The 123,284-nt window shown below is 42.2% G+C and overlaps 7 protein-coding genes and 1 long non-coding RNA gene across 13 annotated transcripts; 7 read left to right on the forward strand and 1 right to left on the reverse strand.

Moving 5' to 3' along the window:
• Positions 1-15,746: 15,746 nt before the first annotated feature.
• Positions 15,747-30,983, reverse strand: LOC117755762 (RAS guanyl-releasing protein 1-like). Of its 2 annotated transcripts, none has more exons than XM_034575815.1 (17): positions 30,689-30,983; positions 29,929-30,104; positions 25,109-25,214; positions 23,545-23,607; positions 23,330-23,461; positions 22,176-22,329; positions 21,879-22,052; positions 20,953-21,069; positions 20,588-20,863; positions 20,103-20,183; positions 19,219-19,323; positions 18,931-19,040; positions 18,307-18,451; positions 18,119-18,155; positions 17,596-17,727; positions 16,226-16,539; positions 15,747-16,133 (listed from the first exon to the last, which is right to left on the reverse strand). In XM_034575815.1, exons 1-17 carry the CDS (start codon positions 30,823-30,825, stop codon positions 15,999-16,001), a joined length of 2,394 nt encoding a protein of 797 aa, XP_034431706.1. In that variant the 5' UTR covers positions 30,826-30,983; the 3' UTR covers positions 15,747-15,998. The 2 variants fall into 2 exon arrangements, with proteins under 2 accessions (XP_034431706.1, XP_034431707.1); XM_034575816.1 differs by having other exon boundaries at positions 29,929-30,101; positions 30,689-30,982.
• Positions 30,984-35,122: 4,139 nt separating this feature from the next.
• exd1 (exonuclease 3'-5' domain containing 1) lies at positions 35,123-38,618 on the forward strand. Its single transcript, XM_034575819.1, has 11 exons — positions 35,123-35,433; positions 35,591-35,659; positions 35,760-35,793; positions 35,875-35,951; positions 36,079-36,149; positions 36,291-36,377; positions 36,472-36,576; positions 36,657-36,737; positions 36,848-36,994; positions 37,140-37,328; positions 37,686-38,618. Exons 1-11 carry the CDS (start codon positions 35,304-35,306, stop codon positions 38,379-38,381), a joined length of 1,686 nt encoding a protein of 561 aa, XP_034431710.1. The 5' UTR covers positions 35,123-35,303; the 3' UTR covers positions 38,382-38,618.
• A 23,009-nt stretch (positions 38,619-61,627) lies between these two features.
• LOC117755763 (delta-like protein 4) lies at positions 61,628-68,750 on the forward strand. The gene is made up of 11 exons (XM_034575817.1): positions 61,628-62,060; positions 62,156-62,407; positions 62,934-62,991; positions 63,488-63,754; positions 64,495-64,555; positions 65,108-65,238; positions 65,381-65,550; positions 65,811-66,030; positions 66,141-66,882; positions 67,070-67,178; positions 67,282-68,750. Exons 1-11 carry the CDS (start codon positions 62,007-62,009, stop codon positions 67,285-67,287), a joined length of 2,070 nt encoding a protein of 689 aa, XP_034431708.1. The 5' UTR covers positions 61,628-62,006; the 3' UTR covers positions 67,288-68,750.
• Positions 68,751-70,246: 1,496 nt separating this feature from the next.
• Positions 70,247-72,395, forward strand: LOC117756486 (glutathione-specific gamma-glutamylcyclotransferase 1-like). Its single transcript, XM_034577033.1, has 4 exons — positions 70,247-70,375; positions 70,412-70,598; positions 70,754-70,789; positions 71,620-72,395. The coding sequence occupies exons 2-4, from the start codon at positions 70,428-70,430 to the stop codon at positions 72,037-72,039; spliced, it is 627 nt and encodes a 208-aa protein (XP_034432924.1). The 5' UTR covers positions 70,247-70,375; positions 70,412-70,427; the 3' UTR covers positions 72,040-72,395.
• A 5,567-nt stretch (positions 72,396-77,962) lies between these two features.
• On the forward strand, positions 77,963-85,112 carry LOC117756528. The gene is made up of 3 exons (XR_004612814.1): positions 77,963-78,047; positions 81,584-82,435; positions 85,102-85,112. It is a non-coding gene; the product is annotated as an uncharacterized LOC117756528 (long non-coding RNA).
• A 1,054-nt stretch (positions 85,113-86,166) lies between these two features.
• LOC117755932 (rho-related GTP-binding protein RhoV-like) lies at positions 86,167-87,762 on the forward strand. The gene is made up of 3 exons (XM_034576117.1): positions 86,167-86,876; positions 86,960-87,018; positions 87,104-87,762. The coding sequence occupies exons 1-3, from the start codon at positions 86,711-86,713 to the stop codon at positions 87,545-87,547; spliced, it is 669 nt and encodes a 222-aa protein (XP_034432008.1). The 5' UTR covers positions 86,167-86,710; the 3' UTR covers positions 87,548-87,762.
• A 1,110-nt stretch (positions 87,763-88,872) lies between these two features.
• On the forward strand, positions 88,873-98,022 carry LOC117756082 (zinc finger FYVE domain-containing protein 1-like). 2 transcript variants are annotated; one of them, XM_034576399.1, is made up of 11 exons: positions 88,873-90,370; positions 90,476-90,980; positions 91,961-92,175; positions 92,293-92,399; positions 92,473-92,581; positions 92,696-92,793; positions 93,019-93,136; positions 93,244-93,414; positions 93,612-93,792; positions 93,907-94,020; positions 95,778-98,022. In XM_034576399.1, the coding sequence occupies exons 1-11, from the start codon at positions 89,861-89,863 to the stop codon at positions 96,008-96,010; spliced, it is 2,361 nt and encodes a 786-aa protein (XP_034432290.1). In that variant the 5' UTR covers positions 88,873-89,860; the 3' UTR covers positions 96,011-98,022. The 2 variants fall into 2 exon arrangements, with proteins under 2 accessions (XP_034432290.1, XP_034432291.1); XM_034576400.1 differs by lacking the exons at positions 88,873-90,370; positions 90,476-90,980 and adding an exon at positions 91,670-91,825 and having other exon boundaries at positions 91,882-92,175.
• A 481-nt stretch (positions 98,023-98,503) lies between these two features.
• LOC117756107 (zinc finger protein DPF3-like) lies at positions 98,504-120,079 on the forward strand. 4 transcript variants are annotated; one of them, XM_034576445.1, is made up of 11 exons: positions 98,504-98,573; positions 105,954-106,114; positions 107,603-107,710; positions 111,028-111,152; positions 111,718-111,813; positions 112,101-112,161; positions 114,040-114,081; positions 114,484-114,624; positions 115,762-115,869; positions 116,041-116,828; positions 118,068-120,079. In XM_034576445.1, the coding sequence occupies exons 1-10, from the start codon at positions 98,542-98,544 to the stop codon at positions 116,199-116,201; spliced, it is 1,035 nt and encodes a 344-aa protein (XP_034432336.1). In that variant the 5' UTR covers positions 98,504-98,541; the 3' UTR covers positions 116,202-116,828; positions 118,068-120,079. The 4 variants fall into 4 exon arrangements, with proteins under 4 accessions (XP_034432336.1, XP_034432338.1, XP_034432339.1 ...); XM_034576448.1 differs by lacking the exon at positions 98,504-98,573 and adding an exon at positions 104,057-105,311; XM_034576446.1 differs by lacking the exon at positions 98,504-98,573 and adding an exon at positions 105,342-105,832.
• Positions 120,080-123,284: the final 3,205 nt, after the last annotated feature.

Raw genomic sequence — 123,284 nt, forward strand, 5'->3', positions numbered from 1 at the left:
TAGCAAAATAAACGTGACCACTAGAGATAAACTGTACTAGATTGGGGGATAGAGCATGGGTATAGATGTATCAGTACCGATACATGCACACTGTCCCTGGTGCTAGACAGAAGTGACGAAAACCAAGACATGAGAAATGTCCGCACACCACTTAATGTTCCTACAAACTTTTTAAAATATGTTGTGGGAGCATCCAAACCCTGTTTTTATAGCATCATAAAACATGCTAATATGTCAAACTACACCTCAAATAAATTTGAGGTGTAGTTTGACATATTAGCATAGTCCAGGTCAATCTACTAACATGGAGGAGGAACAGCCATGTCGTCAATCTTTTTATACAGTTTGTGGAAAGAACCAAAAAGATCATTTTGAGGAGAAAAAAAGCTCTAAAACCCATTTTTGCTATGAGTAGAACAACAAACACGCCATAAAGTTTCTAAATGATCTGCTAGTAGTAATTTCGACAGCCAGATATTTCCCTCAGGAGTCATTTCGGACCAAAACGGATGAATCAGATGAAGACGAACATGACTCTAAAACGAGCTAATATTGCTGTGTATTTGTTAATGTAAATCAGCAGCTGTGTGCTGACACATTTGCAGCATCACTTGTGCCAGGTTTAAGGACACCATGACTATACTGAGGGAAACCTGAAGAGCTAAAACACAGTGGAGACATTTTTCTGCTGAGGCTGAGAGAGCAGCTCTGTCTTTAACTGTGGTATAGCTTAGCTCCACATTCCTATTGCAGTGCAGGCTCTCATGAGCCCTGATAAAGACTGTGGTTTATTTATGAAAGTATAATGCCTTTGTGCATTCAGCAGCTGTGGAAATAAGACTGTCCTAGAAATACTTTATCAGTGTGTTACAGTTGCACAAAAATCACTTGGTACAGTTTGAACAATGCAACTAAAACGCTGATGTACAGATTGGAGTAGATTGCATAATCCTCTTCAGTGTGATGTGTTTGAGAAACACATTCCACCAAAGTGAAAATTGTCAAACTAATTATTTCATTGGATGAGGCTTACAGTTCATTATGGATGTGCTGTAAAACTTCTCCTTGCTGATTTGAATCAATAGCCACACGTTCCCTAATGTTTTTCTCTAATGTTCCTGTCGGAGTGGTAATTTCAGGTGGGTTTATTATCACAGCCTTGGCAGCCTGCCGTCTGTGCCCTTATTTAAAAGCTATTTTCTGTGCACACTGTCACTGTGGCCGTAGCTGTGCTTGATGCACAATACAAGAAACCCAGCGTTTCCTGTGGGTGTCAGAAGGTCAGGAAGAACTGCTTATTTATCTGTGCCTTCCTGCCTCTCATTTTCCAAAAGCCTCTAATGGACCCAGAGGCGCCACAACACTTGTTTCCACGGCTAAAGACAAATGCCGACATAATTACAGCCCGCCAGAAATCCATGATGCTCTGCCACGCGATCGTTTCAGCGTCAACGGCGGCACACAACTGCTCCACGGGATACTCATTGACTCGGGCCCGCCTTCTACGAGAATCAATGCTCACATGTGTAACCCCTGGGGGAGGAGTAATCATCGGGACCTGAGATGGAGAAAGATGAATTTCTCTAACTGCTCATCCATCGAGCGCTCGTTGCTCCAAAGCTCTTTTAAACGACTGGTCTGCTACTGCCATATTAGTTTGGTCATCTATACCCCAGCAGCTGTCCGCTACCATAGAGCGATCCTCTGAAAAGCGATGCAGCAGGAGAGGACGAGAGGTGAAATGTTCTCTCACTTCATCTCGGGAACATTCTCATGCTCTCTAGCGTGGGAGAGTAATCACTGAGTTCATGTAAAGCCACGAAACAGAAATTAAAATCTAAATGTTTTTAAGGCAGTTGTTGAAAGCGACACTATATATGAGGAAATATGTGCACTGCAATTAAAATGACTGTGTGAGATGATCTGATTCTGGATGATACTTGGCAGCAACATGTCTGAAACTATAATTGACATTGCTTTCCCTTGTTAGGCTGAATAATAGATGTCTTACTATGCATAATTCATCGAAAATGTGGTATTTGTGGATTTTCTTCCTCCCCAAGTTCACGGCTGGAGTTGTCACAGGCTCTGCCACTGTGTCAGCTGTTTATTCTCATCATGAGGAGAGGATGCTGGGTATAATGAGAACATCACAGTCACAGTTGGAGCAACCAGAGCTCACGCTAAACCCCAGAGGAGGAGCTGCTTTTTATTTTATCTGAAGTATAAAGTTAAACCTCCGTGTACCATATAGCTCTGTGCATTAACTTAAAGATTCATAAGCTTCCTGATAAACCTAACTGAGACTCCAGAGGTGCTGGACACTGAAGTTGAGTCAGTTTAACACTGGGGACTGCTGGAAGGATACATATTTCATTGGCGTATCTATATTTTATTGAAGTGCTCATTATGTTGAGTGATGGCTGGGATGGAGATTTAATCAGGTCCTTTTTAATCTCTCATTCATTTCATAATGACCTATTTCCCACTTGACTGTGAGTCAGAGGTGGACATGCTATTTTACTGTGGCACTGTGAATCATTGCTGAGACAGTTCCATGTAGATTTTCTCTTTGAAAGCAAGCAATAAAAAAACAATATGAGATACTAATATTTTTTAATCAATAGATGATGTTCCTCTTCTTTACAGCCGAGAGTGATCGGGCTCAGAATGACAAGTTGTACTGGGGTCACATCAGTTTTCTTTCCATGTTTAGAAGTAACTAGTAGTAGGTAGCTTTTATTTATCTTACATTACATTATGGGTGGCACAGTGGTCCAGTGGTTAGCACTGTTACCTCACAGCAGGACATGTCTTAGTTTGAATCTGGGTTCGTACAGGATTCTTCTGTGTGGAGTTTGCATGTTCTCCCCGTGTCTGTGTGTGTTTTCTCCGGGTACTTCAGCTTCCTCCGACAGTCCAAAGACAGACATTCACTTAGATGTGAACCATATGTGTCTCCATATGTCAGCCTTGGTAACTGGTCCAGGGTGTACCACACCTCTCCTCCAATGTCAGCTGGGATTAAGATATAAGACACAAGATTGACTTTAAAGATGAGACATAACCATGCTCGTGGCTCTTTGTGTCTGTTCTCAGGATGCCCTTATTTGAACTAAAAACTAAACTTAGCAAGCTAACATGACAATACTGACATGCTGTCGCATCAAACACAAAGTACAGTTGAGGCTCATGGACGTCTCATTATTTTTGAAAGTATTTAACTGTAACTCATGAACTGAGAATTCAGTTAGTGTTCTCAAATATACTGGGGGGGACAATAATGTCTGGGCCAAATTTAATTACTATCGATCAAATAGTTACAGAGACGATTTAAATCTTAAAATTGCGCATGTCAACCACATAGTGATGATGGAAGAAAAATAATTACGCTTCATTTAAGGACCATCCATCCAATAGGTGATCAGATATTTCACTGGATATGTGGATTTTTTTTAACATACTAGAGGCATCAGAAGAAACTGTCGAAAAGATAATAAATATAATATACACATATGAACACAATATACAACATATAACAATTATTTAGTGAGGTTAGTTGAGTTTGCATGTATGAATCTTCACTTGCTGTACGTTACACACTGTAATCTAACAATCATGACTTTTACTGTGAACATTACATCATGGCCTGATGCTGTATTTACCATACAAGAGATTAACACCCGTCAAACATTATGTAACTGACAGCATCCGCATAACAAACAGAGCTGCTTCCCACAAGGGGTGTGTGCGTGTGTGTGTGTGTGTGTGTGTGTGTGTGTGTGTGTGTGTGTGTGTGTGTGTGTGTGTGTGTGTGTGTGTGTGTGTGTGTGTGTGTGTGTTAGTCTACACTATATAAGCTATGATAGTTTCTTAAAATAACTAAACAAAGTGACGCCTAAAGTAACCATGGTTACCAAGTATGAGATAGAGGAAGGGGGGGGGGGGGGGGGGGGGGCACAGAGGGTGAACCTGCACAGGTTATCTGGGTTAGTGCAGCTAATTCACTTTTCTGAAGAGGCATTATGAGGTACAGATGGTGTGGGCATACATCCAGACTGGAGGCAATAAAGCTGTGCAGCACCGAGTGTTAATATTAAAATTAAAGCTACTAAATGGCACTGCTCCATGTGAAGGTTCCTGTATCTGCACGCTCGCTTGCCAAGTTGGAAAAATGGAAAGTATGTGAGGAACCGGAAATCACATAGTCATATATGGAATTTATATTTTGTTTCCTTTTTCTTTTGTTTTCATAAGACAGGATGGAATATAAGATTTTGGGGAAATTGTAACAAAGCAATTATCAATTTAAGAAATGAATTCTCTTACCACAGTAGATATGATCAATATAATATGTTAAATGAGCAAATATTTGTGCATAGGACAAGTTGTTGAATATCCCTATTCAACATCTTGTCCTATATTCTTAATGTTTCTGAATTATAAATATTAGCTCAAATGTGTGTTTGCACACACTTTCTATCCGGAAACCAACACAAAATATCCCGGATACCAATGTTGCCATCTTGCTCCGAAGATGTCATTTGAAGCCAGAGTCTGCACAGTAGTGATCATTGGAAGGAGCTGCGGTATCAAGGTCCTGCTGATACATGCGCAGTCTATCATTACATATCATCCCAATTAGTATGAAATAACTTATCAAAACCAAACATACCAGAAAGATTTCACTTGAAAACACACCAGTGTCGACAAGGACAATCTTTGAGAAAATGTATTTGACTTGTACTTTGACATTTTAGTTTATGACATGTACCACAGCCAGCCACAAGGGGGGGATTGAGACGTTTTGGCTTCACTATTGGGGTGCTACCATTTTGATCCATTTTTATATACAGTCTGCAAGAATAACCAAACAATACCTGATCTCACACCAACAATACAAGATGACAAATTAGTGTGTAATGATCAATTTAGAGTAGATTTTTGTTTGTTTTTAAAACAATATAGCAGCATTACAACAAAGAATGGCAGTTTCATAATTAGCTGGAAAAAGTATGAAATCCTTTATATCTAATTTCCACACATATTTTCCAATGTTGGCTGGAGAGGTTTCTTCTTCCAGAGACACTGTGAACTGAGGCTGAGATGTGACCTTGTTTTTGCTCATTATTTCTGTTGTTTGCTTTTTCTCTGTCCACCTCCCACTACAATCTTATATATAAGAAACTCTCGTATCTAATTGCAACACTGCTCAAAGTCCAAACAACACTTTGTATATATAGATTTGTTAAGCGCGCTGATAAAATTTGACCAAGCAATAACAACACAAAAGTAATGCAGACAAAAATGTATACACTTGAAGAGAAGTGCACTTATAGCTGTGCACCTGCAGATCTTGATTTATCTGAATACCCAGAACTCGGCAGTATGCGCGGTGGGTCGCTCAGTTTGTGCATTCACTGATTTCACTAAGATGTAAGAGTTTGAAGTTTTCTGAGACACCAGGAGACTGGTTCCCGGGCGCTGCCATGTATAAATGAAGAGCAGTGGCTGCACAGGTCTGAGCTGTCGACTCACATTATCTGTGAGCTTCCTCTGCTCAGGCAGTCGGCGCGGCACAGAGAAGGTCAGATATCAGCCCTATTTCTGGACCTCGGCTGAAAGGGTCGACTGAGAGATCGGACCTTTGCGAGCGGCCCCCTGACTCGGTGCAGCCGTAACCTCGTCGCAGCATTTTCACATGAATGACTGATGGGCGGTGCAGGTGTGTCTCTGATTTGCCCGTTGATCAAACCTGCTCCAGTTCTAAGAAAAAACCTGAGGTCCACCTTTCAGTTCCCATTGTTCTGCTCTAAAGAAACCGGCTGCAGGGCTAATGGTCACTCTCCGGGGATGCCTGCGGTGACGGAAGCATCAAATCACATTAATGTGAACAGTTGGCTGCTCCCTGTGGGTCGGCTGCTGACAGATGGTGGGGAGTTGTCTGTGATGTGTTTGACTCCTCTCAGGTTGACCCAAATTAACTTGAGCCCATCACACTGCCGACTCCAGGGATCAGCAAAGGTGATCCTTGATGATTACGGTGCGGAACAAAGGTTGGAGGTCGGTCTACTAATGAACCAGGAATCATCATGTGGTGTTGTGTTGTTGATTCAAAGCAGCCATGATACAAATGTCCTTTTTGGTTAAATAATCTAATAATTCATAAATCGTGAGGCAATAGTCAAACTTTTTGGGATGCTTATTTTACTTTTTGATCACAGTTAGTTGAGAAGATCGATACCACATTTGTGCCTGGATGTTAAATGCCAGTGGACAGTCAGCTGAGAGCTCGAGGACACTGCACACACACCTAGTGACCTGCACCCATTGGACGGTATTGGCTGTCAATCACACGGTATCCATGCCCCAATGCATACCATGATTTATCATCTATTTGACTCTCAATGGGACCAGACTTTAAACTATAGCGATACCTTAGGTAAGTGTTTACTGACATTATAAATCAAGTTTTTCTCATTGACTTCGATAGAAAATGACTTTTTTGTAACCAGTTGAGTCGCCCTCTGCTGGTCATTCAAGATAATACAGGTTTCAGTGCCCTCTGCAGTGGATTCACTCTCTGGAACCAGGGTTTACATCCATTTTCTGTTTCCCCTCATTTGATCTTTGTGCCAGCTTTAAAAGCTAAGGCTAACCTCAGCATTAGCTTCATATTTACTATACAGAAATGAGAGATGTAAAAATGTCATTGGCAAGAAAGTATGGGCATATTTCCTTGATAACACAGCTCTTTACCACGATCACTACCGGCAGACTGGCTCCAAATCAAAAGCACAAAATGGCAGCATTTGTACCAAGGACATTTCAGCTTCAGTTTTGTACGGGAGGAAGTGAAGATCCGTCGTCCATCTTTATTCAGTCTATTTTCCACATGTTGAAGATGACAGAGGAATCTCTCACTCATGCATCTAACCAGTAGAATGTCGGTACAAATCAACATACACTAAAGACATCACAGATTAGCTTCTGTAAACAAGTGTCCCTTTGTTTGCCTCACCTGTAGTACAAAGACCATGCAGTGGAATAAAACCAGCTTTTTTTATATATATATATAACAGAAATGATTCTGGATCACAGTCCAATTCTTTATCTCTGGGACGTGACCTTCAAAGAGAGTACGGAGTCGACAAGGCAAAGGAATGATTGAACCATCTCTATTTCTGACCTTTAAGTGATGTATCGCCCTAGAGCAGTAAGTGATATCAATGGTTTCCTGCCATGATGTGCAACGTACATATGTCACTATGTCCTGCAGGCATTTTGTTGGGACCGTGCTGTCTGTCCGCCTGGTTGTGTCCTCATTGCGAGGGTCATTGGAAGAAGCAGCAGAAGTTGTTCGACCAACAGCGACCAGCAGCAGCCTGCCGGCCTTCATTAAAGCCCTGAGGCTGTTTCATCCAGCCACGATGCAGAGGTATGGGGCTGATGGTGTGAGTAAATGGACTCGCCGTGTTTTTGCTACAGTGACCAACTCATCATTATGCACAGATGCACTGATGAGGCTCCATTCCGCAAATTATCGCAACTCTACCTCAGTGATAGTGTTTCAGAATCTGTGGTCCCTGAAATTTGAGCATGATTTGGTTTGATTGCAGCGTTAACACATCGCATGCTGGGGTGAATATCAATGGCGGCAGGGTTCCTGGGTCGAAATGTTCAATCAAGAGCCTGGAAATATGCTAGCAGTGAATTTCTGGCCTTTCTCTAATAGCAGAGTGTTGCATCGGATTTGTATTTCCACTTTTTATGGGGATGCAGTCAGTGGACATGCAGCACTTATTGCAGATGATTCATTTCATGTGCCATCACACTGTGCACGATGTAAAAACCATTGCTCGGGTTATTAAATTTGTCCTCACTGTTTTTACTTTCAGTCGACTTCGATGAAATCCACCATGAGTCTGCTGCTGCTACTGGATCACACACACACACACACACACACACACACACACACACACACACACACACACACACACACACACACACACACACACACACACACACACACACACACACACACACACACACACACACACACTGGAGTGAGCTGTGATTGTTTGTGGAGATACGCCGTGCAAACACCACGTCTACAGGCTGGTGTATGCTAATGAGGTGCAGCAGCTGTAGAGGTCTTGCCTCAAGGAAAGCAATAATGTCCTGCCAGCGCACGAAGAATCTGAGAGGGGATATTAATTTAAAGTTGATGTCATCTCTTCTGTTGTGCTGAAAAGCAACAGTCTTAACCATAAGTTAATTGTAATGCAAAGCCGCCAGTGACACAGCCTCATGTACTGTATGTTTTGAGGCATGCAGGTGGTGCGGCTCAAAAGGGATGTTGAAGAATACCAAGCTTATGAGCACCACTGGCCTTATATTAAAACTATTTTAAATGATATATAAAACTATGAATGGCACTCAGTAGAGCACATACCTCCGCCAAGGTCCAACAGTGCCCTTAAATTCAATCAAGCTGCACCAAATTGGACTCACTCTTACATATATCTATCCCCTAAGTATGCCTGGTTTATTTTTTCATCAAGATTTCTACATTATTTCATGAGAAATTCACAAAAATATTAAACTATGCCCTATTTTGCAATGTTAAAAAAAGTGAAAGATAAATATCCTGCATCAGCCACCTTGATCGAATCCGATCCGAATGTAAATGGGTTCTTCCTTGGCTCAGACTCTGCCCTTCCACCAAGTTTAAAGAAAATAGGTTCTGCTAACAGACAGCCAGGCAGACACAGACCATAGGGTTTACATAAAGATGGAAGATGTGTCTCCTCTTCCTCCCACTGTCCAGAAATGACGCCAAAATAGCCTCGATATGAACGCTGCCATCTTGTCCATTTGGAGCCAGATTCTGCGCAGGAGCTACCGTGGTGTCGAGCCGTGGTATAGAGGTCCCGCCAGTACATGTGCCGATTATGAGTCATTCTCAGCTGTCAATCATGACATTTCACCCAGTTTCTGTAGCATCAAATAACTAATAAAAACCTTAGATCCTCAGGTGGGGCCCTTCTGACTGTTCCAAAGCCGAGACTTTAGTCTAAAGGTGACCATACTTCTCCCATCAAGGCCCCTCGGCTTTGAAACGACCTGCCTGAGGAGATAAGGGCTACAGATGACTTCTTTTAAATCACTTCTTAAAACCCATTTTTACAGACTTGCCTTTATGTGATGCTGTCTTTCTATTTTTTATGTTTACTGGTGTGATTCTTTTTATTTGTTGTTTATTTGCTTTGATGTAATGTCAACTTCTTTTTATTGTCCCAATTCTTTTTATTTGAAATGTCTGCTTTTACGTGATGCTCTCCTCTTATTGCTTTTATTCATCAACTGTTTGTATCAGTGTAAGTGAATGTTTGCGTTTGGCCCCTGAGCATCCTGCATCTCCTTTGCCTGTCACAGCACTTTGTAGACTCTGTTTTTAAAGGTGCTGTGAAAAATAAATGAAGTAAAGAAGTAAGTCACACCGCATTTAACTGTGAAATTTAATTTGTTTACCTTGACTTTTTAGATAGGTTTATGTCGAATCCGTTAACATGGAGGAGGCAGGATCTATGATCTATCCTGCAGATCGAGGTAATTTCTGGTTTCAGTGATCTGCAGTGCGCGTTCTATTTTTGAGTTGCTGCACTCTGAGCAGCAGACTGAGGTTCCCACTAGGCAGGCGGGGGAGTCCAACTGTGTCCCGGAGCTCCGCGGAAACAGAAGGAGATGTTGAGTTTGGAGGGTTCAGATATAGACAGAGCGCTTCATTTGCTCTGTGTTACTCACCTTCATCAGGAATTCTCAGCGAGGGGAAAACTCACTCTCCTCCTACCACTGCCTCCTCCTCTCGCTCTATATCTGTCCCTTTGCTGCAGCGGTGCTTTGCTTGACTTTCCTTGATCTTGGATTGTGTTGTTTCAGAGGGTTCTGCTCCGAGTCGAAAGGCGCTCTGGCTGTTCCAACACTGCAGCTTCCACTCTTCTCTCTGCTCTTGTCCCTCCATTTTCATTCTTCTTCCTTTTTTCCATCAATACATCCTCCTCTGCATCTGTCTGTGTTCTGTTACCACCCAGCCTTCTGTTCTTGGCTTAGGTACATGCTTTACATCAAACCTCATACTGCAATTTGGCAGCATAACTTCTTGGCTACTATGATTACTGCATAAAACATGAAACAAGACATAGACAACTGAACTATCTTCTCTTCAATTCAACTTTGTGATCACACGTGCAGCACTTATTTCATGCAACAATTACAACTGCTTTTTTTGTTTGTTCCCCCGTCACATCACGCTGCACCAAAGTTCACCTTGAGGAGCAATAAGAGCGAAATGCACATCAATCGTAAATCACTCTGGCAGCTGCACTGGTGAATTCTGTATTAACATAAATCTCACGTTACCAAAACAGCATGTAACTGCAAGCTGTGTCCTGTTTCCTCTCTCATGATGTGAATCATTATATGTTATCAAATTATCATGATACACAGCCTGCACAAAGCAGCCTAAATTAAAACTGTGTTTAAAACTCAACTTCCTGTGAGTGTCGTTATGTTTACTTATCTGCAGCCGAAATATAGAACATGCTTGTTGTTGTTGTTGTTGTTTCATGTTTGGCCCAAACCCAATCCGTGCCATATGTTTTCCCCAATTACAAGGCACGTGCAGAGTAAAAAAGTCGATACCACAGCCAACGTGACTGAACTTGAACGAATATGATTTCAAAATTTTGGTCTGAACCCAGCCCAGCTCTTCAGGTCCCAATGGGCTACGGTCAAGTATCCACATTCTAGGGTGCACATCTTTATTCTGAGGAATTCAGAATTCTTTGCTGTTACTTGACCTCTTTTCTCTCTATCCTGACAGGTGCCAAGTGATTGAAGGACAAAGGAGCAGAGGATTCTTTTTTTTAAAGATGGGATTTATTTTATCCAAGCAACTTCAAACATATGAAGGAATGAAAGACAAGCACACTGAGTAAAAAGCAGAACCCTACTAAAAAAAATACTGCAAACAAAACATAAACTCAAAAATCTGACCCAACAAATGGGAGAAGAGAGGGCGAAATATATTCTGGCTCATCAGACTATTTGAAACAATAGGTCGGGAACAACATAGACAACAATCAAAACCTCATACAAAGAAATCCCCCCTATCTTGATCCAGAACTTGGTCTGGTCTATTTGCTGGGCCTCTGTATTTAAACAGGCTCCGCCCTAAGTCACATCTTTTGGCCAAACCAGGAAGAAGGACTGATGCAGCAGACAAGGTAAATTAAAGACAAAAAATAATGAATACAGCTAGAATACAAATACCAGAGAATAACATTGTGAGCTTATGTACAGGTAATACAGGGCGAGGCAGATGCTGGTCATGTGGTGAAGAGGCAGTGCTAGCAGCTAGCTAGCAGTGCTGACCGAATGTAAAGATATTGGTTTATAGCTGCCATTGTTGTTATTTCAAAGCAACTGGGCACGAGCAAAGTAATCTGCGATGTCATCATTTACCTGTACACACAGATAGACAGAAACTGGAATTTTTCAAAAATGTGCATTTTGGAAGGAAATCTGAGTTTTAGTGACTTGAAATGTGGTTTGTGTGGACATGAGGCCCAAATGCGGAGAAAAGAGTTTGTTTTGATAAATATTTGCATTAGGGCCCAGTCACACATACGCAAATGTTTCCGTGGCAAACATTCACCTCCTGGTTTCCCATCCAACCTGTGCAAGCTAGCAGGTGAATAAAACATTTGTCTGTCTGTAGCGCAGCGAGTTTGGTGAACTTGAATTGCTTCGCGTTTGTGTAACCGGGCCCTTAGTGTGGGCAGATCACATGATGTGATTGGTACACCGCTCCTCCGTGCACCGCCCCCAAGACCCAGCTGGGTTATGGGATCAGTGGTGTCGAAATGTAGCGGTGTACAAAAACCAAAAATGATTGATTTTTACTTTTTTATTTACTAATGTGAGTGCAAAGATAAGGAGAAAACCTGTGATAATGATGTGAGTGTGTGAAACCATAAACTTGTATTGAATCCGTGTAATTAGTGTTGAGACAGACCAATGTCACTTCACGAACCAGGGCACACAACGTGGACAGTGATACGCCTAAAAGAGAGCTTATTGCTGTATACTCTCTTGGTGTTGAATACCACCAAAGACCAATGGCCAGTCCCCGACCTGGTTCAAGCTATTTTCCCCATTGTATAGTCTGTCGGGTCAGAGCAGGTTTCATCAGACGTCACAAATCCTACGTAGACCAGAACATAGGAAAATGGTTTCGTCACTGCTCATCGTCAAGGTTCTATAAAACATTTGACCAGAACATTTCCTCACTTCCATATGGCCTTCTGCTTGCCTTTATCTCGCTTTGTACTTCGGATACGTCCAAATGTTTGTAGTATTTTTGGTAACGCAACTTCTCGACAAGAGCATCTCATGCTGTGTTGTTAATATGTGAAAGGTAACCATCGGAGAAAGTCTGGACCCCGTTTTTGGGACATCCTCCGGAGGTCACGACTGAAAATGGTTAGAGTGAATTCTACCATCTATTTCTCTTGTGTGGATGTGGACGACGCAGAGGAGCTGCCACGTGAATTTATTCTAAAGCTACATGATTATTAAAGGGTGTCTCAAAATGAGACACAGCAGAGCGGTGCTGTTTTTCCTGCACGGCCCTTCTCCTGTTACACTCCTCTGTTATCATCAAGGTTAATTAAAAAACTCACCGCGGCTTCACACAATTATCAAACCACCTCCAGAAGATTCTCTCAAAATGTCTCTTTTCCTCTTTTTCCCTCCCACTAACAGTTTCTCTTCCTCTGCTCCTCCACTGAGGTCCTGTGGCCACCATTAGAACTTAATGAACTTGGTTTAATAATCAAGGGAATTAGTGTGGCGTCTCTGTTTCCTGCCACCACTGGCTCTCCTCCTCTCCGTGTTTGCACTGTGTAACATTTTGTGTTCTTTTTGTGTTCTTCTGCGTGTCCTACACTCAGCTTTCAGGGGAACATAATGGGATGTTCTGCATCTTTCCTAATTAGTTTTGGAGTGTGTTCATTAGACTGAGCACATTCAGTTAAATATGGGGATCTCACAATGGCCCGATTCCCTCAAGTGCCCCGATGTCGGGGTGATAAATCATCTGTCTGCCCACTGTAATTAGACTGACTTCTGAGGTGTCATATTTTGCTCTGTGTGTGGATTGCTAAGTTATGCAGCAGATGAGTTAACCAACATACGTCTTGAAATCTCCCTCAGGCTTAAACCACTGCAATTAATTATGTTTACATTCTCCGTTGGGTTTGTAAATGGATTTTAGACTGATTATATTTATCTTTAGGATGACTGCTCTAATATGTCAGGGTAAGTACATTTCTCCTCTCAAGCTTGTGCTACAGCTGTGACGGAGGGGCGGGAAGAAGCGGCCTTTGCTGGGGCATCATCCCCTCGAGTTTAACGCGTGTTCTCTCTGTCAGTTTCCCTCAGCTGGCCATGATATTGGAAATTATTCAGCATTAGAGTGAGCATGGAGCCTGCTAGGCTCCTGCAGCTGCAGTGTCACATTCAAATAGAAGTAAATTAGCTGTCCCCTAGGCAAGGCTGGGGAGCTGCTGTTACGCATCAGAGACGATCCCTATTTTTTCTCCATTGGGTCTATGCTCACTGACCAGCCAGTGTAGAGGCAACAAGTCATTACAGCTGCAAGAAATGAAGACGCACAATATCTGAGTCAAATGAATCTATAGAAATATCCGACAGCGCCAAGAATAGCAGTGCAGAGCATCTTAAAGAAATGTAAAGAATCTGAAGGATTAAGTGCACGGTTTGGTTTTGTGCTTCTCCAGCTGCAGACAGTCGCCTTCTCATTATCGACCGACATTAACTGCAGAGCTGGACTCATTACGAGCAGCAGAGCCCAGGGGACAGGGCAGATTGGCACAGTCTCCAGTCAACGTGTGACACACAGCCTGTCCTCAAAGGTTCACGTCTCCACAAATCCATCCATCCATGTTATGGATACAGAAATTTCTTTTAAATAACATTTTTTAAACTTTACAGTGAAAGTAAACTCATTTAAAGTTGTGTCTGACTATGATCCCCCTTTGCTCTCTAATTTGACAGCAACAGTCTCACACACAGCTAATTAGAGTGCAACATCTACAGTGCAGGCCCTCGGGCATCTGAAAACTGGAAGTCAACAATCATTAACAAGAAGCTGGAGGAACATTATGAGGCTTTAGTGACCTCCAGTGGTCAAGCAGAGCAGCACAGGTAATGGTTTCATATAGAACGCACACAGTTTATTATAACAATAAGATAACAATACTGGGGGGGGGGGGGGTGAACCTATAACTAAGACGACACTGTGCATATATACAGAACATTATACATAGTACAAACACATCTATCTCCACTCCCATTCAGAGCACAACACTGCTACAGTGGACCACTCGGTAATTGAATGACATGGCTGCACGATTAAAAATAGAAAGTATCAATATGATGCCAACACACACACAAGCATAAACAATTCACTGAAAGTACCAGCACACTGTACAAAATGTTCATTTATCTCACTCTTTGAACCATTGTGTAGTGTTTGAGACAATAAATATGAACGCTGCGCTAACTTCAGTTCTGTTGAGGCCATTCTGACTGTGCTGATATTTCATTCTGCTGCTATCATCAGTGGGCTCTTATTAGTTTATTATTACTAGATGTTCTAATAGCATCATAAACTACTCCGATACAGACGAAAATGCCAGGTCGGGCATCGGCGAGTACGCAAATCTATGTACAGATCCGTTACCACGACTTTTAAGTAAGTAAGTAAATTAGTTTCACGCAGATAAAACTGCACTTTTCTTTTCCTGGAAATCACTTCTTCTTCACCACATTAAAACAGCGGTTATGCTTTACTGACATTGAGGTGAAAGGAGTGATTTCTGGTAGTGTAGCGTTAGCCAGCTAGCCAGCTAGCTAAAATGGCAGCAATTTGGCAATATTTCTCACTGTAAAGTCCCACAAGTAAAACGGCGACATGTACGTATGCAAGACTTCAGTTTCGAGGGGTTGTCCCCAATTACAACTCTAGCAATCTCATAAGGAACCATCATAAGAAAGAGCACGAGGAGGTCACCAACGCAAATGGGGAAAAAGGAAGAAAAGCAGCAGATATCTTTGGAAACAAACATTCGAATGACGTAATCAATTCGACAAAGACGCTCCCAAATTGGTACTCGTATTGGCCGATATGCAGTCAAGGTATTGGTTTTGGTATCGGGTGGGAGGAATTGGTATTGGAACATCTCTAATAATAATAATAATAATAATAACACATCTGTCATACATGGCACAACTTGTTTTTGATAGATATTTCGCTGCATACAGTTCACTGCGGTCCCTGATTTCCATTTTATGTTTAACATAAATGTCTAAGGCTATTAATTGATCAAGAATTGATCAAACACATTTAGCTATATTTTCACTCCAATACGACACTCCTTCATTCAATGTTCACATACTTTTCACAGAAAACTCAATTCCAACTGGTACTACTCTGTGGGCTCAGCAAATTGCAATTTTCCTGTAAAACTGTACAAGGGACTCTTTCTGCTCACTTCTCTAAATGTAACACTTTTTACACCTTTTAGCATCATCATACTGTAAAGTAACTTTGGTGTGTGTTTTATTTTAGTATCAAATTGGTAAACTGTATTCACAGCACTAAGCATACACACTTAAAAAATTCCGTAACCTCATTATTGGTGACATACTGATTTGAATATATTTTTGATTGCATTGTTTCCCACTGTTTACCACCTGATGCCTGGTTGCCTAGGTTTCTTTACACAGATAAATTACTTGCACTGTTAATGACCACCAAGTTAAATATTGAATCCAGATTGAATGCATGCCCCCATAAGGGGGCAGCAGCGGTCTCCCTGGAGGAGGCTCAGTAAACTGTATGTACACGACTAGGATGAGGAGTCTTCCTCCACAGGGTGGAGAGCGTGTCTCTTCAGCAGCGTCTTTAAGATCTCCACCTCCCGCTCGGTCTCCTTCAGCTTCCTCCGTAGTGTCTCGTTGGCTTTCTGCAGCCTCTGGTTGTCCTGGGAAAGACACAGAAGATTTGTATTGACACAGCTGAGGTGCCTTCAAGAACCGTGTAGAGAAAAATGGAAACTTTGGTTTTGATACGCACTGAATCTAGAGATTCATATGTAGGTTTGCTATCCTCCTCTGATTCTTTAGGCTTTTGCATGACAGAAGCTCTGTTTTCCCACTTGGCACAGTGTTTCCTCTGGGGTACCGGGCTGGGACATGAGGTGAGGGGGGGCGCTGCTGGGACTAACAGTGCAGGCTGAGAGCGACTGGCTGAGGGGGATGCAGCGAAAATCGGCTCTGTCTGGGTGCCACTGTGGACCTTCCGGGGCCTCAGAGTGGAGGTGACTGGGGAGTCCGGGCTCCAGTCTTTGCTGTCATCAGGTGGATAGGGGAAGGGACAGTCTTCTGAACCTGAAGAGTGCGACAGGAAGTTATTATTCCTAATGAGAGATATTAAAACTTTCCAATTTTCATGTAGGAGAATAATACTTGAAACAGTAGATTTTGAAACAGAAGCCAAATATCACAGATCTGCAGTTGATCTGCAGTTGGAGCCATGCTGGTCACTCCCAGGCTGTGGTTTGTGACAAAGAGCTCCCACACTTAATGTCTCTGTTCCCCAAAACCGAAACACACTACCTCTTCTTTTAAATCTCACCTCAAAACCTTCCCCTTTTTGAAATCTTTTAACAATGTTTGATTTGCATTTGTTTAATTCATTGTTTTTTATCTCTTGTGGCCAATGTTCTTTTAGTCTATATTTTTAGGTTTTACTTCTTCTTGTTAATGCACTTTGTAACATTGTTAAGGAAAGTGCAATGTAAATAAAGTGTTATATTATTATCATAAATAAACCACACAACAAAACATCAAGTTAGAGATGTAATTTATACATCTATAGATACCAAACCCTCTCTATAATTTATAGTGGGGGCTCTGTTAATATAGTCTCAGTGTTTTTAAGATGTTTCTTGTTGTGCCAATCCCTTTTAAGTAAAACTGAAAGTATTTCTGCTCTGAATACAGCAGCCTTCTTGCAGCCGGTGGGTGTCTCAGTATTATTGTAAATGAAACGACTGGAGGGAAATAACCCAGACTGTAGACCCTGCACTCCAGAGTTCTTTACTTTCAGATGCTGCAAGCTAATGTGAAGCTGCACTGTGTGCCAGGCAGTGGCTGCACGATTTCTAGAATAATCCCAATACGGTATTTGTGACAGTTCACAGCCACCAGATGGCACATAGCATAAAGATTTAGTGATTATAGATGTATGTTGTGGTCTTCATAATTTGTATTTGTTGTGACTGTGATTAAAAATAGCATGTTTTTAAATGGGACTCTATATATATATATATATATATATATATATATATATATATATATATATATATATATATATATATATATATATATATATATATATATATATAAATAATGCTGTGAAAGAACCCCATCACCTCTACCCACCCTCATAGGTGCCTGCGGTGACGGGCGTTGAGCTCGGTGTAGGACTGTCTGTGGCATTGGACACTTTGGCGTTCTTCTTGCACTCAAACGCCACCTGGTCCTTGCACAGCTTGTGGCAGTTCATTCCACAGTCTGTGCAGAGCAGAAGAATGTGCAACATGTTAGAACAGGAATCAGCGACAGTCCAACTTTGACAAACTGACTTCTGTTTGAACACTATCGGTTCTGCAAATGCAACTCTCAGACCTTTGCATGCTCACTGCAAATAGTTCTCGTCTGTTTTGAAGGTTGGGGGAGGAGTGCAAATTGTGGTTCTGACTGCAAACATTCTGTTTTTGATGTGCTGCAGGGTTCAGCTCGCTATATGCAACATAGAAAACCACAGTGCACCTTCCTAAGATAGCTTCCCTTTACCTGCACTACACTGTCTACAACTCCTCGGCTTGAAAATCAAGCACGATACCGACAATTGGCCAAGAAATGAAGCTCTGAAGTAGCACAGCGGGTAGAGTGCAAAAACTACCTTTGCATCTGTAGCCTTGCTTGATGACACCCCACAACTGTGAAGAAGACAATGGAGAAAAAAACACTCAATAATAATGGAATATACGCAAGATTAAATGTGATAATGGTATTTGCAGTGACAGTGATGTAATACAACAGTGTTTGTGTCTCAAACAGCTTCATTCTTGAGTTTGTGTGCTGACTTACAAATCCTGAGCAGTTGTCGCAGAAGGTGGGCTTCATGTAAGTGGTCTCCTGGAATTTGTGGACAAACCCAAGTCCCAGTTTGGAGCAGAGGACGCTGGCCCGCATGAAGTAGGCTGTGATCTCCTCTCTGCTGATGAGGCCTTCCCTGGACAACCCCAACACACACAGTATATGTAAGAGAGGAAACTACTGGAAATGATTTAACTTTTCAACAGACATTTTTAGACCTGATTTATTTATGACTGCACCCACTCATCTGCCCCATGTGCTAAACATAGAATGCCACTTTGTCACTGTGTGATGTGAAATCATGGTAACATTAACTGTGATAGTTGTCATGTTCAGGAATCACATGCAACACAGGGCGTGCATGAGAAATAAGTTAGTGGTGGGGGGTATGGTTAGTTCTGCAGCTATTATCTGTTTCCTGTTGCTCCGCTCATCAGAACAAATACCACTTTGGCTTCCTCCCCTCTGAAGTCACAATTGTGTGTGTGTGTGTGTGTGTGTGTGTGTGTGTGTGTGTGTGTGTGTGTGTGTGTGTGTGTGTGTGTGTGTGTGTGTGTGTGTGTGTGTGTGTGTGTGTGTGTGTGTGTGTGTGTGTGAGACCTGCCAAACACTCACTTCTCTTTGTCCATGACACAGAAGGAAAATGGAAAGCTAGCAGCAATTTTCTCAAATTCCTCTTGAGAAATGAAACCGTTCTCGTCGTGATCGTAGTTCTTAAACACAGACTGCGAAAGACAAGAGGAAAAAAACCCTTTGGTGCTGGCCTGATCGTGAACAATGGCCACAAGGGCTGGCTGTCATAGTGACGGCGTGCAGAAGAATAGTTAAAATAAATATTATTGTTATATAACAGTTTTAGTCAGCAGCTATGCGGAGGCTACACTTTAAAACGGAAGCACTCACGTCCACCATTCTCTGCACATGTTTGCTGATGGTTCGGCGGTCCGGTTTGGGAGCCACTCCTGATGCCCACTCCACAACCACAGGAGGTCTTGAGGGGGTGGCTGGCTGGTAGAAAATTAATAAGTCGTTACAAATCAATATGACATATATTATATAAATATAAATATATACAATATTATCTGGACAATTCTTTGAGACTAAATCTATGTTAGACAGTGCTCTTCAGTAGCAGAAGCAACTCAGTTAACTAAGGGACAAATACAAATTTTAAAAGCCAAGCTAACTGGTTGCTAGGTGTAGCCATAGACTGTCAATAAGATGGACAACATGACAGCTCCCAAAAAGTGAAGCCAAAGTGTCTTGATTGCCACTTGTTGGCTGTTTGCAGTATAGGTCATAAACCCTGCCTCCTCCATGCTTGTGGATGGGACATGGATCAACTATAAAGTCAAAGTAAACATCAGTCAAATTTTTCTGAAAGATGATTTCTGTCATCTTTGGTACTTTTATTCATGGTTGACAGCTGACACTCACGATTAATTTCTGGATAGTGGGAGAAAGTGGTGATTCATCGTCCATCTTTATATACAGTGTATGACTGTGGCTATTTAGTGTCCAGGGTGCTATCGATAATCTCAACTACTCAAGAATGTGCCATCCCCAAAATATCAAATTCTTCAAGACTTTTTCATCTTTTGCTTTTATCCTTTAGCCCTATAGCTAGTTAGGTGGGTATCTGGCAAATGACAGGCTAGCTGTTTCCCCAACAGTCTCTAAGCTAATATTCATCGATTGCTGTATCTTCATTTTTACTGTACGGACACGTTAAACATCCCATCTACTGGTAGATAACAAAGAAAATAAACATGTTATTCATCACTCACCGGTGCTTTACAGTTCTTGGGTTCCCTGGTGTAAGACAATTCATAGATCTCATCCTCTGTGTAATAAAGGTCCAAGGACAGCTGTGGGGAAAGAGCGAACACATGTCAGCACATGGCTTGTAAACAGAAAACAGAAAGAGCGCTTTGTGTCTCCACATTTCTCCTTGAAACATGTTTTTGATGAAGGCCAATTGGGTCACAGGCTAACTATTGTCTGTTCATGGGCATTCTGTTGTTCAAGTACGATTAAAAGCACACACAGCACACAGATAACACAACAATACAGCAATCTCAACTCACTCTGTCACACTCAGTTCGTCACCCACACACTCATAGATACTAGTCTCTCATCCCACCCACACTAGGGCAGACAATCCACATGCTGTAACACCCTCATTTGCATCTGTGCCTGCGTTCAATGCAATGCAGTGATTCACACAAAGCTTCATAATAGTTTTTAAAAAACAAACAGAAAGGTGAACAACCGTCAACAGATGGACAAGGTCCTTGTTGGCGTCCAGCCTGGGTGGGATCTGCTGGAGCTGGATCAGCTCGTTGATGTGGCTGTAGATGGCCTGGAGCTTCTGGACGTTGACCTTGTTGTCCTCTACGTAATCCGACATGGCCTCATTGACGGAAATAAGGTCTTTGAGGTGGACGCCCAAGATTGGGATTTTAAAACCTGTACACCTGCTGTAAGCTTGTCTATAGTTGTCATAGTTTCTGCATGAGGACAGCAGGTCAGTCATCTCATTCAGCACCTAGGGATTAAACAGAATTTATTTCAAAAGAATAATATGAGACTCCTCGGCTTTTAAATCCTCGTCGTAGGTGTTTAGTTGTCGTTTACCTTAGTGACCTCACTAGGTACATGTGAGGTTGTGTCTTTCAGTCTGGAGATGGAGCTGTGACAAAGGCCCCCCACCACTGCCATTAATGTGTTGTAGTTGTGCATAAGATGTAGACTCTAGAGGACACACACATAAAAACACACATCAGTCCATCCACGCGCACACATATAAACACGCACAATTAAACTTGTTCCAGGTATCCCTGGTTATATGATTCACAACACTGCCATTACATAAGCCACTTACATTGTTGGCTTTTCTTATGCTCTGATATCTCACTCTCTTTTTGAAAGTGCCTTTCCCTCTCGTTCAGTTCTCTAATTCGTGCTGTCGCTGGAGCATTATGGTGTGAAATTCGTTCCCACACCCGTGGGATTTGAGGTTGACAGCAGTAAGCAGCAGCAGCAGTCTGGTGCATTAGTGTTACAGTGCAAGAGGCCCCTCCAGAGTAAAAGCCTGCCTAACGGCTCCTTTACGCCAGCACATCACCTTCTCAGCAGGTCGCATGCAGCTTCATACTGAAGTGGTTTTAGCAAGACAAGGTCTGATCGGCAGCTACTGTCATGAGTGTCTCTTTTCCACTTCCACTAACTCAATGTGCGAGTGCACTCTGCTTGACGACTCCATTAGCTTGCATTCAGTTAATACTTTTCTATTGGTAAAATCTTTGGATATGCTAAAAGGCTGCAGCAGAGCTCTCGAGATTCATTACCACATCTCTGTGAATACGCATTATGCAACTACCAGTTATGTAGCGTCTACAGTGTGATAGGTAGTCATTTGTTAAATAATGTGCGTGAACAATAGCACGTAGACGCAAGCAAAAAGAAAAAAGTGTAAAATATGGTTCCCTTTTTTTTCCCCCGCTAAGTGAGGAACAGAAATTGTAAGAGCAGAAATAGTGATGGACTGATTTAACCACTACCTTTGCAACGTGGATAAACTTGGTGAAAACCTCAGCTCTCAGCTGAGCGGTCGGTCGGCTCAGCACCATCAGCTGAACCCACTGGGAGATACCATTACACAGTGCAATGGAACGCTCCATCGCGGGGATGTCCTTCATGCAGCAGCTGCGAATGTAATTCTGATAGTCTACAAACTGATGGAGAGATCAGAGACAGGAGCGTTAACTGCTGCACGGAAACTGCAAGGCATTTCCCCTGAAGAGGAAATGCTCAGTGTTTTTTTACATGTTTGAATTGTCATGGTCGTGTATACTCACTGAAATCCTGCAAAAAGATTTAAACTCCAAGAAGGTGAGGTGCTCGGCCAACTCGATGGGCTCCAGGTGATCGAAAAGAAGAGAAACCTTCCTCTTTTTACTGCTGTTGGCTTTAATCTTCTGGCTGGCCTTCCACGACCAATCTCGTTCATTTCTACAACACACCACGGAAGAATAACATAACCACATCTACCATCGGCAAAGGCTGCAATGCTTATGAGTTCTAGGGCTGGGAAAATTAGCCAGAAATTATATTAAGTTAATCGTTTCCTTTTCAGTTGATATCAGTAATTATGAATGTACCAGGATTATTATATTTTTACTTTTAAAGACAGATTTTTGCCTCTGAGTGAAGGTTGTGGGTTTACACTTTCTTATTGACAGAGGAATACAAATGATGTATCGATATATATTGGACTTTAGTTATATTGCTATTGATAAAGATTATATTGTGATAATTATTGATATTGTTTTGTCACCCAGCCTTATGACAAAGTCAGTAGTTAACAAATCTACAACAAATTTTCAATAAAAAAATATATCAGAATGCAGCTAGTAAAGGAGGCAGGAAATTATGCACATTGCATTTTCTATTTCATGTAATGATACTACCAAAACATTTTTTTTCATTTGAACAGAGCAGGAACAATTACTCAATTAATTAGTTGACAATTTTGAAATAAAGCTAGATAAGTTCATTTAAAATCATTTAAGCAAAATATTTAAAAAATATATTTGCTGTTTCAAGGAGTCCTTCAAGGATATAAACTAAATATCTTTGGGTTTTGGAGTCTTGAAAAAGTAATTTCAAAGACATCTACATATATTGCCTAAGAAATTGCAACACATACTTATAGTTTTCTATAGATCAAAGTTTCTAAAAATGAGAAAATAATGCCGAGTTTACTCAGTTGTTAGCAGTGTTGTCAAATGTGACGTATAGCATCAATTGGAAAAGGACAATCAAAGTGTAAAACCTAGTGTGTCTGATGTCAAGCAAAGTGACAAAAACCTCAAATCTACTCTGAAGCTACTTCCACATCCTAAAAGTTTGTCTGTTTTCCTGATCGTGACTGATTTCATGACTTTCCACGACTGAACAAACAACTGAGAGTCGTGTCTCAGTCACCAGCTGGTCAGACATTAACACTTACATCCATTTGGTCTCTAGGAGAGAGCAGAGATGCTCCTGTCCCTGCTCCCTGATCAGCTCCCGGAACTGGTTCATGCTGTCTGACAAGCTGTGGTGCAAGCGGAACATCATCCAGAACTCCTGGATCCAGTGTCTGGAGGTCAGAGATGATATGTGAATGATAGAAACACACAGAGAGGGACAGACTCTGACAATGTGTCATTGTGTTAGACTGACCTGATGAGGTAACATATCCTCTGACACTCTGTTGCCTGCTCATTGTCCATCGCTGTTTTGAATGTAAGGACTTTGGTAAAGGAATAATATAAACAGATCATTCTGAGTTGTTGTTGTTTGTTGTGTCATTTTCTGAAAGTGGTTCAGTTTCAGCCACACTTTTGATTTAGGTGAAAATATCTCGCCAGTGAATGGGCTGATCTCAGACGTTATACATAACAGCTATGTAAAAATTAGCATATGGTTCCCTCCCACAAACTAACAACGACTGAGTAAAAACTATAGAAAGTCAACTAAAAGGCAAACAAGTGACATTTGGAAATGTGGGAGGAGGCAACTGCATGAGGCGTATGAAAGCATCACTGAATGAATCATGCTGGCATGCAGAGGTAAGTGAAGAACAGAATGTAAGAGAAAATACACAATCAGTGTTTCATATTCTGAAGAACTAACAGTTGATTAATATGCATTGTTTAGTCGCAGGACTCAAAAGATGTTTTTAATCAATGGCGTCAGCCGTAAGATCGTGATTCATTGCTGCGGCCGCTCTGCCCTACATTCTGCACTTGTTGACCGAAAACAACATTATCCTGTGAATTTATATACAGTACACACAAAATCATTTTCTTGTTATACGCAGCAGCTTTTATAAAGGGACTAACAGCACAGCTCTTGAATGGCAGAAATCGGCTTGAAGTGATGCACATAAAAAGGCTAATTGCGTCATGGGAGCAGAAGATCTGCCCACGCAATCCCAAGGCCAGACGGCGATGAAGGCTGTTAATGGCCCCCGTGTCTCTTCCCTGGTCCTAACCCACACGCTGCATTTATTTGATGTATCCTTTTGGGTCTTGGGCTCAGAATGAGAGGGTTAAAAATAGCAGAGGGGGCCATTCGCTGTTGCGTGCAGTGACGTGGGTTCATGTAAGCGAGGGTCCTCTTTAACCAACGGAGGGTCTGTGTTTATATATATATATATATCTATAGCTGAAGAGGATTTGTATGTGAACGAGGCAGAGGTAATTAACACCTGAAACCCCAAGGCTGCTCTCCGGGCCCGTGAGCTCCTCTGAGAGGCTTCATGACGCCACTGCTTTTTCCTGAATAGAAGTATATGGGCCCTCAACTCAAGTAACCAGACATTACAACAAAAACATGCTTTTTTTTTTTCTTGTGTGACGTGGAATATATGAAAGGGACAGAATCGAACAGAGACTCTGATTCCCTGGCTGTTATTAAAAGCATGAGAAACACAGAGTCAACGAAATTTACACAGTGCTGCTAAAAATGGTTAAATAACAGACGTGACGGGTCTACGTGGCGACTGACACCAGGAGTAAACACAAACTGCCACTTTCCTATCAGAGTTTGCGCTGACAGCTCCTGGCTGCGTTGCAAGCCAAGTACAAGCTTGATCGCCCGTTGCTGTTGACAACGAAACAAAAGCGGCACACAGGGAGCCAGTGATCTGACCCCTTGTTACACTTGGTGCTCCAATTTGGCCAGTGAACCGTTGGAATCATCTGTAGCGCTTAGAGCGTCACCATGGGCTGTTGAAGGATATAGAGTAATGAGTTTGTCCAGCAGATCGCTGGAGGAGATGAGGAGACGGTGCATGGTGAGGGTGATGTTCAGCAAGTGGCCGCTCCCGCATACGCAACCGTTTGAATCTGCAAGACAGAAACGCACACACTCGAGTCTTTGCAGCAGAGTGGAGCAGCATTACAGGACAGCATGTCATCTCCTCGAAATAAAACTTGTGTCAGTGACATGTGGTTTCCCCTGAATACATCAACCGAGAATCACATCTTGCGTATGACGCATCACATTTGTGTGTTCATACTTGTGCTTCAGCCATTTAGCCTCCCTGCAATCTGTGAGGCTGAGTGTTTACAATAGATGTACACTTAATATATTTTGGTTTGTCTGTAATCATTTAAATATTTAACTTATTTGAATTATAAGGGTTGAAAATAATATCATTACACAAAGTTTACTGGAAAGAGTAACTGGATATCAGTTATGATTAATAGCAGCTTAGAAATCTATTCTCAACAACTTTGATCATCAATTAGTCATGTTTACAAGAAAAATATCTCTCAAAAAAAGATGAGATGACGACAACTGAATTTTACTGTAAAGCTCCAGATTTATCCACACAGACTTAGATTAACCAGGTAAGACAGATGACTGACTGAGCCTGTTTCTGAAGATGATCCTCTGATCATGTGAACCTCTTCTGCTTGTTTCCCTCATCTTTTGCTCTTCCTTTCTCATCTCATACATCACGGTTTGGTTACTCTCTTTGTGACCAGAGCGTATTTCCTTATCTGTCCCATCTGACTCTATGCAACATCTGACATCTTGAGACCCACAGAGAGGGAGAGAGGGAGAGAGGGAGGTTTTATTTTCAACCACTTGTTGAAAAGAAACAGGAGATGAGTAAATTAAAGTTACCACATAATAGTTGCATCATGCCGCCGCCAACCAGTCAAATAACAACATATACGGTCACAATCGCTCCCTCTGTTGCTGAGTCGAGTAATGAAGTGTTGTTGTACATTATGATGTCACTGAAAAGGTGCCCTTGGACCTTTTCAATATAAAATGTCATTGCTACATCACTTCATCCAGTTAAGACATTTGTCTGAAAAACGTGTCATAATTAAAGGAGTAGTTCTTCGGCAAACACTTGTTTCGTGATGTTACAGTGACCTTGCCCTTTGACCTTTAACCCCCAATATATGATCAACACGTGTTTGTGTCCAAGTGAATGTCTGTTCCAGGTGTTCCCTGGATACACACATGAGGCCAAAAATGTATCTTAAGAAGTCACATTGTATTGACGTATAACCTTTAACCACCAAAATCAAATCAAATCATCCTCGAGTGCGAGTGAAAGTCGACTAAATTCCGTCAAGTGTCGCGATCACAGGAATGTGAGGTCACTGTGACGCTGATCGTTGACCACCAAATTCTTTGATTCCAAGTGAGAGTTTGTCTCAGAAACTCCCTTGAGAGGTTCCTGAGATATTCTGGTTATGAGAATGAGAAGAACAGATGAACAAACCGAAAACCCCTCCAGTCACTGCTGTGTCGCAAAGAGGCATAAAATTATTCCAGAACATCACAATTTTCCAGAATAACACACATGCAGTAAATTGGTGGCTGATATATAAAGAGCATTTAACTGTAGCTTGAAAAATGTTATTTATACAGTATACCATGAAAATACATTGAAAGCTTTTTTAATCTTCCTCACTGTATGCTGAAAGAACATTTCCAAAATCGTCAAGCTGAGTATCACTTAAAGCTTTCACAGTATCTTGACATCATCAAGGACATCAGGTGTCTGAGGACCCACTTTTAAACCACATCACCTTGGAAATACCTCAGACGCCATGGCAACATGTTTTCTAATCTTTGTTATCTGTGAGCAACTCACAACTCCAGCCGCAGCTGACTAATCCAGCCCGCATATCCTGCATGGGGTGTGTTTCTGTTTGCAAGACACAGCAGCTACCAGTTAAGCCCAGTAACCTCACCAGTTGAGACAATAGGAGAGTAAAGGAGAAGTGAAACGTTCACTAGTATTCAATAATACATGGCTTGTAAAGTAGCAGAGCTTAGATGTAGTTAAAACATGTGCGTAAAGAAAAACCCACCTGCCTGATTTACTTCGATCTACTCGTGTGTATTAGGTGTGAAGCAGCCGGAGTCAGAACTGTGGCGAACGCACAACAGGAAGTCATGACTCCCTGTCACATAAACAATTGCTCCATCGTTTTTTTTCACAACTTTCCAACCACTAACCCTCCCAGGGTTAATTGCAGGAGGAAATCCCCTCCGGACCGTCTGTTTGGTGACTGGAAAATTAGGAAAGCTACAGCCGCCCGCTACACTGGAACTGTGCGATACTGTATGGAAACAAACACTGCCGAGGGCATGCAGCGCCTGGCCTACTTCTGAGGTTATCTCAGACGCTCATCAGCCACATGCAGGTTTTGGTGTGGCTCCTGGATATTTCCTTGTTTTGACAGGGGCTATCCGTCTGGATGGTCCCTTTGTTTCAGAGGATTTAGAGTCAGATGCAGGATGATGATTATCTCTCTGTGCGCTGTGCAAAACTCTCCATGATAAATCAGGACCCAGTGTAGCTTCATGGATAACACTGTTTGTATGCATGCATGCTTGAGAGCAGTGCTTCCCAACCAGGGCTATTTTTCTCAGTTCTCCACAAAAAAAAACTGTAGAGTAGTTCAACTGTTATAGAAAATATAATTTGCAAACAAATCATGTGCATGTGAATAAATAAGTCTAAACCATTAAATATATCTGTATATATTATAGGTCATTGGTAAAAATAGATTGATTAAAAAGTTATGGATAAATACTTTTCACTAGATCCAGATTTTTATTTTGGTCTGCACCCAACTGCACACACTCAAATAACAGTCTCCTAGACATATCATTTTTTTTCATTAAGATCTATAAATTATTATCTGAGAAATCAATGAAAGTGTTGAATAATGCCCTATCTCTCAATGTGTAAGAACATTTCCTGGATCCGCCCCCTGATCCTAAACCATTTCAAAGTTCTTTCTTGACCCTTACAGTACCACCTCCTTCAACCCAGTTATATGATAATCTGTCCAGTAGTTTGAAAACCTAATCTCCTTTGTGGCGTTAATAATGGATACATACATATAAGATAAGATACAATGTAATAATCGAAAACTTCTTAAAATATACATAGCTAAAGGTAGAGAATAAACAGCTGAAACAGAGGAAAACCACTACAGTTAATGTAATGGTTTTGAATAGTGAACTAAGTCATGAGGAGTTGAAACATCTTGTCTCTGCCTTTCCAGGTACTAATAAGAAATCAAACTTTGACTGATCAGCAAAAAAGCATCCACAATTATTTCGACATTGATAATATTAGTAGAAAAATTATATTAAGTATAAAAGCTATTACAATGAACACATTTGCAACATGTCAGTCTGTGCGTCTGACCAAAAGTACCTGGATCAACTGTTTTACGTCTTGTAAATTTCATCAATTAATACAAATGTAAAATAAATTTGCAACTTGTACAGAGGCTACATGAGTTATGTTGAGTATGATCAGAGCGTGAAGCACAGCGCAGTGCGGCCTAAGAGAGAGGGTGATGATGTCAATAGCTATTGATCCACACCTCATAGCGCTCTGCATTTCAAAGGCTGGGCCAGCATCTGAGGACCACTGCTCATGGAGCTGACCTTTCGGCTCAGCCGGGCTTGAAGCAGCCATCGGGTAATCCTTCAAATAGCTCTTACGTGCACGCTCACATTTGAAAAGGTGGCAGGAGCCACTGACCTCAGGGGTTCGCCTGTGATGTGGGCCAGGAGTATTAGGGCTGAGCACTGTTTTATCAGGAGAGGCCATTCAAGGAAAACCCTAGTCATGACACACTTGATCGTATCTGGAGCATGTTCGGATGAATCCCATTTTTTGCATCGTGACAGTGAGATGATCTTTTGATATTGTACGATGGCGTTCCTTAACTCTGATTTACTCCTGTTTCCTTTGTGAATCAGAAATGAGCAACAGGCTGTTATTACTTAAAATTTCTGCCTCTCTACAGATAAATGTAGTTATGGGATGTCATTTTATGTGCAGCCCATTGTAACACCTCTCCAATGCTCCCGCTCCATTTGTGTAACCAGGCAACGGCAATTTGAATGCCTGTCTCTTCAGAGACGCAATCACCATAACTCTGAGAGCCCTCCAGACAACTTGACGAGGCCAATGATCATCGCTTGATTGATCCAAACTCCAGCCTACTCAATCACTGCTGTGCTTTTTTTTTCCCCTTACAAAAATCCCTCTATTAATCCTGCATCCAGTTAAATACGACGATAATACAATGACTGTCAAATACATGGCCGTCTAATAGTTTTCACAGCATCAGACCAGCTTCACTGGGAGATATTTCTTCTTCAAAAGACAAAATACCAAACTAAACATTTCCAAACTTGGCTGTATTAGGAGATTCCATTCAAATGCAAAACACCACCCTCCTCTTGTTGAGGGGACCTGCCCGAACTTGTCGGAGATTTTTGCCAAAATGCCAGAAAAGGTGGTGAGAAAAACAGAAGCGTCATAGAAACTACAAACAGTATGTTATCACACATTAAGTGCGGTTTTCAATATCGAGGCTTTCAGCCTGGCACAGACGAGCACTGCAGAACAGTGTGTCTTTCTTCTTCTTCTTCTTCTTCTTCTTCTTCAAAAAGACATCCATAGAGTTCTATGATTACAATATACTGCAACAGTACAAACACATCTACACCTGCTGTGTAATCTGTGTAAACTAAAGTGCCAGCTCAGCGTGGACTTACCAAAGGACTGCAGGCAGGCCTGGATGATGCCCTCCCAGCTCGCCCCCTTGGTGAGGTGACCCAGGGACGTCATGGATTTGGTCGGGGCCGTCTGGGCCGGGCTGGGTCTGTGGAACCTGTGAGGACGTCCAGGTGGAGAAACTCTAGCCCTGGAGCTGCATCTTGGAGTCGCTCTACTTGAGAAAGAGCAAACGCAATAAGGAGGGAGGAGAGAGAGGAGGGTTTGATGTAGGCAAAAAAGTGTGTCTCTGTTTGCCTATGAGCATATATAGTGCGTGTCTTTCAAACCACGCTATAATGAGACCAAAGATTATTACACATGTGAAGTGTAGCAAAAACAAAACTGTTTAGAGCTATTGTGTGAATTAAAAACCACCTCCTCCACCACCCACACGGAATTTTGCCATTCATTGTTCTCATTTCCTTCCTTTAAATGGGGGGGAAATACCAGTTGATCGCGGACATCCAGTTGAAAGTGAGCAGTAAACAAGAAGGAATTTGTGTGAAGCACTTGAATGCAACAGGTCAGAAAGTTGCAACAAGTGAGATTGGGGAAGCTTTGGACCTGTGGCGCTTTTGTGCGTAAAATACTTGGATGGCCCCAGGAGACAAGGCTGCTTGTTAATACTACAGTTAGATGCAGTCCTCAAAAACCACTCTGACATGCTGGAATGATCAGATCACTGTTGAATGTGTAGGCTGCGCACATTGTAGCCAGAACCACACCTGTAGCGCCTCAGTAAAAAGATATCCAACTTACGCATCGTCCTTCCCCTTCTCGTCCGGACTCGCACTTTCGTTTTGGTGGTTCTCTTTCGACTGACATCCCATGGCGAGGTACTGGGCGACGAGCGGCTGAACGAGGCTGTCCATCTGTGTCCTCCTCGATGGGAGCATCTGATCGCAGTGCTCGGCTCGGTGCGCCTCCTCCGCTCTCTCAGCGGCGGCAGCAGCATTGTGCCGAGTCGTCAATGGACGTTACACAATTAAGATTCAGAGTGTGAGGGGGCGGCCGCGCTGCTGTCACTCGCGCACATTGCGCTCCAGACTCGTGTCCAAAAGTCGTGTTCAGGTTTATGCTTAAATCAAAGAGCTGCTTTGATCAGAGGAGAAACAAGTGAGGCACTCGAAGCAGCACTATGTCACTTTGTGTTACCTTAAAGCAGCAGCTTCAAAATGATGCTACACTGACTTATAGCAGGGAGAATGATGAAGGTTTGATTCCCCACCAGGAACCCGTCCTTGCTCTACTTTGTTCAGTAACTGACTGATAGTTGCAGATTAAATTGCCAGGATCAGGCCCCACAAGTGTATGGAAGCCCCCGTTTCCCTGACTTTGTAAAGTAAACATCCTGTAAGTCAATATTTTAACAATAGATGTTATTCCATTCAAAATAATGACTTACTATCTCTTACATGACTCATTATCTCATAATTTGAATGTACTATTTCATAATGATTTACTATCTCATAACATGACTGATTGTCTCATAGTTTGAATGTACTATTTCATACTAATGACTTGCTATCTCATAACATGACTCATTGTCTCATAGTTTTAATATACTAATTCATATTAATGACTTGCTATCTCATAACATGACTCATTGTCTCATAGTTTTAATGTACTATTTCATAATAATGACTTGCCAGGTCATAATATCTCATCATTTTGATTTAGCATTCATCTTTTTTATTGATCTGTAGATTAAAAAAACAACAACCTAGAAGTCATTCAAAATCAGGGTTTATCTTCATAATTCAGCAAGGAAACTTTAAAATGATCAAGAACACTAAACACAGTTTGGAATGTTTGTTACATAGACTGTTAATGAAGATGGATGACATTACGGCGCCCCCAAAGTGAAGCCAAAGCGCCTGGATCGCCATCTGATGGCTGACTGCAACACAGGACATACATCCTGCCTCCTCCAAGTCACTCTCCGGGCCCAATGAATCAGCCTCTTGGGGCAAGACTCCAAGACTGTCTTCCATTCTCCATACACCGTTTACAGTCTGACTAGTTTATTTTAGCACAAAAATCGAACAACGATACTTTTTGTAGTGTTTTAGGTCCAGACGACATTTTGACTAGCACACACACTGTTTACCTGCTGGCAACCAAAGCCTGCTCCAACGTGATTAGTCAAACTAGACAAACAAACCAGAAGACTCCTGGCACCAAAATCTTGCCGCTTGCCGACATAGTTTCCATAATCCTGTGGAGAATCTGGTCATTGAGATTTGTTCAATGTTAACATGGACATGGACCAAACTAAAAAGTCAAAGTGCATATATTTTCTCGAAGATGGTTTCTGTCATTTTAGGTAATTCTTATCACATTGATGTTTGACACATTTTTTCTGTAAGTTTGGTTTTAATTAGTGATTTTAAGAAAGGGGTACGAAACTTCATGGTTAACAGCTGAAACAGAATTGACTCCATCCCCCAGATCGCTATTGCATAGAGTCTGGCTCTAAATGCGCAAGATGGCGGCGATCATATCCGGGATATAAGTCTATTATTTAGAGTGGCAGCTCCTCTGGTTCAGGAGGCTGGGGATCATGAGGAATGTCCTCCGTTCACTTATAGTTCAGTTATCAGATTGATAAGATTGATGTGTTTGTTTTTTCTCTACATGAAAACCACCTAATTATGGAGACCAACAGAATGAATCACCAAGTGTGGCTGCAGATGGCGCAGTTGCTAAGTAAAAGCTACTTAGTGTTGCTTAAGTACATTTCACAATCATCTGCATTAAGGGTTTCTAATCCAAATCAAATCATATTGTCTGAAAAATTAATTAAATGTACACATGGTCACTTGGACATTTTACAGAGACTAAATGGAAAATGTGTGATCTGTTTCCTCTAAAACTTTTTTGTTTGTTCAGTCTGCAGAACAGGAAAGGGTGGACCTTCCTCCAGAGATAGCAGAGGATCCGCTTATGGGTTCCACTCAATGAGGGATATTAGATTATTGTACTTTAGGTGGTCCAGAGAAGATGTTGATGTCCTTAAGACGTCTGCTGCTTCTTATCACACTGGTGCGGGTGGAGGACCGAGCTCTGTGATAAGGATACAGTCATATCTGGAACACATGGGAGCAGCAAACAATTTAATTTGTTAAACACACAGCGGACATTAAAACATAATGAATTAGGTGATTCATAATTTTTTTCAATGCCCAGGGCTTAAAAGTTTACTCTGGTGTGAGTGAAATTCTATTATTTGGATGTTTTTTCTCCTATTTATCCCTAACTCTCACCTGCAGACGGATAATATGAACCTCCCCATCCCAAACAATTATATAAAACATCCAATTATAAAAACAGTAGAGGAAGAAATTAGCGAATTGATTTCGTGAACAAAAAGGGAAAAATTAGCTCTGCTGACTATTGTGTTTCACCATTTCCACTAGAATTTAACTGAGGAAAATCTCAGTAGGAGAAATTCACAGATAGGACAAAGCTGATGAGGTGCATTCAGACTGTGATAAGATCTGAGACATCTCTGTGCCTCCTGCAGCCCAGAGCATCCTCTCTTTGATTAGGAGCCTCCCTGTGTGCAGATGTTTGGATTTGTGTGTTTCCGCTGGGCCGAGCGAAAGCATAAGAACGTGTGTTAGCAGCTGTATGGCTACTCCTGATAAGATAACTTGGATGTTCTCTTTTCTGCTGCTATCAGACCAGACAGCTCTGCCTTAAGCCTGCCCCCATGTGGCTCAACACACATTTGAATCAGATTTTGTCACGATATTGAGCTCAATGCTATCAGGAATGAACTGCTCAAATAAAAAATATTATGTAAAGGCCACCTTTTGAATTTTAATTTTTAAGGAGTGAGCAAAGTAGCAGACATTACTGTGTGGAGTTTGTGTTATAGTGGGTGTGACCGTTGCCTCTTTAGTGAGTCACAACCAACAAACAAAATCCTGATAAGAGAGAACTGAAATGTGAACTCATCTCACACAAAGGGGATGTGATTCTACTTAAGGAGAAGCTTCAAATCCAAGCTTGGCCAGGGCCTTTCTCTCTGGAGTTTGTTATTTTTTTATGTAGGTGTTCATGTGACCCCGACCCCCAAAGGATAAGTGGTATACATAATGGATGGATGGATGCATGGATGGATGGATTTCTTCATCTTCAAAGGGTTATGTTCTTCAAATGACCCTTGAAAAGTTTCAGAATATAAAACCTGATCCTGAATGAGGCAGCAACAAACACACTGAGAGAACAGTTATGGGTCTAATTTAGTGTCAGAGAATCAGCCTTCTCTCTGTTTGAGATTTGAATATATAGGAAGAGAATTAAAAGGTTTGAATAGCAGGAAGCATTTCGTTTTCACGTACTGTACATGCTGACGGCTATTATGCAGGTATAATCTAAGAAATGTTTTTTCCTTTGCATCTGAAACAAATATTCACAATTCCCAGTTTAAATTAAAAGTATGAATAGTGTTTGCTCTGAAATATACATGGAAATGTACACACTTTGTAAAGCGGATTTAAATGAAGAGACTTATTACCTTCAAAAGTGACAGACATGTGATCCAAGGGACAAACAACTTTAGTGCAGATCACCCCCTGCTGGATATTCTGAGCTATTGCCTGACCACCTGGGAAACATAGTGGCCTTATTTAGTTATTGTGAATTATCAAATGAATTAATATGTAGATTGTGTATTTAGTGTAAAAGCTCATGTTGCTGCTCCACCACCACTCCACTGAGCAGAATTAGAAAAAGCAGGTGTTGAAGAAGGAAATCTGAGAACAGTGCCTATTTAAAAAAAAAAAAAAGGTTTGACTCTTATTTATTATTTTTAATCTGACAATAATTTGACTTTTAGCTTGATTTCCTCACTGTCACAAGATAACTTACTTACCATAAGTCTTACTAACTTACTTACTTATAGTAAGTGTATTGAAAACAATAACCTATGTGACCTCCTGCTCCCATCAGCATGGATTCATGAAAGAATCATATATTTAACTCTCCTGCTGGTCACCAAAGTCAGACATTTTCAAATTGTTTTCTAAATACTATTGCATCTAAACGCAAATCTCTATATTGTTATGTGATGTTTATGTCGCAGAAGATTTTATTGATTGAGCATTTTATTGATCTTTAATCGGTCGGGTCAGCGGGGGACTAAGGCCGAGTCTGGAATTAACGGAGAGTTTGTGAACGCATCATTAAACCGGTGGATTAGCTTGAAGACAGGTGGCTAAGGTGGCTAAGCTAACTTGCTAAGTGCGAAGTTGTAAACCCAGTTCGTCGTCACTGTAGCTGACAGGGAAACACCCGCTGAAACACTGTGTGTCGACTTCGTTGTGTTTTTTAAAAGTCTGAGTTTAGATTGACAGGGTTTATCAAAATGGTCGTGGACGACATCCAGTTCATGAACATCCTCAAGGGGAAACGCGTCAAGCTGACCCTGAAGACTTCGTCCTACCTCGGCGTGGTCCAGAGAATAAATCCCAACAAAACGCTGGTTCTGGCGGACGGTCAGATACCTTTATTCATTTTGTTGAGTTAGCCTTTTATTTTTTTTTGCTAAACATGAGCTAACATCTTAAAATGATTTTATTACCTGTAGGCCGATAACATTCCGCTGTTTTTGCTAAAGTTAGCCCAATGCTAATATACATCTATTTGTTTCAGTGGTTAGTGTCAGCAATGGCTGCAGATATCCTGGCTCCAAAATATTCTTCGGGCGTGAGATTCTCAATGGTGAGTGAACTCCTGACACGTGAGGGTTCAGACACGTGTGGCTGAACATTTATTACAGCAACGGTTTGATACCTGACGTTTATTATCATCATATCAACAGTGGAGTTTCACAACGAAACCAAAAGGGACAGTGGGTAAGTAAACAACACACAACGTGTCACTGCTGGCGACAACACACAGGCCCCACAAACTGTAACATGCAATGTGTTGCTCAGAAGTATCAATGACCCCAGACTGGAGGACCAGTTGAACGTGGAGGAGTTTCAGCCGTACAGGAAGACAATGATCATGGGTGAGTTTCATGTATGTTTGTACATTTAATCATCTATTCCCTAAATCTACATTAAAACGCAGACAACTAGTGTTTTTTGAGGGAGGAATCCTTCATCCCTGTTGAGAGGGCTTTCCTCTTCTTGCAGATCACGATGAGGAAGAGGAGTACATCAACTTCGTAGTCATCGACGAGTTTCATGAGAAGTTTGGGCCTGCTGTAAGCTGATTTAAGTGCTTTTCACATGTATTTTTCAGGATGCAAATTTACACGGATGTTAAATAACAATGGTGGCATGTGTGTGTTGCTACCTGTTGTTGTTTTTTAAACCCTGTGATGTATTGACTTACCATCCTTTAGGTGATGCACATCAAGAAGCAGAGTGTGATCAGTGTAGGGGCTGATGGACTCGAGGTGCTTCAGAATGGGAGACTGTGTTGGCTGCAGGTGCGACATCCCGTGAACCTTTTAACCTCTGCTGTCTAGATTTCCTCTGTCCTTCTTTGGAAAATATGACTTTGGCTCATTTTCATTTCACCAGATTGCCACTAGAAACAAGGTATACTTGTTTGATATTCTGTTACTTGGAGCCCGAGCCTTTAAGAACGGCCTCTCTATGATCCTGGAAAATAAGCAAATATTAAAGGTAAGCATTGTAGATATCATGTTTAATCACAGTTTATTTATTATTATCATAACATTTACAGTATGTTGATTCTGGTGCAGGTGATGCACGACTGCCGAGCCATCGCTGGATGTCTGATTGCACAGTTTGGAGTGAAGCTGACCAACGTCTTTGACACACAAGTAAATACAAATTGCAGTAGCCTCCACATTTCAGAAGTCAACATGATGATAACGATGATCATGGCTTGTCTTCACTTTATTTTTTTTAATTTTTTTATACATGTGTCAAGGTGGCAGATGTCATGTGCTTCTACTCAGAGACAGGCGGGTTTCTTCCTGACAGAGTCAGTACGCTGCAGGAGGTGGTGAGTCTCCATCTGAAGGTACCGTCCTCCCAGCTCTTATCACTTCAGATGAAGTCACAGCTCACCAAGGTACAACACACACACACACACACACACACACACACACACACACACACACACACACACACACACACACACACACACACCACACACACACACACACTTGGACAACCTCCTAGCAAAGCAGCAAAAGAGATGTGTGGGTTTTTTACAGGATGAAAGAGAGATGTGGTTCAAGCGCCCGTGTCCTGTGACCCTGCTGAAGGTGATGGCTCTGTCAGTGATCCACCTGCAGCCTCTCAGACTGGTGTTGCTGGATACTCTGATGATTGACTACATGACGCTGGTGGATTCATACCTTCACAGTAGCCACTATGAACCTGATGGATTGGAGCTGGTCAGAATGGTGGGTAATTCACAAATGGGCAGTTTCTTTTTTTTTTTTTTGCCCCCACACCCACACCTTACCACGCAAAATGCCTTGACTAGCAATAGATATAAAATCCATATAAGGTGAACAAAAATCACAAGTTGTTTTTTGTCACCAAGATGAGTCAGATCTATTTTAAATGCTTCATTAATTTCAGTAAACACAAAAATATTTATATAAATATAAATATTTTTGGTTAGCACCTCATTATTGAATTTAAATGTTTCACGGTCTCTGAATTGACGATCAGAACCCTGTGTTTTCTAAAGCACAGTAACACACATGCATCAAGGTGAGTGAGTAATCCTCCTATTTACCTGTTTACATCCACAGGAGAGTGTGTTGGAGTTGCCCACAGAACTCAAGCAGCTGCAGCAAATGCATCTGGAGCGACACAAGTGGGCTGCAGACCACTACCCCGTCACAGAGCAGGGTCTGCTGGCTCGCTTCAAACGCCAAACCAAGATCCCATCCCAGCCCTCACCTGCAACAGAAGAGGTGAGTCAGACACAGACAGGCTCCTGTGAACCTGCAACTGTGGAGTCACCATCAGCAGCACAACTGGACCGTCTCTCTAACCAAAAACCCACACCTCCCCAAAGTGTTTCCTCTCTTGATGTCCATGCCTCTCCTGACCTGCCACCACAAGTGTCCCCGGTCAGTCCCCTGACTGTGGGTATAGGCAGAGGCTGCACAGACCTACTGATGAACACAATAGGTAGAGGAAGGCCCGTTGGAAAAGAGCAGTCGGCCCAATATGTCTTACCTGCCATAGGGAGAGGCCTTTTCTTCCAGATGCCATCAGCCCAGATCCCCGGAGCGAGCGCTGGGGACATCAAAAGTCCAGGCGGGATGGAGACGACTCCTTCATGGCCAGGCCTCACACCCTCCCAGTGGGTGATGCCGGCTGGCACCGGTGCTACTGAAATCCCTAGGGATACTTCTGGGATGAGAGGCGACATTTCCACAGCGACTCCCCAGTCCCTCTCACCTTCACTGGGTCAGTTGTTCAGATCCTTCACAGGCTAAAGGAGGTGTCACAAAACACATATGACCATCTGCTTTAAAGATGTTTGACGTTCTAGATGTTGTGTTTTCTTAGAGTGAGCAGTAGATGGCAGTAAATATCCTGTGTTCCGCAAAGGTTGGTTTGATATCAGGTGTTCATGAGAATAATTTCAGTTTGAAGAAAGAAGACAAGATTTTGTTGTTGTGTACATTGCATACCAATTCACTTCAAATATATTTCTATCATTTGTGACAAAATGCTTCCTTGTCTATAATTTTACTTGTATTATTCTTTAAAAGCCTGTGAACCCATCTCACTTTAACATTGTATATTGATTCAAGGTAATTGATTGCACTCTTAACAGTAACATCTAGATCATTGATATTGATAGGACTTGAAGTTATTAGAACAGATTCTTTTTCATACTGATTGTGTTCTGATAGTACATCACAGTGTCAAGAAATAATAGCTTTGGCTGGTGGAACACAAACTAAAACCAACAGCGGCAACACATGCCCATTAGAGCATAATGTGCTAAGCTCAGCGTGATTGATTACCCGTACAGCTTGGCTTCTGTGTTGCAGTTAATTGATTGTGAAAAGCTGAGGCGGCCATTGATGGATCTGCTGTTAATTGAGCAAAAACCTTGCTAGCAGACACTTCTTTTGATTACGGGCGACAAAAAAAACAAAAACATTAGACTTGGCACCAGCTGAGCAGTGATGCAGACTCTCTGCGGTTTCAGCCGTCGCCGCAGTTCAGATGCACATGACCACAGGTGGCCAGCACCTGTCATGTCCTACAAAAGCCGATCTCATCCATGTAATTTGCTGCTTTGCGCGGACTTTGCAGGGAGGCACTGCTCAGCCATTTCAGTCTGATCAGAGGTTGGTGCCTGCGTTTAAAACAACAGCAGGGCATTGCTGCAACCTGCAGCGCAACTGCACCCCCCACTTTTATTAATCACATCTTATTGCTATGGTTATCTACATGCAGAGGCTTGGGCCCTTTCCAGAGCTTTCTAATTGAAAGCATGAAACAGATAAAGTAGGATTTTAATTAACTGGGAGGGAGCACGGCACAAAGCCTTCCATCTCTCTTAGCAACCGGCTCCCCCTCAGCTTCTGCTAAACACAAGCAGGGTGGATCCTACCCATATGCCTGTGTTAACCCTTAGAAACGCTTTTGTTGCTCAATCTGTGTGTGGGTGGGTTTAAGCATGGAACAAAAGGTTTAACACATCATCTTAAAGCTGATTCACTTGTCGTTATCTTTGAGCTGCTGAGTTCACATCCTCCAGAAGTTAGTGGTGTCGGTGAGAGAGCGCAAAGATTGCACGTATTTTGACAAGGTGGTCATCACACATGGAAGTGGAAGCTTGTTTTATATATCTTCTTAACTCAACAATGAAGCAGTGAGAGGGACGGGGGGGTAGATGTGTCAGGGGCCTTCGGGTCTCTGTGGGGCCGTGGAGGACGGGCTCCTGTCATTGACAACCAGATCTGGGCTCTTATTTTAGAGGACCTTGCATTTCCTCTCCGTCACAATAATGCCTTATGTGCAGCACTTCCTGTTTCTCAGGCCTGGGAGGAAGGAACAGGGCGCTTGTCACACGGTAGTCACCGCTTCCTCCCTCCCTCCCATCCACCCCCCTCCTCCAGCTCCCTCCCCCCGCTCCCAAACTTCAGACAGTGTTGTGTCCTTCGGAGAGGAAAGATGACTGCACCTTCAGCATCACAGCAGGATGCTGCCGACCTATTTTTAGACCCAAGTCGGAAAGGTAGCACACAGACATAAACACAAACTTTAGGATGTCCAGCTGTGTTGATTTAGCATCCGAAAATGGAGGCTCAACCGCGTAAAGCAAGTTATTGTTTTGACTAAGCAGTGGGAACCACGAGGCCTGCTCTTTGCTCAAGGTGTAATGGAAATGGGTCGCACATAAACAATTGGCACTTGTTTACCTGCATTTTCTAATCACAGTTTTGAACGACATAAAACTGCAGATTTTTTTTTTTTCAGAATTAAAATACATTATATTCCTAAACCACTATTTAACCATATAAGCTGCTTTCAGATATGCACTGAAGTCTGATCGTTTTCCTGAAATTTTCCAGAGGGGCTGAACGTGAGAACGCAATTGTCTGAGTCAATTGCTCCTGACATTTCAAAACCTTTTTCTGCCAGCCCCCCTCGTCAGTGAGCCCATGTGAGAATTCAGCAGGGACGTGTCCGGAAAGAGTGAGCGAGTGGCAGCATTGATGAAAGATGCACAACTGAAAAGAAAAGAAAAAAAAAAAACTAACAAAAAGAATACCAAATGTCTCAGGATGAAATAGAGGTTCCATACACGAAGAAGACAAAGATGAAAAATATCAACTTGCAAAAGATTCAAGAGCTTTGGGTGATATGGCCCTGCGTCACTGTTGCTGTGCTGTAAACAAAAACATGATTCCCACAATGTCCTGCCTGTGTGCTCTTCCCAGACGCCACCCCTCACCTGAATCTTCCGGACATCCTCCTGTTATTGTGAATGCGTCAGACCCAGACAATCTCCTTCTGATTTTCCAGAGTCCATGTCTGAAAACGGCTACAGTGTCAGAGGGCACTAAAGCCACGCAGACTCATGCCAGACTTCATTATTGATCACCGAGGCCTCCGGCCCCCAGGTATTTCCCCCGCCCCTCTACACCACCATCTTATTTACTTCCCACCCTGTTACCGTTATACTGCAGAAGCTCCAGTTACCAACAACAGAAAAGCGACAAGGTGTTCAGAAGAGGCCAGTGCTCCTAGGCAACCCTTCCTCCTCTCGATGAGTGTTAGGCTACAGATTTGTTCATAATTTATAGGCTGTAGTAAATTATTAAGGAGGGAGGGATAATTTTACAAAATAACCCCCCCACTCCCTCTAAATGGCCTCTTGTTAGCATTGTCATGTTGGTTTGCACTTCTAAGCACATCATTAAAATTCATTGCTGAGTTTGCTGACTAAGTGCACCATCGGATCACGGTGCATTTCTCCGGTAACGCTGAAGGAAGGGGAAAAGTTGATCACCGAGCTCGGACCACTGGGCCGTCAGTAATCAGATTGTTTGTGACCTTTTTTAATTTGTGCTTGTGATCACGTAGACATTTTTTATTAACAGCCAGTTATTTCAAGCGAGAGCTGCGTTTAGCCATAGGCGGCAGAAAGTGTCGTCTTTGATTGGCTTGTTGGAAGAACTCGATCTGTTGCTTGCACCTGAGCAGTGCAGCGGTACAAAGAGTCGGATTGACAGGGCATGTCAGCGGTTCGCAACTGTGGTGCAACAAATTAGACGCATGTCACCGAAATAATCTCATTTTCATTATTTATGTAACCGCATGTAATCCGTTTGTGTTTTTGGAGGGAGGGAGGAGTGTAATCAGATATCAGGTTCCACTGTGACACTGAACTATATCCCTGCAGCCAACCTTCCATCTGTTGAGAGAAAAACCTATTGTTGAATCCAGATCTCCTCTCAAACCACTGCCACCAGCAGCACCTCCACCTTTCTTTCTCTCACAATACCAGACGGCCCTCTTTCACTGTCCCCATGTCATATTCAGTGGGAGGATGAATATTTCACGTGAGAAAGGCTGACCTGTCCAGATGGTCCTCTAAAGTACAGCAAAAAATTTTTTGAACAAAACACAGCATCTATATTTCAGCCGGTCTTACCAATGGTATGTACGTATCCCTGTGGTCAGGAAACCCAGTACAGGAAGACCCCCTGAATATGCACACGTTCATTCAAACACACACACAAGCAGATGCAGGCACACAATATGCATCTTTATGAACTGCTGTGCCGTGTTTACTCAAGCAGCTTGGAGCCTCGGGACCTTCGGGGCCTCTCCAAAGGAATCAGCCATATTGTGACCTTCAGCTGGGACAGACGAGCTCAGATAGAGGATGAGTGACAGGTGAGGGAGCAGATGAGACTGTGTTTGAGTCGTGTTGATAATGTCGGCCTTCAGCTGTACTATATAAGGCTGTTTTTATATGATATCTAATAATTCCAGGAATCTGTCTGTGGCTCTTGGCATGTGTATTGTTCAGGGCCCAAGGGAGTGCGGTATTGAATTTGGTGACCAGCGTGGCGTGTTCAGGACAATGGCTGTGTTCTGCGCACTGAGTCAAGCTTCACTCAATTACCGCAGGTCACTTTTACAGTTTCAGAAAGAAAGCTGCAACCAGAATCACCACAGGCCAAACAAACAGCAGAGGGGCTTAGAACGGGCACTGCACTAGTGTACAATTAAACTAGGCGATCCCTGGGAAGAGGAAGTAAGGAGATTGGTTGGCATGTAACAAAGATCCGATCAAAATGTTGAGCAATTCTTTCACCAGAGAACTCTTATCCATCAGCTCTTTGCAGAGAAAAAAGTTCTTGCAGCCTCCAGCTCAGCTCATGTAGAGAGGATGCGGTCACTGCATGTTTTAACCACAGAAACTCACATCAGAGGAGCAGTCACAGGAGATAATGACAAAACGAGCGGGATCTTAGTGATTTGTGCAACAAACGCAGACGTGTGTTACGCTCAGTCACAGGAGATAATGACAAAACGAGCGGGATCTTAGTGATTTGTGCAACAAACGCAGACGTGTGTCAGTGAGAATGGGAGTGTGTCATGCAAATTAATGATGCAAGACCCCCAATGAGCTAATTCTACTTTTTACGCTTGTTTTAGTAAACAATTTTGGGGATTAAAATCATTGTCGATGTGATACCTTGGCCACATTCATGACGGAGCTGCGATCAGTGGGAATCAAAAGGAAATGGAGTGCTCCAGATTTCCCTGCATCGCTGGCTTTTGAAAGATTTTCAGGCTTTGCTGGATGGAGAGAGGCCACCGACAGTCAAAGGAAACCAGTATTTCTGGTAATTCGTCATTAGAATATTAGCAACCCCCTCAGCTACTCTTGTCTTTGATAGAAAAAGATGGAAGATTAGCTGTTGGCAGGTTTGTCATAATTAAACTCTGCGTGCGTGTGTGGGTGAGGGTAGTTGTAGCCACAGGGACGGCCTGGAAGAAGAAGGGGTGCAGGGGGGGGGGGGATCCTGTGGTTGTCTGAATTAGCGCCTGCTGGTTTGGCCTGGCAGCTGCGCCCTGAGCCTGGCACGTTGACAGCCTGGCACTGTGGCGTTGTGTTGTCAGGGCCAACCAGTGCACTGGGGGGTGGCAGTGCCAGGCCCACCGAACACCAAACTCTCTCACCATCATACAACGTCGTACTTGCGTTAGTTGTTATAGCAATATCATTGGATTAGTGTGAGATTAAGTTGGGTAATTAAAAAGGACAAATTAAAATCATGTCATCTGGGAAAAGGCAGCACTAACCCGATTGTTTCCATTATTTTTGTTGAGGAAATATTGACTCAGGTGTAAACTTTACTGTGACTGGTTAAGTGAAGTGAACATATGTATTTATTAAGTAAAGTTCGGTCAAATTTCAAATGCTTTTTCACACGCGCTCAGCTAAAACACTAATATTAAGTTAAATGTGATGCCATCTGTTTCAACACCTGCTATTGACTGCATTAATATGACAAACATATGCACTCAGTCAAATATTAAAACTCTATTAGACTAACACAGTAAATCTGTTTTCTCCTGGAATCTAACACAGCATACATGGGTATTTAAATGAACACATGGTCATATCTGCTGCTGTACATCCAGATATTTCCGTCACCATAACAGTGACATACTTAACGCGTCATCACGAATCTGCTACAGGCTGCGAACAGTGTTTATTGAGTGTTTGACCACCCTTGAGTAGCAGAGGGTGGTTTTGGGGGAGACCCTGGGTCTGGGTGGTTCCTGCCAGAGCTGGCCGTGCCACGACTTGGCCCAGATGCATTAGCTTCAGTCCAGGCATGGCACCGGGATATCTGTGGGGCCCAAGCTCACCAGCTGCTATCTCTGTGTCACAGACAGCTGTATCTGAATATTCATACAAAGTGCAGATTAATGCGTTTTTGTTTGGCCCCACATGGTGTGACACTGCCCAAAGAAGTCAGCTGTAAAAGAACTATTGACACATCCAGACTAATACATTTTCGTTTTAAAATGCCATTTCCAAACTAAAACGATCTCAGTCCACGTGAGTTGTAGGGGTCCAGACCCAGCAACAGAGTTTTTAAACTAAAACAAAACTTTTCCATTTTGGGCAAATGGAATTTCCAGAGTAGTTAGTATGGCGGGTAAACGTAGAAACAGTGACAAGCATAGTAGTGTGGATGTAGCGTATGTCAACGTCAACTAAAGACGTTGATTACAGTTGACTGTTTTCAACGTCAACTGTAATTGAATGGCAAACTCCCACAATCTGTAAATCAAACATCTGCCTGAAGAGGGCGGGACCTCAAAGAGGCCTTCAGTGCTTGAAGCATCCAGCGGAAAAACAATGACTTGTTTATTACTGAAAAATAAATTACTGAAAAAATGAATTGATTGGAACTGTTGTGGCATGCTGTCTCTTTACCTGTTTTCAATTTATTCAATTTGTATATTTATATTTGTAAATATTTCATAGTTTGTTTATGCTTACACAATGACAAAGTTCTTGAATCTTTTTTTTTTGTTTCATTGTCTTTACTTTACCAGAGGCTGTAATGCCTGGCCTTGTTCTCTGTCCAACTTTTCGTTTGGTTTCCATTCATCTTTGCAAAGTCTCACGCGTTCACATTGAAAGCAATGGCCTCCGTCCACAGTCTTCTTTGAGATGTGTTTTGGTGGGTGTTTGGTCAAATAATCTGCCGGCCGGTGCCAACACGGCCAGTGAATATGCATCAGTGAGTGTTTTGGAGGTCGGAGTTCTTTTTTAAAAAATGAGCAGATGGTCTTTACTTCTTTGCCTGAATGAGAGGAGAGAACCAGTGGGCACACAGAGGGAAATTTGTGGGTAAACTGTTTTTACCGCCCAACTCTTTGTGTTGTAATGGGGAGGGCAAAATGGTTGCTAACTGCTGACGGACAATGGCTCGGCCCTAATGAGAGCAGAGTGTTTTGGTGCTGCCTGTATAATGAGGATGAAGTGGGGAAGCTAATTATTGCAACCATCTGAAGGTATCGGAGCCAGATGCGTCACCATTTGGTTTCCAATATAATGTTATACAATTGTAATATTGTTCAGTGTTTTAGATGTTACAAGATGTTCTTGTTAAGCTTAGTGAAACAGAAAACAGTTGCCATCACAGTCAGCATCCAGGATAGTAGATCCATGAGGTGATCGGGTGCATCACAGTGTATTTGTTCAGGCAGGTGTGCTGTAGCTCTTATCTGCTGTCAGATCCCTCTTTAACCCTGAGAACGTGTCAGGCTGACACAATACCACTAACACCAGTCGTAAACCACCCACAGATCGTAACAGCCTTCACGCTTCCTGGTGAAGATCTCCGGCAGCCATATTTGTCTGGTGGGTGTCCGGGTGATTTATGGAGGAAACGGTGTGTGGGTGTTCCTCCTTTGTTCTAACCAGTGTTCCTTACTCATCCGCAGCTGGATCCCCATCTGCCAGGTGTCATCAGAAATCTGTTTTTGTTATTTCATTATGTTTTCGGGTTGTCCGTCCATCCGTACCATTCTCGGGAACATGATATCTCAAGAATGCCTTAAGGAAGTTTCTTAAAATTCAGTACAAATACAGTTGTGCTCAAGAATAAACTGATTATATTTTGGTGGTCGAAGGTCATCGTTGCTATGACCTTACAAGACATCATTCTTCCTTGTGGCCTTGTGAACTATCTGGTCAAAGGTCAAAGGTCACTGTGACCTTAGAAAACATGTATTTTGTCTTGTGAACGCCTTGGAGTTTTTTTCACATTTGGTACATTTACTTGGACACAGAGAGGTAGTGATTAGATTTTGGTGGTCCAATGGCAAAGGCCAATAACATGGTGACCTCGCATAATACTTTTTTGCCTCATGAACGTGTTGTTTTAAGAGCACCTTGAGATAATCCTTTTAAAATTTGGCTCAAATGTTCACTGAGACCCATGGATTAACTATTTAAATTTGCGTGGTCAACGGTCAAAGGGTACAGTAGCCTCACAAGATATGTTTTTGGCCTCTTGAACACGATTTCTCAAGTCTGGCTTTGGAGAATTTCTTTTAATTTTGACCAGTTGTCACTTGAATTTCAAACAGAGGCATCCAACCCCAGGCTGGTAATTCTAGTTTTATCATGTTTTCCCTGGCAATTGTGGATCATATTAGTTTGAATTGCGGGTCATCCAATAAAACTTTATTTTCTTTTCCATCTGTAACATTTTACATCATTCCACTGTAATCACGCCATAATGATCTCTGATAATGAGTTGGATTTGGCGTCCAGGACATAATTGGCTATTGGTTGATTACAGAGTGGGTTGTATCCTAGGATAAGCAGTGCATACTCTCCTCATCAGGAACAAGCTTGCAATGATTGCTGTGCCAGTGCCCTGGCACATTTAAACTGGATGGTGATTGCCCTCGTAGAGTGGCACATGTTAACAGCTCATTTGTTGACAAAAGAAGCTAATTTGAATAGTTGGAGATTCACAGACACACAGCAAAATAACATTTTATCCGTCATATTTCTAATGTAATGAATATAAAATTTTACTATAATGGCTTAACAATCTTTTTAAAAATAAAATTACAGTTGATTTCCTCTATGAGAAGTACAGGCCTTCCAGTCTCTAGATATCTTATTTTGTATTCTCCCTTAAAGAAAAATTCTTTATGTTGTGTAAATAAAGATAAGAGCCAGATGCTATTTCATCATTTTAAATTTATGATTGCTGAGTGTGTATGGAACAGAGCTCGCAGAGCCCTAAAAGGAGACATTTTTGCGAAGGCTCACAGTTTCCCATCAAGCCCGTGCCTCTACTCTCTGTGGCAGCAGGGCCAGAGCACTTTCCTGTCATTATGAGGGATTCAGAGGAAAAAGAGACTCAAAATGGTTTCCAGGTTTCACTTTAATCTGGGGAGGGAGGGGGCTGAGAGGAGGAGGAGGTGGTGGTTGGGGTGGGGGGTGCTCGGTCACAGGTAGTTGTGTCGAAAGTGAAGAGAATAGGGGGTGTGGGAACCAGCGCACAGTGGTAGTGGGTCATCCCATGATACAGAAAAAACATCTTTCCTGCATCGTCTAATAAACACACACACATATACACACAAATGCAAAAACTATGTGCAGACCCACATACACACTTTACTGCTAAGATTACCAGTCGTTTATCAGTCTTTCATGCATAATTCTCAGGCTGTCAACCACAGGCAGCCATTAGAACAATGAGCATTGTGATGTCTGACAGCGACAAACCCATGCAATTCTCTGACTTACACCGGGGATGACACCCATATGTGGGGGGGAAATGGGTGTAGATTAGGAAGGGAAATGACACAATTTCCAAATGTCTTTGTGCTGCAGACTAAACGACAGCAGGGGTCCTGAGTTTCAGTAAGGTTCATGTCAGCAGGATTTCACGGCAACATGACACGATTAAATTTCTTAGTTCAAAGTGCTGTTTTCTGTTCTTATGTCCTTTTACTCTTTGGGGTTTTTCACACTGAACAATAGAGATAAACATATGTTTGGATAATGATCATATCAAATGTTAAACACTTGTAAAAGGCTTTGTATTTAACACTCAATGAGTGAACCTCATTTCAGCATACTCAGCAGACAAGGTGGGCCCTTTAGTGGGATTCCCACGTTGTCCCCTGTCCTGAGGAGAGCCTCATTGTCTGAGGAGGAGCCATATTGTCTACAGAGGGTCCCATTCTCCTTTGTGCCCTGATAGGTTTACCAGCAGCGGCATGGAATAAGGAGCCACTCTCTCCCTTAGGACAAACAGGAACCGACATGAATGCTAATCTTTTTCTCCCATGATGACTTGAGGCCACTTACTCAGACCATGTATAGCAAGAAAAGATTTCAGGAATAGTTTGATGTTATATCTAATATATATTTTTATGCATTTTCTCCTGAGTCAGATAAAAGGACTTACACAAATATTATGCCTGTTTATCACATATCATAAAGTGTATATAAAGATCGACAACGCGTCTCCACTTCCTCCCACTATCCAGAAATGAAAACCAAAATATCCCAGATACGAGCGCTGCCAACTTGCATCAAGGATGTCATTTGGAGTCAAAGTCTGCGCAGTTGTGATAGGTGTTGAGTCACAGTATCAAGGTCCCACTGATACAAGCTTGACCAATCGATCTTTCACCCTGTTTTTATAGCATCAGATAACTAATGAAGACTAAACTTACCTGGGAATGAGCACTTGAGTCTGATAGGAACTTCCTAAAATGACAATTTGACAGGAACTTACATGTCCCATCTGCTAACATGGAGGAGGCACCTGGGGCCGATCAAGACACTTTTTACATTTGGCGAGCTGTCATGTCGGCCTGCTTTAGTTAGGGGTAAATATTGAGCTGTAGCCAGGAGACAATAGCTTTTTAACACAAATGCCATAGAAACCACATTGCAGGTTTGTTCTGTACTCAATATTTTTTATTTAACACATTGTTTATAGTTAGTTAGCTTTAGCTGTTAAGTTCTGTGACCTCATTTCCTGAGCTAGGCCAGCTGTTTCCATCATTTCCAGTCTGCAAAGTTAAGATGATATAAGCGTTAGTGTCATGTTTACCATACAGACATGACGTATCAATCTCATCGCGTCTGACATCTGTCCAAGTCCGTCCACCTCACACATCTGGGACGTCCAAAAAGTTCTCAGCCAAACTATTAATCGTCTTCCAAGTGAATGTGTTTAGGCTATCTCCAATAGACACACTTAGAGTGAAGATGAGTCAACAAATTTACTTTGGGCTTCCAGTGTTACTAAGCATCACCTGCCCTTCTGCTGTCATCTCACCGTCTTCTCTAGCAACATACACTGAACCATGGCAACAGCTTTTTACAGAGATGAATAGTAGTTAGTAATGAATGGGTCTGTCTGTATTACACTGTGGAAAAGAACTACCCTATCACCATGATCACAACTTTTAGGTTGCATTTTTTCTTTTACATAACATCTAAAACAAAGACAAATAAATCACACTACACGATAATGAAAAGCTTAGGTAAAAGAGGCAAAATACACTGGACCCCCCACCCCCCCAAAAAAAAGTCAGTTATGGTGATGAGCTTGAAATTGTAGTGTCTTCCATGTCCCCTAGGGTTACTCTTTGCCGATAAGGAAATCAAGACATGCAGATCTAAACAAATGCAAACTCATTCCAAATGAGATATGCTATATTTGTTCCTGTACAAAACAAGACGCACTCCAGTGATACATTGTGACATAATTTAAAGAAAACATGCTTAGCTTTGCATAAACAAGCAAAGCCGGAGAACAATCCTCTCTCCTATAAGGGAGGAACTTCCTTCTGATTTCCCCTACACTTGCAGGAATACTGTTATTTTACAGAGCGGGAAGTTGTTTTCATACTGAATCACAGTCATTTTTCATGCTCCTGATGACTGCCAGGGTCCCTTTTCCCTCGCCTTGCAACATTTCCTTATCAAAGCAATTTCGCAAAACGGTTACTTATTTGGCTTGATATCAGAAGCTGTGTGAGGTTCTGCGTGGCTAATCTCAAGGTTGTGCGCTCAGTCGGTTCCCAGCATAACTCAGCCTGGCATGAGGTAGCACGGAGTGACCCAGCTGCCTCCATGTGTGACCTGCCCCCACTGTCCAGGGGGGAATGACTACAGGCATAGTTTGGGGTGGGGGGGTTCCCATGTCACATCTGAGGCCGTGCTGATGTTATGGGCTTTACTTTACAGCATGTTTTTATTTTTTTGCTCCTCTGACAAGCCTCTTGACTCTTCTGAGACTTCTAATTCCTGGTCCCTCTCTGCTCACTGTCAATCTCCGCATCCCCGGGGGTCATTTTCCTCCATGGGAACATTGGTTGTGACAGCATGGATCCCCCAAGGAGATGGTATAGGGAAGAAATATGAAACGCATAGTTTCACAAAATCCTCTGCGGCGGCCGAACTAAGGTGATTTGAGCTGCCAGCCTGCAGCTTTCTGTACGGACAGATCATGTGCTCCTTCCAGAAAGACTTTGGGAGTAGAAGGATGTGTCACCTCTCCCTAGAATAGGTCACTACGGCGCAACCTCGATGATATAGGTGAGAGCACGGCGGCTGATTAAGGGCCAGGATGTGCGTGAGACATCCTCTGATGTTCAGGAATTGCCTCATTAAAGAGGGTCATGTTGATGTTCGGTAGGAATCAGCATGCGGAATAAACAGGGGTGGTTCTTCCAACAATTTAAAATAAACACACTGTTCATTTACTCAACATGGAAATGGTCCTTACAAATGAATTGTGCCATTTCCTTCGGATTAGGCCACAAAATGTATGTTCCCTTTGAATCATTGGTGGAAATACAAGGTTCTGCCTTTGCATGAAATAATGCTTCTATTTAAGCTTATATTCATATGTACCGCACTGTATAACAACCTCCCATTTTCTATTCACTTGTCACAAAAAGTGATGAATATGGAAAAGTCATGGAACTGAAATAGCCTCAAGCATTCCGAGTGAAGCGTATAAATTCGAAAATGTCTTCCAGTTAGCCGATAGTCGAGCGATCTGGATAATATTTGTCTTAATGGCCTGAATTGCAGCAATTAGAGAGACCATTAACTTATCTGTTCAGTGTATGGTTCAGTGCCGGGGGCCACATCAGGGCCCTGATTTTGTTGTTGTTTTTTCCCCTTTCCTGCCCCCTCCCCCTTCTCATGTCTGACAAATCGTTTCCAGCCAATTTACGATGGTAAAACTGTGGGAGAACAATACCCCATGGATGCAACATAGCGCAAGCTCTACCACATGTCCCAGAGAGGAGCGAAGTGCTTGCAGGAAACACTTGCTGAGATAACAAGATAGTACGGAAAGCAGGGCCACTGAAAGGCCATGCAGAGGGCTGCAAAGGCTGATACAAAGGTGGGGGGGGCCTGGCTTTATGCTGACCACTATAAGGCTGAGAATCACAAGCGCACGTATGCACGACGTCAATCTGGATTGCATACATCATTTCTTTCTTCATAAGAATGTTAAAGAGCGAGACAGTAACCACCCGCTTTTAGAGCGACTCTGGTTTCTGAAGTGAATTTCCCAATATCCAATATCCATTGATGTTTCAGAAAATATTGATTAAAAAGAGTTTTAAGCCTGAAACCAGGCCGACCAGCAACAAAATGAAAAACATAGAACATTTGATTCAGAGCAAATAAAAAAAAAAAATTACAAGTTAAAACACAGTTGATATCATTCAGACTTGTACTTTCTACAGAAGATCATCTCACAGTCTCGTGGCTTGTGAGTCTAAATTGGATGATTACAACATTATGGCTGATAATCAAAATATCTATTCAGAAATTGAATGGAATTTTTTCTTCTGGTAACACGCTGCTGAGCTCTAATGACTGTAGTATTTAGTAGAGGACCGTTTTACATATCTCAGCTGGTTGACATGAAATTATGAATATTGTTCTAATGTCTATGATTGACTCGGCTGACCATCAGTCTGTGATGTGGGAATCTAAAGCCTTGCCAGGACAAACAGTTCTTGACTGACATGATGGGGCGGCCCCTGCAACCAAGGAGGGAGCCACTGGTGTTTGTACGGTTGTTTTTATACTAACGCTCACTTCACCGCCCCCTCCCCTGCAGACCCCAACTCACAATTGCTCAGCTCTGCCTCCTGGTGAGAATAAACATTTGATAAAACCATGTGCATCGGCAAAGGCTGATTATACGTATTTAGCCGTAGATAATCATTTCTCGATCTCATGCACGCCATTGAGTAATTACAGACAGCACCTGTGCCTGGCCCACCTGCAGGTATTACCATGAGTGCTGAGCAGCAAATTTAACTATATTTAAATCAACTGGGGGAAAAAGGAAACATTCACTATCAAAAAATGCTGCTGCGTTTTAATCACGAGAGGAAAATGTTGTCTCAGTAGGATTCCTGGAATAACAAACTACCAGAGACCAGTGCTTGAAAACATTTCAATACCCCGATAACCCCCCAAGGTAGATCAGTGGTTAAATCTTGCCAGCTGGGTTATAGGGTTGAGCAATACAGGTGACACGCAGGACAACGGGATCAAGGTTATCAGTCAGGCTAATTGATGAGCCCACTTGTTTTCCAAGTATAGGCACGAGGAGGAAAAGGAAGGTAGTCGTCAAGGCTGCAGTGTTTGTGTTGTAAGGACTGAGGTGAGGGGTCAGGTGGCGCATGGTGGTTTCAGCTTATTGACTCGATCCAGAGCTCCCGAGTGGCGGAGGGCGAGTTTTCTTCTCTCCGCACTCATTCTGGTGGGAAAGGAGAAACAGGGAAGTGACAAGCCTTCTTAAGATCAATGGATGTGGTGAAAAAGGAGTGGCCAGGGGCAGCCAATAGGGGCTGGGCCACAGGGAGCTAAGCGGGGAGATAACGTAAACAAGGAAACCACCTGATGTGAGCGGGGGTCAGATAAAAGCTCGGCCCTCCACGCAGGCAGGTGCTTCCTGAGTCCTGCTCTCTCAATCAGTCGATCCTTGCTGCCCTCTCCTCCTTTGCTCTCCTCCTCCTTTTTCTGTTTTCTCATTCAGTCTCAAAGAGCTTTCCTAAAAGTATAATTCACAGCATGATGGCAAAGGGTTTAAGATCAACCCACAATCACTGCCTGTGGGGCCTGTGCTCGCAAGCAAACACTGAGGGACAGTAAAACGCTGAGAGGACTGAGACTCACTAAAGACGGTCATACAGGCAGTAAAGATGAGACCAGCTTGTTGTTTGTTGCTAAGATAACAGTGCATAATAATAATGAATTGTCTGCAGGGGCCTGTGTGTGCAGATAAAGCACCTTTGTACCTTTTTCAGGGACAGTCAGGTGAATGCTGGAGATTCCAGCTACAGACACACAACCCGCACAGAGTGAGAATACCCAACCGCACCTCTCCTACTCTTTCGCCTTCTCGCTCTTTCTTTTTCGCTTTGCTGGTTGGTCTGGGATTGTTTTGTGCTGTCCAATGAGGAAGGAAGTCGGTGTGAGAAAGTGCCTGTTTTTTTGGGACCAACAGGAATTGGCCTCATCACAAGCGGTTCCTTTTTTTGCCGCTGGAACAATGCACTGGCGTCACACCCCTCGACTGGACCTCGGCATTTCACATGGAAAAATGTTCCCAGAATTCCGCTCCCAGGCTTCGGGGTAAGGCCGAGGATGGGGTGAGGGTGAGAGGGCGGGAGGTGGAGGGTGGAGGGTGACGGCTGTTCGCGGAGCGGGTGACTCAAAGTGACCGATGGACGCTCGTCACCACCGCAACCAGGGAAAGTAGAGTTCCAATTCATGGCACGTCAACAAAAGCAAAACAACAAACTTTATACTAAAGTATAGCAGAGTTGCTACTGAAGACTTCACAAGACAAATTCTCTATTGTCCTTCACACAAACTGGTGCACAAAATTCTATCAGCAGCTTTTCAAATGAAACCTTTCAAAATTAAAACCCAATCCCTTCCACTGGCAGAATTTCTTTCACTCCACTTTCCTCCCTGAGTGACACCGCACCTTAGCAGACCTCACCACGTAGCGTCGAGCCATGTCTGACCACACGGATGAAAAGGCTCAGTGAGTTGTATTGTGTGACAGGTCAGCTGAATGCTCCTCAGGGGTTACATAAGCTTCTCATAGCACCGTGTTTATAATTACCGTGAGAGGGTACACGCTGCTGCTCTCTCAGAGCCTTATCAGCCCCAACGCATTATACAGCATTTGTGAGTATTGTACTGCATAAAAAAATACTGTGGAAAATAAGATCTAATTCATAAAAGTTGGAAACTGACGAACGTCCAACAAATTGACCAAGTAAACATTTATAATTTAATAATTGTTTTCTTGGTAAATTTGTTGGACGTTTGTCTTTCATGCTTGCACTGATCACAAAGTAGCACTGACTTGGAAACCAGACTAATACGACACATTATGCTCCATTTTCTCCACTGAAAACATTATTTTGAAATGACGCTACACGTTTATGTTGCGACTTGCACACACAAGAAACCTATGTAATATGGCTGGCATCACAGTTCATCTCCTACAGCACATGGCTGCAAAATAAACAAATTACTGCTGCTTAAATGTGCAAGGTCTGCACTTCTATTATCAGTGTCATTCATCACCCCAACTAATAAATCAAAGTCGAGTGTGTGAGAACACAAACTCTGAACAGAGTTGAGAGAAAAAAAAATCAAAAATATTTGCATCTAAGATCAGCATAACAGGCATCGTTATGTCGCTCCGCCATTGAATGGCGATGAGGAATCGCTCCTCTTACACACTCGTTGTGCGCAGTTATTCCACATAAGGAAGAAATGGGCTGTTTAAAATGCGACCTTTGCACATTTTTACAATGATGGAATATTAAAAGTATGACTATGGTCTGGAGAGTTCTTGAGAGATGTCAAATAATGGACAGAGACATGAAAATTGCCCATGAGAGCCAAGTCAAAGGATAAAGAACTGAGGCAACTGGGGACTGGTGGGGTCAAGCTGGAACAACACGCCACAGCCATTAGGCCTGGCAGCGAGGGGTCTCCCCCTGCGCTACAGACCCGACTTCAGAAATTAGGCCGAACGCATCCCTGCTGCAGACTGCTAGTTAGGCGCTGTGAGAACCCATTCATCACTATAAACATAAAGCCCTGCTACATGAAGATCCAGCCTCAATGAGCCTTCACTAGACAAACAGGCTGCACCCAGACTCCTCACCACTGGGAGAATTAATCAAACGGCACCCAGACAGCCCCTGCCGTCTCAGCGCGAGGCTTGGTAAGCATGGACAGAGGCTTGTATGATGTCAAACATGGCGTGAAGCCCACTAACTCATTAGCCACAGGAACACAAACTGGCAGTGGAAACGTATACATCTTCCATCTGTGCAGTACACTCCTGTTAACATCATGTCCAGGCCCTAAGTTGACTTGCATAACAATCACTCTGCACAAAAGGGTTTGTATCTGTTGTTTGTTCTGCAGAGTGGAGATGGGCTTGTGTGTATGTACACAATGAGCAGTTATGAGGTCGGCGACAGTTCAGCTAACTACATGGAATTCAAACAAATGGTCACATTTCACTCTGATTGCTGCTGAAAGCTTCTGATGTCTCCTTGGTGGGACGAAGAAAAACAAATTGGATTTCTGACAGTCTTTGCACTTCCAGATCCATGTGCATAGTCCTAAAACATTACTCTCCTACACCACAAGAACAAATTCACAACAATCTCTCATGCATGTAAATAAATTAAATTATAGGATTTTCAAATGGATTTAGGAATAAATTATAGACCTTCTTAAAATCGTTCTATCCATTTATATAACTAAGCAACTAGAAAATCACTCGGCCCATTTTTATTTAAATATAAATTTTATTTGTTTTAGAGATTTAAAAAAATCCTGGATCTGACCATATGTCAGTATCCATGCTGAAATTAATGAGTTCTTTTCTGGCCTATGTCCCACCCTTCCAAATTTCATGAAAATCCAGTCTGTAGCTTTTGTGCAGTCATGCTGACAAACCAACCAACCAGGCAAAGAACCGACCAACCATCTATACAACCAACCAACCAACCAACCTGCTGACCAATAACCAACCAACAAACTAACAAACTGACAGGGGTAAAAACACAGCCTCTTTGGCGCTGGTAATAATAAAGTATTATGTACACTGGGTCATGTGCCCCTGGTCAGGAAGTGGAGGAAGAACAGCGGATAAGAGAACATTACGTCTCTGGATAATTAAAGCAGAATCACAGGCTCTTATCAAACCAAATCACAGCATCTAACAGTGGGGCATGCCGAGGTGAAATTACTAGATGCTAATGATGCTGATGGTGTTCAGTGATATGTTGAATTTCCCCTGTGGTGACACTGAGGCCAAAACCCTTGCAACTTTGAAGATTAATTTTGGCGATTACTTTGAAAGAGTCCCCGTGATTCACAAAGCCGGGAAACTTCAATAAAAGACAAAGAGGAGCTATTTAGAAAAACTCCGGCTGTGGCCCATCTGTGCTGCCTAAACCACTTGAAGACAGCAAGACACTCAGCGTGCAGCACTTAAAGGGCATGCACCTGTTCACACCTCATATTAGCAGGTAGATTAGTGTGTGAATTACTGTGCCAGTGAGGCCTGAGGATCTCAGGATGTTCCTCCTGATTGGCTGGCTGGAGGGCTCTTCACACCAGCACGCCCCTCCCCATCCACCATTTATCTCTTTTCCTTTTTCCTGCTGTGAGGTTTTGTCTTGCGTAAAGCAATGATGCTTTGACTCTGCTGAGGGAGGATTTCCTCAAGGCTACAGTCGGTCCTTCCACACACACACACACACACACACACACACACACACACACACACACACACACACACACACACACAATTAGCCTTGCACTGGTAATCACTCAAGAACTGCTCAGACACAAAAACATGTTTGGCTTTTGTGCTGGGAGTGCCCTTTATGTGTTTATTCTCTGTCCAAGTGCAAAACAAACGGCAATAGCAGAGGCACAACGACAAAGAGAAACTATGGATACAGTGACAGATGTGGTGAGGCCTTTGGTCCCTGCTGATGGTCCATGTGTCAAAGGTGGAGCTGCTCCGTTAGGATCAATACCGAGTATTGAACAAGCAGTTGTTTCTTGCCGTCCACCACAGTCCCTGAATGGTGGGAGGGAGGCATGTACTGCTGTGTCCTGGCACACTGGCACACAGACAGCCATTACACACATGGCCTCAGATCACCCTCGACCTGATTTACGCACTACACGCGTGTTGTGGAGCTGTAAAAATTACCCCCCTACACGTAGATGAAGTCATGATGCAACCCTCCATCAGACATCTTTATTCCGCTGTAGTGACACCTTACAGGCATCACAGCATGATGGCAGTAACCAAAGTGTGTTGTTGGTTCTTTTGTTAGGGTAGAGGCGTGCTGACATGGCTGTGTTTTGCCAACAGTGTGGCACGAGGGCGGCTGGAAAGTTCCACAACAGACCACGGGCTCTTGTTACACTGACAACCCTAATGTCAGGAGCCCGAAATCCCACCTAATGTCGGCCGAAGTTAGGGAGGTTGAAACTGAGTGAAAACAGACGTCCAGAACAATTTTCTACACTAGATAATTTATGACATATGTTTGAGAGCTTGAACACAAGTCAGTTTTAATTTTAGGAAGAAAAGTGACACATGAACTTATATTAACTGAACTCTCTGTTTCATACAGATGTGCTCAAACTTTTTACTGCACCCAACTATGAACATACAGACACATTTTCTCCTTTACGGTAAAGAATTCAACGTTTAATCCTCGACTTGAGCGCATTAATTCTCTCTGGAAGTATTGGTAAAAAAAATTCGACAAAAAACAAATAAAAGCCCTCATTTACAAATGGTCTAAAAACAGTATTTCTGTATGTGAACTCAGTCTTGAGTTAACATGGGAACAGCACAGTGCTGTGAGAAGAGGGAAACCCCTTTGCTCTTCTGATTGTGGCAGCAGGTGATCTCTCCTCCGAGGGCGACATGCTTAGGTGCCTCCGATCTATTGGAAGCTCACATCAAAAGCCCCATTGATTGGCCCGGACAGATTGAGGCATAGAGATTAAATGCGCTGTAAAGAAGAGTTAAACTGCCGCGCATTTAACGGGGCAGCTTTCTGGACCAAAAGGTGCCATCTGTTTGCATTGTGGCTAAGTTCCTATTGCACTTGCCCACAATCAGGCCACACAACCCACTGACACTGGAGGGCAGAGACAGAGGAGCATGTGGTCTGATCAATCCCAGTGCATCTAAACAGACTCATACAGCTTTTCCACCAAGGCAGTTCAAGGGCCGGCTCGGAGCCAGTGCTTTCAATCTCGAACCAGATCCTTTTCTGTCTTTCGGCCAGAAATAGTGGCACTAACTCTTTGCTGGTCTAGAAGAAAGAAGCCCTTTGCCTCATGGGCTGGGGGCGGGATTATTGTGACCAACTAGACCAACCAAAACTTTGTTGTACCTGTCATTTATTTAAAGAACCGTGAGCTTTTGCTACATACAGTATTTTCTGCAGAGAACTATAATGTTATGGATGCCAAAGCTACGCAGCAGTTCTCCTTGGAGGAGACGCCACCAACTCCTTATTGTGTGGTCATCCACTGAAGTCCAGCGTTCGAGCATGTAGAGGATCATTGAGACAGCAGGATATGAATTGACTTACGGGCACGGTCACACCTACGCAGATGTCAATCATCCTAAGTAAGCGAGGGAGCGAGTCAAACTTTTTCTTCCGATGACGAAAGCAAATCTTCACGTGGAGTTCAACTTTGGTCAACTTTGACCCACGACATTCACCTGCATTCGCATATATGTGGCTGTGTCCTTTGACAGATATCGAACCAACAGTGTATGAGAGAAGGCAAAATACTACAGAGAAGAAAAATAGAATAAAGGATACAATCTGGATGTGACAGTATAAATGTCTTTGATATTTCTCTTTCAGGTAAATCGTGTGATCTGGGTCACTGTTTAATTAAGTTACTGTCCACCATGTAAATGAACAGTAAATACATATTGACATTTACCAGGGAACATTTTAATTAACATGGTATTTGATGCCTGGTACACAAATAATCCTCATGTGTTTTGGAAATGATTAGTATCAACAACGTGTGGACTGTATTTTGAGTAAATGTGCAGTGAGTCAGTCGCTTATAAAGTCCAGGATCAAACAGACAAAACAGCATCAGCATTTTTAATGGATTAAATCAATAGTATGGAATTATTAGTATTTATTTAGCATTTATGAGATAAAGCTTGTTAAAACTATCTAGAGAACAAGCAAACAATTCCAAGTAGCCTCTTATGAATAGCAACTTGCCCTGTATGTCAGAGTCACTTTCATAGGCACTTTCGAAACCTCTTAATTTTTCCAATAAAAACGTTATTCTTAGGATTTGGATATGAGCTGAGAGGCCATACAACAATCAGAAGTCATGCTTTACAAAACACTGTCACAAAGGAAAATGATGTCCTACATAAGACTGCAGATGAAACTGTGGTGGGTCTGTTTCCAAGGCCGTGTTTATTCAAGAGCCATGTAACAGAAAAGAGTGTGTTATATTATTGTTTGCCCGGGCCAAGAGCAGATAACTCATGCAGCCAAAATTAATTCAGGCCGTGGTTTCTGTGTATTTATATACACAAACATAAAAGGAGCAATAAAATCCGGAGATGAATATTAAAGCTGCAGGTGCTTCTCCACGTTCCAATCCAAGCATCGCTGCTTGTTTAGCACAGTCCAGGGCTTTACAAGGACTTGCAACCTGAGCTGCAGTTGGAAACCTTAACCACGGTCCATCAAATATTAAAGTGTATGGATGTTTTGATGTGTATCAAGGAAAGGTTCAATACACTTCTCTCCACGAAGCAGATTGATGAGACTCTAAATATCAGATAAACCAGTAAGATGCCTTATATAAGTGAATTAATGTCATTTCTATCCCGTGATCAGAGCAGGAATAATGGGGTTAAGTCACTGTATGAGGCTTCACTGATCCTCCACAATATCTGTGAGATTTCAATGGTGGGAACTCCGAATGCTTGAATACAGCAGAGCCGTGAGATGTCTGGGCCTCTTACTCACACTGCTCCAGACTCAATGGTCTATTGTCTCTGCCCTAATGTGGAACCTCAAACCTATAAGTCAAAGGTGGGGGGTTAGAAATGAAGTCATCTCTGCAGGAGAGCACTTCAGCCAGACACCTTCGCGGCCAGGGAACGGCTCCTGAATCCTGTTCCCTCACTGTAAATCCTCCCAGACATGTTGGCCTGCTGCAGCGGCGATAAAGGTAACAATGCTGTGCCCAGCATATGGCTTTTGAATTTATTTGCACAGCAGCCTTTATATACTGCTTTGAGTTCATTTTTCTCTTCCCTCTTGGAACAATTATACGTGCACTTGAAAGGAGGAGAAGGTTTTCTCAACTGGCCGGAGTGGAAGTTAGTTCAACAAACACTGTTACGCTACATGTGGGAAACAATCTGCTCTTTAATTCATACAAATGCGCTTTCAATTGAGGGTATTATGAGTTGTGATTTTAAATGAAGTGCCTGAACAGCTGGGTGCTTGCACTTGTTATGGTATTTCACTCAAGAATAATAAACAGTAATGTAAAGTGAAATAATGGTCCCTTTTCCTCCCTGTGTGCAACGTGAATGAATGTTCATCTCTACATGTGTGTGTATGTTTCTGTGTGTCAAAACTCACAAGCATTATTAATGATAAAAATCCAATAAGTGTTTGTGAATATGAAGGAAATATGTAAAAAGTATCTCTAGATACACAATAACTTAAATATTGATTTCAAATCTTTACACTAAAAGACTTGAATGATCTGTTTTAGTCTTTAGGAAAATGCGGGCTCCTCAGCTGATTTATGGGTGACACCATGTGTTTGCAACAATGTGACTCCATTATCATACAGCTGTGGAGTTATCTCTCCATCCTTTCTTTATCTAAAATAAACACAAGAAACAAGAGAGAAGGATGTAAAACCAGAAGCGTGAAAGGCACACGGTGCGTCCTGGCGCGTAAAGACGCGCCGAGAAACCGTGATCCCTGATTTTCTTATTGTCCTAATTGTTTTCATATTGTTTGGATGTTTAATGTCTCTGGTAGCCAACAGCGAATTTACCAGAACGGGCCGCCTGTATATGTCAATCTATAATATTACAATAAATTGCTGTGGAGTTATAAATTAGTCAAGGAGTCATGTCTCCATTTTGTCTTTATCAAAAATGAACACAAGAAAACAAGAGAGAAGGTTGTAAAACCAGAAGCGTAAAAGGCGCACGATGCGTCCAGGCGCGTAAAGACGCACCAACAGTGATGCCTGATTTTCCTACTGCTGTATAATTATTCCCTTGTTGTTTTAATCGATAATATTACAATGAATGAATATTGTTTTGCAGTATACTTTAGTTTTGTTCTTAGCGATTAACAATCTGCTGTAGCGCAGCAAATTTCGTTTTTTCTTCTGGACCAGGTGAATTAAAAACACTTTCTCCTCCAAACGTTATAAAGACTGTTTATGCTGCTTCAAGCACAAGGAAGGTGGAGAGGAGGGTGGGCGGTGTTTGCTGACCGACAGTGTCCGTATAATGACACTACACCGCGGTATATAAACTGGGAGGGACGTCAGACACCCTTCACTGCAGTCGCTATGCGCTGATGCTCCGCCACGCTCTCGCATCACCGTCGGCAGCACGAGCCTCGCATCGGCACATCAGCAAACTCGGAGCACGTCTGACCGCCACGATGGATGGGCAACGTAAAGACCGCAGAATGACTCACTTGTGGATATTGACGTTACTGATACTTGTCTAACCTCTGAGCACTGGATAACTCAACTTTTTTTCTGGATACGGATCGTGGAGCTGGCTCTTGTCCCGCAGGCGTTTGGAGGATTATATTTATTTTGCCATCACTCCGTTTTGTGCCGTCACACTTGGAATAGGAGCGTTTTGTTTTTGTGGGAGGACTCACTGATTTTTTAGGATACGCACATCAAACTCTAAAGAATGGCCGTTTGGTTCACCTCTATCCTCACAATAGTTTTATCATTATTTACTCAGGTATTATTTTATCTTTATAACTTAATATGAATTATTTCGGAATATAAAAATGCTGCATTGCTTTAGTTTTGCTCACAATTCATATCTTTGTATAGGTTCAGGGATCAGGTGTGTTCGAGCTGGATCTCCATCACTTTCAGAATACTAAAGGTTTGCTGGCAAACGGACTCAGCTGCAGCATGAGCGGCTGCAGGACTTATTTCAGGGTTTGCTTGAAGAACTTTCAGAAGCCGGTGTCTCCCGGACGCTGCATATTCGGCCAAGCGGCCACACCTGTCCTGGGCACCGACTCCTTCAGCATCCGGCCGGACGCCAGGCTGCGTCTACCGCTCAACTTCACCTGGCCGGTAAGAGAGCACCAGCCCCGGCGCAAGGACGCATGGCTTCGCACGCACACACACAAACATATGTCGATTAGGCATAGTATAATATAAATGATAATGATAATATAAAAATAATGATTAAGCAATAAACTGAACGATATGCGAGATAAATAACCAGGCGTCCTCACAAGGTCCAAAGGTTCCACTGAAAACATGTTATTCGATGAAAAAAAAACTAACTGGATAGCCTATTTTATCAAATTAACATAAAACAACATGCACCACAATTAATTAAATACAACATCTATGTTTTACATTTCATAGAAATACATATTTATCAAAGCCAAATGTTGTACAGCAGACGGAACGTGGTTTATTGTGCTCCAGTGTTGGGCGTAAAAGTCAGATGGCAGATTTTATTCTCATATATTCAAGTATTCAGATATCAACTAACTTATTAATAACTTATTAACTATTAGTACAACTTCTCTATATATGTAAATATATATTCATTTAGGGTGATATTTATTTCTTGACTTTTTCCCCGCAGGGTGCTTTCTCCCTAGTTATTGAAGCCTGGTATTCTCCTGCAGCGGACCCACCTGGAGGTGAGGACTCGTTGCACAACTCTTAGTCCACCAGTAGAGGGAGATATGCAGTATAAAGCCTATACATTGCCTATCACACATTTTAATCTGTAGCCCTCAATCAACGCATTTAAGTGCTGGCAAGTGCATCTGGCGTGTTCAGCGTCATGGATCCGTGTTTGTTAGGATGCCTTATGAGTCACACGACAATTCCTCCCAGTCACATCTGTCCAACACAATCACACTTCCCCTGTTTTATTTTTGGCCTGCATGGGAAAGTGTGCAGGCCCGAGTGAGAATGTGAAGCCCTGCCAAAAAATCCCATTGATAGCCCTTTCCTGGATTTTACACCTTTTTTTGTTTGGATGCTTCAGTGGGGGGGAAATAATGGTCACAAGTGAAGAGAAGAGGACATTTCATGAGTTCCCACGCTATTAGATTAATGAATCACTGATTTGAATTTATAACAACATCTTCTTCCTGTAATCATAACCTTTCAAATGTTTTTCTTCCGCAGACACCACCAGCCCTGATTTCTTGATTGGCTCTTATGCCATCCAAAGACAATTGGGAATAGGGCATGAGTGGTCCCAGGATGGGACCACTCACGGGACGCAGACGGAGCTAAGGTACTCATACCGGTTCATCTGCAATGAACATTACTACGGGGACACTTGTTCCAAAATATGCACACCGAGAGACGACCATTTTGGCCACTACACCTGCAACCCTGATGGGCAAATAGCCTGTCTGCCGGGATGGAAGGGAGAATACTGCCAAGAACGTAAGCAAGAGTAAAGACACCATATGGACACTTTTTCTTTTCTTTGTTTGTGATAAAGAAGGTCAAGAGTCAGCTTTTAGGCAAAGGGTCCACACTGCTGCTTAATGAAGTAAATTAGGCCTGAAATGAAACTGAAACACAATGAGAACAAAGTTTTTTGTGCCTTTGATTCACATCAAAGCGACATATTTTGTAAATAAATTGTAAGCATCACATGTTAAGCTTCCTTTACAGTTTTATTGTCGTGACCTCAGGTGTTTGGTTTCCGGTAGAGGAGGCGTTCAGTTGAAACACGCACGCGGAAGTGCACAGCTTTTGGCGCACTTTCTCTGCGGGCGCGCGCAGTTTTAATCCGGGGCGGTGGTCGCGCAGCAGCACGCGCCGAGGTTAATCGCGGCATTATCGGCCGCCACGCGCCACTAAATTGCGGCCCTCCATTGTTGAGGCGGTGTAGGGTGGCAGCTGCACGCGGGACTCGGACAGCCCACCGATAACAATGGGGCAGCTGTCCTGCTTTTTTTTATTTATCTGAAAACAAGCATCTGCTCCACAACCGAGCTGCCGTTTTAACACTAGATATGAACCCATGCAAAATCACTGGCACATAAACACAAATTATATTTGTCCACTGATAAGGTCAGGTAACAGCAGGGTTTATTTTACTAGGTGATAAAATCCTTATCAACTGCTTGTTGTAAATGCAAATCTCCAGGTTTAAATATCCATGTTGTTTTTTCCAGCAATCTGTCTTGATGGCTGCAATGAGAGGAATGGAAACTGTACATTGCCCGGAGAGTGCAAGTGAGTATTCTACTTTTTTAATTAAGATTATTAAATATTCTGTCATGGAGGGATCCTCAATCATAACACACAATGATCAACATTTAAAATTACTAGGTCTTGAGAATATACCAAGAACAGATTAACAAATATATAATATATTACTATTATTAATATTAGTTTATTGTTATTGGGGTTTACCGGTTTATCTGGGTGTATGTTTGCCGACATAAAAACTTTTGTTTTACAGAATAAACAATGCATAAAAGATACATATTTATTTTTATAATTTATGTAAACATGTAACTTTAAGTTCCATATGTTTAGTTTTCATTTCTTTCTTTTTATTTACAGTTATCAAAATAAAGCTTATAGTTAAACAAGCCTCACTTTTACTTTTACTCTAATGAGTATTGCATATCATATCCTTATTTTGTATTACGTATTTATCGGTATTAACCAGTAAGAACCTATGTAATCATGGATACAATATACAACATGACCATGGGTGTGAGTCTGTGTGTATGTGTGTGTGAGCCAGAAGTCATGTTGAACTGTTTAATGTGTGAACAGGTGCAGAGAGGGCTGGCAGGGACTCTTTTGTGATGTGTGTAAACTCCATCCGTCCTGTAAACATGGTACCTGTAAAGAGCCGTGGCAGTGCACCTGCAAAGAAGGCTGGGGAGGCATCTTTTGTGACCAAGGTGTGTTACTATACTTTCTCTGAGCTGCAAAAATGAAAGAAAGCTAACTAAGGAAACGGCATGAAATGTTTTTACTCTAAATAAAAGCCTCAATATAGCACCTCTGGTTCCTTCAGTGATGTTTCCACCCATTTGTTTTCAGATCTGAACTACTGCACCCATCACAAACCCTGTGCCAACGGGGCCACATGCATGAACACGGGCCACGGCAGCTACACCTGCACCTGCTTGCCAGGCTTCAACGGGGTCGACTGTGATTTAGAGGTCAGGGAGTGTCACAGCCAGCCCTGTCACAACGGAGGCCGCTGCCTGGTGAGTGCGGAAGTCTCTCTCTCTCCTTTCCCACAACACAGGCTTTCCTGTTTTTGTTTTCGCCTCAGTATATCTGCTTGTCCAGGAGGATGCTATCGATTGTCAAGTCACTGGTTGACCCAGTTCACAGAGCGTGTTCTGAAAATAGAATACAGACTGAGGATAATGGGGTTTGTTGGGGCCAGTCTGGAACAGGATGCGATTAATAAAACATCTGAAAGGGAGCATTTTGATAAACTTTATATCCTTTCTCCCTGCAGGACTCTAACGACGGCTATAGGTGTGAATGCCTGCCGGGGTTCGAAGGGACTCGCTGTGAGAACAAGATGCTGACCTGTGCAGACACACCCTGCTTCCACAGTGGCAGGTGCAAAGAGAGGGATCATGGGAACAGCTACATATGTGAGTGTCCAGCAGGATACACTGGACTCAACTGTGAGATGAGGGTGGATAAATGTACCTCACTGCAATGCGCCAACGGTAATACATCATTCCCTCTGCATGAAAAAAAATTCTTCTCTCTATGAATATTTGTGTTAGAAATAATATATACGAGAGAGGCGTCTACAATAATGTTTTGTTTTCAATAGGTGGACATTGTGTGGCCCACGGTAACCTGCGAATGTGCAGCTGTCGCTCAGGCTTCACAGGAATCCGCTGTGAGATCAACATCAACGACTGCGCCCCAAACCCCTGTGCAAACGGCTCCACCTGCATCGACAGCATTAATGACTACACCTGCGCCTGCCCCCTGGGGTACACGGGCCGCCACTGCGACAAGCCCACAGACCGCTGTGCCTCTTGGCCCTGCTTGAATGGAGGGACCTGCACCGCGGGAGCCACAGGCCAGCCGGCCTGCCTCTGCCCTGCCCATCACAGCGGACCCCAGTGCCAGTCCAGCGATGTGCCTTTAGCCAACACCCCCAGCCCAAACATAGGCTGGGAGTCCAATGACAAGCTGAGCCTGGCAGCCATCAGCTTGGGAGCAGGCCTGGTGGCTTTACTGGTGCTTTTCTGCATGGTCGTGGTGCTAATACGTCACATCAGGAAGCAGAGAAACAAGGAGCGGGACTCAGAGACTATGAACAACCTCTCCAAGGTGGACTTTCAGAAAGACAACCTCATCTCTTCTCTAGACCTCAAGAATACTAATAAAAAGATAGATCTGGAGGTGGACTGTCCCAGGGAAAAGTCGAATCACAAACACATCAACCACTACCACCTGGACTATAAAACCTCTATGGGGTACAAGGACGAAATGTCCCTTTTGGACAAAGATGAAAACTGTGAAAAGACGAGAGAAGACAAAAAGCATCTGAGTAGAATGTACAGGTGAGTGGACACACATTTTCATTGCAGTTCCTTTTCATTTCCGTTGTGTTTTCTGGAGTATGTATTTGTCATTGAGTAGTAACGAAGTAACGGACACAAAGATCTGAAAATGTTGATCAAAAGAAAAATCAAGGTTCAGTGTAAGACACATACTCAGTAACTGTTATGATGTATCTTTACTTTACAGTGAAAGACCAGAGTGTAGAATATCGACAATATGTTCTTCCAGAGATTCGATGTACCAGTCCGTCTTTGTAATAGCAGAGGAGAAAAACGAATGCATCATTGCAACTGAGGTAAGTTTTGTCACAATTCATTTCATTCAGCTTGTGACCTGCATTGTTTCTGCTTGAGTGATTTTCACCTTTCATCTCATTTGTCTATCGTCTCCTCTCTCAGGTATAATACATGGAAGGCATTATGTATCATCCACGTTTGGATTTCCTTTGGACTGTTTACACGTGTGGAGAGACTGGGATTTATTTAAATGAAAGTTGCTGCTCTTGAAAAAACTTGATAACTGGATGGAGCCGGTGTGCTCGTCGAATGCAATAGTACTAAAAGCCTCTAAACTTTGTGAGAATGTAAAGACTGAAAAAAAATACGACTGCAGGAAATAATGAGCAAATCTGACTTGTGGATGCGCCTTTGATGTTTTTCCACTCAAACCCTTGTCGGCTCCGTCCAAGTTCGTCCGAGGGCAACAAACCGAGACGCTCATGCCTGCGTGTTGATTGAGAAGAAAAGGACTATATCTTCACGTGCTCCTCCCCACCTTAATGCAGTAATCAACAATCAACAAATCAACTTACTGCCAACAAGCCTGTGGAGGTAGCCAGCCTTTTCCATGTTTTTGTGGCCTGCAACGCGCTATGCAAACAAACAGGGGGTGGGGGGGGGAAATCAGCATTGTGCTAAATGAAAAAAGGGACAACTACTGAAAACGGTTCATTTTTGAAGAATAAGGTTATCAGTTTTCATTTTTTGTAAATCAAATCCTTTTTTTAAAATAAAGATTGTATGAAGCCAAGATCAGAAAGCCTTATATACATGTTTAAACAAAACATTGTGCCCCGCCTTATCTTGATTCCTTTGCACAGCAACGTGGAGATAAATGGAAGATCAAAAGATGCAATACGCTATAGCGCCATGCAGAGAAAGTCATGATAGGGCCTTGTTTTACCTTATGCAAGATCACCCTTAGATAAAGACAAAGAAATACATGAAGTGACTATCGTACCAAGGACGCCTTCAGAGGAAATTACTGAACTAATAATGTTATTTTGTAAGATTAGTATTCCATTAGTAATTTAAGATTATGAAGCACTGATCTCTCTCTATGTTTTATACGATTATTTTGTATATACTGTATATTTATATGTGGAGATTAGAAGTATGATTTGTACATCTGTTTTTAAGTGGATGTCCCCAAAAAGGTGAATTTATTTTTAAAGTGTCTGTTGGTGTTTTATTTTATTGTTATTATTTTTGTTTTGTTATATAAAAGAAGAAAACAATGAATACATATCTGGTACACTGCTTGTTTGTTGGTCTTCGGTGGTTGAGTGTACATGTGGTCAGATAGCGATCCTAATTTCAATGTTGGAATCATCTAGAAACCTTACATGTGTGTCAGCTGGTGTGGAAGTGGCTTCTACAGCGTCTACAGATGCAGTCGTATATACTGTATTCGGCCCGGTAGCAGTTCTAATGACTCCGTGCCTACTGTATGTCCTGTGTCAGTGTGATGTGAAATCAAATGTGCTAACAATCATTCAGTGGACAGTGTTGTAATTGGCCTGGAAATGTAAGGAAATACACAAACAAAAAAAAAAGATATATATTTAAAAACAATCTGTATGTGAAAATGAAGAGTCTGTGTGATCTTTCTACTTCAAACTGCTTCTCTGAACATCTTTGAGTAACCGTTAGCTCTTACGTACACCAGAAATGAGATATGATGTCTGGTGATAAGTGATCGGCCAGTGGCTGTAAGCTGAGAGGGGGGCAGGGAATGGAGGGGGGGGGGGGGGGGGGGAGGCGTCAAGAATTTTAACCAGTAAGAAAATCTGTATATGCCCTTAAGTGTAAGCAGCAGCAAACAGGGGCCCACATAGGCCCAGCTGCTGCCAAGCCTCCATGAATGAGAGAGTCATAACAAACCAGCCAATCCCTGTCACTTTGAACACGGTGTTCTTTATTCACCTGACCCCTTCCAACTAATGTCCCAGCAGGAACGGAGCTATGTCTCCACCCACCACATGGGGGCAGTGAGCTTTGTGTGAAAGTACTCCACTGTAAAATCTTAGCTCATCAAATATCATGCACAGTGAGTGTTCGGCCTTCGCGGTCACACCGGTGCACTGGACACATCGATGCAGAACACAGACACCTAATGAGCTTACGGGAGAACAGATATAACAGTCCCAGCTATTAATAGGTAATGTGATTATACCTGCTGGACTATCACTGACTGTTTGACCCTGAGGGATAGAAAAAGGGAATAACATGGTAATGAATTGGAAAATTAATGCAGTAATTACTGTGCAATCTGCTGACTAAGGCACTTTATATTCATTTGTTTGGATCTACAGTGGGTTGCTTTCACTGCATGAAATAAGATAAGACAGAACTTTACCTGATTTCAAGATTATTGATTTTGCTCCAAAGTTTGAGTAACACAGGACAAAAAGAATAAAAAGTAAAAAAAGAGTGAAACATAAAAATATTTTGTGTAAGGCTGAGTAAGAGAAAACCGGTGCCTGAATAAATAACAATACAGGCAAGCTTTTAAAAAATATACAAGAATAAAGTAAAAACTACACTAAAATAAGAATAGAAAAAGTACTACACGAGATAGGAAGTAAGTATTGCACATGAAAATGAATGTAATGTTACACATGATATAAGATAATCCTTTAAATATCCCACAACCAGGAAATTTACTATTATACTATACATAATTGTAGAAGTGATATTGTACATGAAATAAAACAGTAATATTCTTTTTTCTTCTTTATAACTTTTGTGAAACTTGTATGCACTAGAAGAAAGAAAGAAAGAAAGGAAGGAAGGAAAGAAGACAGGAAGGAAGAAAGAAAGAACGAAATGTAATAGAAATAGAGCTGGTAAAAAAACAGTTCAACATGAAATCTCTCCTCTAGAAAAATTCCCAGATCCACATGCTAATAATACCTGCCACTACTAAACCGACACTGATTGGTTCATCCGTTATCTGAGCCCGCCTTTTGCCCAATTTCATTGGTCGAGACCGCCTGGCTCTGACGTCGTCTGAACAACAAATACACGTGTTTTTTTTACCAGAAGATACAGAAGAGAAACTCCTCTCATGCTGGCAGCGTCCGGTAACCGACTCTACTCTCTCTAAGAAACGGTACCAGGGTTTGTTAAAAGGTGATTACAGACTGTGTGATGTGCTGGAATGTGTAGGGCAGTAGAAAGACGAGTGGAAACACCAGAGAGCTGCTGTCTGTCTCCACAAGGAGCCACATATACCTTTTTTTTTTTTTTAAACACAGCCCATAATGAAGCCTCAGGACATCATGAAGGAAAAGAGCAGCCTGTGGATATTTGGATACGGATCCTTAGTGTGGAAACCTGGGTTTGCTTATAAAAGGAGCAGCATCGGTCACATTAAAGGATACAAGAGACGATTCTGGCATGGAGATGATTTCTACAGAGGGGACAAGGAAAAGGTGAGATACATACTACATTTACCATTTAATAATATTTCCTGATGACTTTAATGTGATTTTTCCTTATTATTTTTCTACTTATTGTGTGTTGTTATGAAGTAAATCACTTGTTGGTGTTGTTTGATTTTCACTGTGTGTGTCCTTGTCGTCCGCAGCCAGGCAGAGTTGTCACACTGGTGGAGGATGAGGAGGTAAGCATGAAGCTCTCAGTCTATTTTAATACCATGCACACGACAGCAGGGAGTAGAAGTGAATTCTATCCCTATATATCCCGTCTATAGCCTACTACATACTATTCTATTTATATTACCTTCTATACCATTACTCTTCTCTGAAAAACACCAGAGAAAGGGGATATTTCTTTAACCCCAGTCACCGGAGCTGATGAAGTTGGTGTTTTGAAAACTTCCTCGGTTCAAGAGTGTCTATTTACTATAATAGCAAAGAATTCCTTCTTGAAAGCCAGTTTTTACTTTGGTGTGCCACATTACGATTTTAGATAAATAGATTCGATAGATCAGATAGATTAGACAGATCCACTTTATTGTCCACATCAGTGGAAATTTGGTTTCTCTCCGCACAGAAGTCAAAAGTACATGAAGAAACATACAAAATATATGATGTACAATAGAGCAACATAAAAAGTGCAATGGACAGGTGGCAGATCATTTTCAGTGGCCTCGTCTGGTCACCACGATTTACAAAAAGTTCTGGACTTGTCTGAAAATGAAGAGGGAATCGGTACCATTGAAATGATCACTTAGGTCATGAAACATTTTAGTCAAACCATAGCTATAAAAATGAATAATCAGTTTCGTTGAGTCTCAGTGATTCATCCATGATTCTTCCATTTGTTATTTTTTCCACCGATGGTTTTCTATGCTAAATATTTGCCTGAGGTGTTGGCAGAATACTCAGATGAGCTCTCCTACATTTCACTCTACAGTCCCCCGCCATTATCATTTAATCATTCTGTGCTCTCTAGTGAATCTCCCTCTCTCTCTGTCTGTTCTCTCTGCAGGCTTGCACATGGGGCGTGGCCTACGAAGTCACTGACTCCCAGATTGAAGAATCCCTTCAGTACCTGAAAATGAGAGAGGTGGTGTTGGGCGGCTATATAACACAGATGGTGGAGTTCATCCCCAAGGACAAAGGCCAAGCTCCACTGCTGGCCCTCGTCTACATCGCCACCTCTAACAACCCCATCTACCTGGGGCCGGCCTCGGACAAGGAGATCGCTGCCCAGATCACCATCTGCAGGGGCAACACGGGCCACAACATCGAGTACCTGGTCCGGCTGGTGGAGTTCATGAGGCTGTCCTGCCCCGAGGTGGAGGATGAGCACCTCTTCTCCATCGAGGCAGCGGTTCTGAACATTTTCAGTGACTGTGGGGGGATCAAGCCCCCAGACCAGAAACCAATGCTGTTGGGAGCCACATAGAAAAACTCCACAAGGCGTTCCACAGTGTGAGAAATGGTTTTCTACTGGGTTAAAGGGAAATTAGGTCCCACAAAACATGTTGAAGGGTGTTCGGTGCTTGAAAAGGGAAACACCTGATTTGACATTTATATTCTCACTTTCAAATTTTTCTGCAGATAATTAAAAAATGTAGGTTACATAGGTTACATACACTACTACATACTGTACACAGTCTCCATAAGCATGTGATGCTTTTAAAAGTCAGAGATTACATTCTATGATTTACACCTTTGTTGTAAAAGGGCCTCAAATGCTATTTTGTGCATAATGTATGTGTATTTAAAATAAATGTTTTAATAAAAACGACAAGGAAATCTGCATGAGGAAGACGTGGTAATGATTTTCCTCGAATCGCACGTGAGCCTGAAGGAGTCTCTTGTACATCAATGTTTGCAGCTTGAACGCTCGATCGCATACAGACACACACTCCTCCCTCATCACATGTGAGGGATGTGCAGCTGGTTAATGGAAAACGCTCACTTTTCCTCATAGATCTGTAAACTGAACAGGCTGAGCCGCTTTTAGCCGTCTTTTTGTGCACTTTCACTTTTCTAACACATATTTATTCTGGAGTAGCTGTTATTGAGTTCATGTCAGAAACATTGCTGTAAAACATGTTCTTTCACGATGCCAACTTCTGCCATACAAAGCATTTTAAAATTCCTATTGAGCTACCAGGCATTCCTCAAACCGATAAATTTTAACTTTCAAATATAGAGTGGATAGATATATTCCCAAAGACAGCAGCTATGTCATGTTCATGTAAATGATCTGCATATAAAGGGATTCACAAACATGTAGGATGTTTAATTTGATGCCATTTACATTTACAATAAATCCTGCACAGTGCTGCTGCTGCTGCAGCTGCTACTGGGAGAAATCCTTGCTTTCGTGTGCTGACTGTCAACTGTAGAGGAAACCAGAGGCCGTGGAGGACGACCAGCTCTATAGAGTCTATAGGGGCTTAGCTGGGAGGTGGGGGTGCAAATAGCATTTCTTGTCTGAACTCCGATCACTTGGCAATAACATGCGCACATGCGTTTCCTCAGTGGATAAACAAGCCCACTTTTTTTCTGTACAGCTCTGTGCTCTATTTTCCTAGAAATCAGCTGAAAACTGGGTCAAAGGTATGTAGGAGCTGTTTGAGCAGCAGAGAGAGGTGGGGGAACAAACAGTTCACATGTGCAGAGCATGTAATGTGGAGGGGCACACACAGAACTGTAACCTGTCATAATATGACTTCACAGAACAGTGTCCAGAGGTTCTTTACTCACAGACAGAAGACACACTGCCAGCAGTGAGTCAACAACAAGGTTGTTTGTCTGTGGCCTCTTGCAACACAACAAGGTAACATGTGGTAAAGTTGCATCAGAAATACTCAGGTATTTTGATGACTCAGAACTCGGTGTGCTTTCTGCTTCCCGGTCCACAAACTATCATTTGTTATCTCCTTTCATTTTGAACTGCTCACCTTGAATTCACAATAGAGTACCATAGCACTCAGAAGAGAACATATCAACAGTTCCCCCTTAATTCAATCAAGCTGCACCAAATTTCCTATTCACAAAAGGAAAAAAAAACGTCCTATCTCGCAATCTCAAAGACAGTGAAAAACTATTTCTGGATCCACCCTCTGATCTGGATTTGCACCAAAGTTGAATGGCTTCTTTCCTGATCCAATCCACATCCTTCCTTCCTTCACGTTTCGTTGAAATCTGTCCAGTAGCTTTTGTGTAATCCTGCTTACATAGAAACCAACAACAAACTAACAAACAGAGGTGAAGACTTCTCCTGATGGCTATTTTTTAATGTATGACAGAGAAAGTGCTGCACATAGACCCCGTACACACTTGGTGTTAACGTGTGTTTTTTGTGATCTGATCACAAGTGGACAGCTCTGAGATCGAACAGGGAACCGATCATGCCAGACCACATTCGGAGGTGGTCTGGGCCACATGTGTCCACATTCTTTTAAATGTCCTGGCCACGATGAAGAACCTCCTCCTCATCTGATGTCCTTTGTAGGCTGAAATATGTGAACATACCGTCATTCAAACTGTAGCAACAGGCAACAGCAACAGAAGCGATTTGCTCTGCCCTGAGTGCGTCGTCTGAGTGTTATTCTGATTTCTTCTTCTTCTCCTTGCTCCTTCCCACCATGCATTGCATCTTTGTGAGCGGAAAAGATTAACTTGTTTATTTGCATATAGTTCTGGGGAAGTGAGATCCTATATAAATACGAAGCATTTATATTTTTAAGTAGTTTAATTGATCTTCTGTTCATTTAATCAGCTTTTATTCTTCCCCCTTTCTTCACAGTCACATACCAACAACACCAAAGCTCATATTATCGGTATAAGTCAACGTGATAGAAAGACCCACATTCAGGGCCTTGATAAACGTTGTCAAACAAAGTCAAAAATCCCATGGTGTGGAGGAAGCCCCATCTGCTGCTCTATAAAGCCTCTTCTCATGTGTTAATGGGTTGCTATTAGCATTTATCTCTTCATCTATTTTGAGTGAACTCTTTATGATTTACATCTCACTCTGGCACCTCTCATTAGGGCTCTAACAATAAAGCCAAGTCAATCAATACATGCCCCTTACCTCACTGTTGGGATCCTTGTGGGGGGGGGGGATGCAGAGAGGGTATGAGACCCCTGGGTTTACCAAGAAAGAAGCATGTGTCTGATTTTGTCTATTTTTTGTGCATGTTCAGCAAATATGCTATAAAACCCCCCCAAAATCATATGTAGAACCATGTGAAATCTAATATAAAATCTCATTATGTTTGCTAACAACACATATACATGGATAGACTGTGATCCCTGTGCACTTTGAACCCCTAATCAATATCATTACCGCTCCTGAGGCCCCTTGCACTCCAGGAAAAGATGTCAGTCATTATCTTCTCAACAGAGACACAGATTATGAGGAACAGACACTACATGCCGCAAAGTGGGGGGCGGAGGTCATGTCCTCAGGATGTGTGATTGGCCTATCAACACCCAGAGCAGTGGCCACACACTCCAAAAACAATATTGCTGCTAATGCATTTCGGAGCCCCCACGCACCTGCATGCTAATGCGCACCCGGCCCGAACCCTGACCCTTGACCTTGGCTCGGCCAGTGCGGGGCTGAGGGTCACCCTGGAAGTGTGTTAAAGAGAAAGTGATTGGGCCGCTGATGGAGGCCGTCCGCTTTAAAGCCCTAAAGCCCCCTCAGAGTGAGAGATCAGCTCCGTCCGCAGAGGGTCACCTCACCCCTCTCTGTGGACATGAGTGCTGTGCGGTCATGGAGGCCACTTATGCTGCCCATTAATGAGGCACAAACAATGGCTAAAGATTTGGCAGTAAAGCACATGCCTTCTTTCAAGCCTCTATCAATCCACGAAGCAGAAACTGAAAGTAAAGCTCCAGATGTTTTATATTTTATTAAAAGAGCAGGTTTCAGAAGAGTCCGATCAAAAGACTGAATCTGGTTTCTTGCTGAGACATGAGGTGCTCGTCTTGTTTCAGTGATGCAGAAGGGAAACCACACAGCTCTGACCCATCTTTAATCAATTCATCATCACCAGTGGCTGATGTGAAAACTGTTTCTTCTCGTCCAAACAGAAACATGACTCACGTCCACTGGATCTTTTAATCCAATCTTTACGGAGCTGAAACCAGGCCTGACAAAATTACAGCTCCAGCCAGAGAGCTGCCTCCTGCTTCATTTACATCTTCTATCCCTGAGGAATGACACTTTGGCTGCTCTTAATTTCATTTCCCTAATCTCATTTACACTCAAACCCACCGCAGCTGCCCCGGCCTGGTGGAGGGGTGTCAGGCTCTGGTGAGATCATCTGTGGCTGAACTTTTTTCACCTGTTTCAACTTGAACCGCTACAGGCTCGAGCATCATTTACTGTAAATCCTGAAGGTGCAGTAGTTATCAAGAAGTGGCATCAGAGAGACATTTGAAACTGTCATTAACAAGCCAGGTGCGGGTTCAGTTTAACTTCTCTGTGTGAACCACACGACAGAAGTAAGTAAGGATGTAAGTTGATTATCATCACAGGAGCCAAAAAGGTAGAAATAAAAACAAAAACAATCCCACCCCATGTTCGCTGGCAAAGTTCATTCTTCAGAGTCTACTGCAGCTCAGGGATTAATTTAATCCACTTCAGTCAGGACCTCTTTTGCCAAAATTAATTTGATTTCACGGCATCTATTGCACTTCTGTCCGTCCTGGGGAGAGAGATCCCTCACATGTGCCTCTCTCTGAGGTTTCCAAGTTTTGTTTCCCCTGTTAAAAACTTTTTGGGGGTAGTTTGTCCTTACTCTTGTAGGTTAAGGGCAGAGGATGTCACACCTTTTTAAGCTCTATGAGACAAATAATGTGAATGTGGGCTTTACAAATAACTGCTCTGGGCCCTTCCTGCCCCTCCACGAGCCTTCATGGAAAGTGTGGCAGGGGGAGCAGCAGCTAAAAGACCCCGGCACAGAACAGATCAGGCACCAGTGTCAACACATGACAATGGTTAGGTCAGATTCAGTATGAAAAGGAGGTGCTGGGGTGGAGGTGGGTTGTAAAGTGACTTGCAGTGGAAGCAGGAAGAGTTGGCAGAGTTCTAACGCTGTGCTCAATTAAAACCTTTGCTGTGACTAAATTTAAATGAGATTGAAGAGCGTCCTTACCGGCCCAACTTTAAATGCATGGATGAAAATTACAATGACATTTACAAAGTAACAGCATTTTTTAATTGAGGGTATAATTTGCGATGCACAAATTAATGGTTATGTCGGACATAAATTATCAATACCTACTTGTAAGCATATACCTATTATTTTGAGTCTTGCAGCTAATAGGAATTCATGATATAAACAAAGTTTACCTGAAAAAACCTGTTTTGATACATGAAAAAAGGGGGAAAAAAAGAGCAAACACTGATGGTATATTGATAAATGTATTCTGTGTTGTTTGGACATGACCTGATTCTATGTTGTCGTCATGGAAATTACTAGTAGCCACATACCGTACAGTGTGACATACACTAATAAGACGGGAATTCCCGGTTGCATGCTATCTGCTTTGTTTGCTGAAGAGTCGTCACACTCTGGAGGATCCTCCTGTTGTGACAGATGCATCATGGGTGTCAGCCACAGGGTTTGAAATCTTCCCAGGTGGCTGTTGTGTTTTGGTTTCAAATTAAAAGTTGACACAATATGAACCAAACCTGTTATTAAAAGCATATTAGATTTGACAGTGGTGACGGTGGAATGAGTGGTAACATGGTGTGCACAGGGCGAGCGCCTGTTTCGCGTTGGCTACAGGATTATCACATGTTGTTGAGCCAACTAAATGTGTTGTGGTGTTAACTTTGTGAACGCAGGACAGTCGGGGGAAGCAGGTGTCAGTGCCAGTGGCAACACCTGAGGATTTTAACCATTTTTCACCATCACTAAACACATTTAGGTCTATTTTGTTAATCTACTGCTTTCATTTAGCCAAAAACCCACAAAAAATGCTTGATGATTTTAGTCCATTTGGATTTTCTCCTGTGCCACAGGTATAAATCAGAGGTATACAGTCAAACACAGTATCTCAGCTGCACTGCTACACTGGGGGCAGGGTGTGTGTGTGGGTGGTGTTAAGGGTATCGGTGGCAGTGTGTAGTAATCACACTGTGCAGGGAGGAGCGGGTGCTTGTTATGGTTAAAAACAACACACTGAGTATGTGTAGCATACTGAACCGCACGATCACTAAGTACATCTTTAACATATGTTCTGCTCACTTAGTAAATGTCAATACTTTCCTCTGTGGTTGTCGACACATGCAAAAAATAAAATCATTGCACAATATCCCCCCCCCCCCCCTCAGGCCCACACCAGAACTGGCGTGAGACATAGACAGCTGGTGAACGTATGAGAGTGAACGCTGGTGAGCAACCGGGACGTCATGAAACCAAACTGGAACAACAAGAGGTGGGTGTTATTAAGGTGTTCTTCTTTCTCATGATTTGGGTTCACACTGACCGATATGCAGTACATCTAAAAATAATAATTCCAACGTCAGTTTTTTCTTTTAAGTATCTTTGTTTTTCTCTGACCACATTAAAAGTGTTGGAAAATATTGAAGTGGAAATTTTTTCCTTAGCCACTAATTTTGCTGGCAATTTTAAGGATGTGAAACAATACAGTCATTTATTTAAAAAAATGTACCATTATGGATGGATATATGTGAGCTAATAATCAACAAATGTATCTAGTATGTGTACTACATAAATGTACATAATATACGATCCATGTACATTAATGTACATTGTGTACATGTAGATCTCTGAGCTCCAGAGGTCCTCTGAAAATCTGTCGTATTTGATCATGTTTGAGTCTGGAGTGTCTCAAAAGAAAAGTATTGAAGCGTGGTTTTCTGCAGCAGACCAAAAAAAAACATCTGTTTCAAATCATATTTTTGAGCAAAATCAGGAAAAGTGTGAAGGGGATCAAAACAAGCATGTTTACTGGGCTACTAGATGGAACTCAGTGTTCCAGCGTTGAACCCATTAGAACATTGAGGTTAATGGTTCGGTGTGTAGGATTTAGTGGCATCTAGTGGTGAGGTTGCTTACTGTAAATAACTGAATACCTCCAACCTCCCCCTCCCCTTCTAAGTGTGTAGGAGAATCTTCATTGGTCTTCAGGTAACATAAAAAGTCAAAAGGTCCTCTCTAGACCCAGTGTTTGGTTTGTCTGTTATTGGCCACTGTAGAAACATGGCGTTGAGATGTGGAGGGCTATGTAGACACCGGTCTAAATATAAGGGGCTTATTCTAAGGTAACAAAAACACAACAGCTCTTTGTTTCAAGTGATTAAACACTGATTCAAAATATCATTACGAATATTATAGTCCATTTCTGATAATAGATCCAAGTAAATCCTGCACACTGGACCTTTAGGATGATTAATTTCACTCCCTGATAATTTAATTTGTTGTGATAATATGGACCTTTGGCCTCTGTCATCTGCTCTCAGTGGAATCTGGGCCTGAGTGGAGGTAATGCCGATGATGGATATGGCTCCAGCCCCCCCTGTTGGCAGATACAAGCTACATTTGAACAGCACGCACAACTTAGACGTTAAAACTGGGCATACTTGAACAATCCAAAAGCTGCAGCTGACTAGCATTGTGCTTTATGATAATCCTCTTTGTGCTGTATCCCACCCGGCAGGGAATGCAAAATCATAACAAGACCTTCTGATCCGCGAGTCCTTTTCTTACTTGACACCATGGGAACTCCAGGCTCTCAGGTACTCTGATTGACTTTCTTAGCCTGAATCAAAAGACCCTGGAGGTTTCCTGCCATTTTTCTCTGGAGTGTTTTCTCTCAAGGAACAGGAAAGCCTGCTCTGTTTCCCACACACTCACAGAGGTTCAATATCAATGACGTTTTATTGCGGCCCACAATCGAGCAGCTGCACAGGCATTGTGACGGCGACACACCAACAAAGCTGCGGTTTTTAGAGGAGCCTTCTCATCACCACTGATGCAATTTACCAGAAACCTATTTTTTTTCTCCCTTTCTCTGGGACTTCTCTGTTTCAATCATGCTCCATAATCCATAAATCAACAATCTCATCAACATGACTGTGTAGGCGTTCCTCTAAAATGTTGGTCAACAAACAAACTCCACACAACATCTTTAACTTCCAGCATGAGTCAAATGTTGTGGAATGATGTTTTGTGCTTGTTTGGATAGTTTTTATCCCTTTGAAAAGATCAGGTTCTCATGTTAATCAGCCAATTGCGAGAGAGTTTCCTGTTTGAAGAGATTCTAATCGTGCTCTGCGAGTACATAAGCTGCTGTGTGGATTGATGTGGAGCCAATTGAAACTAAAATGAGAAGAAAACACAGATGCTTCAAAGGCCAAAGGGTGAGATGCCTGTTGATATTGTTATCAGCTCCCTGTAATGCAACGGATCAAACATTCAGATGTTGAGTGTCTGATGTCTCTGCGGGAATATTATTATGTCTTTAACAGCTTCTAAAGCTCTTGTTATTTCTTGTATTTTTCATGCAAGTTAAATTTAACCTATTATCTGTGCCATCACACCTGATCCACTTAGAAACAACAGACAGCAGATTTTTATAAATAAATTCTAGTGTGTAACAAACCTGTGAAATTCGAGACTTCATCAGCTACACGTGACGGTCCTGATGATAAAAGGTGTTTGAGTCCATCATGCCCTGCTCTTGAGCTCCACAGAAAACTTAAACACAGATTCAGTGATGTTATTATTGCAAACATAGTCATGCTGTGTTAGATATGGAAATATACACTAATTCACCCATAACATCTTAAACAATAGGTTCACTAACATTTGATTTACTGTGGGAATTTAGCTTTGCAAGATGACTTTCACATTTCATATTTTAATTGTTTTATTATTTAGCCTACTTTACTGATCTGGATTTCTGGAATTAGCTGCTTATGATTCAGTTGTTTAATTTAACTGTGATCATTGTTAGGCTATTGATAAAAGATTATTTTTCTTCTTTTGTTGAGAGCTAGAGGAGAAGATAGATAACACTGTCGTTCTCGTACAGTTACGAAGCTGAAGAAGTTTAGATTAAACCAGAGGATATAACATGTCTGTTATACTTTAGTCTTGCGAATAGGTGGATTCTTTTTAGATCCTCAGACAAAGCCACGCTAGTTATTTCCCCATTTCCATTCTTTATGCTATGCTAACCCCACTGGCCACTGACTGTCACATCATATTTACTGTAAAAACCACCTGTATATAAAGATGGACGACATGACGGCTCCAAAAAAAGGTGAAGCCTAAACATCTCAATCGCCCCCTGGTAGCTGGCTGCAAAATAAAGGCAGCCCTCTCTATATTAGCATATAGTACACAATTCCAATACATCTTTCTCAAAGAGGGTTTTTGTTATTTTCTGTAGTTTTTATCACACTGATGTAGGTTCAGTTGTTAATTCTTCTGGTAAATTTGGTTTCCTGCATAGACTGCAAAAGACTTCACCAGTGCAAGATGGGAGCAGCAATATCCCAGGATATTTGTGCTTCATTTTTGTATAAAGAGAGGAGGAGGAGATGTGTTCTCCATCTTTATTTACAATCTATGTGAGAGTAGTATATATTTCTCCTCTAACGCAAATTCTCTCAAATTATTCCCTAACGTACACATGAAGTTTCAGACTGATACAATCGCCTGAATATCATTTTGTTTCATGTAAGTTAGTCAATGCTATATATAACTATCATTTGTATCCCTATTACACAAAAAACACATTTTGTTATTACAATTTCATTTTGATACAGCTACATTCTGTTAATCCATATGCAAAATAACAAAAAATGCCAATTGACAATAAGGTGCCTTGTGATCATAGTAATAATTATCAAATAATAAAAATTATGAATGGCTCTTAAATGTGTCGTAAATCTATGGTTAATTCAGACAATTATAAATTCAAATGTGAATTCCTGTTCTCAGCACCAAGCAGATCAACTGAAGTGTTCTTGTCCGACAGTTTTGGAGCGAGGGTACCGTGGATCCCACAAGGAGGACTGACCCCCTGCGATGCGCTTCGGAGGGTATGGGGAGATTAGTGCGCCGCTCCTGGACCCCTGCCAGGGTTTAATGGAGCAGTAGTAAATGAATTGACGGAGATGCTTGATGACCAACAAACACCCAAAACACTCAGGCTTTGCCTTAAAAACTGGGACAGGCTGATTTACCCTAAGCTGTTTCAGATCCAAACGATTCTATACCGGTTATGAAATTAATTCAGATTAACTGCAAATGCACTGATCCAACAAAAAAGAAAAAAGGCAAGGAAGCATATCCTGATTCACACAGTCACAATGTATTCACAGTCGGAGTTTATGCTTTCCTGCAATAAGCGCTGGCTACAAGTCAAGAATGTGAACAACAGGGGTCCGATAAGAGGTAGGGCAGAGGGGTGGGGGGGGGGGTGAGCCACAGATCTGAATTCCCATGAATCACTTGGTGCAGTGACCATTAGGTGCTAGAATTCGAGTTGACCCGGGAAGAGGCTGTATCCTGGCACTAATGAATCGGAGAGCTACATGGTATGACGCTCTCATGGCAAAATCCCACAACACAAGCTAGTTCTCTGGGTAATGTGAGTATCATGAGGGTGAATAGGAATCGAGTCCCGGACTGAAAAAGCTAAACAGATATTGGAGGGATTGCTATGAAACCTGTTATAGACATTCATGTTCCTCAGAGGATGATCCCCTGACTCGACCAACACCACTATTGGTAGTTGTAGGTATTTTACTAATGCTACAGCCTCAGATCCGCTATCTTTGCTTTACACATGTACTACAAGAGTCTACAATGTGAAACTTGTTAAAGAATAAATATGTAACACTTCCTAAATAATATGTCTAAAATTCACTAGACCTATGTTTTATATTATGTTGACTTGTGTACTTACATTATCCAAAATCTCATTATTGACCCAATTTTATTTAGGGTCGATATTTACTTTCGTCATATCTGCTTCACCCGTGATTTTTCCCTTCTCTGCTAAAGAAGTTAAAGGACTTAAAACACCAATTTCAAACGACACAAGACAAAGGAAAAACCCACTGCTAGCCAGTTAGCCACTAGCCACTGCTAGCCATTTAGCCAGTCAGCTTATTTCTCCTTCTGCTGTTTGTATTAGTCATGTGTAAGGATCACGATTGTTCATTGCAGCAAGCTCTGTCGCTGAAGCTCTTCTAATAAATAAACCCAAGAAGATTATGTTACAAGAAATGTTGGTGAAGACAACAACTCCCATGAGTCCACTCTACTTCACAACATCATCAAACTAGGTGACCACTAGTGGTTTAAGTTACATATTGTACATTTAAATGTGGACAATATTTTGTGCCACATATTGCAGAAACGTTTTCATGTGCTGAATTTATAAAGAGGTTAAAAATGTAAGTCTGTGCCTCAAGGGCAACAGCAGAACAGCATCGATGAACACAAGGCTTCAAGTTAATCCATCGCTGTCTATGATTTGTGTCAAAATCAGGCAAGCAGGGCAGAACCTCTGACCCCAAAGTGTCAGAAAGATTATGTTCCGTAACCTGTATGAACAGCAAGTGACCCGGTGTGACCCTGCCATGACTCTCAAGTAACATCTAGGAACTAAAGGAGAGGGAGAGCGTTTCCATTATGTGGGGTCTCAGGGCATCACACTGCAGCCGAACCCACTCTAATCCGCACCACTTAAGAGCCTCTGCAGTATCTACTTAAAGGGACATTATGCAGGAAATGTTATGCAAATGGATTGTTTATCGCCTCATCCCTGCGTCAGCCACTTGTTTTGTGGCCTGTCTGCAGTGTGCCATGCTGATCTCTGGCTTAGGGAGGAGCCTAATCTTTTAACACCTATCTGACAGATTTGTCTATTGTTGTCAGATTAGACATGAGCCTGAAACTTCAGTCGGTTACTGCATGTTTTCTTTCTAACAAGCAGAGCAATGCTTCAGGGAGACACGGGGGGGCTGCGATATTTGAGTTTACCATAGTGCATCTTTGCATAAATTTGCAGGAGTCAGTCCACATGAGTGGGGTGATTTCTTTGTGGGTACATTGGGGGGTCTCCTAATCTGTACACATTGAGAGACCCTTACTAAGCAGATTACCTCTATAAATCTATGTCAGGATGCATTTCTGCATGTCTAGTCATGCAAAGAGGGAGAGCGTGAGAATGCAGGCCCAAAACATGTTTACAGTAAGAGATACACATCCTGATTTACTGTAGGCACCGTGCCACAATTTAAGTCGTCGTCGCGGTGCTGACATCTGCTGCACAAGTTGAGGTACACGCAGACAAGTTAAAAAGCATTTGCCTTCAGTTGCACAATGCCTGTATCTGCATTTGTGTCACAGAAGAGAAGTTTGCTGCTTGATCTTTGCTGATAAAAGAAGCTGTTTCAGGAAAAGAACCACTGCGTGTTGAGATATTTAGAGACCGTTTCCTGTGTTTGACATTTACCTTGGATTAAGGAACAGCATTGTGACTCACAGCTGTCAGAGGTGCAGCATGGGAGCAGAGCTGGCAACACGACGTGTGTTTGTGGGTAGGGTTGGGCGGTGGGGACCAGATGTTGTCCCCCCCCCCCTACGATGGGGAATAAATTCTATCACTCGCACTGCAGGTGGTGGGAAAAAAGGAGGGAGGAGAAGGAGGAGAAGAGAAGGAGTGAGTGAGAAATAACGGCAAACAGGAAGCAGAGACCTTACAACACAATGCTCGCAGAGTTTCCTGCAGGCTCAGACAGATAAGGACCAACACTTTGTTTAAAGCTGCGTTTTCACCAGCAAATGTTTCCCACTCTCTAAAACCACTTCTTAAGATGCTCGAACAATTCTTCTGTACCACAGCTGGGACATTGTGAGTTATTGAATTTGGACAAATAATAACAAACTCCTTCTTGATGCCTCAACATATTATAAGCAGACCAGTTTGATAAAAGGAAAATACATAAAGGAAGACCATGGCCATTATCACAATGTGGGGCCCTCTTCCTAGGAGTAGTGGCCAGGGACAAACACACTGTGATGAAGGTGTGAAGGCTCGATCACAAACAATTATCACCTCCAGCATCGTCACTTGCACACTTCTTAACACTTAAGATTAATCCTGGAGATGTGCTTCAGAAACTGTTTCATTAAAAGAAACAGTAGAAAGTGAGGTGTTGGCACTTTGGTCAAAACTTTGTCTTTTGATGTTGATATTAATTCTATAAGTATATTGCTTTAGTTATTAGTGCTAGTATTAACAGTCACATTGCAGTGCAATCTGTCAGAAAAGATGGGATGAGAGTAGATAAGATAAATAACCCTTACAGTCCTACAATAGGGAATAGCAAAAAAAAACGTAAAATGTAATAAACAAGTAAATATGCAAGGTAAACATACAAAATATTTTAAAAAACAGCAATAATATAAACTATAAATACAACGTAAATAGGATATATATACAGTGTAAACATGATTGCATAGAGAAGATATTGAAATTGCACAGATAAAGGAGTGTTAGTGTGTGTATTTATGAACCCGGTCACCCTGACAGAGACAGGATGAAACAAGGCACATGAAGTTTCTGCTGGTGACAGCCTAACAATGCCCCCCTCAGCTGTGCCCTTTGCCCTTTTACCCAGGAGAGTAGAGCTGCACTTTATGTGCTCAACACGTGGCAACAGTGTACGGAAAAATCAAACATTTCTGTGACAATAAGTTAATGAAATGTGAAGCTTATGGAGCATGAACCAGAAAACTGGAAACTAACTTTGTGTCTGACCTACAGTGACGTCTCAACCACTTCCTGCCTGTTTCACTCCTCAAACATGCACAAGAAGAAACTCGGAGCAGAGACTGGATGAAGCACAAGATGGAAACAAACGTGCAAATGTAGATGCTGGAGCAACAGTCTCATCTACTGGTCAACTGCGGCACTGCATACAAATGTGACTTAATTCAGTGCAGTTCTGAATAGTGTTGGGCAATAAAACAATATCAATAATGGTCACAATAAAATTGTCCTCAATATAAATTCAACAAAATACAATTTATAGTGAAATAAAATATGTTTTTATGTTTTGTTTTATGGTTTTCACTGAAATGAACGAAATAAACTAATTCAAACTGATATGATGCTCTTACATTGTGTAAGCACAGTGAGGAGGTACAACACATACTTGATCTACCTTAGATTTGTGAAATGTTTTGCTGTTTATCAGAATCAGAATCTGGGTTTATTGCCAAGCAGGTTTACACATACAAGGAATATGCTGTTGTGTATTTGTGCAAGTATAAATATAAAAAAAATAGGAAATTAAATTAATTATAAAAAATACTATAATCACCAGCGGAGGGATTGTGCAATACATTGTCAGTCAAGTGTTTGTCATTCTCTGCTCATAAAGTTTAAAGAGTTTAAAACCACTTCACTCAGTAGCAAAAAACAGTCTTAAAACTAATATGAAATAACAATTATCGTGATCAGTATTGACTGATATGAAACATTTTTATCTTGGTATATTTTGCCCATATAATCTATAGCAATATTGTAAACAATGAAAATTCCAAAAGATTGTTAAACTGGGCTCTACTTTGTGAGATTATATTATTGGGGCTCTAGGAGGAAGTAATGCTTCGTATAAAATCCTAATGTGGGATATATTTGAAAGAAAACCACACTTTCAGCTCTCATTTGTGGTTTATTCATGTAAAGTTACATTATCACATCTACATACTGTTAATGCAGGCTGTGAATGTTGGGCCAATAAAGAAAATCCACAGTATCCTTCATGATACTGAACTGTTTTGTGAGGTCAGAGGAGCTGACCTCCACCAGTGGTCAGCTCCTCTCGGTGGGAGTGACCATGTAAATCTGCATCAAAGGGAAACAGTTACAGAGTTGGGGGGGGGGGACCCCTCATCTGATTGGACGCCTTTGTTCTTTCAAATCGAGGTGTCCTCCAGCTTTTATTGTCACCAACAGACCCTTGGGGGGTAGAAGACATCTTTTACAGTAACAGTGCACTGCTGCATGGAGCTGCTGGGATAATGGAGGAATAATACGGGGGAAACATGGCAGAGGCCTGTCAGAGACGTGATAAACCCAACAGGCTGAGGGAAGAGCTGAGCTGCATGCTGGTCGGTGATGGAGCTGTGGGGAAGACCAGCATGATCATCAGCTACATCTTCAATGGATACCACAGCGAGTACAGGCAAACCGCTTTTGATGTTTTTACTGGTAAGTTAAGGTTATTTTTTTCTATTAAGGACATCAGCTAATACTTGTCATACTTCTTATACTTATTTCTACTTGACCTCCAGGTTTGGTTCATGTGAACGGCCTCCCAACTCGTATCAAACTGATAGATACAGCAGGACAGGTACATGCTCCACTCCACATCATGATTTATTTGACATTTAGGTTTTACTACACTTATCCTCCTCTCTCATCATTTGATCTGCCAGGAGGAGTTTGGACATCTACGTTCTCTGTGCTACGCCCATGTGGACGTATTCATCCTCTGCTTCAGCCTGGTCAACCCCGTCTCCTTCGAAAACATCACCTCCAAATGGATCCCGCAGATCCGTGCCGGCAACCCGACCTCTCCAATAGTCCTGGTTGGAACTCAGTGCGACCTCAGCCACAATGTGGACGTCCTTATTCATCTGCACCAGCGGAGCACCAAACCAGTGCACTGCAGCCGGGCCAGAAGGCTGGCACGCAGGATCAGAGCTCACGACTACGTGGAGTGTTCAGCTCTGACACAACACAACCTCAAACATGTGTTTGACTGTGCTGTATCTGCTGCCATTCAGCACAAGGACACTGGCACTATACCTAAAAAGCTCAGCCTAATTAAACGTTCAAAGCTTTTTTGTGTTTGGAGGAAGATCTTTGGATACATCTGAATCAAAGAGTGAATTGAATGTTCTCAGCGTCTTTTCAGTCATGACAAACTATGCATTTTTTCTGATGATAATTATATTTCTTTGCAAAAAGAGGATTCTGCACTAAAAGAAAAGGACTTAAACTCTGCATTGACACCGATGCTTCGGGTCCTGCAAGAAATGTGATTATCAGTGTGCTCTTTCCCCCTTGACTCTTTCTGTTTTGTCTTTGTTGTTCATATTTTTGTGTGAGTATGTGAGTTTTGTAATAAATGCACTACAGTGTAACAACAATTTCCTCTTCAGTTTCAGTTTTCTTTCAATCTGAGTTTTAAAAGTGTCTGTAGATCTAAAACACTTTGTCTGTAGATCCTGTGGTAGAGGATACTGTCAGTGAGGAAATGGAGGGAAAACACAAAGTGAGATTTGGGACAAATGGTCACCTGCTGCTGCTTTGAAGTGCTACTTTGCAAGACAAAAGCCCCTTAAATCTGGCCTCTGATTGAAAGCTCATGTTGAGGCATGTTTCCAACAATTACTTTCAAAACACCCACCCACGTGGAAAGTCCTATTTAGGCACAACTATGATAAAAGATAGATTTTTAATTACAGTAATTAAGGTTTGCTCAAGATGATTGTGATTTCAAAAGAAACTGTGTTACAAAAACTCACACCACGAGAGGTAGCTAGAATGAGTTTCTCAGTTTTATTTTGTCTGTGGTACCATGTTTACAGTTTTTCAATAAAGAAATACGAAATCCTGACAAAAATCATAAAGACAAAAAAGAAGTAATGAAAATGGGTAAAGTAATCTTGACTCAATATGGGACTGACTATGTGCAGCACAAAATATGCATTATATCATATACAATTTTAACTTTTGAAGTTAATTTAACTGTGCAATAGTTATCTTTATCTCTGCAATTCAATTTCTAAAATGCAATCCTGTCACACTGTATAGATTCTGTTATTTGTATTTTTTATATTTCTTTGTGTTTATATAAATTGATAGATGGATGTACTTTATTGATCCCTGGAAAATCACAGTTTTTTTAATTACTTTTATCGATGTTTCTTTACTGTCCTCTTTTCTGCTTTAACACTGCAAATTTCCCAAAAGTGATTAATCACGAGACTTTAATATAATGTAATGTAATGTAATGTAATGTAATGTAATGTTATATAATATAATATAATATAATATAATATAATACATAGTAAAATATGATATAAATACATGTCTGCAGCTGCACGGGAAAACAAACAGGAGTCTTCGCAGGACTACGCTTCCCGTCATGCAACAGCACGTTACCCTCCTCTGACCCTGTGACTGAAAATAATCTGATCAGCTGATCTGACCTGGCAACAAAATAACGTAGCTAGAGAGGAGCTCTGCCAGGGAGGGGGCTGAAGAACAAAACAATGACACTGCGCGGACGGATCCAAACCCAGTGACACTTTTTAAAAAGATTAAAGACTTTGAAACGGATCCCCGCGGGTTCAGCTCCCGGTTTGAAGAGTCCTCGGGCGTTCGCAGCTCTTTGACGTCGTGTGCTGTGTTTGTTGATGTGTTGTTCCAGCTCAGTTGACAGACAAGGAGGCTAACTGCTGCTGCTGCTGCTGCTGCTACTGCTGCTGCTGTGGACGGCTGCGCTCTGCCAGGACTCGCTGCCCCTGTAATAACAGACTTTATCTGGGTAATAAAACTTGAATCTGTGCGTCAGGACCAGCTAGCTGTGAGCTCAGTCTTCCTGTGTGGATGCCACTTTATTTACCGAGTTTGCTAGCTAGGTACTGAGGGTGAGTTGTCTAGCTAACTAGCTAGCTAGCCTGTTGTTGTTAGCGTCAACATTTGCACATTCATCTCTTCAGGGAGAGATTATCGTCTCGCTCGCTGCAGACTGCCTGCGCAGGTGTCTGTTTTACTCCAATACTTTTATCTGATAGAACGGGATATGTTTTAGCTAACGAGGCAGCTAAATGCTAACTTAAACAAGCTAGGTGATAGTTGTAATAACATATCTGTTGTAACTTAGGGAGACGCCGTTTCCCTACTTTATTCTAGTTGCACTACATTATATTATCAAAGCTGTTTTTCTAATTCATGATGCTAAGAGTGATTTTATAAATTGCACATATTATTGTTACTGTCAGCAGGTCTGTTAACATGCAGCTGTTTTAAGTAGTATTTTGTATTTTGGAAACTTCAGTTGCCAGTATTAATTATATGTGGTGCATTTTGCAATAATAGCAATTGGAAATACCTGGTGCAGTGCTTGTCAAAGCTGTTCCAACAAGCACTGCTCTGTGTTCAAGTTTACCTTGTAGGAAACGATGAGCGGGCATGGCTCATCTTTAGAGAAAGGAGTTAACACCAGTCTAATATGTCAAGAAAGTTATGCCTGTGGTGGCTCTGAGGAGGCCGCCTTCGAGTGTAATGAGTGCAAAAGCCTGCAGTGTGGTCGCTGTGAGCTGGAGCTCCACAGTCAGGAGCGTTTGAAGAACCACGAGAGGGTTCAGATCGTCCCCGGGCATGTCCCGTACTGTGACAACTGTAAAGGAGGTAATGGAGACAATGGCAAGCGCCAGAGGTCTGTGGTCCGCTGCCAGAATTGCAAAGTCAACCTGTGCCAGGACTGTCAGAAACGCACCCACAGTGGAGGCAACAAGAAGAAACACCAGCTCACATCTTATCCTCCACCCCCCAAACCGGCAGAGGTCATTTCTGTCCAAACACCTGTTCCGCCCGCTGTTCAAATAGCCGACGAGATCAACTCTCAGAGGGCCAGACTCCTGGAGAAGGTTTCCAGCTTTCTATTGGTTGATGAGAATGAGGAAATGCAGGTGAGTTGTACAGCTGTTATTACCACAACACCAAATATTTTGTATCTTTGTGTAGATTCAAGTGATTTTTTTTTCACTTGTAAATTCTATCTTGTTCATCCAAAGATAAAAGATGAAGCTTCCTTCATGAAGAGCCTGAGCTGCGTCCCCGACCAGCTCCTGAAGGTGGTGGCCATCTTCGGTAACACAGGAGAGGGCAAGTCTCACACCCTGAACCACACGTTCTTCATGGGGAGAGAAGTGTTCAAGACCTCTCCCACACAGGAGTCGTGTACAGTGGGTGTGTGGGCAGCGTTTGACCCCATCCACAAAGTCGTGGTCATTGATACAGAGGGTCTGCTCGGAAACAGTTCGAAACAGGGCCAGAGAACCCGTCTCTTGCTCAAGGTGCTCGCCATCTCCGACCTCATCATTTACCGCACCCACACCGACCGTCTCCACGATGACCTCTTCAAGTTCCTCGGGGACGCCTCGGATGCCTACTTGAAGCATTTCACCAAGGAGCTGAAGGCCACGACGGCCCGCTGTGGCCTGGATGTCCCGCTGTCCACCCTGGGCCCTGCGGTGGTTATCTTCCATGAAACCGTTCACACTAAGTTGCTTGGCTCAGGTAAAACATCTCAACAAGTCAAAACTTTAAAATAATTTAAAAGATTCCATAGAGAAATGCATTGTGATTGTATCCCCATAAATGTAGGTATGCATCACTGTAAGGGAAGAGAGGGGGTGCCTTTAAAGTAAAATACAGGTTAACACTGTGGTTAATTACAGAGTTTACAAATATAAGTGAATTGAAAAATGACACATTCTAAAAAACGTGTTTCTCTCTCTGTCTTCTTCTGCACCGGAGTTAGCAGATGGAATTCCACCTTCTTTTGAAATGTGTAAATACTCCTTGGACTAAACAGAAAAAGTGAATTGAAAAATGACACATTCTAAAAAACGTTGTCACACACTTGAAAGACAATTTCAGTTTTAGTCCAGTTTCTACAGCCTTAACATCTCTGTGACCCCGTGTCTGTAGTTAACCACAAATTAAAAGGAATTTTTCTAACTTTAATGCAACCACTGGTTTCTAGTTATGTCGCAGTGATGTGAAAACCTGCAGAGATGCGCACTTTGCCTCAATTATGTAAATCCCCCTGAAGAGCATTGTTTCTGCTTGTTGTCAGATTTATAGTATCACTGAATGCTGCAATAGAACAACTGACAGAAGTAAAAAAAAAAAAAAAAAAAAAAAAAGGCCTGATATTCACCATGGAGCATTGTGTCACTCAAGTAGAGTACAACACTGGAGACATTTATGAAAATGAATTTAAGATATGGTCTGCTTAGCTATATAAAGTATAATTTGTAGAAAATGTGCTCATACCTGAAGGAACACTGGTGTAAACCTTAAAGAACTGGCACAACAAATAACAAGTAACTAGCTCCATCTGTTTGCTGACTCTACAAGATTCTTGACACTTGAACTATCAAAATGGGTATCATGAAGCACAATATTCCAATAGACCTGTGGTGATAGAATGTCTGCTATGTATTGTATATGGAGAGTATATTATATACTCTCCGCCTTTGTTTCATTTTTAGATAAGTCATCTGAGTCTGTGGACCGGCTGCTGTCTGAGCGCTTCAGGAAGCTTTCCCGTTTCCCGGAGGCCTTCAGCTCTGTTCAGTACTGGGGCACGCAGACCCTCAACCCCCCCACCAACTTCCGTGGCCTGCAGAATAAACTGGAGCAGCTCCTGGATAACAACGCCACCCGCTCCCCACGCACCCCTGTGGTCATCTTCAAAGCCCTGCAGGTAGGGCAGTGTAAAGTGGACCTCCATCTTGCGTCAGAATGGCTTGTGGTTGCAAATCAAAAGCGGAACTTGAATTTTGCAAGTTTTATGTTATTACCTTCTGGTTCTCTCCTGCAGGCACTGAGCGAGCGCTTCAGTGGGGAAATTGTAGGTGAGCTGACGGCCCTCAGCTGCTTCTTTCCTGATGAATACTTCACCTGCTCCTGCCTGTGCCTCAGTTGTGGGTTAGTACTTGTCTTTTTAAAACTTGTATCTGTATTTTCTTCATTAATTCACACTTATCATTTTTTACCATAGTTCTGGCTGCAAAAACAGCATGAACCACTTAGGAGAGGGAATGGGCCACGAGGCGAAGCATCGCTGTCGTTATTCAGCTCAATATGATAATCGCATTTACACCTGTAAGGTAAGAACTGAGGGTCACCTGCATCAGTTAGATGGACCTCAGTCATTGACTATGTAATTTATAATGCCTACATAGAGCCTAATATTAAAATCATTGTATGCCACATCACCTCAGGCTTGCTATGAAGGAGGAAAGGAGGTCATCGTTGTCCCGAAGACCTCGGCCTCCTCAGACTCTCCATGGATGGGCCTCGCCAAATACGCTTGGTCTGGGTGAGTCGGTGGAGAATGACCTGCAGGGTCAAATGTTCCGAGAGTTGTGTCAGGCTTACCTTTACAGAGCCTTATTAGAGCTGGTGTTCCAGACTCTGACATAAAATCGAAATTTTCTCTTCACGCTAATCTGTATGTCCCACAGCAAATAATACCTCAAATCGCATGTACATTTATATAGATTTTCACAGAGACTGAGTTGTACATATGTGTGTGTGTGTTCAGGTATGTTATTGAATGTCCCAACTGTGATGTGATCTATCGGAGTCGTCAGTTCTGGTATGGGAACCAGGACCCCGTGGATACAGTTGTGCGAACTGAGATCCAGCATGTATGGCCAGGGGTAAGAGTAACGAAGCTATTTTATTTATCTAACCAACCGAACTAGACTTATACAAGTGGATAACCATTTATTCACTAATGTAAATAAATCCTTTCTTCTTTTTGCAGTCGGATGGCTTTTTAAAGGACAATAGCAATGCAGCACAGCGTCTTCTGGATGGAGTCAACCTAGTGGCCCAGTCTATGTCAGAGCTCAGTGTCAAGCCTGCTAAGGCCGTCACCTCTTGGCTGACGGATCAGATCGCCCCAGCCTACTGGAAACCCAACTCCCTCATCTTGGTGAGTGACACTCAGCCCCTCCCACTTCCAACAGCCAAGTCAACACTTCAGTGTCCAGAGGGATGTTTACTGTCTGGGGTTCTGCGCTGATTACATAGTCGAGTGTTGCAGGTCACAAGATAGAACTTGGATAGACTCAGTTTGTTTCCTCCTCCCTACAACAACAGATTTTGTTCTTATTTTTGCTCTCGTATAAGGTGTGCCATAAGTGTCACGCAGTCTTCCAGGACAACGACAACAAGCATCACTGCCGTGCCTGCGGGGAGGGCTTCTGCGATGGCTGTTCTTCCAAAGCCGCGCCCGTCCCTGAGAGAGGCTGGGGTCTCGCCCCTGTCAGAGTCTGTGATGTCTGCTTCGAGCAGAGAGCCTCGTACGAAGGTACGCACTCTCTCAATAATGTCAAATGTCTCCCTGTTTTTCATCATCTGTGTGTTGTAAAGCTATTAATGTTGGGTGAGTTGTGACCTCAGCAAAGATATTTTCTTCACGCAGAGCGGCTCGAGGCAGAGCTTGATGAGGAGGAGAGTGGAACCTTGGCCAGGAAAGTTGGAGAGGCAGTTACCAACACCATAGGGGTTGTGGTGACGGCTATTGACATCCCACTTGGTGAGTGTTGCCCTCAACAAAACCTAAAGAGGGTTGTTAGGTAACAGGAATTAATTGAGTAAATGTGAGTTTGGGTGCCCTCTGGTGGCAGAGGTGAATTGTACAGCAAGAATGAAAAGCAGTGAAGTCTTGTTTCTTGTTAAACCTCACAAAGGTGGGGGCGGCATATCGCTCACCTGGTAGAGCTGCCTCAACCCACAGAGGCCCGGATTCGATTCGACCCGCGGCCATTTATGCATATCCTCCCCCACTCTCCCTCTGTCCCCCCTTCACAGCTCACTCTCCGTCCTACCCATTAAAAAATAATAATAATTCATAATATCATTTAGAATATATATATATATATATATATATATATATATATATAATAAAAATAAAAATAACTCACAAAGCTGTAATGCAGGAGTCAAGTCAACCGAGCCTCCTTATAAGGAATATAGGACGGCCTAGTGGCGTAGTCATGGTAGACCCTGTACCATTAACAGAAAGCTCACAGGTCTCTTTTTACTCACTATAAATACTGCAAATCTCAGACATCAAGGAATCGATATATCAAATGATATGTATCCATAAATAATGCGTTTGGAATAACCTCAGTAGAACAACTTAAACATAATCACGTTTTCTCTATTTAATGATCAAATGCAAAAGGCGCATTCGATTTTCATTTGTTATTATTCTTACATGTTCCATGTTTAAAGGCTGAAAAATGTAATAGTGTGTACTGTGTTTATTTCATGTCATGTGACTTTCTGCCAAAAACCTATAAAGGTCAGTCATCTGGATCAATCACTTGAATCTTGAATGATTAAATCAATCAATAAAATTTTATTTGTATAGCCCATATTCACAAATCAGTTGGTCTCATAGGGCTTCATGAGAAGACCATTTTTATCTAACAGCTACTATGATTATCTCAAATTATTCACTTTACATACTCAAATACACACCAGGAATCTTTGGCCATATTTTACCTTCAGGTTGTTGTTTCATGCGTGTCTAACAAATGAAACTTCAAACAGTTTGTTTTTCTGAAATTCTATTCAGTATCATTAGTAAAATAAATCATACAGTTACACAAGTGTACTGTAGATCTATATTTAGTGCTAAAGGGCATAGATGAACATGTTTTTGATAACTTGATATCCTGCTGAAAACATCTCCATATCCCACACATCCCAAAAATACCCCACAGCATGGTCCGCTTGATTTAAAACAAATTAGGCCTTCTTATTTCCAAATCCTTGTCTTGTTTCTGAGTTTACACTGTAACTGGAGCTTAGTCAGCTTTCACGCAATGTCAGACAGTAGTACGGACTACGTGGCATATATAAAGCTTAATTTAAACAATGGTAACCGATAATTGGAAGTGTTTTCAAGTCAACAATCGGAGGTCGAAGTTACTGATGTGAGTCAGGAATTTTAAATACAGTAAGTGAATGCAAATACATGGAGGTACTGCAGGGTGATCAAGTGTAAAAGAAGTGGCTAATGGAGTATTTGTACTTTTATATGGGAGTTCATGTGTGGCATCGTGTTTTCCAGGAAACCAGTAGAGACGGGAACTATAGTTCATTAATTAAACAGATTTAAACTAGGCAAGGGCACTATCAGAGTGCATACCTCCGCCAAAGCTAATGCCCTATCTAATTTAAATGTCCACTCTAAAGTTTAAAGTTTGTGTATTAAATGTAAAAGGCAAACCATTTCCTTATATTCAAACCATGTATGGATGTTATGCTACGTGTTCCCTGTAGGCCTGGTGAAAGATGCTGCCCGTCCTGCATACTGGGTGCCTGACCAGGACATCCTGTCTTGCCACAACTGCCAACGTGAGTTCACTGCCAAACTGTCCAAGCATCACTGCCGCGCCTGTGGCCAAGGAGTGTGCGACGACTGCTCCCCGGAGCGTCGGCCAGTTCCGTCGCGTGGCTGGGACCACCCTGTGCGCGTGTGCACCAGCTGCAACCAGAAACCCGGAGAACTTTAACGGGAACGGCCTTCCTTTCTTCAGAGCACCGGAGAGAACCACTCACCCACCCAGCTAGCAGTCTGCCACTGCTTTACCTCTGTTACTCCAATGGTTCTGTCTTGTGTCTGCGGCAAGGAAGTTTCTAGGCATATATGTATAGATATATAGGACATTTAGATGATATGGGATTTCAGAGTTCCTGTGGCCTTTTGTAGAACAGCCAGAACACGTGAGTTACTTGACTTGAGTGTGAAACCTGCCTTTCCACTCAGACTGAATACTTTGATTCTTTATTGACACAAATCCCTAATTTTATGTTAAATAAGGCTGTTCAGCTATTTTTCTACTATCAGAAAATATTAAAAAAAATGTATCATTTAAAGAATATTAGGTAGTCAAGAACCCCATGGGGTTGGTGTGATTAGTTTCCAGCAATTCTTATAATCGAGCATTGTTTCTCTGATGTAGTACGTGTAATGGCAAGGAGATATTTTATATCCGTGCAGGTATACCTGCTCCATTGCATGCTGTATTGCAACATTTATTGTTTTGTTTTTGCACTAAGCCTTTTTCAGCTGTTATAGGCTGTTGCTTACCATGGCCAAAAAGCCAGATATCCAGAAGATCAAGTCGTCTGTCCCAAACTCGGCTGATATCCAAGGTCTGGAGCGTGGATATCTGGTGTGCCAAAAGTCATTCAGGTCAATGTGTCTGTGCTGGTATGATGTTTATATTTTCTCATGTAATTTTTGGTTGTATGAAGACATAGAACTATGTTAGAGGAGTGTATATTTGAAATTTTGAAAATTATTTATGTATTGAAGAAAGGAAAAAAAAAAGAACCTATTATCACTCTGGCATGCATGACAGTCCGAGAGTTCCATGGCCTTTTAACTTGCTCAGAGGACAGGCTCTGAAGAAACCTCACTATTTCTTTTACCAAGCCGTATTTTAGTATATACATGTTATAAAATGTAGGTATTTCGTGTGCAGATTGTTTTCTTGACACCTTTGTTTTTTTTTTCAATGTTTGCTTGTGTGTAGCAAACATTGTTGTTTTGCTGAACTGAATAATATCTAAATGTATCATTTTTTTTATGTTACATTCATGCCTCCAGGTCTCTGTAGACACCATGACTGTCCTCCTGACGAAGCTCAACAGATTTTTGTTCAGCTCATCAAAGCTTAGTTTTTCCATTATTTTACATTTGATATGGAAAAGTATTGTATATTTTCTTTTTTTGTTTTTTGTTAGACATCAGTTACTGTATGGATACTTATACTTTGTAGTGACCACACGTGAACCACCCTTTCTCCACATAATTTTAGTTTTGTCAATGTTACACTGAAAAACAGATGCTCCAATGTGGCAATGACAAAATATTGAATCCTATTAAGTGACTAAGAGCTTTAACTTGTCTTGCATCATTACTACTTTTATGTTATTAATTAATGAGACACAACGTGGCTGTCATACAAAGCACAAGGTATTGCCTTTAACACATGCTTGTATTTTATTGTTAAAAATTAGAGGGACAAAAAAAAAAAAGGGGTTTGTGTCGATTGTAAGCTTTGTAGATAAAGTTGCTTCTCCCTTTTCTGCTTCTTACGTGGAACTTTTTGGTTCTGATGTCTGATGGGAAGATGTTGTGTCTGCCTTGTCTCAAAATAGATTTATCTTGTCTGAATGTTGCATCACACACACACACGTCCTCTGAGACGCTAATATTGCACAGGGGTAGAATAGGAAATACATCATGTCAGATCACTTGTGCGGGACTTTGTTCTCCTGCAAATATGTGCAGCGTGTCGCTTCAGATATCCTTTGTGGTGTCCAGTTTTTTTTTTTTTTTTTTTTACTATAGATTGGGTGCAACTAGGAACACTCACTTGCACACTACAAATGGAGCGGGAATGACTGTGCGTTTTAAAAATGTGGGGAACTAACTTGAAACGGTGGATGTGTGCTGAATTGGTGGAAGATTTGCATATGATTAAAGTTGTATCAGCTCCCTTCTGTCATAACATAACATGGCATTGCCTCCCTGTGTGTGTTTGTGTGCGTGTGTGTTTTAAATCTCCCTGTGTCACACCACTTACTGTATGTGGGAGGAATAGATCGTGTGCGCGCCTCGCTTCCATTCCTCTCCCAGCACTCCAGCTCCAACATAAAGTCAGGGAAGATTATTAGCCCGATGCTTATTAATGATGATAAATGATTTATAATTATTTTAATAAATAATTACACCAGCTTCCATGTTGATAATTCTGTCCCACTCATCCAAAGGGGGGGGGGGTCTTCTCCTGACATGTCACCCAGCTCCAGTGAGGGTCTCTTTAAAAGTGCTGTTATTCACTTGTGCACAATTCAAATAGAAGGGAAAACCCTTTAAAATAATTTTTGACAGTTTACCCCCGTCCGGCCACGCCCCGTCCGCCTGTGCTGCACACGGATTGGTCCGCGAATTCACCCCGAGCGCCGATTGGCCAATTCCCGTAGGTTTCCCTCAGAACTGCAAGACGCCGATATTGCGTTACATGGTAGCAAAATGGCGGCTGTCATTCAGAACCCACTAAAAGCGTAAGTAATTTAGACATTGAGGAAATTGTGAATTATTACTTTGTTGCCAACTCGTGTGTTGCGGCCGGCCGCTCGTGCATGTCGTTTTCCTGTCGTGTGCACGCGTCGCATTGAGCTGTCCATGTTGTATTTAGTGCACTTCTTGCACAGCAAAGTAGCCCCGGCAGCTCACTTCTTTTATTCCGCGAAGATTTTCTGATCTTTTTAGTCTCAAACATGTGCGCGGGGCTGCCTGACATTTCCACCGCACCGGAGGAGCCTCTCCCCGGCACGGGTTTGCACGCAACCCGGGAGACTGTCGTCCTCCCCCGGGTTGTAAATTTATTTTGGGGGAAAAGCTGTCGACAGCGTGGCTGATAGTCTGCGGAGCCGCCGCCGCACCGAATCGGTAAAAGTCGATGCCCCCCTCCTCCTCCGTGCTCGGCGGCGGAACATCGGCTGACATTCCGAAAGTGTTTTACAGTCGGTGTGAAATGTCGACATGTCAACTTTGGCTTCCTCCGAGCGCAGACGTGGTCGGGACGCGGCGGAGCGAAGGGAGGAGGCATTTTGTGTTCGCACGCTTTGCTGCTGGCGAAAACGACTAAAAAGTGTCAGCGGCGGTGTGAGTCCGCCGGTGGAAATAGGCTCCAGCAGCCCGAGCTATGGTCACCTCTGTCCCTCAACTTCACTGAAATGCTCCACCTCATTTTCCTTTCATTTCTCCTTTGTTCCCCTTGTTGTTCCACCAATTCTTCTGGTGGACGTGTTACTGTAAGTTGCACACAGCTCGCCTCCTCCTCTGGTCGTTTCATATGGTGACCAGGTCATTTGTCTCTTAAAATGCACAGTACATGGAGCTGGACGTGTCAGGTAGTGATGGCACTGGTGATGGGCTGTAATGTGGCTCACCGTGGCTCTGTGGGACTGTGTGTGTGTGTCTGTGAGGATCTCTCTGCTGTGCCTTTAAGTGGAGGAGTGCTGGAGATTAGCCTGGTCCAGGATCCTGGGCCCATCTGTCAGAGAGATGCTCCGACAGGGAGGAAGTGTCGGGCACAAGCAGGAGAACCATCTGCTCCTCCACAGAGGTACCCTGGCACCTCCGTGGACCGTAGCATGAGGAGTGGACCACACAACACCTCGCATCACCCACTAGTGTTGTTACTGCGCCTATAGGAGATCGCAGAGGGGTGTTTTTTAATGTCTGATTGTGCATGACTGTTTTCTTTTCATTGAACATTGCTATTTTCTGCTAAGGGTTAGTTTGCACTTTTCTAGTTTCCTAATGGACGTTATTGTGAGTGCATTTCCAGTCTTTCTGGCCACTCAAAGAGCTTTACAGTACAAGTTGCATTCACCCAGTCATGCACACATTCATACGCTATCAATACAACTATCGAGGGCAATTTGGTTCACTTGGAATCGGAGGAGCTGGGGATTGAACCACCGAGCTCCTGCTTAGATCTCTATAAAAAAGATTCTGCATGTGAATATGTAGATTTTGGGGCCAGAAGCCTCCTGGTTTCTGTTTCTAGTTTGACCAATCAGTTTTTGAGCAAGCTTAGGTTGTTTGCAGGTAAACAGTCTGTGTAGAGCTAGAGAGGCGGAACACACTGACCGAAATAAATCAGATATTTGCCTTTTTGATTTATCTGTATTCAGATGCAGATTGCTGTTAATAGAGATTAACCAAAATGTTGTCTTGACCTGAAAAACCTGCAAAAGTGTCATTGTTTGTGTTTTGTTTGGCTAATTTGTCGTCAGGCGATAGCCGATAGCCCAACTACTAGCCAAAGATGATTCATCTTTAAATTATTGAATGATTATGTGGCCCCTACAACCTCCTTTACCTCTGTGATGACTGAAGAGTCACAGAGGCTCTATGTCAGGTTGAAGTCTCCTTTAGTCTTTATATGATGCTCTGGAAGAGACTGATTGCTAATTGCCGAATTTCCCCTGAGCTTGTATTTCTATGAGTTGACTGAAGCTGCTTGCACTTCTCATGCACTGTCCTTGCCTTCACAATTGTTTACCCATCATTGAATGACAGGATATGATCACAGCGCCCCTCTGCAGGCACATGCACAGCAAAGCTTATGTTAAAGTGTTCGATGTAATTGTGAACTACCGTTATGTCCTGTATCACGTACTTTCCCTTATTATTGGAAAGAGCATTTCATTATTATCTCATTGGACCCTTCCCCCTGTCTTGTGTCCCAACCAGCTCCGTCGCGCGTCTGCTGTCAAGCTGCTGTTTCATCTCAGAGACGTTTTAGCATTCTGATGTGAAATGTCTCCTCACTATAAGCTGTGCTTAATGAAGTGTTTCAATCTGCTATAATTAGCCTCTGTCTCGGGTTTCTGACTTCGTTTCACAAGTTTGTCAGATTATAATTATACATACTTGACACTAATTGGATGTCGCTCCTGTGGAACAGTTTGACCTTTTTTTTGTATTAAGTTGATTCACTTATGAGAAATGAAATGCCGGGTTTGACTTTGTTGTGGAGATGTGGCGGCAGATGAGGCTGCAGCGTGCAAGCCTGTGCACGTCTGTGTGAGGTCCGTCCCTCTCATCTGAGCATCGTGATGGGAGGACGGTAATCTCCACAATCTGCTGATTAAAATGGAGTCTGGAATATTTAATTAATAAGGAAGCTCATAAAGCTGCTCATAAAATTTGTAGCCACAGCTGGAGGTTTCTACAGGTTGGACTCATCTTCCTGGTCCTTCCTCCAATTATCTGCTACCCTGCCGGTGTTGAGAAACCTACACTTTGAATGAGTCAGGCTCTTTATTGGCTCTTGAGTGTGTAGGTGTATGGTCTGGTTTTACTCCTGCCCTCAGCCAGACTGATGTTCTGATTGGTGCAATCAGAGGTGGTTGTAAGGATGCAGTCACTCTATACGACCTCCTCTTTCCCTGCTCTTGTTATGTGGTAGCTGTAGCTTCCTGTAAAACAGATGTGCACCTGCAGATTTGAAAGCCCTCCTGAACAGAGCAGACGTGACTGAAGTTATGTTTTTCTAGATCATCATGAATCACATCTCCTCAATGCTGGTTAAAAGTGTATATATAGAAGTTTTAGTGTGGCCGCAGATCACACTGTGAGCTGCTGTACTGCAAACCCAAGTTTTGTCATTAGATATGCAAAACAAGCGTTGACGCATGCTCGCATTACGGACGCAGCCATGTGCCAACCGTTGACAGGAACACGTTGATAGCGGAGGCCCCTGCTGGCCACAAGACTTGCTTTTTGTTTTCCACCCTAGTGCACACACTCACCTTCTCTACTCAACTGGAAGATATAGAGGGGGTGTGCCACATACTGTACCTCTGAGGCACCTTTTGTTAAGCCCTGAAACACGTGAAATCAGAATGTTTCTAGTTTACTCTGAGTCCTTGAGTCTGCAGGATTTTGTCACCATCTGACAGAGCCAGGCTTAAAGGTATTATATATAAAATCTAAGTTATTTTTGTATACATTTTGTTGAGTTGTGTACTTGCATGTAATTTTGTAATGCAAATGTAATTTCATTGTGTAACTGTGCAGTACATTTGAACTGTTAAAGGCGTTGTATCCCATTTGTTTATGCCACTGTGTTTGGGCAGAAATGTACTATTTATCATTTGGAGTCACTTTTTTTTTTTTACAATACACCTTTTATATATTGGTATTTTTTAACTATATTTTAATATGAGATGGACTGATGAAGGATTGTAGTCATTTGGTTCTAAAGATATTAGAGAAACAAGCTGAGCGAATATTAGCAGCAGCTTGGCTCGCAGCCCCTATATGTATTATTCTTTTTTTACTGGTTATAATCATCAGGTCCATTTCATTTGCAGAGGGTTAGACCGTTGCAGATTATTTGACTCCGGCTATAAACTTCCTGAACGATAAACACTGAAGGAATCATAAACAGGAGAAGCTGACTGCAATGGAGGTCAATTCCCATGATCCCATGCTACTTTCTACTACTTCAAACTTTGTCTTTTTTTTTATAGATTTGATCGAGAGAAAACTACATATTGTGTACTGAAAAGTATTATCCTGGTTTATCATAAACTGTCCTAACAGCATTTCTGGTGTCTTGAAATGTTTAAGAGTAGGAGCCAAAATATTCTGGATACAAATGGCGCTAGGTTGTGCATTTGGAGCCAGTCTATGTAGTAGCATAGTAGTAGTAGTATCAGGGAATAGGGTGGTGGATACATATGCTCGACCAATCACAAGTCGGACTCTGCTGTCAATCATGCCCTTTCACCCTGTTTATATAGCATCAAGTAAGCTATTAAAACCAGACTTACTGGAAAACTGAACTCTTGCCCAAACTTTGACACTTGGCATTTTAATTGGTCCATGTCCCGTCGGGGGACAACCACCCCATAGCCCAAAACGTAACGAACCACTGATCTAAATGTTTGTTTTTATAGTTGTAACTCAAAGGGAGTTTTGTCAAAGTAATAACGAAACTAACGGAAGTGCAGTAGTTCAAAGTTGAACCAGAAATCTGGTCTGTAATATATGTGATGGAGACAGTTAGAATGATTAATTCAAACATTTGCTTTGTGTGCGGGCGGGTGGGTGGATGCGTGTGTGCGTGAGGAAGATATGACTCCCTCTGTGTTGTCACACGTTCGGGTCTCATCACTCATTACAAGTGTCGGAGAAATCTCTCACCTAAGCCAGCACACCTGCTGCTCGGGGCGGCAGATTCTCGGATGGAGAGCGTGCCATGTCGCCACACAGACAGGCTTCACCCACCAGAAAACTTTCGGCACCTACACTTGCTCTCTTTCACCCTCTCCCCGCTCATCCCCCACCCCCAACCCCTGCACACTTCATTTGAGACGGACGAGCACCCCACCACACTCTGTTGGACTCGAGTACGTTTCTTGGCACTTGCCAGTGAGCGTGCCGTCCTAGTGGGCTTCAGGGAGCATTTACAGTGGGTCAGCTGGTCTGTTTTTAGTAAGCTGATATGTCACAAAGCGTTTCATCAGGAATGTGTGTTGATATCAGGGAATGGCAGTGAGGCAAGCGGGTTAGTTTGACTGGATGTGGAAGATGTCCTACCTAATCTGTTTTTGAGTATACTCCAGTGTTATTACCTCCAAGGAGGTTACGTTTTCACCCCTGTTCGTTTGTTTGTTGGATTATAAGAAAGACTACGCAAAAATGACTGCCTGGATTATCTTGAAACTTGGTGGAAGGATGTGATATGGGTCCGGGAAGCATCCATAACATTTTTGTTTGGATCATGGATTCACTGTCATTATAAAGCCTTATTTTTATTTATTTATTACATTTTTGAGAATTTCTCAACAAATAATGGAGAGATTTTATGAAGAAAAAAAAAACAGGCATGTGTAGGGTCCTAATATCTAAGAAGAGGTGAAATTTAGTGTGGCTCCGGATTATGATTTGGCTTTTGTTAATCTAAATTCATATTTTTACGGGATGATCTTTATTCAATTACTGTATGGTAACGAATATTCCTTTAAACAATATCAAATAATGGACATTTTGCCTGTGTTTAATGTGAGCAGTTTTCAGAACACGTCTGTGTACATGTCATGTGTCTGATCACAATATAAAGTGGCAAATCAGCCTTTGTGGAGGAATGCGCTCTCCAAGTGCCCTTTTAGTTGCGCTTGTAAAAATTCCTGCCTCTTAAAACCTGAGAAAGCTGTATGACATCTTTACAAGGTAGACCTGTAATAGTGTTATTATTGTCTACAATAAAGCTGTTACCTTGGTGCGATTGTAACACGCTGAAGGAAAAGCAATGACCCATATTTATTAGTAATAATCTGCTCATAAGTGCTCAACCTCTCTTCTCACCATCTTGTCTTTTGAACTGTTCTGTCTTATTATTTTCCTCTCTCCCTCATCGTTCTCTCGCTCAAACACCTTTCCACCCCTCCCTGCGCTCACTCTGTACCTGTGACTGTTTACTCTTCTCACTCACACTGAAATGAAGCCTCGCTTTCCCAGGAAGCCTCACACACTGTGGCTTTGTCTGGGCTTTTGTGCGGGACAGCATTCCTAACACGGCTGTTCATCTGCTGGACGTCTTCTCATGGAGGGTTAGGGGTAAAGGCAAACCTAAAGAGAAAGCGGGAGAGAGAAAGAGGAGGCGCAGGATCTGGAAGACGCTGACAAATCAGCCTCCCACCTCCTCCACCTCTAGTTTAAGATTCCAGGCTTGACTCGCAGCCCGCAGCTCATTAGTTTCACTTCAAAATGGCCGTCTTCCTAATGTTGTAATTGAGAACATGTGGGGGAACTTCATTATGCGGATGTGGAGATGTTCGAGCTAGAAGAACCGGTCGCTACAGTTTTATCTGCCCTATGATAAAACAGTACAAAGTACCTTACCATGATTTTGGAGTTGAAGCATTTACCCTCATCTTTGATGTCGTCAAATTAGAACCTGCCCTTGTACTAGACACTCTGCTGAGATTAATTAAGTAGGCTAATTACCATACCAGGCGTGTGGCACCGATCGAGGGCTTGAATGTGAAATATCCTCCCCCATTTCACTCTGAATATTAACTCTGACACCCTAAGGGACTGCCAAAATCTCAGTGGCACCAAGAAAAGTGGAACTAAAGTCTGGAGTCTTTGCTGCTCGCTCCTCTGACCATCGAGCAGCAATGTTAGGCCGCGGATTTAGTGTCGTCATGATAATCTAACCCGCCAGCGCAGCTCATAGCCAATCGAGAATCGGATCAGACAAAGAGCCCACAGAGGTAATAATATGTTTAACCTCAGGAGTGGGAGCAGCAGAGTCACTGCACTGTTGTAACTGGGTTTCTTTTTTCTTTCTACATATTTTTCCCTGATGGAAAGCCAGAAAGAGGACAGAGAGACTTAGCAGACTTGTCAGTTTGATACTTACCTTGAACAGGACTGATTAGACTGCTCATTAGATACTAACAGCATTATTTTGGTTGTGGAGGATTTCCAATCTTACAGTATTACTCTTTGTTCAAAGAAGCATCTGCTATTTATTTCCTTATACTATTGTTTTGATCTGCTTTAAGTCATCTTGTAGCAAGTAAAGCCGTTTTCAGACATACTGAGACGCTAGAACACTAGACATTTTCTGCAGAGGCTACAGAACACAAATGTCCAAGTCAGTTGCTCTCTGCATTTCCTGCTAGCGCCTTAGCAAAATGTCAAAGTAAGCTCATGTGAGAATACAGCAGGAACGTGAGCGAGCAAGTGGGAGTGTTGATGACGTCTCTAACGCACAACAGATGCAAAAGAGGTGCAATACATGTAGACGCAGACTGCAAACGATCACATTTATCCATAGCCTCACTTCTGCTGTGTCGACCACATCATTAAGGGCCACTGACCTCTGCTGCTAATGTTGCCCCCCCTGGCAGGTTGGGCGACCAGTTCTATAAGGAGGCCATCGAGCAGTGCCGCAGCTACAATGCCCGCCTCTGTGCTGAACGCAGCGTCCGCCTGCCATTCCTCGACTCACAAACTGGTGTGGCTCAGAACAACTGCTACATCTGGATGGAGCGGCACCACCGTAGCCCTGGTGCGCAAACACACTCACATACACATACACAGAGTGTTGTATTTGGTCCGTTAGGCTTGTAAAAGTGTCTGAATCTACATTATGCAGGGCTATTGACGAGGGTTTCAAATAATTATTTTCATTATTGATTAATCTTTTGATTGCTTTTTCACTCCGTTGTTAAGTCAATAAAATGCCACTTGCAATTATACCACAATCCAAGGTGACCTTTTTAAACTTGGTTGTCAGTGGTCTAGTCCCAAAAGAGGGGGGCGGTACCAATGGGGAGTAAAACATTCCAGATATATTGGACAATGTATAAATTGGTGATGATTACTAAAATGACTATCAACCCTTATGACAAAGAAATGTAATGTACAGTTTAACCATAAACTTTATTATCAATAACTAAATAAATAGAAAACACAATTGCAATATATAGAACTTGATTTAAGAAAATTATTTCTTTTAAAATGTAAACATAAATGCACATATTTTCTGCTTTGTTTATTCTGTAAAACGAACGCTGATACCGATATATCTGTCAGAGGCTAACATCAGTGGGTATTATCGGCCAGTCGACAAATCAGTCAAGCTTTAATAATCAGTTGATTCTTGTTCTGGGTTTGTACCCTCATGGTTGATGCACTTATTGTAAGTCGCTTTGGATAAAAGCGTAAGCTAAATGAAATGTAATGTAAAGTTGATCATTTGAGTTGATTATTTTTGCCTAAATGTGGGTGTTTTTTTACTTTAATATTACCTGATCGTAGGGCTAGGCGATGAAACGATAACAGATAATTATCAGGAAATAACTTTTCCTCGATAGAAAGACATGGTCGAACGTCGATAGAACTCATTCCATCCATGTTTTGACAGACAACAGGAACACCCAATGATAATGACAATAGCGCCGCACCGAACCAATAATGTGGCTGGAATAGAGTTAGAGACACGTTAGGTTAGGTTGACGCACACAGAGCATAGGAGGAGCAGCCAGTAGCAGCACACGTGCTAATGTTTGGTCTACTGCAGCCGTGCACACCAGTACGTCAGGATTAGGAGCGAGATAGAAGAGAAAATGACAAAATATAATGTTAACGAAAACTCGAGCGACAGGTTACAGAAGAAGACACCCCAACAGACACAGCCCAAGGCTCAAAAAGACGAAGACATTGTTGAAAAGAAGGGTCAGAGGAACTCTGGTAGTGTGGAGATATTCTAGCTATTTAAAGTCCAACAAGAAGCAGAGTATCATCTGAAACAGAAATGACAAAAATAGTGATTTGATTAATATCGTGATATTTATCAAATTTGTTTCCATATCGCCCATCCCTATATGATTGTAAATTGAATATAATTGTGTTTTGTATTGTTGGTCAGACAAAACAAAAACAAATGTCCATTTCGCAAAATAAGTAGTAAAGCTAAATAAAAACATTTTTCAATCAATGTGTTTCAAGAGATGAATTAGTTTTTGTGTTGATGTGTATTGTTGTTATCATGCAGGGGTTTCAGCCGGGCAGATGTACACGTACCCCGCCCGCTGCTGGAGAAAGAAAAGACGGCTGCACAATGCCACGGATCCCCGCCTGGGCATCTATGGTCTGCAGCTCGGTAAGACCCTGCAGCCGTTGTCCTTAAACTACCTGCCCATCGCTTCCTGCTCACTTTCTCTTCCCGCTCATCCGTCTCTGTCTCTCTCTCTCGCTCTCTCTCTCTCCCTCTCTCCCTCTCTCTCCCCCCCTCCCTCGTCTCCCACCCACCTCCTTCAGCTCATGTGATTACTGGTGATGATCTGGAATAATCTCGCTAAAAGCATATCACTCTGTCTCCGCACACTGAGCAGAACAGGCTGCCAGTCATTTTTCAGAGGATGAAATGTGGCTGTGTTCACCCCGGCTGGTAAACTTGTTTTGTGAGAAGTAGAACATGTAATTAGATTTGCCACTGCTGGGAGCAGCGAGACGGAGTTCGGCCACTGCAGACAGTATTTAATAAATGTTATTGAATGTAGTTTGGCTTTTCTCGGGCTGCCACTTGAAACCGCTCACTCAAAACGTTTACGCTCTCGTCTACATTACATTCTCCCTGTATCTTATTTTGTACTTACCACCTCCCTTGCTGATTGGTTTTGTCTCTTTCCCTCTGGCAGCTCCTCCATCCGTCTCTATAAATTGCGGTGCAGCCTGTGTGTGTTTTGTGGCCAGTGATCCTGAGCTTGAATAACTGTGCCCAAGGCTTGTATACCCACTGGGATGTTGCACTATCCTAATGAACATGGCAACAGAGAGAAATATAATGTCACATGTTTAAATTTGTATTAGTTTCTGTTCATTCTTGAATCATGTGGTGAAAGGACAACTGTTTGGGAAGTAGGGAAAGTAAGACAGAGGAAAAGAGCCTGGAAAGAGAAAACAAGATGGAGAGATAGCGTAGAAAAATAGAGGATAGAACCGAGCCTTTGTTTCCCAAACACATCCCATTGTAGTCTATTGTTTTCCACTGAGCTAGCGCTCGCAAAGTCCTCGCCACCACCACCACCACCACCACCACCACCACCCTGCTGTCCCTTCCCTTCTCCAACAACAGTGGGTTGTATGTGCTGTCTGCCAGCGCCCATCAGAGGGGAAACATACCCTGATTTAACCTGGCGTCTCTTATACAGAGCATGTCCTGCAGCTGGCCAGAGGTGCCCAGCACAGGGCAGCAGCCAGACTCTGTCTCGCTGCCTCGGCAAGCTCGTCTAACTCATGGTGTGCTAGAGACGGGGGCTGCATGCAGAATCAGCTCCCTGCTGCAGGCTGCTGCTGGCTCTATTTTTAGCCCCCCAGCTCCCATGGGTTGGGAGGGAGGGAAGCGGTGGTGTGAGGGGGGGGGGTCTGTCTCGTCGCGGAGAGTTGAAAGTCAACGTGTGCAGACACAATGGTTAGGGGCTGCCGCCACATGGTGGAGGGGCCCATTTTAGAGAAGCGCGTTGGATGTGCTTGTCACGCCTACCTCTTGTGTCTGCCCTTTTATACCTATGCGGTGCTCTATTGCTTCTGCACTTCATGTTCGATATTCTGCAGAAGTCTTTCTAGTGGGCGCAGCGGTGAGATGAAGGGCTGATAGAAAGCTGCAGTCGGAGGGGCTTTGAAGTGTGTCCTCTTTCCAAACATCCACAGAGCAGCAGATCGCGAAGCCCTCAGTGGAGAGGAGATTTTGTAAATAAGACGTGCGGATCCGGCCGACTGTCGAAGCTTTTATTTGCTCTGCTTTGTCAACTTGCTTCCCTCCTACACTGTTTGTTTAGGTCTTCAGCTCCCTGTAGAAGGAAATATCTGCATGATGCGTTCAGGTTAAAGTGATAAGCCACTTAACTTCACTGAACCTCAGAGATTCCTGTGGACAAAGTCTGCCTACGTGGTGCAGCTCACTAATGACAATGCTTTCCCTTTCAGACTGAAACCATATGCCTTGTCAGTTATATAGTGCTGTGAAGATAGTTGTCATGACACATTCTGTTCCAGGCAAAACAAGTGGTGACAGCTGATATAACAAACAGTTGCTCCAGCAATTTGCCACATGCTTTTATTATGTCTAGTGGGAGAGGAAGAGGATAATAGAAATGTGCTTATAGAACGCTGCTCATGTAGCTTGGATGTTGTAGTGCTGGTTCTTGTCACAGTTACAGTGTTTGATGGTGATGCAGAAGAAGAACAGCAGATGTCAGGGCTCAGATGAAAACAGATGCGTCCATTTCAAACAATGCAATCGTTACTGCCCTCGTACTATTATGTGTCCTTCACATTGGTTGTTAAGCAGTACATCCACTAGATGGCAGCACAGAGATTTTGACAACAACAAACGTGACGTGGAGGAGGTTGTGATAATGTTTCTTCTCAGAATGAGACAAAAGCAGCTGTTTGTCTCTGTGCTTGGGCAAAGTAACATCATATAAACATCTATAGTTCCTTAACAACTTGCAAAATCTCTCCTCAAAAGTTCCATCATTTAAAAAATGTTCCTCCACATGCCTTATGGTCGTCTCGCTTAAACTATTGGCCACACTGCCCCCCCAAGACTTCTGGTGGAACTGCCAAAATGAACACAGAGTACGAACAGAAAGCTCCATCCGTTTCCGTATACATGTCTAACGTTGGGCATGAATAAGCCTTTAGACAACTGTAACACATTGCAGCTTTAGGGCTCGGTCACACTTACTTGAATGTATCAGGAGTTCACTTCCAATCTGTGCAATCGAGGAAGTAAATGAAACATTCACTTCCTGTGGGGAAGCAAATCGTAGCATGGCTACAGGTAATGTTCAGATTTAGTGAACTTTGACCTAGGACTGGGCATTATGACTTCAAATCAATAAACTTTTACCTTGATTAATGAACAATTATTTAATGCCAACCCCCCCACCCGACTGAATCTTGATCTGATTTTTCAATGTGTTTGAATATGTGTCTCATAAACTCTAGAGAGAATCAAACAAGCACAAAGTAAACTTCAGTACTGTACGGGTCCTAATAACTTCTGATTAGTGGTGGTGTTTATTGTTAAAGTGTAAAGTGAGCGCATGTCAGCAGGGGAGTGAGGAGGCACGCTATAGCGTGGTACAAGGATAATGGACATGTAATCTATGTCTGCCCTGATCCTGAAGCAGCATGTCAACAACAACCAAAAGAAAAGTTTTAACAGGGGAAAAAGAACGTAGAAACCTCAGAGAGAGCCTCATGTGTAGGATCCCTCTCCCAGGACGGAAAGTGCAACAGATGCCGCGTGTAACAGAGAACAAGAATATTTACAGCATTGGTTAATACACCTGTGGGACTTTTTTTTACCTAAAGTGAACAATAGACCATAGATGTGTTGGCATGGCGTGATAGTATAAACACTTAGCTCATGTTTTGTTGAGTCATCATGTGTTGCTTGTTGTTGTGCAGACGGCAGCCTCATGTCCAAGGACGCCTTGCCCACTCAGAGCACCACACTGGAGGCGCTGCTGCGGGGAGAGGGCCTAGACAAGAGGAACGCGAAGAACGACGAGGAGAGCCTGCTGGAGATCCAGGTTGGTTCAGTCCCTGTGTTTTTCTGGTTAAGCTCGTCAGCCAAATGTTTAAAATGTAAATGTTCAGTGGTATCACTCAAACGACTGAGGGCCCCGGCTCTGACAGTGAAGTGTTGCGCCCCAACTGGTTGTCAAGGCAACTTGCCAAGTTTTTCCAGCTGACCTGCGGGGCTTGTTAGCTGACCGCTGTCTTGCTGAGAGGCAGTTTGGACAAGTGAACTGCTTCAACTTTGATTTCCCAATTACTCACTGTTATATGTGAAACTAATGAGTTATGTCCACACAATCATGTAAAAGATTAAAAATGAAACTTCAGTTAAAAAATTTCTGTCAGTCCGAGTTATTGTTAATCTTAGATCTCTGTCACAAGAAGACATCTCCAGATCATACATTCCATATAATGTACCTTTGGGAACATGAACATGGAATAAAACAAAGGCTGGAGAACCATGATTTAGATAACTTACAAATTCACCCTACTGGTACTAAACAAATTCAATCAATAAAGAATATGATGACATCAGACATTTATCTGTGTCTGTGGCTCTGTCTCCCTGTGTCTCAGAGGGTTCTGGAAGCAGACGCAGCAGAAGACGCTTTCAACGATGATGACGACTACGAGGTAGACACTCCCAAAAGGAGACATCGAGGCAAAGGAAGAGTAAGTGAACAAATGGACTCCAGTTGCACATGAGCAGGGACTCCAAGACGTTCAGGGAGACCTACCATGTCAGTGTCTGTTAAAAAACAAGGTTTTCTGTTTCTTCTCCAATCACATCAAATCACATTTAGCTAAGGTAGTGGCTTAGGCATGCCTTTCTCATATACATACAGTATTTATATATATATATATATATATATATATATATATATATATATATGATGCAGCTTATTTGTTGGAAGGTTCATCTTTCTTTGATCAGGGTTAATGGGGTATTTTTTCCTCAGGGTCGGGGTTCAGGCCGCAGGAGGACAGACCAGGATGATGACAAGCCATACGTCTGTGACAGTAAGGCCCAGTCCCATTTCACCCCTTCTCCCTTTCCCTCCGTTTTGCGTGTTCGCATGTTGGGGAAGGCTGTCCCGATACTTGTTAGGACGGAGGGGGAGGGCCAAGTGTTCTGGCTCTACAGCCCTCGAAACTGAGATTTTTCCGACACACACTTCAAACCGAGGGCTATGAGAATTTCCCAGAATGCCTTGCGCTTCACCGGCAAGAGACCCACAAATGTAGTATTTTCTACATTATTAACGATTTAAAAATTACAATAATATTTTAATTATCTTGTTGAATGTTTAATATCGTTTCAATGTTTTATGGTTGTTTTTTTCACCACTACCTTAAGAAAAATCGCTAGCGTTAGCATGCACCCCCCCTCTTTGAAGATACACGATGCACTTGATTGAACCCGCGTATAGCAGCGAGGTTACTGAACTTAACTGCTCCTCTGATAACAAAGCATCCTGGAAGGGTTGCTACAGACCACTGCTAGCAGCCTGTATGCTTTTGATTCATACATGAAATAATACAGCGCCACCAAGCTTTTCATTTTCCATTGGATGAATGGCAAATGTCATTGATTCACCTGCATTAGCATAGATGTTATTAGGATATTATAGGTTTGTCACTTTAGTGCAAGAAAAGGCATTGGTGTATTTAAGATCCCCGGCAAAACGTTTTGTCGTGTATGTTTACATCGACGACTACTGATTGATTTGTCGGGTTTTCACGACGCCTAGTGATGTGTAACGGCTTCTTGAAGTGCATTCCCAATTCGTAGGGGAAGATTTCAACCACTAACCTTTGTGACTCTGTTTCAAGGGCTAAGATAACCCTTGAAAACAAGGGGAAGGGAGAAGGGGTGAAATGGGATTGGGCCTTAGTAGAGATCTTTTTTTTTTTTTACTGATATATCCTCGCAGTTACTGAGTTTTCAAAAGGATGAAAAGTCACTCATTATCCAATACAATTGAGGTAAATGGTGATTGAAATGTCCGCTGTGATCCATGCGTGAATGCGTCTCCAGGGCACGATATCAGAGGACATTTAGGCTAAAAACATGAAGTAAAAGACGCCGATTTGAGTTGAATTTAAATGTCAGAGCTAACTGACACCTGGATGACACCACAAGAGCAGTATGGAGGCATTTTCTGTTATTCTTTTGCGTTGGACGAATCAGTCACCATTTACCTAAAATTGTATCGGATTTGGCCACAACACTGTTTACCCCTGAAACTCCAGAAGCAACACTACACCCACCCCTCCATCGACATAATGATGAGTAGATAATAAGGGAATTTTCATTTTTGGATGACCTATCCTTGTGAGAGTCACTGTGATTTTTGCACTTAAAGTTTTGACAAAAGAACATTCCATATATTGTACACATAATTCACAACACAAATACATGTACTGTATTACCGTACCCAAATTTATGATTTCTTGTTAGTGAGATTGAAGAAGGAAATTACTTACTTCAGCTCCTTCAGTTGGATCCAACAGAACATTTTACCTTTATCAGATCAGTATTTAAGTATTCTTTTCTCATTTCTTTTCAAGGGCGTGGTAAACTGTAGATGGGACGCATAGTGTGACTTGTTCGTCAAACCTTTTTTAACTGGAATATCCGCATGTCAGGAAGTTACTCTTAAACGACCGTCAGGGTGATCTTAGTGAAAAAAGACCAACCAGTGTAACTCAGACACAGTTTTTACAGTTGAAACCGCTGGTTAAAAGCAGAACTAGTGTTACTATAGTCTCACTCATGAACCTTTCCTGTTCATGCAAATTGCATGTGGAAAATCCGGTTAAGGGGTATTGGATTTTACATCAGCTGATAAAACTGATCTTGAACAGCACAATCTCATTGTGTCTTTTCTGTTTCAGACAGATACAAACAAAAGCAGAACTCAAAATCTTCGACCTCAGGTACCTTCATTTGTTCACACTTTTGGTCTCTCGTCTTTTAAGGATATTTATTTTGACAGATTGTTGAGCGGTTGTGTTGGCAGTCCTGATTATTGATTCAGGCTCTAATATTAGCTTACTTTTCTCATACTGAAGTTCCCTGGTGCTGTTAAACTGAGACATGGTTACTGTGTTGTCTGGGGTTTTGTTTTATTTGACTGACTGTTGCAATGAAATCCTAAAATACTCCTTTTTTTTAACCTTTTGGACCCAGACGCTGAATATTCACCTCCATCAAATGCCATGATGCCTTTTTATTTTACCCATTTATGATGCAACTCTCATCCTATAGATAAGTGGTCAGAAAATGTACATTTATTCAGTTATTGTGTGACTGAACATGTGCCTACTGTTTTGTTGCAGTCTGTGCAAAGCGCTACAGGAACCGTACAGGACTCAGTTACCACTACACCCATTCCCACCTGGCGGAGGAGAACAGAGCTGGACAGAGGAACAAGGTGGCGTCCAGATCGCCCTCTGTACCACAGACTGACAGACACAAACGTAAGAAGCCTGCCTGCTGATCCTATATCATATCAGTGATTGGTTTCCGAAACCAAACCAAAAAATGTCAGATATAAAAAGCTGCTTCATAATACTGAAATCAAGAAACAGCGATACGTCAAATCAGCCACAATCTGCTGTCAAAGTGCTTAAACACAAATCAAATGTTCACTCTTATATTGTCAGTACATGTTTTTAACCCCCACTTGATGTACTAAGATGACAAAGGGATCTCTACCATCCATCCAGTCAACTTGAGAAGCCAATCCAAAGAACTTGTTCCCATAATCAGGAAGTAAACAGGACAATAATCTGAATAAAAAAACGTTTATAATTCAAATAGAGAATCAATCAGCTGTATATTGAATGTGTCTTAATGATGAGACCCCCAGATCTTGCATGTCTAAGGGATGAACACACCTACAGAGTTTCTTAACTTCAAATTTTGTTTTTGAAAGGACACAGTTTACCTACATGAATTAAGGTACTAGAACATATTATTTCTTTTGCACCAACCCCTCAAATGTTTGGCTAAACCAGCTACAGTCCAGCTCTACACCCCGACATGCTCATGAGTGAGTGATAGTCGAGTTTATGATTAAGTTACACCAGAGGTTTGGTTGTTTCTCCATTGGCTGCAGCAAATAGTTTCTATAATCAGACCACTTTAGTGACTTCTTTTGTAAAAAAAATTATAATTTTGTTTTGTAAATGACAGTCACAAGTGCTGTCCTGTCAGAAACTCTATTCACTGAGTGTAGAGTTCTTACCCAGATGAGGACACAAACTGCTATGGCACTGAACTCTTCTCGACATCATCCTTCTAGACACATACAGCTGTTGGTGTGAATATAAATCTGTTGAACTAGACATTAAATGGACTTTACCCTCTCAACCCCCAGTACAAAGTCTGTGTAATGTCTGATTGAGTCGATGTGCAAACAGATAAAAGGGCTGAAACCGACTGGCACAAGACAGAATGTAAATATGACACAATGTTGTCATGAACAGGGTAATTGAACAATTGTGGTTGCAAAAAAACAACAATTTTCAACTAAGTTTTGCACATTGACCCTGTACGGTCCCACCTTATACAAGGTTTTGACCAAGTCTTGTTTACCTGTAAATTCCCCACAGGTCCAAAGGGTCCAGGTGGGACGAGCATTCCCAGCAACTACTGTAATAAATGCCAGGGCAAGAAAACGGGTAAATCTGGGTCTCCCTTCTCAGCCTGCCAATGCACAAGTGAGTTGATATACAACGTCTTTTTGTGTGTGTTCTAACTGATTCCAAAGTGTGTCTCCACAATGGATCATTGGGAAGAAATTATGAAATGAAGAGATGTTCTAGCCTTGTTTGTTGCTGTCTGCTGTTTGTTATCCGTCACCTGCTCACTGACTCCGTCCTGTGTCCCAGCCGCCCGCAGAGAAGAGAAGGAAGACGGGACCTTCACCGGAGCCGAGGAGCTTTTTGGCACCACCTCAGAGAGCGACACTTCCACCTTTCACGGCTTTGAGGACGACGAGCTGGAGGAGCCGGCCACAAATAGCAACGGAATAACCAATCGACACAGATAGAGCGAACCTTTAAGATTTCAAGAGACAATATTTTGTTTTATATATGGATTAACCTCTGGCAAAAATTTGCTGCTTCTTTTTCAATGTTTTTTGTTTGCAGAAAGCACAAAGTGATAATTTCAGGACAGAAATGCAAGTGGTATTTTATCTACTGAACATTGTTGAATAATTTATGAACTCCCTTTTTTTATATATAAATATATATATTAACTTTTAAGGCAATGGACGACTCAGTGTTTGTTGACGAGTGACTTGGCCTTCAATGCAAAACAGAAGATGATTTTTGGAGTTTTTTCCCCCCTCACTGGAGCAGAAGAAGCATAAATATGACAAACAAAAAACACTGGAGAAATCTGAAAATTGAACAAGTGAAATTTTTCAAGACGTGAATAATTCGCGTGGGGGTTGATTGAATGTCACTGCAGACCCCTACTTGAGCTACAAGATGTTTTTGAATCAGCAGTGGCTGTTGCTATGAAGGCCTCCTCTTCTGCTCTATCTTTGGATGAAACTTGTATGAAAATGAAGGAACCAATGAAAGGACTGCCACAGGCCACTGGAAGTGTTTGGATGAAGAAATCTATTAACTTAAGTCTTTACAGAAACCGTGTAGTTATAAAAAGAAAGGTAAGCTACAGCTTCTTCTCTAATTTAGTAACAAAAGACATTTTGCAGATTGTGGATCAACAAAGAATTAACTGTTTCCAAAATGTTGACGGAAGGACAGCACACTTCATATATTTATTATCCGAAACATTTTGTGTAATTTGGGTTTGCAAATAAAGTAATTCAATAGTCATATTTTTAAACTTCACAAACCCATCTGTCAAATTCGCATCTAAAAGGACATATACCTGCGCTGAGACTGATTAGCCACTTAATTTCCTCTGCCAATGAGGTTGTGTTTTCATCCCTTTCCATTTGTTTGTTTGTTTGTTTGTTTGTTTGTAAAAGAGGTTACACAAAAACAACTGAACAATTTCAGCGTGCGTTTTTCAACATTTTCACAATTTTTACAGATAAAAATAGGCTCATTTCAGGAGCTGATGTCTGAGTGTGTGAAAATTGCTGCAGCTTGATTGAATTCAAGGCCGGTTGGGCCTTGACGGAGGTATGCGCTCCACTGAGTGTCATTACAGCTTCTTCAGAATTTTCTGAAAATGTCGGAAAAAACTCACCATGTTAAAGACATTGGTGACAAATCTGCCCGTTTATATCGGCATCTGGTCCAAAATGTAATGGTTTCTTCTTTAGTTCATACTTGACCCCTCCATGAAATTTAATGGAAATCGGTTGACTGGTTATTGAGTAATCGCACTGACTGTCTGACGGCTATGAAAACACAACCTCCTTGGCGAAGGTCGAAATAGGAATCAAACGTTATTTTACTTTTCAGCTTAGTGAGCAGCTCTAGAGATGGAAATATCTGTCAGTCTGTCCACTGAAATACAACTATTGGATGGATTTATAGTGACATTTTGCGATTACAATCATGGATGAACCCTAAAGACTTTGTTGATCCTCTGTCTTTTCCTCTTACACCATCAACACATCAAATATATTTTTATCAAGCTGCAAAAATAATGACAGTCCCCATCAGCCTCAGCTGCACTTTGTGTTTAGTGCTCGTTAACAGTTAGCATGCTAACTAACTAAGGTGAATATGAGGAACAGTATAGCTGCTTGTAACCCTAACTCCTATGTGCATGTTAACATGCTAACATTAGAATCATGCTTGATACTTTGGAGAGGAGTTTTTTTTTTTTTTTTTTTTATTCTTGATTTTTATTCTATTCTTATTCTTGATTATCTTTTTAATTCAATCCATGATGTGTGAGTCTAACCCGTCTCTTTTGTGTTGTACAGGAGCAGTCAGCACATGGGCCCAGCGGGGGGGGGGTGACCAGTGAAGAAGAGGATTTAACCCTCAAACTAATGAGCCTTCAGCTCCCTCCTGGTTTGGGCCTAAAACTGACTGAAATGGACAAACACACGTCCACCTGTTCTATAGGCTGTGTGGCTTAATTGAACTGCTCCCTCGATGATATGTATCGATCCCTTCTCAACATTTGATCTGTGACTACATCCAGCTTCATTTTATCCTCTCTGCACTGTGTTGGAGCTCCACTGAACTATGGGAACACTAAAGGCCAGGCCTTTGGACTGTTTAGTGCCCACCGGGTACATTTGGGGCCCCCGCGGTCCAGCCTGCCCACTCCTGCTCTGTGACTGTGTGTCTGCTGTGTGATCCGATGTGACACTAAGACGTCATTATCCTCATCACTGTGCCAGCCCGCCGCTCTGCACTGGAAACCAGCCCTGACAGCCATGACCCTCCAACCTGATTGGACCAGTGACCCTCTGACCCCCAGCCATAGAGATGGTGCTCGAATCCACCACTATTACATTCAGACCTCTGGACTACTGTATTAATACTCTGACATGGACGCAAAGGTTTTCTGCTTCTGTCCCTCTGTCTGGTTTTGCTATATCTCTTCTGCCTCTCTCATCTCTTATGGGTCGCAGTAATTGAGCTCTTTTTTTTTTTTTTCATCTTTTCTCTGTTGTATAATATTTCTATGTTTTGAACTCTTTCAAGTTTGATTAGTATGACTTCTTGGGTTTGTTCAGACTGTATTGATACCTCTGTCCTGATCAGGTGCACAATAGCCACAACTACTCAGGCATCTTTCATTTCCTCTGCTGTTGATTGTTCAGCCATTCAGCCCTGATTCATGTGATTGTATTCAGTGGGCGAGGAGGGACGGTAACGCCACACAAGGATCCCATTATAATCAACTACCAGGAGGGATCTGGGACGCCACAGTCTCGTGCTATAGGAAAAAAATAACAAGCTTCAACTCTCTGTCTCATCTGTGCTGAATTTACCCGGTGTCACGCTCGCCATCCACTTTTTGCCTAAAATCTACAGCCTCAGTAGATTTTGCCAAGAGTGAAATTCATCTCCGATTCATTTAAAAACAATATTGTTGCTACAGCTACATAAACTCCTCAGATCTACGTACTTACTGAGAAGTGAAAACTGTATAAACCCGGTTATGTGACATTTCCGTTGAGTGCTTTTCGAGGGCCCATTTGCTTTATGACATTTAGAAGGTGCTTGAAGTACTGTAAAAAAAAGAAAAGAAAAAAAAGCCTTTTAGTTCTATAGGTTGCACATGCTGCATAAGAGGTCCACTTCCTTCCATGTAATTATTCAGTATCACTGCAATGTAATGATAGCTGCTCCGTTTTTGAAGCTAACCATTAATCCTATGTGTTTGTTTATGACTTTCTTGTGCATTCAAACCAACGTTCTTCACTTCCCTCAGGGACCCTCCACATCGCAGTTTTATCTCCTCTGGACAAACAGAGGATCTGAGACCCGTCAGTTATCTCGTCTTCGTCTCTTGTGTCGGTAACGTGGCGTTTCCACAGTTACAACTGTGTCTTCTATCCTCTAACGTCACGCCAGTCAGTGAAAAGCATGATGTGTCATCAGTCATAACCTGCTCAATGTTACCGATCGTGTACAAACAGGCCTCGCATGGTGCAGTTCTGAACAAAAAGGAGAAGCTCCGAGATGCAAATGTCAGTGATGTCCGCTTCAAATAACGTGTCACCAATCATTGAATAGCCTGTATACCTCGTCAAAAGACACAGCAATAGGCCCCGGTTCTCCCCTGTCAAACCTGCCAGGGGCGGAGAGGGAGGATCGGGTTGGGAACGGAGCCAAGAGGAGATGAAATGGACATGACTGGGCATTTGTCTCATCTTCACCTATAAATACAAGGCGAACTGGAGAGAATGAAGAAGTCTTCGTTTGTTAAACTATTTTTATTGTTCTGAGAAAAATAAAGAAAAAAATAGAGAATGAATGTTGATGCGCAGTGGTGTTTTTCTGACAAAAGGTCATGGGGTCGTCTTGAGAAGGCAGCTGATGAGCAGAAGAATCCCCAGACAGGATCAATAGGTTGGAGTGACCCTCAGACTGAGCAGACTGAGAGGAAAAAACACCACTTGAGGTTTTTCTGAGCAGAGGTTGCTCCGGACTCTAAAATAGGAATGAGACGACAAAAAAGAACCTCCACTACAGGGAGTTTTTATTGATCGGTAGGTACAGAGAAGTAAGTCTGTGGAAGTCGAATCAGAGTCTGCAGGGAGCGATTTTTTTATTATTGGCAACATATGAGATCTATTGGCAACTGCAGGAATGTTTGGAGTCTTAGAAAATGACAGAATACAACTTCCATAAGTTTTCTTCACTTTTAATACTTCCCACTTCCTTTTTCATCCATCCACTGGGCAGCATTGGGTTTTTAAAAATGTTAAAGTGCTACTCTGGGTTTTCAGCATTGCTCTTCCATAAGGGACACATAATTTCAAAATAATATTAATAGTAACTAGGGCTACGTTGTAGCACTGAACGGGCCCGAGCACACGCAACTCGGGACCTGTTGCGGTTGGTGGAGAGAGCGATCGGCGACCAGGCGCATTTGTTTTGCACGCTGCGGGAAGGATAAATGCTTCACTTCCTGCATCTGTCACGCGACGTCGATCCTTGTCTACTAATTGCGCATTACGGCCCACGCAATCAATTGCAGATCACACGGTGAGAATTACATGTAAATCAAATGATAGTTGTAAAACAAAGCTTACTTCCTGTTGCCAGTAGGTGGCTCCATCACTATTATTACATACAGACATAGATCTGTTCAAGTAGGGGCTCTGATGTAGCGTGAGCAATTTTGTTTCAATTGGACAATGTTAGCACAACTGAATATTCACACTGATCAGTAGGTGGCGCTATGACACTGCACTAATAATATAAGGAGCTGTTCAGGTTCAGGTCAGGATTGTGACCTGAAAAGTAACTAAAAGTAACTAAAGTCAGTATTTGAAAAAATAAATAAATACGGACAGACAGACAGATGTCCGTCCGTCTGTCCGACAGTTACTTTACTTTAGTTAAAAGTAACGTAACGTGAAGTAACGTAATGTAACGTAACGTAACTACAAGTAACTAAAAGTAACGTAATGTAAAGTAACTAAAAGTAACTTAACGTAAAGTGAAGTAACGTAAAGTAACGTAAGGTGAAGTAACGTAAAGTAACGAAAAGTAACGTAACGTAAAGTAACGCGAAGTAACGTAAAGTAACGTAACGTAAAGTAACTAAAAGTAACGCGAAGTAACGTAAAGTAACGTAACGTAAGGTGAAGTAAGGTAAAGTAACGTAAAGTTACAAAAAGTAACGTAACGTGAAGTAACGTAAGGTAACAAAGTAAGGAAAAGTAACGTAACGTAACTAATAGTAACGAAAAGTAACTAAGTAACGAAAAGTAACTAAAAGTAACGTAAAGTAACTAAAAGTAACGTAACTTGAAGTAACGTTAAGTAACGTAAAGTAACGTAAAGTAGCGAAAAGTAACGTGAAGTAACGTAATGTAACGTAACTACAAGTAACTAAAAGTAACGTAACGTAACGTGAAGTAACGTAACGTAAGGTGAAGTAACGTAAAGTAACATAACGTAAGGTAAAGTAACGTAAAGTAACGTAACGTAACGTAACGAAAAGTAACTAAAAGTAACTTGAAGTAACGTAACGTGAAGTAACGTTAAGTAACTAAAAGTAACGTAAAGTAACGTAAAGTAACTAAAAGTAACGAAAAGTAACGTACAGTAACGTGAAGTAACGTAAAGTAACGTAACTAAAAGTAACGTAAAGTAACGAAAAGTAACGTACAGTAACGTGAAGTAACGTAAAGTAACGCAACGTAATGTAACGTAAAGTAACGTAAAGTAAGTAAAACAAAATACTTTTTTATGCTTTAATCTTGCACTCATCATTTCTTTGTTTTCACAGCTCAGCACTTTGCTTCATGTGTGCGTGGTACAGCACAGTAACAGGTGGACTGCTTTACCTCTTAGTGGTGCAAGTTATAAATATCAACTTCAACGTGACTGGCTCTGAGGAACAAAACGTGCCAGAGCTGCCTGTGGGGACTCGTCATCGACACAGGAGAGTATTCTTGTGGCTTGTCAGAACTGGGTTGAGTTCCTCACCATGACAGATGCTTCAGTCTCTCCTCACTCCAGCCTCACTGACTTGGTCTAGTTTCACTTTATACTTTATCCTGATCACAGACTGTTAATGCAGCATGTCTGAAGAACTTCATCTCTAGTATATCCTTGGATTTATCAGCTGATGACTTCCAATGCTCACTGCATTCCACCCTCTTTAATATCAAACATCACAAACTGTCTTTAACTCTGAAATAAGTTGCAGGGGAATTATCAAGTGTTGGTAAGTGTTAACTGTTTAAAAAAGTACACACTACATGTTTGTTGAATTGTCTCTTTATGAAATGAAGCTGCAGGCACTGCCATGTTATATTACATATGTCTGTACCTGCACAAATTTAACATATCATCTGCTGTCTGACTGATTTGTATTTTGACAACTTGTCTGTTTGAAAATGAAATAGGAAAATAATAAACAACTAGGGCTACGTTGTAGCACTAACGGGCCCGAGCACAGGCATTTTCAAGCCTGTTGCGGTTAGTGGAGAGAGCGATCAATGACCAAGCGCACATCTCCACGTTGCATGCGTTTTTGCGCACTGCAGCAAGGATAAACGCTTCACTTCCTGCGTCCCTCACGCGATGTCGATCCTTGCCTGCTAATTGCTAATTACGGTCCACGCTATCAATTGCACATCACACTGTGAAAATTTTATGTAAATCGAATGATAGTTGTAAAACAAAGCTTACTTCCTGTTGCCAGTAGGTGGCGCCATCACCATTATTACCTACAGACTAATATATCTGTTCAAGTAGGGGCTCTGATGTAGCGTGAGCAATTTTGTGTCAATTGGACAATGTTACAACAACTTAATTATCACACTGATCAGTAGGTGGCGCTATGACCCTGAACTAATATTAATATATGGAGCTGTTCAGGTCAGGATTGTGATCATAGGTCAGTAATTCGGAGCCGGTTGGATAGTGCAGAGTAGATTTACAAAGTACTTCCTGTTTCATGGCGAATCAGTAGGTGGCGCTATGACACTGAGGAAATATTG

This window comes from Hippoglossus hippoglossus, chromosome 22 (assembly GCF_009819705.1).
Source record: "Hippoglossus hippoglossus isolate fHipHip1 chromosome 22, fHipHip1.pri, whole genome shotgun sequence".
NCBI lineage: Eukaryota > Metazoa > Chordata > Actinopteri > Pleuronectiformes > Pleuronectidae > Hippoglossus > Hippoglossus hippoglossus.

What these genes read in the sequence shown, in the direction of transcription:
- LOC117755763 (XM_034575817.1), top strand. Translation starts at nt 62,007, where the DNA reads ATGGCCGTTTGGTTCACCTCTATCCTCACAATAGTTTTATCATTATTT. An exon ending in CGCTCAACTTCACCTGGCCG is followed by an intron (nt 62,408 to 62,933) that starts GTAAGAGAGCAC and finishes TTTTCCCCGCAG; the next exon opens with GGTGCTTTCTCCCTAGTTAT. An exon ending in ACATTGCCCGGAGAGTGCAA is followed by an intron (nt 64,556 to 65,107) that starts GTGAGTATTCTA and finishes ATGTGTGAACAG; the next exon opens with GTGCAGAGAGGGCTGGCAGG.
- LOC117756082 (XM_034576399.1), top strand. Translation starts at nt 89,861, where the DNA reads ATGAGCGGGCATGGCTCATCTTTAGAGAAAGGAGTTAACACCAGTCTA. An exon ending in CACTAAGTTGCTTGGCTCAG is followed by an intron (nt 90,981 to 91,960) that starts GTAAAACATCTC and finishes TTTCATTTTTAG; the next exon opens with ATAAGTCATCTGAGTCTGTG. An exon ending in GCCAAATACGCTTGGTCTGG is followed by an intron (nt 92,794 to 93,018) that starts GTGAGTCGGTGG and finishes GTGTGTGTTCAG; the next exon opens with GTATGTTATTGAATGTCCCA.
- LOC117756486 (XM_034577033.1), top strand. Translation starts at nt 70,428, where the DNA reads ATGAAGCCTCAGGACATCATGAAGGAAAAGAGCAGCCTGTGGATATTT. An exon ending in ACAGAGGGGACAAGGAAAAG is followed by an intron (nt 70,599 to 70,753) that starts GTGAGATACATA and finishes TGTCGTCCGCAG; the next exon opens with CCAGGCAGAGTTGTCACACT. An exon ending in CACTGGTGGAGGATGAGGAG is followed by an intron (nt 70,790 to 71,619) that starts GTAAGCATGAAG and finishes TTCTCTCTGCAG; the next exon opens with GCTTGCACATGGGGCGTGGC.
- LOC117755762 (XM_034575815.1), bottom strand. Translation starts at nt 30,825, where the DNA reads ATGCTCCCATCGAGGAGGACACAGATGGACAGCCTCGTTCAGCCGCTC. An exon ending in ACCTTGTCCATCTGTTGACG is followed by an intron (nt 20,184 to 20,587) that starts GTTGTTCACCTT and finishes CTTTCCCCACAG; the next exon opens with CTGTCCTTGGACCTTTATTA. An exon ending in ATGTGCAGAGAATGGTGGAC is followed by an intron (nt 19,041 to 19,218) that starts GTGAGTGCTTCC and finishes TGTCTTTCGCAG; the next exon opens with TCTGTGTTTAAGAACTACGA.
- LOC117755932 (XM_034576117.1), top strand. Translation starts at nt 86,711, where the DNA reads ATGGCAGAGGCCTGTCAGAGACGTGATAAACCCAACAGGCTGAGGGAA. An exon ending in CGCTTTTGATGTTTTTACTG is followed by an intron (nt 86,877 to 86,959) that starts GTAAGTTAAGGT and finishes CTTGACCTCCAG; the next exon opens with GTTTGGTTCATGTGAACGGC. An exon ending in TGATAGATACAGCAGGACAG is followed by an intron (nt 87,019 to 87,103) that starts GTACATGCTCCA and finishes TTGATCTGCCAG; the next exon opens with GAGGAGTTTGGACATCTACG.
- LOC117756107 (XM_034576445.1), top strand. Translation starts at nt 98,542, where the DNA reads ATGGCGGCTGTCATTCAGAACCCACTAAAAGC. An exon ending in CATCTATGGTCTGCAGCTCG is followed by an intron (nt 107,711 to 111,027) that starts GTAAGACCCTGC and finishes GTTGTTGTGCAG; the next exon opens with ACGGCAGCCTCATGTCCAAG. An exon ending in ACAGACTGACAGACACAAAC is followed by an intron (nt 114,625 to 115,761) that starts GTAAGAAGCCTG and finishes AATTCCCCACAG; the next exon opens with GTCCAAAGGGTCCAGGTGGG.
- exd1 (XM_034575819.1), top strand. Translation starts at nt 35,304, where the DNA reads ATGGTCGTGGACGACATCCAGTTCATGAACATCCTCAAGGGGAAACGC. An exon ending in CGGGCGTGAGATTCTCAATG is followed by an intron (nt 35,660 to 35,759) that starts GTGAGTGAACTC and finishes TCATATCAACAG; the next exon opens with TGGAGTTTCACAACGAAACC. An exon ending in AGTCACAGCTCACCAAGGTA is followed by an intron (nt 36,995 to 37,139) that starts CAACACACACAC and finishes TTTTTACAGGAT; the next exon opens with GAAAGAGAGATGTGGTTCAA.